The sequence below is a fragment of the Neofelis nebulosa genome, chromosome 17 (assembly GCF_028018385.1).
Source record: "Neofelis nebulosa isolate mNeoNeb1 chromosome 17, mNeoNeb1.pri, whole genome shotgun sequence".
Taxonomy (NCBI): Eukaryota; Metazoa; Chordata; class Mammalia; order Carnivora; family Felidae; genus Neofelis; species Neofelis nebulosa.
Window position 1 is genome coordinate 37,321,309 of NC_080798.1, and position 125,314 is coordinate 37,446,622.

At 36.8% G+C, this 125,314-nt stretch overlaps 1 long non-coding RNA gene and 1 pseudogene across 1 annotated transcript; both read left to right on the top strand.

The window, feature by feature from the left end:
* The first annotated feature begins 15,925 nt into the window (after window positions 1-15,925).
* On the top strand, window positions 15,926-120,198 carry LOC131499526 (uncharacterized). Its single transcript, XR_009255926.1, has 4 exons — window positions 15,926-16,042; window positions 105,875-106,012; window positions 115,422-115,678; window positions 117,745-120,198. It is a non-coding gene; the product is annotated as an uncharacterized LOC131499526 (long non-coding RNA).
* Window positions 26,932-27,359, top strand: LOC131499525 (small ribosomal subunit protein uS19-like; annotated as a pseudogene).
* Window positions 120,199-125,314: the final 5,116 nt, after the last annotated feature.

Below are 125,314 nucleotides of genomic sequence, written 5' to 3' on the forward strand. Positions count from 1 at the left end.
ACTGGACAGTGATATGCAGAAGAATGAACCTGGACCACTTTCTTATACCATACAAAAAACACACTCAAAATGGATGAAAGACCTAAATGTGAGACAGGAAGCCATCAAAATCCTAGAGGAGAACAGAGGCAGCAACCGCTTTACCTCAGCTGTAGGAACTTCTTACTAGACCAGTCTCTGGAGGCAAGGGAAACAAAAGCAGAAATGAACTATTGAGACCTCATAAAAATCAAAATCTTCTGCATAGTAAAGGAAATAATCAACAAAACTAAAAGGCTACCTACAGAATAGGAGAAAATATTTACAAATGACATATCTGATAAAGGGTTAGTATCCAAAATTTATAAAGACTTATCAAACTCAACTTTCCAAAACAAATAATCCAGTTAAGAAATGGGCAGAAGAAATGAACATTTTTCCCAAAGAAGATGTACAGATGGCTAAGGGACACATGAAAAAATGCTCAACATCAATCATCAGTGAAATGCAAATCAAAACTACAGTTATATATCACTTCACACCTGTCAGAATGGCTAAAATCAACAACACAGAAAACAACAGATGTTTGTGAAGGTGTGGACGAAGGGGAACCCTCTTACACTGTCGATGGGAATGGTGATTACTGCAACCACTCTGGAAAACAGTATGGAAGTTCCTCAAAAGTTTAAAAATAGAACTACCTTACAGTCAAGCAATTGCACTACTAGGCATTTACCCAAAGGATACAAAAATACTGATTAAAAGGGCACATGTACTCAGATGTTTATAGCAACATTATCAAGAATAGCCAAACTGTGGAAAGAGTCCAAGTGTCCATCGACTGATGACTGATGGATGGGAAAAGAAGAACACACACACACACACACACACACACACACACACACACACAAAATTATACAATGGAATATTACTCAGCCATAAAAAATAATGCAGTCTTACCATTTGTAATGATGTGGATGGAGGTGGAGTGTATTATGCTAAACATAATAAGTCAGAGAAAGACAAATACCAAATGATTTCATTCATACATGAAATTTAAGAAACAAAACGGTTGAACATGGCAGGAAAAAAGAAAGGCAAACCATAAAACAGACTTTTAACTATAGAGAAAACACTGAAGGTTGCTGGAGGGGAGGTAGGATGAGGGATGAGTAAATGAGTGATGGGTATTAGGGAGGGCCCTTGTGATGAACACTGGGTATAATTTGTAAATGATGAATCATAATTCTACTTCTGAAACTAATATTACACTATATGTTAGCTAACTAGAATTTAAGTAAAAACTTGAAACAAAAAATACTTTGTAGTTTCTTGTTTGTTTTTTGGTTTTGGTTTGGTTTGGTTTGTTGGCTGATTTTGTCTATTTTGAGCAAAGTTTTCTCTCTATCCTAGTCCTGTGTACCATTGAAACCTATCTAAGCATCTGTACATCCAAAAAGTGTTTAAAACATGCCAGTTGCTTTAACCAGTTATACCATTCAGTCCTTAAAATATTCCTCCTTTGAGAGATGGGAAAATAGAGGCACACTATGGGGAAATAAGCTCCTCAAGGTGAAACAGCAGATAAATAGTGGAGCAAAATATTGGATTCCACTTTGTTGACCTGTAAGCATCCAATTCTATTCTCATGTCTTCCAGCAGATCTCCTTTGCCCATTTCCCTTCTTTTCTGTTCCAGAGTTGGTATGATGTAGTAAAAAGAAGGTCATGAATCTTGGCATTGGGGTGGCCTAATTTAGAATTAAGATTCTGGAAAAGTAATTTTTTGTCTTATGGCCTCCCCCCACCCATTGTAATTTAAGTTGAATAGCTTAATTTTCAATAAAATTATTAGAGAATAAAATAAGACACCCAGTGACAGGCAAAAAAGTCCAGTTCTTAGGTTCCTACCCTCCTTCTCTGCAGGCACAGGCCCCCTCATGCAGTTTCCTTTCTCCTTTGATTAATAGCATTACGTTTCTACTTCATTCTTTACTATTCTCTTCTCTCCTGGCACTACCATTCTTTCTCCTGTCTCTCTTTCTTTCTACCTCTTAATAATGGAATTTAGGGGGGAAATTTTTCCTGTAATGTCTACTTTAGAACCCCCCCTCCACTCCGCCATTTAATTGAATTGAGTAGAATCGTGAAGCATTTGAAGCATTTTAACCTTGACTCTTTTTCTTCATCTATAAAATTCAATAGGTATTCTCAAAGATCTTTCCCAGAATTTCCATTTTATAATGTTGATGATATTTCTTTCAGACACTCTAGGCATTTATAAAAATTTATCTACAGATTCTATCCTAATGTTCCCACATTTCCTGACTTCGGTACCTTACGTTAATTTTCTAATCTTTTATCTACAAATGGCAAGTCATTAAACATTTGAAATGGAATTAAGCATCTTGCTCCATCACATTTCAGTTCTCCATCTGGCTTTTGCAATTGGAATTTACTGGTAAATGCAGTTTTGAGCTTTTGGGGACTGTGTGTGAGCAAGAAATACTGATGCCATCATCCCGCATGTCTGTATAACTCTGAACTTTGTGGCCGCCATCATTTTCTGAGGAACAGATGGTCAAGAAAATAATCCTGAAATGCTCCCATCATGGTGGAGGAAGGGGAGGAAAAGAAAGAGAGAGATTGATTGATTGATTGATTGATTTAGAACTATGCAATGCATTTGTGCATTTATAGGCTTGAAAAGAAAAATAAACAGAAAGATAATCTCTGTCTTTTGAAGAAAGCACAGTGAATACTTATAAAAGAGGCTTGAAGACTCAGAAATCATTGGGAAATAACTTGTTTAAAGTTAAGGGTGTGAAAGAGGAGACTAGAAATGCCAAAATGGGAGATATGAAAGAAAGCCCATTCTTTAATTATTTTGGTTACACACAAATCTGTACTCCCCAAACATTGATTCTCTTTCATAACTGAAGTCAACTATGGGAATGAACTTCTAGGACTATGAGCACATACAACAAGATGAGTGAGCACCTGAGTGGAAGTTCCAAAAATCCAAAGTACAAAATAAAAAAGGATATGATTTGCCTTGTTATTTGATGGGAAACAATCTAACAATTGTGATTAGTAACAGAATGAATTTTGGGGTGTTTTGGACCACTCTTGCTATATAATTGACTACCCCCAAAATAGGTGGTTTCAAACAACTATTTATATACTTGGTCATGAATCTGTAAGTTGCCTGGTGGTTTACAGGCAACTAGTCTGGATGTGGTTGGGTGGCTGTGCTTCAAACTATGGGGACAGCTGGACCTAGCTCCTCACTCTATGGTGGACACAGACTTGGCCTGCATATTTACATATCCCATGGAATATCAGGTTAGCCAGAGTATGGTCTTATTCTAGCAATGACAGATGCCCAAGAGGGGCTGGAGGTAAAGATGTAATTAGTAAGACCTCTTGAGGTCTGGGCTTATAAATGGCACACAGTCACTTCTACCCATATCTTATCATCCAAAGTGACTAGCTAGTTTTCTAGTTACAAATTGCTGTGAAACAAGTTAAACCCAAAATCTCTGGTGCAAAATAACTATTTTGTTGTTCTCTCAGATTCTGTTGGCTAAGTATTTGGGAAAGGCACAGTATGACTGGCTCTTTTCTATTCTATGACATCTGGTCCTCACCTAAGATTATTGAAATGGATAATGACTTGACCAGTTGGTCTGGAGAATCCCCTTCCAAGATTACTTCTTCACTCATATGTCTGGTCTGGGTTGGGATGGCTGGATAGCACAATCAGCTGAGACTGTTGAACAGATTGCCTAAACTTGGCCTTTCCAGCTTTGGGTTCATTAGACTCCTTACATGGTGACTCAGGGTTTTTTAAACAAGTGTTTCAGAAAACCAGGCAGGAGTTGTATGACTTCTAATGATGTGGCCTGAGAAGCTACCCGGTGTACCTTATAATATTTTCTGTTAGTTACAAACTAGCCACTAGGGCTGGTTCACATTCCAGAGTAAAGGAATTAGCCCCTGCCTCTTGATGAAAGGAGGGTCAAAGTTTTATTTTTTTTTTTATTTGAGTAGAGTTGACACACAATGTTACATTAGTATCTGGTGTACAATATAGTGATTAAACTTCTCTAAATATGCTGTGCTCACCACAAGAGTAGATACCATCTGTCACCATACATTGCTATTACAATATCATTGACTATATTCCCCGGGTTGTGCCTTTTATTTCTGTGACTTACTGATTTCATACTGGAAGCCTGTATCTTCCACTCCTTTCACTGATTTTCCCTCCTCCAATTCTCTTCCCACTGACAACCATCAGCTTGTTCTCTGTAGGTATAAGTCTCATTCTGCTTTTTGCTTTGTTTATTCATTTGTTTTGTTTTGTTTTGTTTTAGATTCCACATAAATGAAATTATATGGTCTTTGTCTTTCCCAGTGTTACTTATTTCACTTAGCATAATACCCTCTAGGTCCATCCATGTTGTCACAAATGGCAAGATCTCATTTTTTTAATGGCTGCATAATATTTGTGTGTGTGTGTGTGTGTGTGTGTGTGTGTGTGTATACACCACATCTTTCTTATTCATTCATCTATCAATGGACACTTAGAACATCAAAGATTTGTGTCTCTTTTAAACCATTATGCTGAGTCTAAATTAAAGTTGCAGAAAAGTACATTTTTTCCTCTAGTGAAAGGGGTTGTAAAATCATGTGGTATAAACCATGGACACAAGGAGGTGAGAATAACCAAGGCTCATAATTCAACATCCATAAGGAATAGGTGAAAACTGACTGATGGCCATGGGGATGGTATCCAGGTGACATTTTCTCACATATAGTGGGCATGGAAAAGACAATATAGTCCTCAAGGGAGGGATACCTCAAGGTCAGTTTATGGTTTTTAGATTAAAGCAATAAAAATCTGGTGTCCAAGTTCATGTAAGTGTAGTGCTAGGCAGCACACCTGAGAAAGAAGAAGTCTACTTATAAGGATTAAGCTCAGATGGTGTGATTAGTGCCATCAAGTACCAAATCTAAGAGAACAAGATTGAAATTAAGTCCTATTTCATCAATGAAGCTAAACTTACACTATTATCTCTGATCTAATACAACTGAACTCAGGAGCTGGAGTTTCTAGATCATGGAAGTTATTAGTAATTCTAGCAAAGATGATATGGAAAAACAGAAGCCAATACTCTAATAAATTATACATTTTTAGAAATATTTGAATAGTTGCAATACCAAACGGAGATTTGTTTATTGAATTTCAGGGTTGTTAATTAGAATATATGGCACTGGAATAGTTTATAAAATATCTTTCACAGTATTTCAGATACTGGAGTCTGCTCAAACCTGTTTGTGTCAAAAGTTACCTACTTTATAAAAAAAGTAAAAGATGAAAATACTCAATGATATTTTTTATCTCCTTTAAAGGAAATATAAATTATTTATTCATTTAAACATATGTGTATTCTCCCTTCAAATTAATAAATTTTCTTCACTAATGGAGTACTCCAAATCAGATTTAGTAGTAGTAATATGAAAACTGAACTATCAAGAGACCATAGAGATTCTAAACCTACACTTACAGAAGCCAAAAATGCCAAGAATTTATTGTCACACACTAAAATAAGAGGGTTTTAAGGCTCCCTTGCCAAGGCTCAAGGATATAAAAGTGGGATATGACTAATTTACTTAAGTCTTTTTTTTAATCCCTCTGACACAAGCAGGTCAGACATTAACAGAGATTAGCTGTGCAATCAATGTTTTTGGTTGGAATTTCCAAAACAAATACCATAAATAGTTAATGCATATAAAGGTACATTGTTTTAATAATTATTATTTTAGTTCTAAATTAATTATTAAATCTTTATAATATTTGTGGTGATTATGTGTATTTCCAAAAATATATCTGTATTTTTTGTATGATGTTCACACAGGGTTCCTCCTATCCATTAGGTATCTTACATTAATCACCAGCGACCTTGAGGAAAAGCTTGCCCTGACATCAATGTTTTGGTTCTCTGAAGCATAGAGAACTGAAATATATCAGTTTCTTTTTAATTTTTTTAATGTTTATTTATTTTTGACAGAGAAAGAGACAGAGCGTGAGGGGGGAGGGGCAGAGAGAGAAGGAGACACAGAAACTGAAGCAGGCTCTGAGCTGTCAGCACAGAGCCCCACGCAGAGCTTGAACTCACGGACCATGAGATCATGGCCTGAGCCGAAGTTGGACGCTCAACACACTGAGCCACCCAGGCGCCCCTGTCATTGTTTTTGTGACTGAAAATTTTAGTCTTCTTGGTATTCTGTTGATTTAAATGCTGCTAAATACTTAAGTTGCAATTCAAATACCCATAGCTCCCAGAATGGATTTTTGTTCTCCAAAAATGAAAACGATGCAGTGTGTTTGTTTTCAACAACCATGGAACTTCCCTTATGCTTGTTCATGACACTTAGCACTTTGCGGCTTCAACTGAGTTTTATTTGACAAGCTTTCCCTACCACATATAAGTAAACTCTCTGTTTTCCATAGAACTGATTCCATGAGCTTATATGTGGGACGTGATAAATAGACCATAAAAATAATTTTGAATTAACATTTTTTTCTTTAATGTTTATTTTTGCGAGAGAGAGAGAGAGACAGACAGACAGACAGACAGCATGAACAGGAGAGGGGCAGAGAGAGAGAGAGAGAGAGAGAGGGAGACACAGAATCTGAAGCAGGCTCCAGGCTCTGAGCTGTCAGCACAGAGCCTGACACTGGGCTCAAACTCACAAAACTGCAAGATCATGACCTGAGCCAAAGTCAGACGCTTAACTGACTGAGCCACCCAGGCGCCCTGTAATTTTAATTAATTCATATATCTATCACTTCTTCTGATGAACAGAATGTTATACACATTTTCCCAATGGCATCTTGAATGCATACATAGAAATATAAAACATCTGCTTAAGATGTGAACATTTTACTGTATATAAAGTAGTCTCAATTAAAATAAATAAATACTAGGTCATATATTAAACCAGTGTCTGTCTCTTAACGTATTAGCCATAGTAATGTATTTTTCATTTTTTTATTTATTTTTAATTTTTTTTAACATTTATTCATTTTTTGAGAGTGAGAAAGACAGAGCATGAGCGGGGAGGGGCAGAGAGAGAGGGAGACACTGAATCCGAAGCAGGCTCCAGGCTCTGAGCTGTCAGCACAAGGACCTACACAGGGCTTGAACCCACGGTCTGCGAGATCATGACCTGAGCTGAAGTCAGACGCTCAATTGACTAAGCGACCCAGGCGCCCCAAGCCATAGTAATTTAAAACTAGGCCTTGAAGACCTTTGGCTCTGATGCCTTCATTCTGTGCTGCTTCTTGATTTACAAAAGAAATGTAATCTAGGAAAAAAGACATATATAGAGATACAGCAATAACTTTCTGTCTCAGAGTTGCATCATTTGGTTCCTCCATATCAATTGTGTACTTGGTAGATTTATCTTCCGAGGAGATCTTTCCAAAATGCAGACACCAAATTACTGTCTCTTCATTATCTTCAGTGTAACATTTATGCTCTCTAGGATGGCATATACAACCTCCAAGTTTATAGCTACAATTTCTGTTTACTGGTCACCCCTTATTCTCCCACACCTCTGAGCTTCTTTGCATATGTTGTTCTCCTGGAAGCTCCTTTCTGATTCTTGTGTTTTATTCTCCTCACCTTCTAGATCTAGCAGCATCTTTTCTAAAGCCTTCTATGAACTCTTCTACACTTTAGTCTTTTACAAAGACCTTTCTTTCCCAGGAATCCCAGAGTACCGATGACATCATCGTGCTACCAAGTGTATTAATGTAATAGTTTAAAGCAATTTATATGGCACTGATGCCTGAAAGATAAAAAAAAAATATTGGTAACTATTTCTTTTTAATCATTACTAAGTACATACTCTGTTACTCACTTACAGAAGTATCTTCTAATTGTTCATCTGTTACCCCTGTAAATCTTAAGTTTATCAAAGATAAAGCTATCTTTAGCAAGCGTGCAAAATATGAATAAAAGAGGTGATTAGTCACAGTGTAATACTTACAATGTTGTTTTATTTGTTTGGAAAATTCTCATATGTTTTTGAATGAGATTTTATATTTGAAGAAGCTTCTATACACAAATTGTATCTTGGTTCAGGTATAACACTTTGTATAATTTAAGGAACTTCTGATTATAAATCGTGTACCTTGATAAATAATGTATATTGGTTACAATTGCAAGCATAGTCTTTTCTCCAGGGACACCAACAGCTAAATTACTTAAGACAAAATATAAGTAGAAGGGTATTGTTATTGCTCCTAGCATCCTTTTAAGAAGTTATTTGCAATCTGGTAAATGCTTACATTTCTGGACCAGGTGGTGAGAATTTTATTCCTGTGGAATCTGGGAGTCTGTTTATAGTGTATGCACATCAGTGTTCAAAGTACTGCAGTTCACATGCTTTTGGAGAGGATGGTGCATGATGATTAAGGACAAGGGCCTGGAGTAAGACAGCCTGGCTTTTAATCACAGCTCTCTGATGAGTGTTTGACCTTGGTGAGGTTACTTAATTTATGCTTCAGTATTCCTGTGTATAAAATAATAATAATGCTAGTATCTGTCTTATTGCATCTTTGTGGGACTTGAAGAAGCTTTTGTGACTGCACCACATACCATAGTGCTTCTCACACAGTAGGCATTCGATAAGTCCTGATCCTCGTTTGTATTATATAATGATAATAATGGACTCCCGGTCATTCCCCGAAGACAGAAGCCATGTATCAGCCAATCATCAGGTACCTGATAACATCCAAACCACTACCCCTCTCTAACTCAGTCCGATTTTTTATTTCTTCTACCCCCTTCCATCTTCTCACCATCCTTGCTTGTCTCAAATCATTGTGGTATATATAAAATGCACAAGTGTCTAAAAAGAGTTTAGACTTCACACTCTTTTCACGTCCCTTTTATCCCTGAGGTTTTATAATAGAGAACAGGGAACATGGTTTCCCATAAACAAAGTCAAGATTTTTGTGTTTTTTAAAAAAATTCTATTTTCTTGTTTATAGCAGGATGAACTTCCACGTAGAGATATTGAGACTTAAATAGTTACAAGCTTGTGCATGCCATTTTAGAAGAAGCCCAGATTTTTTTGTGCATTTGCCTACAAGCTGTTTGCTTTCTTCTCTTTCTTCCAGCTGTTAGTCACTCATGATCCCTTTCAGAAGGAATTGTCAGCACAAACAATGCAGATTACAAGATGAGAAAATCCAAAACAAAGCACATGCACAAACCTCTCAGGTACATATGTTTCAAAACTAAATCTTTACATTTGTAGTTTTCTGTACCCAAAGAGTGATTTTTACTTGTGGTTCTCAAGTACTTTGAATCTGTATCATGTGAAAGCAGACCATTTGTGGGAATGTAGAACTCACTGGCATGATTTCTATTCCTTTGATACTACCTCATGTATTTATCATCCAAAGCTATTCAAGGAGGAGAATGCCATACCTGAACTAAGTTCCTTGACCACTAGAGCATATGAGCTGACATAAAAAGTGAGGAAATAAATGAAAATGAGAGACTGAGTGACAGAGTCTGTCACAAAGTCTTAAGTTTCTGGGGGATGCATGTGGTTCTAAAAATAAGATGATGGTTCTAGTCTCAAGAAGCCTGTGCTAAATCTGAGAATGAAACTAAGCAACAAGAATACCCAAAGAAGAATTAGAGGAGGTTAGCTGGGCCTATAGGATGCACAGTAAAAGCTAACAGGATCCAGCAAGTATGCTTAAATCCTGTCAGTGATGACAGCTAATATGTATAGAACAGTTACTATGTGCCAGGAGCCTTTTCATTTTATCCCAACAACACCCTGAGAAGGAAGTTACAACTTGTATCCCTTCCTTGTATATAGGCAAACTCATGCACAGAGAAATTAAATATGTACCCAAGTTCACACAAATTCTACAGAATAGAACCAAGCTGTTTATCCAGCTGTGTTGTCTCTAGAACCTGCACTTTTAATGGTGATACATTGATTTTCACTGGGAAGAACAAGAAAAAGTAGAGAGGAAAGTGTAGAGGAGAAAAGTGAGCCTGAGTGTATATTCTCCATCTATCTAGCATTCAAATGTAACATAATTCTCATAAACGATAGAACTTTAATTATGGAATATATTTTTTGTTAACATGTAATTATATAAAGGCTGAGAATAGTTATGGAACATGAAGGTGGGCCACTGTCGTGCTGAACAATAGACCAGAAAAGGATGGTACAAAAGTAGTAATATATTCTTTGCTTCTCACTTTTCTGGACCAGGTATTGGGAAATAGGTCTTCAAAATTATGATCATTATGTATGACTGTGTGAATAACCGTCACTTTAATAATAACTGTTTCTTTCGACACATTCCCATAGTTAGGTCAGTTTCCTCTACCATATACATTCATATCATCTTTATAATTTTTACTTATCATAGCTATCATTCCTGTGTACAACTTCTCTCTTTAATTGCCTCCTAGATTAGACTCTTATTTTATAAAGGTGGGGACTTCTTCACTGGCTTTTAGCTTAACATTATGTCTCCTATATATTGATGCATAGTGACTATCCAAGTAAATATCCTTTCCATAGGTTAAGAGGACAGGTTTGACTTTCTGATTTCCAAGCATAGAACTTATTAGAAAGAGCAGTAGTAGACTCTGTCATATTTTTATAATGAGGAAAGATGACTGATGCGAAGGAAAAAGAAAGGCAAACCAGATCAAAACTAACATAAGAATGAAAAGAACAAAAAATAGAAATCGAACAGGAATGTTAGACTAAAGCCTTGAGCCATCTAGTTAAAGGAATGAATAGTGTTGTGTGATTCAGTAGTCCTTACTCCATTAATTTCTTGCTTGTTTATCACAGATAGTGATAAAACTGATGTCCACTTCTGCTATTTTGACATAGTGATAACATCTGTCAAGCACATTGTCTCTAAAAAGTTTAAATTTGACTCTTAATTGATATTTACCTGGGTATTTCTAAGTGTATAGATATTACGTATAGACTGTTACACACATGAATGACTCTGAAACATAGATTTTAGGAACTAGAGTTCTTATAACTTCAGTGCCATGATGTGAAAACAGTGTAGTCCGTGTGCCTACTATATTCTCTGGGCTTCTGTCAAATGGGGAGAACAGGTTAATAGAGTAGGGGTGAGAATTTAATTGTATCATGCGTCTATAGCACTAAGAATGAGTGTATGATGAGGGCTCAATCAGTGCTTTAAGATTGTTTTATTGTTTTTGATATTATCATTTTGGTTTTAGTATTTAGTAGACCAACAGCATCAGCTTTGAGATCCAGAAAATCAAAATTTAAATCTTTTAATCTGTTTCTAAGCTTGAATCTTACCTTTGTGAAATAATAACATTGACCTTACAAGATGGTTGTGAGGAATAAATGAGCTTCTGTATACAAACTAATTGTGCCTGTCACAATGGAAGCACACACACATTTATATAGTTATATTTTTTATATTCATAAAATATTATATTAACAAGAGTATATATGTTGTGGATAAAATAAGATATATTAGTTTAAACACCGTATTTTTGCTAGATTCTTGGGCTTTTCTTTTTCTGCAGTATTTTAGTTGTGCATCCTGTTTGTTTTCCTGGGTGCCTAATGGGCATAATAACTATACAGAAAAACAAGCAGACCTCAAAAACTACCCTTCATGTATATTTTATATTCGAAAATAGACAGTAAAAAGAAAACTCTTTTATTGTCTTCGGTCTGTCTGTTTCTGTCTTGATACAGTCAAATGCTGTTCTTTTACAAAACAAAACATATCATTGAATGATTGTCTAAAACAAATGGTTTTTCTTAAACATTAATTGGGAACATTGCTGGCAAGAAAATTCAACATCAGAATGGCCTACAGACAGAGACATTTCCTTATTTGTTCCCCTGTTCAACTGTAAAAATATGGCCTGTCTGATACATTTTTATAGAGTTGGTTAGGAAAACTTTTTTTACATGAGCTACTGGCTCTTCAGGCAGAGGGACGTGACAGGTAAAATATCCTATGGGCAGAACATAAATCAATTAGCATGAAATGAATACCTATTATGAATTAAGCACAATGTTAACCCTATAAACATGAAGTTTATGTGATTCATGCACATAAGGATTTTTAGTGTCATGGGAAAGACTGGTATGAACAAATAGTCAATAGAGGCAGTGAGCTCAAGAATAAATACCTTGGGGGGCGCCTGGGGGGCGCAGTCGGTTAAGCGTCCGACTTCAGCCAGGTCAAGATCTCGCGGTCCGTGAGTTCGAGCCCCACGTCAGGCTCTGGGCTGATGGCTCGGAGCCTGGAGCCTGTTTCCGATTCTGTGTCTCCCTCTCTCTCTGCCCCTCCCCCGTTTATGCTCTGTCTCTCTCTGTCCCAAAAATAAATAAAAAACGTTGAAAAAAAAAAGAATAAATACCTTGGTATTACACAGTAAGAAGAACATAATATCTCTTACAGGTAAGTAGTGTATTTCCAGAGAAGTAAGTTGACTTCTGGGCTGGACTTTGAATATATCCTTATTGATTTTTAGGTGTAAAGACTGGGAATAGGCCATTGAATGGATGAGAAACATCATGTACAAAGATTCAAAACCTATGTGGAATGGCATGGTAGGTTTAGACAACTATAAATATTGTTAACTCCCCAATTTTAGAGTATTAGGATAAGAAGAGAAATGGAAGGAATTAAGGCTAAAACAAGAATCAGAAACTTGAAATGTCTTTGTTCAAGCTCTGGTGACTGGAAATCAAGGACGATACTTAAGCAAAAGAGCATTATTTGCCTATGGGTTTTGTTGTAGTTGTTTTTTATTACAAAAAGTTAATTTTTTCTATTTTCTATTTTCTATTTCTATTTTCTTTTTTAAAAACAGTTTTATTGAATTTTTCACATAAATAGAAAAAGTTATATGTCCATTTTTTTAAAAAACAGTTTTATTGAGGTTTTCACATAAATAGAAAAAAACAACCTTAAAATTCATATGGAGACACAAAAGACCTCAGATAGCAAAGCAACCTTGATCAAGAAGAACAAAGCTAGATGCACTACACTTTCTGACTTCAAATGGTATTATAAAGTTACAGTAATCAAAACAATATGGTACTGGTATAAAAGCAGATAAATAAACCAATGGAACAGAAAAGAGAATTCAGAAGTAAACCTATACATTTACAGTCAACTGATCCTCAAGGAGGAATACACACAATGCAGAATGGATAGTGTTTTTTTTTAAATTTTTTTAACGTTTATTCATTTTTGAGACAGAGAGAGACAGAGCATGAACGGGGGAAGGGCAGAGAGAGAGGGAGACACAGAATTGGAAACAGGCTCCAGGCTCTGAGCCATCAGCCCAGAGCCCAACGCGGGGCTCGAACTCACAGACCGTGATATCGTGACCTGAGTCAAAGTCAGATGCTTAACCGACTGAGCCACCCAGGCGCCCCAAGGATAGTCTTTTCAGTAAATGGTGTTAGGTAAACTAGATATCCATATGCAAAAAGTTGAAATTGTACTGGTCTCACACACACAAAATTCATTTCAAAATGGATTAAAGGATTAAGCGTAACCTGAAACCATAAAACTCCTGAAACAACAACAACAACAACAGCAGCAGCAGCAGCAGCAACAACAACAAAACAACAACAACAATAAAAAAAAAACAGAGAAAATCTTAACACTGGTCTTGGCAATAATTTCTTGATATAATACCAAAAGCACAGGCAACAAAAGCAAAAATAGACACGTTGGATTACATCAAAGTAAAAAGCTGCTTCAGAGAAAGAAAACAGCAAATGAAAACGCAACTTATGGAATGAGAACAAATATTTGTAAACTATAAGGGGTTAATCTCCAAATATAAAGAACTCATACAATTCAATACCAAAAATACAAATGATCTCATTAAAAATGGGCAAAGTACTTAAATAAACACTTTCAAAATAAGTTCAAATGGCTACCATACATGAAAAAGTGTTCAACATTTCTTTTTTACTTATTTATTTTTTTAGTTTTCTTTATTTTTGAGAGGAGAGAGAGAGACAGAGTGCTTGTGGGGGAGGGACAGAGAGAGGGGGAGACACAGAATCAGAAGCAGGCTCCAGGCTCTGGGCTGTCAGCACAGAGCCTGATGCGGGCCGGAACTCATGAACCGTGAGATCATGACCTGAGCTGAAACCGGAGGCTCAACCGACTGAGCCATCCAGGCACCCCTCAGCATTTCTAATCATCCGGGAAATGCAAATCAAAGCCGCAATGAGATAGCACTTCACATGTGTAAGGATGACTGTTATTAAAAGGACAAAGAGAAATAGTGATGGTCAGGAAGTATGGAAGAGGGAATTCTTGTACACTGCTGGTGGGAATACAAATTAGTAGAGCTATTTCAGAAAACAGTGTGGAGATTCCTCAAAAAATGAAATATAGAGGGTCACCTGGGTGGCTCAGTTGGTTAAGCATCTGGCTCTTGATTTCGGCTCAGGTCTAGATCTTATGGTTCTTGGGATCGGCTCCTGCCTTGGGCTCTGTGCTGACAGTGCAAAACCTGCTTGGGATTCTCCATCTCTCTCTGCCCCTCCCCCGCTTATGCACGTACACTCTCTCAAAATAAATTTAAAAAGTGAAAAAATAAAAAATAGAACTACTCTATGATCTGGTAACCCCACTTCTGGGCACATATCCAAAAGGAACTGAAAACAAGATGATAAAGAGATATTTTCACTCCCATATTCATCAAAGCATTACTCATAATAGCCAAGATATAGAAATAACCTAAATTTCCCTTGCCAGAAGAGTAGATAAAGAAAATATAGTATAGTATTAGATTACATATACAGGGGAATGTTATTCTGTCCTAAGAAGAAAAGGAATATCACATCTATGTGATAACATGGATGGAGCTAGAGGGCATTAATACTAAGTCAGAGAAAGACAAACACTGTATGATTTCTCTTATATGTAGAGTCTTTATTTTTATTTTTTTTTAAGTTTATTACAAGGGAGGGGCAGAGAGAGAGGGTGAGAGAGAGAATCCTAAGAAGACTATGCACTGTCAGCACAGAGCCTGATGTGGGGCTCAATCTCATGAACCATATGATCGTGACCCGAGCCGAAATCAAGAGTTGGACGCGCAACTGACAGAGCCACCCAAATGCCCCTGTAGAATCTTTAAAAAACCAATCTCATAGAAAGGGAAAACAGATTGATGTGCCTAGAGACTGGGAGAGAGGGAAATGGGGTGACGTTGGCCAAAGGGTACAAAATTTCAGTTGGGCAAGATTACATTCTACATGTACAGGAAGTAACAATAGTTAAGAATACTGTGTTTTATACTTGATTTGTACTTGAAATCTGCCAAAAAGATCTTAAGTTAAATATTATCACACACATACACACACACGTGCGTGAACACACACACACACACACACACACACACACCATACACAGTACACAAACACATGCACAAAACTTTGAGCATGTTAATTAAGTTGATTGCAGAGATCCTTTCATAATTTATATGTAAGTCATATGGTTTTTTGGTGTTCAGATTTTTTGTTTTTGTTTTGTTCTTTTATTTTCATTGAGCTACGAAGTATAACTGCAGCTTTTTGACAAACTTACCCCTGGTTTTATAAAAAACTATCCTTGGTTTCTTTCTATAGGAAAAACACAGCCTTCCCAAGTAAAAGCAGAAATACAGCACTGGTTAAAAACAAAGAGTTTGGAATCTGGCTAATGGGGATTTTTGTCACACACAGGCTAATTCACTTACTCAATCTTAAAAAAGGGGAAGAGGTATCTTAGTCCATTTGAGCTGCTAAAAATATCTACCATACAGTGAATGGCTTATAAACAACAAGTATTATTTTTTTTTCTCACAGTTTTGGAGGTTGGGGATTCCAAGATCAAGATGCCAGCAGATACGGTGTGTGAGAGCCTACTTCCTGGTTTATAGATGGCCATCTTTTCACTGTGCTCTTTCTGCGTGATGGAAGAGGTAAGGGAGCTCTCTGAGGTATCTTGTAAGAGCATTCCTCCAGTGCCATCATGACTTAACCACTCAAAAGGCTCCCCACCCCCAAACACCATCATTTTGGGGATTAGGTTTCAACATATGTATTTGGAGGACTGGGGGACACAAACATTCAGTCTCATCACTCAGGTCTCACCTTCTCAGGAAAAACTTCCTAACCTCTGTAAATAATTACTCTCTGCCTCACAGTCAGGGCTGGCTTCATGGGCATGTGACCAATGCAGTTGTACAAGGCCTCACATTTAGAAGGATCCTGTACTTGGGATTTAGTGTTCTGCACTTGCCAACTTGAAATTCCTAGTAATTTTACTTTTGAATTTGTATTTTATAAGTGAAATCCAATGGGTCAATGGAGCACGTACCCAGGCTTGGAACTTTAGCTCACACAGAATATCATGTCACAGCAATGCTGTGGGATGGTTTCTTGACCACCTGCCTCCCTGCCCCCTGTTCCCTAGGCCTACTGAGCCTCCTTCTCTCTCCTGCCCATGACTGCTTTCATTCTCTTCCCTGTCAGGTGCATGGGCATGGACACAGCATGTCAGAGTTGGTCACACTGCCCTATGACATCTTGGAGTAGGACATGACACCTTACTCTAGGCTGGCAGCACAATGCGCTGTCTGGTAGGTGATTGACCAGAGTTTGTGTCTCATCAGGGAAAAGTCTTTTGCCTACCCCCAGTCCAATTACCATGTATGTCCTGTCTGGGAGGTTTAAAGATCTGTAGTACATGCTCATCTATTGTTGGTCTCTGCAGTGGCAAGCCTGCAGGAAAGGGATAAAGCAGATCCTACTCCTGAATACCCCACCCCTGGCCAGGGCACAGTGTGTCAGTTCACGAGCTCGTGGATGGAGACCCAGGCACCCGCAGGATTTCTTTCATGTGGCAGTGCCTATGAGCACCTCTGAGAGTCTGTACTCACCCTCAAAGATCCTTGTGTCCAGGAGCACTCTCTCAGTCAGATCTATTCCTGAGCAATTCTCTCTTTCTCCTTCCAACCTTCCTGAAGCTGACATGTATTTGTCCCATCGGATGAGCTTGAGACACCCTCCAGAGATGAGCCATGAGATAATAATTGAGTAATTTCAGGACACGGAGTCAAATGAGATACAAATAATTAGCAGGTAACATGTATCAAGCTAATATTAATTATAAATTAAGGTTCCATTGAAGTAGAGTCTACATCTGTTTTGTCAAACACCAAATATTAATTGCATTCCTGTCAGAATGGCCGGTATAGGTTGGGTATTTAATAAATATAGGTATTGAATGGATGAATGAATGAATGATGAAATGAATGAACATAGGTTTGTATAAGGATTAAATGAGAAAACCAGCATAGTGTCCGGTACATAGGGCTCAAATCGGTGGTTGTGGACATCGTAGCAATGATAGTAATAAAAATGGTAATGATGGTGGTGATGATGACGATGGTACTCTTCCACCTGATACAATATATTTTCTGTAAAATTACATTTCTTAATATACAAATTAATCATTTTTTAAGATATGACTTGTGATTTCTTTCTCTCGTGCTCTGTGGCTTTGCCCCATATATTCTTCTGACTGAAATATTATTCATCGTTCCCTCTTATCCTGTAGCTTATTCGTAACTTTTATTTCCTCAATTTATATTTTAAAAATTAGCTAAATATTATACACTCCGGGAGATCTGTCTGGACATATCTGGCTAGGTCATATGTGCCTGTCTATCTTTTAACTCTTTCACCCTTTTTTAAAAATGTTTGTTTTTGAAAGAAAGAGAGCATGCACACATGTGTGAGTGGAGGAGGGGCCAAGGGAGAGGGGGACAGAGGGTCTGAAGGGGGCTCTGTGCTGACAGCAGAGATCCTGTTGCAGGACTCAAACTCAAGAATTTTAACATCATGACCTGAGCCTAAGTTGGACACTTAACCAACTGAGCCACCCAGGCACCCCTCTCACACTTGTAGTACATATCAGTCTTGCAATTCGTGTCTGTGTGATTTTTGCATAGTGTTAATTATCTCTCACTGTTGCTATATGTTCTGTGTGTATAGGGCCTACTTTTTTTTTTATACAATAATCATTTATTTCTCATAGCTGTGGAAGCTGGGAAGTCCAAGACCAAAGTGCAGGCAGATTTGGGATATGATGAGGACCAGCTTCCTTTATGCTGTTTAGGTCTCTTTTATAAGGGCACTAATCTCTTCATGTGTGCTCCACCTTCATTATGTGATCACCTCCAAAGGGCCCCATCCCCTAATACCATCACAGTGGCAGTGAGGATTTCAATTTATTAATTTTGGAATATAGGGTCTTCATTTTTGCTTAATGTGATAGCCCAACACATAGCTCAGATCCTGGCACGTAGTTCCCATGTAACACACATTTACTGCATGAATTTTTTGTTGAAGATGTTAAAAAAAAAGTACAGGAAATGAAGATGGTGGGGGATTAATAGAAGCATTATTCTAAGTAGTAGAAACATTTCCTGTGTCTTTATTCCCAAATGATTCTCTTTACTGCTTCTCTTTCAACCCCTTTTTGAATTCTTGTGATGCCTATTCAAGTTTGTGCGTGTATTTACTTGTTTCTTCTTCATGTTGTTCCTTTCTCCCAAAGAGCGCCCCTGGTAGCTCTGACAAATCAAGGGAGGATATTCATTCTTTGAGCTTGCAGAGCTCTGCTATATAGCCTCAGGTAAAATTGTTCAAAGAGCCCAAAAGGAAAGTAAAAAGAGACAACAGAACACCTAACATGATGCCATCTTTCCCCTTGGGTTTACCTTTTCTGCATTTCTGGTTGCCTCTAAGTTGATTGAGCAAGAATTCACTCTCAAACACTTGAAAAGACTTAGCCAAATCTCTATATACGTGGAAGATATTCTAGATCAGACACATTCATGTTTGTAGGTGTTGAAGCTTTACAATATGAATGGAGCCTTCTTTAAGATTAAAAATACAAATTTATGAATTTAAATCTATATGAAATACCATATTTAGTTAGAATGAGTAAAGAAATCACAACAGAATATAATTTTAAAAATTACAAATATCACATGATGCAAAAGAATAGCATATTTTTAAAATTAATTCCTTGAAACAGTACCTTAAGACTTTCTGTCTCCTAAATTATTTGGCAGCATAATCTTATGATAGCTTTAGATTATTTTCTCTTGTAGAGTGAATAGAAAGTTAACTTCGGGCTCTTTATTTATTTATTTTTTTTAACGTTTATTTATTTTTGAGACAGAGAGAGACAGAGCATGAACAGGGGAGGGTCAGAGAGAGAGGGAGACACAGAATCTGAAACAGGCTCCAGGCTCTGAGCTGTCAGCACAGAGCCCGACTCGGGGCTCGAACTCACGGACCGCAAGATCATGACCCGAGCCGAAGTCGGCCGCTTAACCGACTGAGCCACCCAGGCGCCCCAACTTCAGGCTCTTTAAAAGGAAGTTTGATTTTTTTAATTTATTGTTCTTGAATTGCCAAATATACTCTTGATGGAATAAAAATTGTAATTTGATTAGGCTTCAATGAGAACCAAATCTTTTTCTTCTTAAGTTACATGTGTGTGGGTTGGAAAAAAATTCTATTGACAAGCTTTAAATTTTAAATATATATTTTTTCTTTCTTCTATCAGATAATTCTGGTGCCGGGGGCCAAATCACATATTTGTACATGATACTACACTCATCAGTGTGGTGCTGTGGTCCGTGGGAGATAGGTAAATCTTTGGAAGTCCCTACATTGTGACACCTAGCAATAACTATGATACACAAAGCAACTGAACCATGTGAATATATTCTGCTAAATCCACAAAGTCCCAGCAGACTCTCCAGTCAGCTAGACCCCAAAATGTCCACAGGGTACGTCACTCCTAACCCATGGGAGAAGAAAGGCAAAGAGTGATTGGAGAAGGAAAGAAATAATGGTCTTGACTAATTGAGGTTAAAATGTCTTTGGCAATTTTATAAAAACACAACCATGTGACTCCAGTGTTGGTCTCTCTATAGATAATGGGTACCTGTAGATGAGAAGCCCTGAAATATGTTTCACTCCCTGTTTGGTAAACATATCTTTGCTTCCTACACAAATTTCTCTCAACAAATGTCATTTAGTTATGCTGGCCTTTCTCCAAATCACTGAGATAATACTTTTTCAGGGACACAGTAGAGGTGCAATATGGTTGTCATGTTGCCCTTCAAAGGAGAGTTATTGAATAAAGGTGCTGACTTAAAACCTAAATAGTACTAGATTCTAGATTATGCTAGAGGGAAAATGAAAGAATAACTGTCTTCATGCCTCTCACTGCAAACGTTTGTTGACTCTATACAATGCAGCAGACACTGCATTGAGAGCTTACGTGTAGTTGTTCATTGGCTGTTTATAATGTCCCTGTGAGGATATCTGTAGTGAGTTCCACTGTATAGGCAAGAATGCTGAAATAGACAAATTCAGTAAAGTACCCCAAGGACAAGCTGATGAAACTGACATTTTCATTAAGGAAGTCTGATTCCAGCATTGGCACTCTTAGCCACCTATTCTACTGCTTCATGTTACCCCCCGCCCCGCCCCTCCCCCCATTCCTAAGTACATTGAAAAGCAATGTACTCATCTCTCCCTATGATGTAGAGAAAATAACCTAAGGTGTGGAATGAAAGCAAGTGTAATGTACATCTCCTTTAAATATTATTAGTTGAATGAGCCAGTTACTTTATTGTTGAATTTTTTGCCTCTCATCTGTAAATGAATATTTTTATGCCCCTTTTTTGGAGAAGAATTAAACTATTGTATGAGACAACTTTTAGCTCATTGGACAAGTTCTTTGCCTGAACTTCAGATTGTTTACACGGTAGCTGTTTGGCCTTAAGCAACTCCATTCCTCTTACCTGCACAATGGGATTGCATCATTCATTTCTATTGGTGAGAGGATACAACAAAAAACAAAGGTGAAAGGGATCCATCAGTCCTAATTTGCATAATGCAAAATGTGTGCTACTAAAACCATAATTATTTACATATTTTAAATTGATAGCAATTATGGATATCAAGTTTATAAGCATAAGATGTCTAAAAAATTAAGACTTGAACCTGTGTCCATCTTTGAGGAGGATGAGGAGAAAGGAGGTTTGGGTTTGTCCAGTCAATTAAAACTAAATTCCTGATGGCACAAGTTGTTTCTGATTTTGACATTCTGTTCCCATAGCTGGGGACAACAGAACTTAGGTTAGCCACTGGGTCATTTTTTTTTTTTTTTAGTTTTTTTTTTTAATTTTTTTTCAACGTTTTTTATTTATTTTTGGGACAGAGAGAGACAGAGCATGAACGGGGGAGGGGCAGAGAGAGAGGGAGACACAGAATCAGAAACAGGCTCCAGGCTCCGAGCCATCAGCCCAGAGCCTGACGCGGGGCTCGAACTCTCGGACCGCGAGATCGTGACCTGGCTGAAGTCAGATGCTTAACCGACTGCGCCACCCAGGCGCCCCTTTTTTTTAGTTTTTTAAATGATTTTTAAAATTTAGAGAGAGAAAGAGAGAGACAGAGGACAAGCTGGGGAGGGGCAGAGAGAGAGGAAGACACAGAATCTGAAGCATGCTCCCAGGCCCTGAGCTGTCAGCACAGAGCCCAATGCACGGATCAAACTCATGAACCACGAGATCATGACCTGGGCCTAAGTCAGATACTCAACCAACTGAGCCACCGAGGCACCCCTAGGTAAATTATCCCTAGGTAGTTTTTTTTTTTCTCACAAAGAAAGAATCTTCCTGGAGTTCAGAAATAAAATTTTAAAGAGCAGACAATAAAAGAAATAAAACACACTTGTTTATGTACTTAATGTAACTGCGTTTCAGATATCTTCTCTAGATTTTGTTTCTTTTTTTATAATGAGGATGACATTTTCTTTGGTGTTGCTTTAAAAATGTAGGCTGTAAACACTGAGAAAGAAAAGAGGCAATTGTTACGTAGTAAACTCAAGTACATTATATTAATCAATTTTACATATCTTACTCAACCTCATTCATTCAATCCGTGTGTCTTCCCTGGACCACAATTTACTATGAGAGTCATGTCTCTACCTCCACTTTAGTTTGGACCAAGCCCAAGTGAAACTATGAAAAAGGCATATATAAAGATAGATGTGGTTTACTGCATGGGGACAGGAAGCAAAATGACCTCTCAAATGTTCCCAACTGAGGACATGACATTTTCAGAAGAGTCAAAAAAAATTGTGAAGTCACCTTTTCCATATTCCACCCATTTAATGTTGATATATTCATGGCTGCTTACAAGAAAAAGTCAGGGTAAAGTTGCACTAGGAAACAGTAATTCACTTCGGGTGATTATCAGAAAGGACTAATGGCGAAGTTTCCAAAATGCCAGTGTACACAAGATATTGTTGTGGTAAGACTAATGAGCCGGGGTGAGGGGAGAAGTCCCCTTCACATAGTGACAGTTGCCAAGCGCTCTGACATTTTACCATGTGGCCACGGTCTCATAAATTCCTTCATACGCTGTGCTCCGCTGTAAGATCAGAAAGGCAAATGAGAACAAGAGCAGAAGTTCATTCTTCTTATGAATGCAAGTTTTTTCCAGTCTAGTTTCTGGATCTTTAATTGCTACTGCCAATAACGCTTGGCCTTCTTACTGATCTGTAGTCTGTCAAGTTCCCCAGTGAGGGTTTTCCGCTCTGTGAAAGTTTTCAAAACCATAGAGGCTCTCTCCCTATGGCTAGCCCTCTTTGTCAGGTTTAATATGGCTTCTGGGTTTCTCCCTACTGTCCTCAAGTTTTTAACTTGATTTTTTTCCCCTAAAGCTGGTATATCTATCCTTTGATCATTCACTCATTCATCATCTTTTCCTGCCCTCCAGGCCTAGCACCAGACCAGTATACTGTCTATTAGCCCTTCCTTCCTGTGGTCACCTAGACACATACACATGTGCCTTGTGAAAATGTCACTAATATTTCAGAATTACATGAAATTATCACAGTTCTTATCCCCAGACTGTGATTTCTAACTGACCTCTCAAATAACAGATGGACATTTATTTGCCTCAATTTCTTATATTTTTTCCTGTGCTTTTGTCTGTCCACGTATTTCTCTTTTCTACTTTGGTATTCTAATAACTTTTTTAAAATTTTTTTTAACATTTATTTATTTTTGAGACAGAGAGAGAGCATGAACAGGGGAGGGTCAGAGAAAGAGGGAGACACAGAATCTGAAACAGGCTCCAGGCTCTGAGCTGTCAGCACAGAGCCCGACGTGGGGCTCAAACCCACGGACCGCGAGATCATGACCTGAGCTGAAGTCGGACACTTAACCGACTGAGCCACCCAGGCGCCCCTCTAATAACTCTTAAAATGAATGTGTCTCGTGCAAGCTTGTAGCATTAGCACAGAACAAGTTGCTTCCATATTCAAGTGGCCAGTTTGCATAACTGTTGAGCACTCCAGTCTGGGTTACATTTCACTTACCACTCATCCCACCTGCGTGACTCTCATGTCCCTCCCTTTGGATCATATTTCTGCAGATCCTGTGTTCAACTTTTAGGATCTTCCAGCTGGTAGGCAAATCAGCAACTGGATTATTACAACCTGATATCCAAGTCCCTTTCTCCTCCAATTCTAGGGATGGGATCCCTGCCACTTCTCTCCCTTCCTCTTTCTGGTATCACCCTCTGCTCTTAGGGTCATTTCTTACCCTTCTGAGGTTTACACTCCCCATAGCAGTTCATCCATAGTGTAAGAAGTCGCTTGTACCCCTGGAACCATATATTATCTATGAAATCTCATTGGATGATTTGGTAACTTCTTGACCCCATTCTATACGTCTCATTCCACCCTGTGTACAGCATTTAGACTCTGTAAAAGTGGCTTCAGTTCAGATATGGGCATGTTTGTCATTACAGAAAAATCTATTTTGATGCACACGATAATTTCTGGAATAGGGAAGTGCATAACTCTCAGGACCTGTTCTCAGGATCCTCCACCCGCTATTTGTGGGTCCCTCTCTGCCCAGCCCTGCATAGATTACCACTAAGTATGTCTGCATCTGCAGGTTGTGCTTTGTTCTGTGGCTCAGTGCCAGAACTGGAACAAGAGTAATAATAATTGGCATTGTTTTTGAATACTACTCATGTCAGGCACTGGACCAATGCTTTACAAACATCATGCCTTTTTATTCATCATATATATGAAAATTGAGGCTCAGAGATTAATTTACTCAGGATGGCAAGGTGATTAAGTGACAGCGAGCTTTCAAAACCAAATCTTTCTAATTCTCAAGGTCCTTGCTCTTAATGTTAGTATCAAAGCTGTGCTAGAAATGCTTGCCCTACTGCAGTGGGATCTTTAAGTAGAGACCCACTTACTTGAACCAAAGCCTAAAGGGCATTGGGGGAAGAAAATCACTGCTGAATTCCCATCACCTAAAGCAGTGCCTGGAACGTTGCAAATTCTCCATACATGTTTATTGAGCAAATGAAATCTATGGTAGTCTACTCTTCAAATACAATTAGAATCAAATGTAGGAAATCCCAAATCTGCCAATTTTCTGTTAATCCCTTAACAATGAAGTGTGCTCTCTGGACCAGTGGTATGGCTTTTCTGAAGAAAAGTTTGTTAAAAATGCAGACTCTCAGGCCTGACCCCAGAGGCAGGGAATAAGCATCCGTGTTTTAACAAGATCCTCTGGGTGTTGTGTCTGCAAATTAAACTGGGACAGGACTGGCCTAATTTTAGTCAGAGTTCAATGAGGCAGAATGGCTTTGGATGTCCCCTTACCTACATAAGAGACTTCTGTTTTTTTCACTCTGCTGTTTGAGCATCCTCCCTAGGATAAAGATATTGCTCTCCAGGACAAGTGCCCACTTACAGCCTTTTATAAATAAAGGTACAGTTGGAAAAGATGGAGACTTGTCTTCCTGTTTTATTGAAAATTAGAGTTCTGTACTTTGTGAGGTTTAGCTTAAGAACTAATCTGCAGTCTTCTGCCCCGGTAGTATTGGAGAGATAGAACATGACTATTGTAAATGTGCATCAACAGGTGATTTCTCTGCCCCACTAGTAACACAATGACATCCAAATGAGTGATTATGGTGAGTTTGGAAAGGAAAGAATTGGTATAAAGAAACTTAGGAAGCTTTTTTTTTAAAATAATTTGGAAACTTATAAAATCTCTTAAGCTATATGAGTCCTTTTTAAAAAAAATCATGAAAAATAGGAAGCCATGTAACCAATACTGCAATGTAATATTCTATCCATTTGACCCCTTTCCTTTGAATCCCTATTTATATTACCTGAGGAACTTAGAGAACAGTGGTAAAAGGTGTGTGCTTATGGAAAGGCACACATGTGCCTTATGTGTGCTTTGTATTTATTTTCTAATTATGTAACTCATGAACTCAAAAGAAATGATTACTTAAGCTATGTTGAGTCTCCATACTTTTAAGAAAAAGTAAGTTAATTAAGAGTCATCAATGGAACACACAAAGCTGGTATGATCCAGAGCTGAAACAAACGTAGGAAAATTTTCCTATAATAGTGCTCAATTGATTGTATCTGTTTTCTGATCCTTAAAATAATATTGCTAGACCTAAAATAGTATATGTAGTTCTGGTTGTAATGCTTAAAAATATAAACAAATTAGAATGTTTTCAGTGATGAGGAGTCAAGATGGTAGAGGGAAAATTGGGAATGACGGAAGAAACTGAGAGTATTTCAGATGGAGGAGACATATTCCAAGGAGAAACGACTGCCTGGCATAACTATGGAATGAGTGATTAGAAGTCCTGAGTGGCTTCATGCCATAGAAGGGCAGTCTGCGGTTGGAAAAAATTTGTCTCTGGTGGTTAGAACTACCTGAGAAAGTCTCTTGCTACAGAAAATTTCTGTGATGCTGAGGGAAGGGCCGGTCAGGAATTGAATCTCATTTATCCTTGTATCTAGGGCTTGCTATTGAGTGGATGATCAGGAAGTGTATAAAATAAAACTCATTATATTTTGCCTCAACTTGCCCTTGTGTCTGACTCAGTATCAGTTCATCCCACAAATCTCAGAGATGACGAGAGATGGGCTTGTCCCTAAATATTGCTAAAGGACTCAGGTTTTTTAGCATTTCACCTTGCTTTTTCTCCAGATGTGCAGCGTTTTTCAAGTTCAGTAATTATATTACATTGTCATGATTTTCACCATATCCGCATAAAGTCTCTACTTATTTTCCTTTAAACTGACTCCCTTTTAGTGTAAATAAATGTATCTTTAAAGGAAACTTTGCATTACTGCACAGGAGAAATTAACAAGTGTTAATAGAGTGCTAAAGACATGTTAACATGGTATGCAAACTTCTTTATTAATGTAACTAGAAAGAATGGAAAAATAAATAACTTTCTCAGCAATTCAATGACATTTGGTTGGAGTATCTGCCATTTAAAACAATTGTGAGTATTACTCACACTTTCAGTGATATGGTCAATGTCTTGGGTCTTATGTTTTTGATACCCATTGAGCTAAAATCTTTGGATTTGAGATCTAGTGCAGAAAACATTTTGCTCTGATTTGTTTTCTGTAGGGTTTCCCTTTCTTCAAACTTCAGTGGTATTCTTCTCTGCTAGTGTTGGACATCCATTTGTTCCATGCTCTAATGTAACACAGGCATACTTCAGAGATAACATAGATTTGATTCCAGACCACTGCAGTTAAGCAAGCATGGTGATAAGGCAAGTAATGGATTTTGGGGTTTCCCAGTACATATAAAATTTATGTTTACACTATACTGTGCAATAAAGTTAAGTGTGCAATAGTTTTATATCTAGAAAAATATGTACATATCTTTGCTTAAAAAACAGTCCTTTGCAAAGAGTTGATAAGATGGCATAAGTGGAGCAGAAGAAGAAGCAAGTTCACCTCCTGCAGCTTGGACCTTGACCAGCTGCTGGGCAGATCCTATGAACAGTTGATGCAGCTGCACACTGCCTTTCAGCAACAGAGGCTGAATTGGGGTTTGCAGAGGAAGCAGCTCTCACTGCTGAAGCACCTGCACAAGGCCAATAAGGAGGCCTCCCTAATGGAGAAGCCCATTAGTGGTTAAGGCATGCCTTCAGGACATGATCATTTTGCCTGTGATGCGGGGCAACATGGCGGGTGTTTACAGTGGCAAGACCTTCAGTCAGGTGGAAATGAAGCCTGAGATAATTGGCTACTACCTGGGTGAGTTCTCCCTCACCTCTAAGCTTGTGAAGCATGGCAAGCCTAGCGTTGGGGCCACCCACTCGTCCTGCTTCATCCTTCTGAAGTAGCCTGTTTGGCTAATAAAAGCACAGACTTCTCTGGAAAAAAAAGAAATCCTTCATTGATAATTTAAAAAGTACTAGTCATCATTGGGCTTTCATCATGTCATAATCTTGTTGATGGAGACTCTTGCCTCGACGTTGATGGCTGCTGAGTGATCAGGCTGGTGGTTGCTGGAGTTTGGGGTGGCTGTGGCAACTTCTTAAAAAAGACAACAGTAGAATTTGCTGCATCGGTTGACTCTTCTTTTCATGAATGATTTCTCTGTAACATGCTAAGCTGTTTGATGGCATTTTACCCACAGTAGATCTTGTTTCGAAATTGGAGTCAGTCCTCTCAAAGCCTGCTAAGTTTTTTTTTTTTTTAATTTTTTTTTCAACGTTTTTTATTTATTTTTGGGACAGAGAGAGACAGAGCATGAACGGGGGAGGGGCAGAGAGAGAGGGAGACAGAATCGGAAACAGGCTCCAGGCTCCGAGCCATCAGCCCAGAGCCTGACGCGGGGCTCGAACTCACGGACCGCGAGATCGTGACCTGGCTGAAGTCGGACGCTTAACCGACTGCGCCACCCAGGCGCCCCTCAAAGCCTGCTAAGTTTACAGAATATTCTAAATCCTTTGTTGTCATTTTAACGATCTTCACAGCATCTTCACCAGGAGCAGATTCCATCTCAAGAAACCAGTTTTTTGCTCATCCATAAGAAGCAACTCCTCAGCCATTAAAGTTTTATCATGAGATTGCAGCAATCCGGTCCCATGTCCAGGCACCACTTCTGGTTTACTATTTCCACCACATCAGCGGTCAGAACACATACAACATTTATCAGTTAAGTTTGCCATTGTAAAGGGCCTGGGTTTTGGTGCCCTAAAACAGTTATAATAGTGACATCGAAGACCACTGACCAGAGATCAGCATAACAAATATAATAATAATGAAAAACTTTGAAATACTATGAGAATTACCAAAATGTGACAAAGAGACACAAAGTGAGCAAATCCTGTTGAAAAAGTGATGCTGATAGACTGGTTAGATGCAGGGTTGCCACAAACCTTTAATTTGTAAACAAACAAACAAACAAACAAACAAAAAACAATATCTGCAAAGTGTGATGAAGCAAAATGCAATAAAAAGGAGGTATGCTGGGGGCACCTCGGTAGCTTGGTTGGTTAAGCATCTGACTCTGGATCTCAGCTCAGGTCATGATCTCACAGTTCGTGACCTCAGGTCCCACACTGGGGTCTGCACTTACAGCATAAAGCCTGCCTGGAATTCTGTCTGTCCTCTCACTCTCCCTCTCTCTGTCCTTCCCCCCCTCCCCAACATGCATGTATGTATGTGTTCTCTCTCTCTCTCAAAATAAATAAACTTAAAAGAAAAAGAGGTATGCTTGTATGTGACTTGAACTAATGATTCTTTTTTTTTCCTAGAGCAATTCTATTATGAAACCCTCTGAACTATTAATTTTTCCATGTGGCAGCTTTTATTTCCTGGGATCTCCAACATTTCATTGCTCTTGAGCCATAATACTGATGACAAAATCCTAAGATTCTATTTTTAATCCTTATCTGCTTCCTCTTGATAAACTCTCACTAGTTACCAGTAACAAAAAAAAAAAAATTGGTTAGAATGGTATTAAAGATGAATCTGTTTTAATACATCCAGGAACAGATACATAATTGAAAATGTAAATTCCTTTTCCACATGAGCCTTGTTTTTGGAGTCATGTGCTGTGTATGAGAAAAAGGCAAAATGATCAGTGGCAGGATCTAGCATGCATGGGGGATCGATGCTTTGTGCTGAACATTCTGGTGATAAATGCTAAATCTGACATGTGTCTGTGATTTTGCCCCATTACAGTTGGCATTCTGAAACTTCCAGAAGCTGTGCAATATTCCATAAAGAACATAGGCCTTTGACTCTGACAAATCTGAGTATGAGTCTGAATTCCCTACTAGTTAAGTGTGAGGCTCTGGGCTAGTTGTTGAATCATTCCAAGCTTTATATGCTTTCTCAGAACGTTAAAATAAAAATGTCTTCATGCATGGTCATGAGAAATCTTACCACGTGCCTTTGAAGTGAACCTGGGTTAATATTTGTAGGGAGTTACAGAGTGGGTCTAATTCCTGGTATATCTCACAGTGATACACAAAAATCTAAAGGATCTTGGAAGGATGTTGTCAAATATTAAATCCCTCACTCTAAGAAGAGGAAAACAAGGAACTCAGAAATTCACCTACTTGAAATGTAAGGTTGCTTTTCATCAATTCAGAAGGTGAAAATACACTAGACTTATCATCAGGGATGATTTAGGAATACCGTTATCTAAATGACCAGTGTAACTTTATTTGTGGAAATCTTATCCTCCAAAGAGAGAACCATATTAGTTTTCTCCTTTTTAATTATGGAAGTTTTCATTCCTTGACATTATTTAACAATATCTAATTCTTAAGAAAACAATATGTAACAAAGAAGATTAAAATGGAATGTGACTTATATTCAGCCTTTTAAAATGTCTGTGCATGCATGAGCTCATAACACACACTCAGACACACACACACACACACACACACACACACACACACACAACTTGCAAAAATGCTTCTTGATATTCTATGATGGCTAAGAAAAATGAATATGTTTGGGAATTACTGTTCAGTAGTTTAGAAAATGGAATTTAAGATTGGTTTAAACAATGTGATAAAGACCTTTCAGCCTTTTTCCCTCTTGTTTTATATAGTTTCATTTTTTTAATAATCATTTTTTTGGTCCAACAGTATACCCCAGGTAGATATCTACATGTTTGACATAATGAAACAATGTCATTACTCTGTTATAAAAAATTCCCAGTGTAATAATAAACCAAATACCTTCTCACCTACTACAAACATCTGTGTCAAAGGAAGGAGAATTGCATAGACTGGAGCTATTTCCTACTCCTCAAACCTCCATATCTGGATGTCTTTTTTCATAGTGTAAGCTATAAATTGAATGGCATAATTTGATGATGGACATAGAACTGTATATTAGTTTTTATTTTGACAAAATCATTAAACATCACATAGGTTGAAAAATGAATCACGAGGCCCTAAGCCTGCCTTAGAAGATTGCACTTCATAAACTGAATTGCTCACATGGGCAACATTTTGGTGGAAGTTATAGATTTTCTAGCATATCTCTGATAGATAGGACTAATATAACTTCAATAAAAACTCTGGATATGTCAATATAAAATTTTCCCTACCATTGAAAGATGTAAGATACTCCAACTAATAAATCGGACGACAACCTATTCCTTAAGGTATACTAACATACATATTGGGTTACAACAAGCAACAAAATCATCGAGGTAATAAACCACAGCCACAGAGGGGCCATTGGAGAAGGTTTCTTTCCAGTGCAAGAGCCCAGCATGATGTCTGTAGGTATGAATTCACCCCCCTCCCCAGAATGTTAATTTTCAATAATTGACTCAGTTATATGTGCAGTGATTTAGAACTACATATAAATGATACCTGAAAGCTATATGTACACTTATATTTTTGACACTTCACATAAATTATATCCCATAAACTAGTGGTGATGTGCAAATTCATTAGGGACCTTCAACTGTGAAACATACCAGTAATGCATCTTGAGTTTAATGTAACAGTTAGCCCATGATATATGAGCTTCATACCTAAATATCTGGTTAGGTAGCAGTAATGGTTTTGGGTCATGTGTGGGGTTTTAGCAGATTATGTCTGAGATCCTAGGTAAACTAAAAAGCACAACTATCATAACGGTCTAATTTATGCATTTTTCCAAAATTTTGTGATTGCTTGAGGCTGTATATTATTTAGCTTTACAGGCCTTGATATCATTACTTGAAAATTAAAGGTGATAATGAATATCTCCTAAGAAGGCTAAGGGGGTTAAATTTTGAAGCAAGAAGTACAATTTTTGGTAACAAAGAGATGTTCGTTCCCTTGTCTCACCCATGCAGGTCACTTTTCATCTTTATGGTAGATGCTACTTTGGATACTATACTTTATTTGTGATCCATTGTTTTCTATTTCATTTTTTATGGGACATTAGTCACCCCCTTCTCTCTTTGTATTTGTCAAGGTTCTCTAGAGAAACAGAACCAAGAAGGTGTGTATATACGTGTGTGTGTGTGTGTGTGTGTGTGTGTGTGTGTGTATTTATGTTAAGGAACTGGCTCACACAATTATAGAGATTGGTAAATCAGGAATCTGCAATTCAAGTCCAAAGGTCATCTGCTGGCAGAATTCCCTCTTGCTTGTGGGGGGTCAGTTTTTATTTAATTAAAGCTTTCAACTGATTAGATGAGGCCCATCACATTATGGAGAGCAATTTGCTTTATTCAAAGTTCATCAATTTAAATGTTAGTTACATCACAGAACACCTCACAGTAACATTCAGAATGTTTTACCACAGATTCAGTACCACCTTCCAGCTGAATTGACACATAAATGTAACTATCCCACCTGTCTTTCAGAAACATATTGTCATGTGTCCTCCTCAAACAGTGTTCTTCTTTGCCCAGAATCCTACTCCTTGGCAAATGAGAGTCAGCCTTACTAGATTTTGGTAACTGATGGCAGCAGGTTTTAAAATACACATTCTGGAAAAAAAAATAAATTTGTATAAAATACATTTAATAACAAGGAGGTAGGTTTTATTTTTAATCTTTGTAGGTTCTCGTCCAGCACTTTGACCTTCAGAAGTCCAAATCTGCATCATACAAAATATATTAAAAAGCTTTAAAATGTCAGTTTTTATAATAAATTAGAAGACTTTTTATAGTTGGCTTTTATAATAAATTTGGCCATGAGTAACTTATTTAGTTTAAAATTGAATATCCTTTTTTTAGCAAACATTGGTGCCCACGTAACAGCTCTTGCTAAGTCAGAAAACTTAACATACGACATGTTTTCAATATGATGGGTATATTTTTGATGGCTAATTTAACAACTTATTTATTTAAAAATTAATGAGTTTTCTTAATGTTATCTTTTTAGGCACCAAAATATTTATTAATTCGTATTAGTGATTTTGCATTTTTCATGTTATTTAACCTCATTTGCTTAATGTCTGTATTTGAAAATTGAAGATATTAGTGAATGTCTTTTAGGGAGGTCATGGGGGATAGTCTTGGGAAAAAAAATAGCACAATACTTTGAACCAAAAAATGTTGTGTTTTCATTTCTTTAAAACAGGATATATTTCTCCTTACAGAGAACTGAGGAGATTAAAAATACCTGTCTAGGTCTTTGAAATTCTTCTGAGTGCCAGGCATGATGGTGACCATGATCGGTGGGAAAATTCAAGTATTTTTCTCTAAATTTGAAGCAATCATCTATCATGTTCTCTAACTATCTCCCCTAACCATAGTCCCTGAAAGAATACAACTCTTCACTCCTTTAGAAATTGAGACTAGGGATATTAGTTATCTTTATGACTAATTCCTTCTTTAATTCTAAAATAAGCATTAAACAGATTTATTATTGACATTGGTTTGGAATATCATCTAAAGAGAGTTTAAATCTTTCCATATGAGGTAGAATCACAGTAATCACCCTCTGATCCCAAGAATGATCTTAGAAAGCAATCAAGATTAAAGATGAGACTCAAATGACTCTAATTTTTTTTCTCAACAGCTATCATAGATATTTGCCCCTCAAATATGATGGCATCCTGTCTTAGAAAACACACCTATTTAGAAAATATTCCAACCCTCAAAACTCACATTCTAGACTTAATTTTGGTGAAGGACCACAGCTTGGAGTTATTGCCAATCTTATTCTGCCTCGTAATAAAAAAAAATCACGTAACAGGGTATCTCTTTTATTCATTGCTTCTACTGTTCTGTCTAACTCATAGGTCAATGTGATCACTCCCAACATTTTTAAATTCAGTTTAACAAACTGAACTCATGTTGGGTGATATAGAAATCAGGAGCTATCCAAGAGTTAGGGCTATCCTCATGTATCAAAAATAGAATGGAAGAGATTAATATTTCAATGGTCTCTGTGATTTTAACTTTTAAGGAATGTGATGAAATGAAACCACAACAGAAAACAATGTGCATAAATCTCTATTACATTTTACATGTAAAAGTGGTCTAAACACTTAATGGAAATATAATGACAGAAATGAGATTCGTTTCCATCTGTGGTAGGTAGAATTTGTCCCTCCAAAGACACCCATGTTATCATCCCCAGAACATGTGAATATATTACCTTGCAGAGCAAAAGAAATTTTGTTCTTTGAAGATGTGATTAAACCAAGGATCTTGACATGGAAAGATTGTCTATGATTATTCTGGCTGGCCTAATGTAATTACAGAGGGCTTTTGAAGAGGGTCAGAATCAGAGAGATAGCTGAGGATGCTACACTGCTGGCTTTGAATAGGGAGGAAAAGAACACAAGCCAAGGGATACAGGTCAACTTTAGAAGAGACAAAGGCAAGGGAATTATTTTCCCTTAGAGCTTCCAGAATGAAAGCAGTCCTACTAACACCTTGATTTTAGCTCAGTGATATTTCTGACCTACAGAACTTTTGGACAATAGATTCATGTTGTTCTAAGCCAGGAAGCTTATGTTAACTTATTGTAGCAGCAAGAGGAAATAAATATATCAACCAAGAAAAATTTCAGAGAAACTAGTGTTTCTCTGAACATAAACATGAGATTCCAAAGACAGACCAGCAAAATAAAGTGTCTATATGTCATCTTGAACTAAGGAGAAGGGCACAGGGGTCTGAGACTTCAGAGAGAAAGAAAGCAATTCACAAGAAGATGAAAAAGAGTAAATTTTTGGTAAACAAATGTTCGTTGGTCCATACAGAAACACTGGGGCATAGAGAGGAATTTTAATGAATTCTGCTAAATTCCTCCCTGTCTACCATACATAGTTCATGTTATACTGTAGTTACCAAAGGTGATAGCTGTCTTTCAGGCGCAGTTCCTATATCTAAATTCTTTTAGGTAGTTAGGAAGAAGGTCAGCTTCTTCCTGAGTCTTTTGAGCCTGATGAGTTTCAGCTTGAAATAATCTGCTTGCAAAGTGGCACATCTAGGGGCAACTCATTCTGAATCCCAATACTGGCATTTAGGGTATGTTTTCTGTAGGTAGAATGGAGGAACAGCCTGCAACAAGGGTTGGAGAGGACCATAATTACTGCTATTGAAGAAGGATATGTTTAATAAATCCCAAACAACATAGTGCGAAAGATGGAGGAGACAGAGGAGAATTTGTCGGTTAAAGTCTGTCTGGGAGTCAACATTTTTCATTTCCATTTATTCAGTAGAAAGACCATGAACACTGGGATATATACACTCACCTACCCAAACCCATGCATTCTCACACACACACACACACACACACACACACACACACACACTTTTACATAAACATGCAGATTGCTGCATAATCTATGTAATGTCTTAGTGAGTGAGTGGTCATTGATCTTCTTTGCTATCACTATGCCATTCAGCAGTTATGGTTATTTTTGAATTGTTGTTGTTATCATTTCCACTATTATTTTGCAAATGAGCCCTTTTAGGCACTAATGAGAGGTGCCTGAAAATTGTGAACCAAATTGTAGCAATTGCTTTCAATATCCTGGGGCTATATGGGAAGGAAATAGGCAAAAGTCAAAAGTCAAAATATTTCACGTGTATAACATTGCTAAGTTTTTTTTCCTGCCTTATGTTCCTCAAGAATAGACTGATGCTACCAAATACTCCCTCAGATGCTTATTTTAGACATTAAAAGATACAATGCACTCATATCACCTAGGTGGATAAGAAGAGGAAGAAGAAAGAGAGAAAGAAATAAAATACTAATATTCATTAAATGCATATCAATCCAATGACATACTGTGTTTATTTTTCAACAAAATACATTTTTGATAAGATTTAGTTTTCTATTTCCCTAGTAAACTTTCCATTCTGAAGTTCTGAAGAAATGACAGAGTTGCTCATCAGGGAAATGTTGGTGTCTCTTTACAAATAGATGTTTAATTTTATGGCTGAAATTGCATCCTAGTAAGCAAAAAAAACCAAAAAAAAAAAAAAAACCCAAAACACCAAAAACATGTAAACAAAAAGTTTCAGACTTTTTCTGTGAAATGAGTTGATTCTGGGTCACTACAACTTTCTTATCCCTACCATATGTCGATTTAGAGGGAAAAAAATCAAAATAAACTGAAATTATTTTCCATTGAAAAAATTAAAATGACACATTTTAAAGTATGAATTCATAATTCTCTTGGAAACAGCAACAAAGATAAACATTCCAAATTACTAGTGTTCTGAACAATGCAACATCATGGTTGAGTTAGCACGCTAAACTTTCCAAAAGAATGACTGACAAATTTTACCCAGGCTAGTGGAAATGTTTTGCTTTTCATTTTGTGTAGGAATTAAAAAGGAACTGAGAATTCGCTAAAATGACCTAAAATAGACACAATTAAGAAGAGACAACTTTGAATCTGCCTAAACATAAAACATGGCATGAGAGCAGGGGGAGTTCTATTTCTATTAAACACAGTGTCTTCAGTGGGAAAATTGAACTGGTCAAGGCTCGTCAGATAGTATTAAGTGAAAGAAGATGGCTAATGGCATGTCACAGAGATCGATGTGTCACCCACCTCTGTCCACCTACAGGCATGGCTTCCCCTCACAATGGACAGATGTGTAAATCACAATTGGAAAGAATAGTCAACTGACAAGAGGAAGGGTAGAGAAGCAAGTTCCTTTGAAATGTCAATGCAGGGCCATTCTGTGAGATTTTCAGTTTATAGCAAAGACTATAAAACAAAAATGTCTAACACCCTATTTGCATAAATGATTGTATTACAATGCTTCATTATGAAAATTGATTATATAGTGACCTGTAGTTTGTTTTCAGTTATGAAAGTTAATGCAATTGGCACATGGAAATACTAGATATTAACATACAGGTCCTAGTCAGTCATTAACTGTTTAAAAGATACTATTATTAAATGAGTAATTTTATCCTCCACTATTGCTTTTCATTTGTTGTATGATTTCATTTTGCTGTAATAACTTTTAAGGATGGCAACCGTGCTCCTTCAGATGTGAAGACTGAATTTCAAGGAACTTGTCACTTGCTGATGTTAATGCTACAAAAATAGTAGAGTTAAAATTCCAATTTCACTTTTATCTTACCTCAGAGCTTAGGGTTTTTAACAACTAAGTGTAAATACAGATACACACAAACAGCCTATCCTGTATATGTATGTACATATGCATGTATGTATATGCCTATCTATCTACCTGTCTATGCATACACCATTGGTTCAAATTGTTCTTATATATATTTTAGAATTGTCCCTCACCAGAGCCATTTGAGGAAGTGATAGGCACTATTCTTCAGGTGAGAATAGAGTGGCCTTGGACGAGGAGAGCGCTCAGGTAACAGGAGGAGGCAGAAAGAATGAAAAATCACTTAAGTTTATTTCTACTATGAGAAGGTAAAAAGAACCAAGGTTGCAATTTAGAGCCCCATGTATCTTTCAAAGCATTTCAAGAGGCATATTAAAGCCAAAGTGAGAAATTGATAAGGTATTTTACTGAAGTAGTCAGAATTTCCAGATTGAGGAGAATAAGCCAATAAACCAATCTTTAGTTCTTTGGATATGCCAAAATCTCATCCTTTGCCCCTGACACAACCCATTCTTTTTAAATACAAGGCAGTTTTCCTAAAAGTGGCAGTAATTTTTTTTTTCATGTAAGTACTGTATAAGTGTGGTTAGGTCCATGAATATATGTCAAGATACCTATCTCTGTAATATAGATGCATAAGTTCTCTCTAATGTAGAGGCTTTCTCTTGAATGGAGTGATGAGGCAAAAAGACATTGTAATTCTGAAAGTGATAGTTTGGGTTCAAATCCTAATTCTTTTTTGTTGTTGTTTATTTTTTTGTTTATTTATTTTGAGAGAGAAAGCATGAGCAGTAGGAGGGGCAGAAAGAGAGGGGGAGAGAGAGAGAGAAGAATCCAAGCAGGCTCCTTGCTGCCCGCGCAGAGCCCAATGCGGGGCTTGAACTCACGAACCGTGAGATTATGACTGGAGCCGAAACCAAGAGTCGGACGCTTACCTGACTGAGCCACCAGGTGCTCCTGAAATCCTAATTCTTAATGAATTTTACCATTTTCATTATGAAAATGAAAATGGTGGGGTGCCTGGGTGGCTCAGTCAGGTAAGTGTCCAACTCTTAGTTTCGGCTCCAGTCATGATCTCACGGTTTGAGTTCAAGCCCCGCATTAGGGTCTCTGCTGTCAGCTCAGAGCTGGCTTCAGATCCTTTCCCCTTCTCTCTTTGCCCCTCCCGCCTCTCAAAAATAAATGAACATTAAAAAATAGTATTACATAGCACTTAGGATTCTTGTGGAAAAATACAGCACTAAAGTATGCATAAAGTCTCACAATAATAACAGGTCTTATTAGGGCCTCAAAGTTCTTTTTTTCTTGTCATCCCTGTATCATTTAGGGGTTTCAGGTGATATGTGGAAAGATATATTTCTTGGTCCAGGGTAGGGGCATGTAGCAGAAGATGATAATTTAAAGTCATCCAAAGGCGAATGAAATAACAATACATTAAATGTGTGCTGTCAGCAGTACATACATTAAATTACCTCTGACTTCTATTGTGAGTTGAATTATTATGCAACAGCATCTATCTCTGTGCCTGAAACATCCTGGACAGGCCATATTTTGTAATTAAATCTACATCTGAACTTTTGGCCACATGCAATGTCCTGGGTATGTACCAGCTTCTATCTATGGACACAGAACAAATAAAACATGGTTCTTATTTTTGAGAACTTCAGAATATGGAGGCAGAGATGTGTGAGACTCAGTATGATGGTTAAATATTTTAAATATTAAAATAAAGTTGAATATCACATTCTTTGTGAATCAAACTTATCCTTTGATAATATAGGGGAGACCATTTTATCTCTCAAAATCCTGCATTGCTCACGAGTTGACCCAGGGTTAAATTCTGACAAGGCCATATGTAACTGTTTTTCTGTATAACTTTATGACTTCCACCTCTTACTCTTTCCTTCTGTTTACTCTAATCCAGCTTTTTTGCTTTTCCTCAAACATGTTCTCCTGCGTGAGGTTTTTTGCTTCCTTGCCTACACCACTCTTCCTTAGGTGTTCATTTGTTTTACCCCTTCAGCTCTTTAAAGTCTGTGTTTACATATCACCTTCTCAATGAGGCCATCTTATTGACCATCCTATTGAAAACTGCTACCTATCCAATCCCTTTTTCTTTCTTTCTCACTAGAATACAAGATTCTAGGACAGAAATTCTAGTACAAGGACAGAAATCTTTGTTTTATTTATAAAAGTGTTCTAAGCATGTATAATGGCAGTTGGTGCAAAGTTGACATTGAATTAATATTTGTAGAATGAATTGAGCAACTACTTTGACTGTGGAAATTATATATGTCTTCATAGGGAGGATTAAAATTGATCAGGCTCTTGTGAATGGAAGAAGATTAGCCAGTTGAAGAAAGTAATGCTCTCAGGTAGAAAAAATAATGTGAACATACAGTGTCTTTGGTTGGACATTAGTAAATACTAAGTTTTTTAGGATGAGAGGATGCAATTAAAGCAAGATCAAACTGGAAAGTTAATTCAGTGTCTTATACATCAAATTTGGTAGCTAAATGTTTAGCTTCAGACATTTCTTTAAGGTTTTAAACAGAAGAAGTTATATCAGATCCATCTTTCAGTGATAGCCTTTGTGACATTGGTAGAATCACGACCCTTTAGAAGACAATAATGATTCAAACTGGATTCATGGTGGTGAAAAACAAAAGAAATTAGCAGAGTTAAATAACATTTCCGATAAAGGCTCAACAGAATTTGGCAATTTAATGGATACAGGAACCAAAGGAAAGAAATGAATTGAGAAATTGGAAATTTTTCTTGGCTAAAGAACTGGCTATCCAGTAATATGATTGGGGAACGTAAAGTATATAACATGAGGATCAATAGATAATGGATTCAATTTTACACGTGGGGTAAGTAAAGCATGCAGCAGAAGAATTGAAAAAGTCAATTTGCATAAAGTTCTGAAGCTCAAGGGAAAGAGAATTTAGAGAGACACTTAAGATTAATTTATATATACATAGCAGATAGAGTCATGGGCATGGATACAATCAATGAAAGAAAGATAGAATTGGGAAAATGATCAGGAGACATCTCTGGAGAATAATAAACTTTCACAAATAGACCATGCATAAGTATTATGGCACATCCATATAAAAGAGTCATGGAAGAACAGAGGAAGGAATGTATAATGATAGTTTTTTTAAGAAAGTCATCACAGAGGAGGTCTCAGAGGACTCAAAAAGAAAGGGATCTTGCTCAAAGAGCCTTTCAGACAAAGACCGATAATTTTGCTTGTAAATATAGTAACGTAGGGGTACTTTGCTGTAGCTAATAGACAAGGTCATGGGTTTGGAGACAGACATTAAGACAAAAAAATTAGCCTGATTTATAAAACCCCTACACAAACCGGTTACCATCCTAAAAAAAAAAAAAAAAATCATTGTTTTCCATTTTGTGTACTGAGCTCATAACAAGCTTTAAAATAAGAGTGAAATAGTAATAATAGTAATATTTATGTTTTGAAAAGATAAGGCAGCATCTTTAATATTGATGCACTGACAGGGGAGTCAAGGAGCCAAATTAAGAGAGATAATAATAATTATCTCTGACAGTGGGAAGGAAGGAGAAGAGAACATATTTGAGAAATGTTGGAATGAATAGGCATGAGTCATAGGACTGAAAACATGAGCTATTGTGGTAGGTAAGGGGAAGGAAGAATTGGAGATAGCTACAGCTTAGTGCAGTGTTTGAATAAATATTCTATTTATCAATGTCATGAAAAATTAAAATTTTATTTTATTTTTTAAAATAAAACTGCAATAAAGTTTGGATTGAGCAGATACTTAGAGTTGTGAATTAGCAGTTTCCATTAGCTGGTATGAGTTTGGGCAAGTCATAGGAATCAGGCAATGTTAAACTTAGGTGTTCTGACTTACGGTATTAATGACATACTATGTCTTTATTAATAGGACATGTGCACTGTAACTTTTCATATTAGTGAAATTCTTATGAAATGATTTAAAATAAACTGAAATTTTTGTAGATTACTTTGGCTCTCACATCAGTTTTCATAATGTGGGAAGTTTAAGTTATCAAATGTAAAAACAATTTCAAATTATAAATTATCATTAAAATCTTTACTTCAGGCTGTGATGGGGGGTCTAGTATCATACCAAATCTCTCTCTTGGAATGACCGTAAAAAAGTTTTCGAAGGCATCATAAAGCAAACCAACATACAGGAAAAAAGGAGAGAGCATTGAGTTGAACCCAGTATTTGCCACTATTTTTTTTAATGTTTATTTATTTTTGGGAGACACAGAGACAGAGCACAGGCAGGGGAGGGGCAGAGAGGGAGAGGGAGACACAGAATCTGAAGCAAGCTCCAGGCTCTGAGCTGTCAGCACAGAGCCCAACCTGGGCCCTAACTTGTGAACTGGGAGATCATGACCTAAGCTGACGTTCAACCGACTGAACCACCCAGGTGCCCCTGGAGCTTGCAACTTTTGATCTTGGGATTGTAAGTTCAGGCCCTACTTTGGATGTAGAGATTACTTAAAAATAAAATCTTTTTTTTAATGTTGATTTATTTATTTTGAGAGAGAGCTCACATGCAAGCTGGGAAGGAGCAGAACGAGGAGAGAGAATCCCAAGCAGGCTCCATGCTGTCAGCACAGAGTCCAATGCAGTGCTAACCTCAAGAACCGTGAGATCATGATCTGAGCTGAAGTTGGATGTTTAACTGACTGAGCCACCCAGGCGCCCCTGCCACTATTTTTATATGTTCTTTTTCTCTCTTAGTGCATTTCCTGATTCTCAGAGTGAGGCACAGAAATGGGAAGTTGTACCTCAGAGCTCATAGTGGTCTTCTAGGGCTGGGAAAAGGCCCCCACAACAGAAATGGAGGATTCCAAGTCTTCTAGGTCTTGAGGAATAAAGATCCCTCAAAAAAAAATCACGAAAAGTCAACCTGTTATTTTGTTCAGTTTGATCACAAGGCATTTTCCCACTTACAGATTCAAGGAATAAGAAGTGAAAAATTTTGTAGAAGGCTGAGGTTTAGAAGTGAGAAAGCCTAGCAAAGTGTTGGCAGTCTCACAATGCTAAGTAAGGATTTGCTGAGGACCAGGAGCCCTTGTAAACACATGAGGCTTTCAGTTTAAATCCTAGAACAGCCCAATGCTAGGGGTCAGGGCCTACAAGTGGAATAGCCTAAAACTCCACCTTGAATCAATTTAACCATTAATTGGATCAAGACAATCAGACAATGTTCCAATAATCTATCAGACAAACAAAAAAATCATCTCTGAGGGAAGATAGCACGATTTACACTGTGCGCTTTTGCCTATACATTGAGACATTTGATCAAAGATTACCAGGCAGGGACTTATGGTTTCTCTTAGGATACAGAAAGTTGCAGGAGCAGTTCCTCCTGTTTTAACAATTCCAATATTCTGAATCACACAAAACTCATGTTTGTAAATCCCAACAGATAACTAAGAATGTGAAGAAATCTGATTAACTAAAATTGAGTGTTGAGCACATCCTAGGAGAGAAGAATCTCATGGCTGCTGTTACTGTTAGTGGAGCAGTGGAAAAGGGGGGAAAAATCACTATAGGTGTGAGTTAAAAAAACAAAACACATTAACTTTTAATGAATTTTTAAAGTTCAAGGGTGAACTGACATGGCAATTTAGAATCCCTGAGAGCCACAGACAGAAAAGACAAACAGCCCTCATCTGACAAATCTTTTCAGCAAGTGCTTTCAGGAAAGAACAGTAGCAGGAAAGGTACTCAGTGCCAGGCCTAGAAAATCTGGGGTGGAAGGTTTCTTGCAGGAAACTCTGCCCTCATATTTCTGCCCTAACATCTGTACATTAGCAGGTTTGTTTTTCAGTTCTCAAGCCACTTTGCTATTACAGGAACCATCTGCCTCAAAAGTGTAAAGGCTTGGATTCCTCTAGGGTTTCTTTCTCTTCTCTTGCTCTGTTGATACTCATCAGTAGGCACTGAGGTGATACCAATGGCTGTGACAAACCATTCAGACTCTCGGAACCTAAAGCCTACCAAAGGAAGGCTCATGATTCCACCCTGCATTTGAAAACTATAGTCCACTGACTCTAAATAATGTAAAATGAAGCCCAAGCACAGACCAACAGATTGACCAGTCCTCCACACAAGCAGCCTAACAAAAGAAGAGATGTGTCCTTTTCTATATGTAAATCTTATCCTTACAAACAGAACTGTTTAACCCAATGTCTAGCATCCATCTACAAGTACTAAAAAAAGAGACTTTTACTTTTAGCCAAGATGAGGCAGTGAAGGCTAGTTTTCCCAAAGATATGGAAAATAAGGTGATGCCTACAGTTGCCCAAAGTTACTGCCTATAGAAAGTTTCCAAGTTATGGTGAAAGGAGGAGGAATTTAGGAAAAGCCTGTCAGGCTAAGAGTTAAGGAGACAGGGTTGGGATTCTGGGAAGGCAAAGACAAATCGAGTTTGCAAGGCTAAGTATCAGAGAGCAGATAGCTCCCAGAGATGGACTCCAGACATCTCCAGAGTTCCCTCCAGTGTTCAGTTGAGTACTGGTAGTACACAAATATAAGGAAACTAATGATAGCTAGCATAGAACCGTTTAAAACATTCAGAGGGAGCAATGTCCAGAGATTTCATGGTACCAGAAATAAAGTCTTTTCTTCCCACCAGTTGGAGTAAAAAAACTCATAATTTATAGGACATCAAATGGAGTGCAGCAAAGGGGCCATGTTCCAGCAAGGAATGAAAACTTACTCTAGAGTAAATGCTGACTGGCCTCACTTAAAAAAAAAAAGAAAAAAAAGCTTGAAAGGAAAACTCAGAATATCAGACTGTTCTAAGTAACTTTGTCACATCTAAGAATATATGGCACGTAATAAAGAGTACAATGAATTGAAACTGGCCAAGGTCTGACACAAATGATATAATTAGTTGGCTAATGCAATAAAAACAAAATTATTAAAACTATATTCTGTATGCTTAAGAAACTAGAGGGACACTTGGATGTGTTAACTGAAGACATAAAAAATAGACCCAAATCAATATTTAGACATTGGGCTTATAATACTTGAAATGGCAAATATATTGAATATGATTATCAGCATATCATATATTGCAAAAGATGAATGAAGTGGAAGACAGAGCAAAGGAATCTATTCAAAATGAAAAACAAAAGGGAGAATCAGTAATAAAATGAGTCATAGACCCAAAATTAAGAAATAAACAAATCTGAGAAATAGAAAAGAAAGAGGAAGATAGCAGTTTTAAACTCAACTAAATTAATGATCACTTTAAATGTAAATGGTTTAGAAATCCATTTTAAAAGTAGAGATTGTCAGATTTGATTCAAAAGAAGAAAAGCAAGACCTAGTTATATGCTGCTTCCAAAAAAAAAAAAAATTAAATATAAAGACACAAACAGGTCAAAAGTGAAAGGATGGAAAAAGAGATACTATGCTAGTATTAATTAAAAGAAAGCTAAAGTAGTTATTTTAACATCAGAGAAAATAGATTTCAGAATAAAGAATATTATCAGGAATAAGTAGGGTTATTTCATTATTTCTATCTATCTATCTATCTATCTATCTATCTATCCATCCTATATCTACCTACCTAGCAATCAATTTATAAAATTTTTCCATATCAATTTAATCCATTAATTCAATTAGAAAAAGCGAGGCAATCTAATGCATAAGGCAAAAGTCTTTATCTGGCGCCTAACCCAAGAGGATATCTAACATCATTAGTCAGTAGAGAAATGAAGATTAAAACCATGTACAAGTGCATTAAACACTTATTGGAATGGCTAAAATTGAAATAAACAAAAAGGTTATACCCAACAAAAATATAATCAAATATATGTAGAATCAATACATATGAGATTGTTGATAGTAACCTGATCTAGAGACATCCCATAGCAAATAGATAATGAAGCCACTTCTATATTCTATGTGTGACAGCATTGATGAATATCACAAATATAACATTTGGGAAAATATTCAAATCTATACATATTGTATTACTCCATTGGTATAAATTTTTAAGTAGGTAAAATTAATTTATGTTAAGATGTCATAGAGTTTTCGTTAGGGGTTATGATGACTGGGATTGAGCATAAAGGAAACTTTTGGGGCATCAGTAATGTACAAATTTGATCTGCATTGTGATGAAACAAGTATTTTCACTTTTTAAAGTTTACTTATTTTGACAGAGAGCGAGTGTGAGCAGGGGAGGAGCAGAGAGAGAGAGAGAGGGAGGGAGAGAGAGAATCAGAAGCGGTCTCTACACTGTGAGTGTGCAGCCCGATGTAGGACTCCATCTCAGGAACAGTAAGATCATGACCTAAGCCAAAATCAAGAGTCTGTTGCTTAACCGACTGAACTACCTAGGTGTGCCAAATATATTCACTTTTCAATAATTAATTGACTTACTCCATTTATGAGTTGTGTACATTTTCTAAATATATGATTTATTACTCCAAAAAAAGATCTAAACAATATTCAGAATCAGATTTTCTCAGAAAAATGTCCTTGAACATTTTTGATGGAATATACATATTCACATAAAAACTGTAAAGGGTATATAAAGTTAAGATCTAGGGACACATACTTACCATTTTGTCTCTGAAAAATATGATCTTTTAGGTATAGTTTGTATGGCTTTGAAAAAAATACAATGGGTCTTTTCTTCATAAAAGCATTAGCACAGTGATATTGTAATTCAATATGAAAAAAATGATGAAGAGAATTTAGTGTCATAGGTGAAAAGCTGTATGTCTTTGCAAAGTATAAGTATCATAATACACGTCTAATCACAAAAACGGCTTCAGTCTACCCTCCCTCCATTAAACACTTTAATTTCAAACTGAATAAAACACTCCAACTGAAAGAATAATTTTTGCATTTGTATGCCTGATGTTCTTTTTTCTCTTCTTTTTATTAACTAATGCACAGTTTGGGTCAAAATGCTTTCTATCTGTTAAATTTGCACAAATTATTTTGGATATCGCCAGAGTTAAAAATGCATGCCAACATTAAAAAAAGAGAGAGAGAGAGGAATAATGTTGCTGAATGTTTCATGATCAGCATTTCCAGTTATGCCTGCATGTAAATACAAATGACACCCTGTCTCTGATTATGGACTATGAGTCTTACACACTTGAACAGCCTTGGCTTCCTCATGCTAATTTCTGCCCTGTGTGAAATCCCATAAATGTCACATCTGCCACAGTCCCTTTCCCAGCCTAACATATGCTTTCAATAGAGTTAAATATTCATCATTATCAAATGAGAAAATGTATGTGGAAGTGCCTTGAAAACTACAAACTACTGAAGAAATAGATATAACCCTCTGTTGTCACTGAGGGGACTTTGGCTTCTGACTTAGCAAATTAGGACCATGGGGAATTCCTGGAAGAAGAGGAATGTTGTTTACTGGGAGATAAAAACTTGCTTCACAGTAATTCTCAGAGACCAAGTGGGACAGAGCCGTTTCTGGAACTGAAGCGTGTCAGGGTGGGTCAATTTGTAATACTCATTTTCTCCCTGGAGACTGAGGAAGTTTTGAGTAGAGGGGAGGAGGAACCCAAGGAAAGAGATGGCTGTCTCTTCCAGTTACAGCCAGGAAGTTTTGAGTATGGATTCTTGTAAACCTTGTTCACTGAGTGTCTGTTCTCTGGGTCTTTGCTTAAAGATAAAGCCAAAATATGTATGACAATGTCATTAGAAAATGACTCAGGCTTTCCTGAACTCTGAACCCAGGAGATTATTCACCTTCATTTTTCTAAATAAGACAGTTCTCTTTAATCTGCTCTTCCGAAATGTAAACCTTCCCTTTCCTCCACCAACACCCTCCCCATTCCAACAAATAGAGATATTTAACACTCAGGAAGGAAGATGATCGGGCAATTAAGGCATTTAGATATCATTAGGTGCTCAAACTGCATCTTCCTGTTATTGCACACTTCCTATCTCAGTAGATGAAATATCTGAAAACAATCATTGCAAGGAAGAACTTTAAGTAAAATCAGATATAAGCAACTAAAATCTTGAGAAGCACTGAAGCTTCATGAATAATTCTTGAATAGCGTGGTGTGAATGCTGCCTCGCTCAGCTCCGACTCTTTCAAGATGTTAGTTTCATGTTTTATTTAAGCCCAACATAAATGTTAACGTGGTCCTCATCAGATTCCTTTTATCTAACTCCGAAGACTGATGTGTTGATGTTGTAATATGGGAAGAGGGCCTTGGGGATAGACTTTAAATGCCCATACAGGTATTCTGTGAGCAGTCACAAATAAATTTATTTCCTAGGAACTGAGTTGTAAATTTGTCTGTCTTAGAGCACCACATCAGCAGATACATCTAATGATCAGTGTTAATGAGTCTTCTATTGTCCAATTTGTAATCTAGGTATGTTTTATGGAGGTATAACTGAAGAAACATCATTATATGTAATATTTTCCTGAAAAGATTCAGCTGAGCAAGTGACCGATAAATTGTAGGTAATGCAAACATTAATCAAAGAGAATGTCATTAAAAGCTTACTATAGCAGAGTCTCCATTGAGAAAGAAAACTAATCTAACTATTGGCCTATCTTCATTATAAATTGTTACTATTAGGATTATTTTGTGATTCTACCAGTCAATAGTTCTCATGGGATATTTAACTCCCTGAGTTACTTACAAATTAAGTTTTGGACCTCAAGTCATTTGTAAATCAATTAGTTGTTTGTTTCTCAGTTCAAAATCTGCTTTAGGCTAAAGTGTTCTTTTTGGTAATTAGGGCCCCTGGCTATTATGAATGGTGTATTGCCATTACATTTGAACATTAGAAGGTGGAACAAAGATGATATTTCATGATGCCTATGGTTGAATCATTTTTACCAAAACATTATTCCATTAGTGTCATGAGTTATTTAATAGAAACATTATAAGGGCAATGCAGATTTTTACATGGCACTTTAAGAAACAAAAACAAACAAAAAAAGTGAAACTAATATCTGGAAAGACTTTACCTTTACCAATGCAGCATTCTCACTAATTGTCCTCAAATCATTTTTTCAGGATTTCCTAGAGTGGGAGTCTTCTGACTACCATACATGTCAAGAGAGTGGCTCGAGGGGCCTCTGAGCAGTTCTTCCCAGAATACAGCTTAGTAGGTTACACATATAGGACGCTTATAAAATTTAAGTGGAGAGCCCCTAAAGTTAAATTCTTTATTTTTGGTGGGTGAAGAGATGCTCCTATAGTCCAGAGACCAACTATACTAACAATATACTGTACTGCAGAAAACCTAGCCAGAACAGGTTGTTTAATGATTTTGGATAAAAGAAGTCCTTTGGTGTGATAATGATTGTCTTCCAAGGGTTATTTAGATTGAGCTAACCCATGCATTTCAACTATGGCCAAATATTTGACTCCCTGTATCGTGACTTACAATGTGGTTTTCATTTGATTGAACTTTACAAGACTGCAAAAGGATTTGGAATCCAATATGTCAAAACAGACCATCTGCCTATGTGTTTGAAGCTAATAAGATGGAATGTTTTGGTTTGTGTTCAGTTATTATATGAAAATTGACCAATCTTTTCTTATGCCTTTTTATTCTCCGGAGATAAAAACCACACTCTTATAGAACGTGGATGAATTTATCAGTCTAATAGGCTACATCCAAGTGCAAGGCAAGGAAAGTTCTCTTTATTATCATTAAGAATAATAATAAATCATACTAGCTTCCAATATATATTTAGGACTAACTTTGGACTCCATAGTTTGATAAACATTTCATGTACACACATCTAACCATCATGGCAATTTTATCAGTTTAGAACTATGATAATTCAAATTTTCCAAATGAGACAACTCAGCCACAGAGAAATCAAGTAATTTAGCCAAGGTCACATAAATAGAAGTTGTAGATATTAGATTTTAAGTTAAGGACATCTCACTCCAATGTAGTGATCAAGCATTTAAATTGTTCCTGTATTACCTCACTTTGCTGCACAGCCACATAGAATAATATTAGAATTTGGTCTGAAAATGGTTGAGATATTTGAAACTATTCATCATCAGTAGCGGGGTCAATAATGTTAAAGTATCATGGTTGAAGTTTTCTTTGAATATGTGCTTGATTTGTGGGTCATTCAGGTCACAGAATAGAACACGATGGGAGGGCAGACATTCGAAGTAGGAGATCTCGTGACTCGGTTCTGCTCTTGCTAGTTATGTGAACCTAAGCAATTCCCTTGACCTCTTCCGACTGTAGCATCCTCATGTTTAAAAACGAAGAGACCAGACTAAATTATGTCTAATTCCTTTCCAGCTCTGACCTTTTGTTTCTAGAAAACCATATCCTTTACATTCATGAAGGGACAAAGGCAAAAAAAATAGTAATAAAAATGTGTGTAAATACCCTTATAGATTTTGTTAACCTTGTACTCCATAGATAGCATCTCCATTGCATTGTCTGAAATCTCATCATGCATTTTTCCCCTCAGCCCTGGTTGACACATGCTAATTAGAAGAAAAATGCCTTCCTAAGTGAAGGGGGCCTCTTCATCTTCCACTTTACCATATGACTCCTGGGCTCAAAGAAACATTTTATGGGCATTTTTAAATATGCTACTGTTTTAACCTATTGACCTTGTCTCCGCACTTTATTTTCTGTCTTCAGCTTCAATATTCATTAGCAACATTGTGACAAAAAGGAACATGAATGGCTTTCGGAAGTTGAACCCTACTCAGGCTAAGGGAACATTGCAAGTGCTTACACATGGTGATGTAGCTTAGCTGTTTGATGTTTCCATATGAAGGCCTGATTTCAAAGGACTGTGAAAGTATGCAGCGACTTTTCATAAGAACAGCACATTTAAAGGCAAATACATTTTTAAAAATAACAATAAAGGCAGAATTTAGTTCCCCAGCCCAAGTTAAAACTTCATTATGTGTCAAATATATTATTTGGGGCTGGTGCAGAGCATGACATACTAAATGCTCTGACCGTTGTAGCATATGCATAGATAATACATGGCTCATACAACTTTCATAAGGCCTCTCTGCTGATCCTCTCCTAATATCTCTCTAAAGACATTTGTGGTATCATTCTTCATTTATTTTGCATGCTGCTTTCACCCATTGTGGATAAACATGAATAAAAAATTCTGGAGGTATGAACAGTCATCTTTGCTGATGCTTGGTGAGGTTTTAAAAAAATATACATGACTTCAGTGTCCGGGCATGTATCTGTGGATCATATAGCAGGGAAGAAATCCAGAGATAATTATGATCTTTTATGGTGATAGAGAAGTTAGCACCTCAGTAATATGCGATATAAAGTAGCATGGACAGTCTTCTCTTTGCCCTTTGAACATTTGATATGAATGCATACAGTTAGTATATATGATTCCAGTTTTGAAGAACCTGTTCAGGAATGTGGAGAGGCAAAAGATAGAAAGAAAAGGACTTGTCTAATTTACTAGAGAAAATCCTCAAGTTAGTTAATCTTTAGTGCCTAGGCATCTCCCGTCTGAAAACAAAAGATCTCAGAAAGGAAAATCCAGACTTCTTGGCTTAGAAAAAAGGGATTCATTCATTTCCTTCCACTTCACCAGTGTTCCTCAGCCCTGTATAAAAAGCAAACTCCTCATGTATTGTGAACGAAGTTTTCTATAGATTATATCCTTTTTAGATTCTTTGAATTTATAAAACTAAATTATGTACACACCTATAATTTTTGGCTTCAGAAAAACACGGGACATTTCCAATATCAGTCACTTCCAGTTTGATCTATGTGAAGACATCTGAGTCATTAAAGAAAGGCTGTACTTTATAGCACTTAACAGGCCAGAAATAACTTTGTATTCAAAAAAGAGGTCAGTGCGTCATAAAATGTGAAGAGATATACACTGTTAGGTTAACTGTGGTTGCTTTTCTCTGATCGGTGATTTCTTTTTATATTTTTATATTTGATACATTTTAATATAACTTTCCATTACAAATTTACAAAAATAATAGTTAATTAAAAACAAGCTAACAAAATTAATGGCAACTCTATGCCAGTAAGTATAGTTACTTTTGTTTCTCAACTTTAAAAACTGTCAGTGAGTCAGGGTGCCTGGGCAGCTCGGTCGATTAAGCATCCGACTTCAGCTCAGGTCATGATCTCACGGTTCCTGAGTCTGAGCCCCACATCGGGCTCTGTGCTCGCAGCTCAGAGCCTAGAGCCTGCTTCAGATTCTGTGGCTTCGTCTCTCTCTGCCCCTTCCCTGCTGGTGCACTCGCTCTCTCTCTCTCTCTCTCTCTCTCTCTCAAAAGTAAATAAACATTAATTTTTTTAAAAGACTGTCAGTGAGTAAATGCTCTGATATTCAGTTACTTATGTATAACATCACAATATTTAGGATGTACTCTATAACAGAAAATAAAAGGTGTTGTGTGTGAATTAACTCGAATCCATATGGTATTTCTGCAAGGTAGGCATCGTTTCTGTATTGTAGTGAAGAAAGAGATTCAGAAACTTTATGTAACTTAGAAACAGCAGTACCACTTGACCTATTAAAATTTGTATGAGATCATTTTCAAAAAAAATTTTTTTGGAGGACACCCAAGACCATACTCCACTGTCATATTCTTCTATGAGTGTCTCTAGGCCATAGTGTGGCTAGAAATATTAAAGTCACTTTTGTAGTTAGCTCTTACTTCAGGTGAAGCTCTTTAAAGCTTAGTTGAAATGTAATTATACCTTTTTCTATTTCTTAAACACGTTACACTGAAAGCTATTAATTCAGGTCAATCATATGATTGTGGTAGAGGGCACACATTTGAACAATTCTGGTTATCTGGTTTTTGTTTACTACCTCATGAAAGAGAAGACTTTTATTTGTTTAAATCAATGCATCACTTTTATTACATCAATTCTACCTCTTGCAACTTTGATATTTTATTCCTACCTTTACTGTCACATAAATGTCTTTGTGGGAAAAATACTTTGTTCTATTTAAGTATTTAAATGTTCTAATCATGACCCTTACCAGCTCGGATGCTCTCAGGATGTTTAACCTGGAGATCAGCAGACACAAGTTATTTTATTGATTCCTAATAAGTTGTAGTTTCCCCCTGCTCACCCTCCTCTTAGATGTCAGAGTTGAGCTTTGGTTAGGCTTTGGGGTTGAACTTCTTGGCTTGAAGTCCAAGCTCTGCCACTGTAGTTCTGTGACCGTGGGAAAGACACCTAACCTCCACGTACTTCCATTTCTTCATTGTAAGGGAGAGATGATGGGTTTATGGGACTGACCTTACAGAGTTGTTAACCCAGTTGATACAATACTAACTATAGATGTGTAGTAAGTGCTCAGTATGTTGTTTATGTGCTGATTATTGTTATTTTTTAATAGCCTCTACAAGTTTTCTTGTCAAAAGTCAACATAAAGCAAATAGCCATTGAAAATGTGACATCTCTTTTCATCTTAGAATGTTGTTTGTTCTGTAGAACCATCTTGATCAGGGAGTACCATGTATTTTGAGGGAAAAGGCAAGGATTGAATCAGGGATCTATTCCCTGTACGCTCTGTTCAGAGCCTTCTGTACATCATACCATGAGAGCACTTTACATACTATGCTGCAATTTCTTGTCTCTACTATTCCTATTTGACTTCTGAGCCTTTTCTGATTTGAGACTGTATCTTTTTCTCTACTTCCAGCATCAGGCCCATTTTAGACCCACCCAAAATACTAGATAAATATAATATCACTACAATGATCAAATCTGGGATAATCAGAAGAGGGAAGTAAAAGATGGTCACCTTCTTCTCTTATATTTTTTCAACCTAACATCCCTTTAGCTTAATTTTTAGTCAGATGACTCTGGTGGCAACTAAAACACAAGTCCTATGTCTTTCCAAAGTCAGAACCCAATGAAAGTTGTAAGAATGAAACAGTGAATTACACAATATCAGAATCGATCTTATCATCTGGAATCTTTGTTGTTGAACAAAAATAATCCAAAATCTTTTTCTGTTGTTGATATTTGTGATGACAAGCAAGTTAAATTGTAGCACTTATAACTTGAATTCTGGGGATCATTCTGTTGTTCAGAGTGGATGTTGTAGGTCATTTTCTAGAATGCTTCAAGAACAAATAGGAGATTAGAGCATGTAAGTCAGATATTTTAGATGGACTTTAAGCAACTATAAGCCCCTCTCTGAAAATTTTAGTCTGTAATAAGAATCTTGATCAATTTAAATGGCTCTAGTTTTTTTTTTCTAAACCCTTTGAAAGGGATGATTTTTTAACATTTATTTATTTTTGAGAGACAGAGAGAGACAGAGTGTGAGCAGGAGAGGGAAGAGTGAGGGAGACACAGAATCTGAAGCAGACTCCAGGCCCTGAGCTGTCAGCACAGAGCCTAACTCGGGGCTTGAACTCATGAATCATGAGATCATGACCTAGGCCAAAGTTGGATGTTTAACCAACTTGAGCCCCCAGGTGCCTCTCAAAGGGATGATTATTAATGAGGATGGAGATCTTGATGAGCTGAATCATTGCCATCATAGTAAAACACGTTTTATAATAACCTCCATTAAAAAAAAATCCCTTGACTTCATGGTCCTTTAGCTACCACCCCAATTCTCTGTGACCCTTACTAAACAAACAGTCAAAAACAAGGTTAAACCTACAATTTCTCCATTCTTCATCCCCCCCCCCATTATTTACTCAATACACTCCTATTAGTCTTTTGGCCTCCACGTGTCACTGACTAGATCACCAGATTTTCATCTACATAAGTCCAGTGGTAATTGTCACCTTCATCTCATTTGAACAAAATAGTATTAATTACCTCTTCTTTATGTAGTACTTCTGTATTTGGCTTCTAAGGATCCTCAGTCCTCTGAGTTTCTTCCTATCTCTTGGGCTAAGTTCTTTTCCTGTTTTTTTTTTTTTTTCTAGCTTACTCCTGGTATTTAAGTGGTGGAATGAACCAAGGATCAATCTTTGTTTCTCTTCTCTAAATAAATTTCCTGTTCTTACCTTTAACCTCACATAACCTGCAGACCATATCTCCAGTGAACTACTCTGTATCTCCTCTTAGATATTTAATTGGTCCCTCACACTTACAAGTTGCAAACAGAACTCCTGATTCCTAACTCCCCCAAATTGATCATCAAGCAAGCTTCCCATCTCAATAAATGTCAAGGATATTCATACAGCTGTGTAGAGTAAACCTTGTGTTGGTCTAATTTCCACTTTTCCTCACTCCTCATAGCCAATGCATTAGCATTTTATCACTTTTACTTTCAAAACATATCTCAAGTCCAACCCCTTCACAACAGATTTATAGCTATCAAGTCCTCTCTTTCTGTCTTCTAGACAGTCATGTTTTCTTGTAACTGCTCCCTTGCTGTCCCTGTTCCCTTTTGTTCTGTTTTTATTTTTTTCTACACAACAGAATGATCTCTTTTTAATCATCAATAAGATCAAGTCACTCCATAGCATTTCCATAACACTCCTCACACATAATTCCTCACCATCCCTACAAGGACCTCTGTGGCCTGGATTCCTGTCCATCTCTGGACTTATCATGCCTCTCCAGTGTTCATGCTACTCATTGGGTAGGGCAAGCTTATTGGTCCTCTTGCCTACAATAGTTTTCCTCAGGCCTTATTTACATGGCTCTCTTTCTTCATTTGTAATACACACCTGCTACTTCTGGGTGAGGCCATCCCAGGCAAACCTGCATGGAAGAATCTTCTCTTCATTCCACACCCGACTTCATTTTCCTCCCTAGCCTTTTAACAGTATATGGTCATCCTTACCTGATACTTCCTGATTATACCATACTAACTATACTCTAAACATCATAAGAAAGGCTGTTTACTTACTTATTTTTGTCATATCACCAGCTCCTAAAGATTATAGGAGTTTAACAAATATTTGCTATGTAATTTGATTCATTTTGGATGGAGCATTTGTCAATGTAAAAGCCAATAATTATATTAATTTCAGACAAAGATGCTGATAACCCTCTGCACCCATTTTGAAGTAAAAAATAATACTGTAATAGGTCTATTATTCAAGATGTCTGGTCTCTTATTTGCTTTTCAACATGTTGAAGCAATTTTAGCAGGTCAGGGACATGCTCTTTTCCCTTGCACACACTGGGAAACACCTGCTACTAAAACCTTCACTCTGTGGGGTGGTTTTACAGACCATCCTCTCATCCTGACAGAGAGCAACTTCCAGGCTGAGTTATCTGAATAATGAGAATGAGTGGTTTCGATGTCTTCTGGAATAGAATTCTCAAATATTTTAGAAACTTTCCATTAAACACATAGAAAAGACAGTTTTGTGATTGGTCCTCAGGCATATGAGATATTCAATTGAGCAGAATATGAATATTTTTACATTTCCAATTAATTGAAACATCATCATTTATATTTTTACATGCTTGTATGTTTACACACTTAGTAACATCTGTTTAAACTACTGCATTGAGAACTGGTCATCCTTGATAAATGAGAACTCTACCACTGTAAATATACCTGTGAATTTAAAAAAGAAATAAATGGGTAGATGTAGATACAGATATATCCATGAGTTAAAAAATTCTTTACAGCCCCCATTATTATATTGTATTAACTTAATAGCAAAATAGCCTCTAGATTTAAAGCTCAAATTCTAACTGCCATCCAATTATAAACATTGCTATTACTTAAGCCAGCAAAATGTTTGATGTTAGATATTAACTTGGTATAAAATAAGGTACTTTAAGTGATGAAAAAGCCCATCTTTGAAAAGGAAATGTTGTGTAGATTAATGAAATTATGTGAGAGGCACTTTTGTCTCCTCAGAAGGATATTAAAAGGAAAATACATATTATTAACTGATTTAGAAACAGCTAAAATGGAACTTCTTAAATAGTAATTGCTGTTTTAGAATGCTTGAAGGATTCCAGGCGTATAAAGTAAGAGCAGATGTATCTTAGTGTGGACATCTCTCCTTGTATACAGTTGGTGGCAAGGAGTCCCATTCACTGCTTCCAGTGACACTTGTTTTAGACCTCACTTTTGGAAGTCACATGACCCAAAGTATTCCCCATTCCATTGCTATGCAAGCTGGCATAACGCCTATTAGTGTGGAGTAGGTGGTGATATGCCTGCAGGGATGGAACTCTAGTAACCATGGGTGCTGTTTCCTAAAGCATACATTTTATTAGCAGATTTGGGAGGAAACTAATGTTTTTCATATGTAAACTAACATGGCTATATTATGGGTAGAATATAACGTTTACATGAATTTTTCAAATAAATTCAAAGACTTAAATTTCACTCTTCTAGTTGGTTGAGAGCCTCTGGGGTCTTCATTCACTCCCCTTTGCTATTAGACTAATTCAGTGGGAAAGTTTGTGAAACGGTGCATTGCCGACTCTTGGATATTCTGCATTAAATAACAATGAATTTCTGTCAAGATGGCAGCTATGCATATTCTATAGAAACTCGCTTCTTCTGCTGTCCTAAGGGCCAGCTCCAGCCCAGATTTTGGTTAGGAGAATTTGGTATTCAGGGATCTCTTTCCTTTCTTTCACTGCCTCTTCTTCCCTCCCTGACTTAATTCCTTCCTATTTCTCTGTGTTCTCCCTTCCTCCCTCTCTCCCTGGCTTTCTCCCATTTTCTCACTTTTCTTTTCTTACTTACTTACTTCAAATAATTATTGGATATCTCCTATCTCAGGCTCTGTGCGTAAGCACCATGGTTATAAAAATGGAAAAAGTGAGTGCTACAACACTGAACTTTGCCTTAAGCTCCAGGATAAAATGATCTATATTTATTTATTCATACTATACTACTAGTGTCTTATATAATGTCTAGCATATATCAGATGCTTAATAAATATTTATGAATAAACAAATCAAAGAATACATAAGTAAATATAATAAAGTAGGAGCATAAAGAAGCTCTTTTATACACGAGTTTCATTTGATCCCATCATTTGAGACTTGAACTCATTGATAAATGAGGAAAGAGGAATGGCTAGAGAGTCAAATGACATGCTACCAGAAAAAGTGTGTAGTGTTGACTCTTTGCCTTGGTCTTAGGTGAAGTCTGCCAAGAGTGAAAGAGAGGAAAAATCATCCCATACAGTGGGAAATGCACATTCTGAGATAGTAAGGCAGTAAATGGGATTGTGTGTTCAAGAAATGATTGAACTTTATTTCAGTGTGGCTGATGATTGGTAGAAATAGAGGAAAATGTGTTGTATGCCTGAAACTTGTATCACATTGTATATTAACTGTACTTCAGTTAATATATATATATATCTATATATATAGATATATAGATATATAGATATAGATATATATATCTATAGATATAGATATATAGATATATAGATATAGATATATATATCTATAGATATAGATATATAGATATATAGATATAGATATATATATCTATAGATATAGATATATAGATATATAGATATAGATATATATATCTATATCTATATAGATATATAGATATAGATATATATATCTATATCTATATAGATATATAGATATAGATATATATATCTATATCTATATAGATATATAGATATAGATATATATATCTATATATATAGATATATATATCTATAGATATCGATATATATATAGGAAAACAGAACAAATGAACTTGCAGACTATCTCAAACCCTTTTGCATTCTTTTTTTTTTAATTTTTTTTCAACGTTTTTTATTTATTTTTGGGACAGAGAGAGACAGAGCATGAACAGGGGAGGGGCAGAGAGAGAGGGAGACACAGAATCGGAAACAGGCTCCAGGCTCCGAGCCATCAGCCCAGAGCCTGACGCGGGGCTCGAACTCACGGACCGCGAGATCGTGACCTGGCTGAAGTCAGACGCTTAACCGACTGCGCCACCCAGGCGCCCCTAAATCCTTTTGCATTCTTAAAGAAAAATGGAAAGATTGAGGTATTAAATTCGAGATGAATAAAGGATGGCTTTATAAATTATTAAAGTTGAAGCATCCTTGAGGTACCTGGGTGGCTCAGTTGGTTAAGTGACCAGCTCTTGATTTTGGCTCAGGTCATGAATTCACTATTTGTGAGATGGAGCTGCCATTCGCCTCCATGCTGACAGTGTGGTGGAGCCTGCTTGGGATTCTGTCTCCCTCTCTCTTTGCCCCTGCCCCACCTGTGTGCACTTTCTCTCTCTCTCTCTCTTAAAATAAATAAGTAAAAACCCCCCAAAAATGTTGAACAATCCTTAGATGAAGAAATGTTTGCTCTCCTCAACAAGCTGATTAGAAATTTTATTACCATGTACCTGTGCAGCCACACAGTTTATTTATTCTTTTGTTCATTGAAAATTTACCAAGTACCTATTGTTTATGCCCCTTTGTATTATAGTAACTAATGAATTAAATAAACCTATGGATAGGACTTTTGGTTTGGGGTTAACAATTCATCATTCTTGCCCTCTTGTTTTCTTCACTGAGGTTTCAGATTTTCTTCTGTTGAAATACTCACTGCTCCCTGAAATGCTCTCCTCTGGCTTCATCCTGTGCTTTTACCTCTATGTAATTAGTGGTTGAGAACTTTCACATAGAGACCATGGTGAGTATTCTAAAGAGAAGGAATGAGCTGATCAGGTGAATGTTTTCCATTCACTTCTCCAAAGATTTGTCTGAGGAGACATTTTGCCACATTGTCAAATTTATCACTTAATTTCAATTCACTGTGTGCATTTTTTTTGCACATACTAACAATATCAAGTGTTGGTGCCAAGTAATATTCTGTTTAAAATTTTGTTTACAAACTTACATGGCTCTCTCTGGATTATTTTAACTAAATGACTTTTTGCATTTTTCCTCACTTTTTAAATTTTCTGCAATTTTTTCTTTGTGTTTGGGAGTTCGAGAATAAACAGACATCCACAAGCATCAAACCTTCACAGAATTATAGTCTCTCCTTCTTCCAATAAGCTCTGTAAAGAATATGCTAGAAGTCTCTATTTTTTTTCAAATTGTATGTTTAAAATTATTCTAAAATAAGTACTCTCTCCCTTTCTCTCTCTCTGTCTCTCTCTCTCTCTATATATATATATAGATAGATAGATATAGATATACGTATATCTAGATATACATACATATAGATATACATGTAGATATAGATATACATACATATGTCTTTTTTCCTTTACTGCAAGGTGCTTGCATACAGGCAGCATATATTATTTTTCTCTGTATCCCTAGCATATAATGCCATGTTTGGCATATATAGGCTCTCAGTAAATATTGCTCACATGAACTGTACAGACTCAGAGATGGAGAAGGAGGTTTGGATTAATCTGACCCTTCTTTCTAACTCAACATTATAAATAATTTAGCTTGCCATTTTTATGGAACTTTTCTAATGCCTTCATTGGGAGGGGGGAACAAGGGACAAAGAAGTATTATTCTGTTGGCAGACAAACCAGTGGTAACTGGTCTTTAAAGAAAGCCTGAACTAAAATGTGGATGTGCTTTTACCACATTTTAGGAAACCATGATAAATCAAAATATTTCACTTTGTTATATTAATAAATCATTTTTAACATAAAGTTTCAAGGAATCTCTCCTTTCACCTCTCTTTACAATCCTTCAAAATATCCCAACCATATTGTATCTATCTGTCCATGCATACCAGTGGATGTTTTGGCAAACTTACCTCTAAATTCATGAATGAACAGTTATCCCAGCAGTTCCATACATTTTCGCAAAGAGGGAAATGCCTTATATATTTGCTCTCCAGTATGGTAGCTACTAACCCCACGTGGCTGTTGAGTACTTGAAATGTGGCTAAGTGTCAGTGGGAAACTAAATTTTTAACTTTATTCATTTTAATTAATTAAAATTAAAATTTAAGTAGTCACATATGGCAAATGTCTACCATATTAATCAGTGCAATGGAAATTTCTTGAATAAATATAAATACGTAATCTTGTCAGGGCAGGTTGCAATAATAATCCATTCATTGTAATACCCTGTTATTGAAAGCAACATCATGAGGATGTCAATGAGAAATCATACTCTTCTGTTTTTGTTGTTTCAAGCCTAATGTAGTAGGAAGCATTTTGAATAAGGAATTAGAATAACTAAATTCTAGTTCTGAGTGTTCTTTACTGTTTATTTTTCATTTGTATACAAGAGATAGTACTCTACTTGGATTTCTCATGGGGCCTTTCTGATGATAACATTTACATTTTAAAAATTATTAAGCACATGCTAATTGCTAGATGTAAGGCAAATTGTTGATTTACAAAGATAAATAAAATATGGTCTCTGGCCTCAAGCTTACAGTCCAGCTTTAGATTTTCTGTGACAATTTATTTAATATTTCTAAGGTTCAATGGAAAGTAAAGTATTATTATTTTTCCTTATTAATCTACTATAATGATTCCTATATATGAAGGTCAGACTTCCAATAATATAAGATATTGAGGGATGAAGCAAAAACTATACATGACAAAAGATTCAAGAGGGGACACAGTTAAAAATCTGATGAGAGTTCATTACATTGCAGTTCACAAGGAAATCTGATTATCTGTGTGACACACATTTCAACATTTCAGTCATTAGAATTTCATGTGATGACATTATAACAAGACATGTTAAAACTTCAGTAATTTCTGGAACAATTATAGCATTTACCCACACAACATAGCCTAGGAAGGTTTATCATCACTTGTTTGATGTTTGCCTTATAACATATGAAATAAATAAGCCTAGTCAAAAAAAAAGGAGGGGGGGATTGGGAAGGCACAAAATCAGAATAAAAGACCAAATTAAGGAAAGCTGAATGTTCTAAGACCACAAATATCTCTCAGGGGGTGGTATCAGAGAGGTGACAAGAAGGCAAGAGACTTTCTCTTTGATTGGAAGTGATAATAAAAATTAATATCTGACCAGTGTTTTAGGTTTATGAGGTCTGGTCACAATATATTCGCCCACATTTAAGGTGTGAAATTTAAACTCTGGTGTCATGGAAAACAAGAAAAGGTAGAGAATGAAAAAGAAAAGAAATTTTAAGTGTAGAGGAGAGGTCAGACCAGGAACAAGGAAGAAATTAATGAAAAGCAGAAGCTAGATAAAGCAGCTGTGTTGTTTTCATAAAATAAACCAAATATGGACAAAAAAATGAAATGGCTTCACAGGGTGAGACCAATGCCCTGCATGTTTAAGTAGCCACAGTTGTATCTTTGGGACAAGTCTGAGAAACAGGATGTGCATATTAGTGAGATTGTATTTATTGCAACTATTCTCATAGATCTGAATGCATCTCTTAACAATGAGAATAGATTTATCACCGTGTTGGGTTTTTTTAAGTATTAATTCTATGCCAAAAAATGTTCTGTAACTTTTAAACATAATAACTACGTTAAAATTCACACCCCAATGAATTAATAACCATATCATCTCTGTCTCACATGGGAGGATACTGGGTCATAAGAAGTTAAGTAACCTGTCCAAGGTTAAGTGACTATAAAATGAGATTAACTCTACTTCATTTTAGATGATATGTGTACAATTAAAAAAGAAAAAAAGATCTTCCTTAAAAGCAAAATAAATGACCAAACAGCGATTTCCAAGCTTAAAGTTTAAAATTTCACTTATGGGACTAATCAGTGATTTAGTACAACTTTTTTTTTTCTTTTTTTAAATACTAAGTGCTCAGTAATTGTTTTAAGAAAAATAAATGGCTTTCCCAGGAAATGTACTTGGCTTACATACTGGGCTATCAGATAGGTATAAGATGAGATTCCAGCTTTTGATGAACTACAAATCTGTCACTTTCCACTGGTGCCCAAAATTCAATATATCCAGTTAATCCAACTGAAACTCCCTTCCTCAAATTGAGATTTCCACCTCATTACTAACATTAGAGAATGCCAAGATCCTCAAACCTTCTACCTGAAAATTCAATATTTCTTTAAGATTTCTTACCTATTTATTACTGCCTAAAACTGCTTCTACAATACTAGCCTCAGGAAGTAGACACCCTTTCCTTAATCCCATACCCCTGAGACCGATTGGTGATATAATAGGACCTTATACACTTGAAGGGGTCAGCAAACATTGTCTGTAAAGGGCTAGTTTGTTTTTGGCTTCATATTATGGTATATGTCTCAACCATGCATCTTTGCCTTTGTGGTGAATGTGGCCATTGGCAATACATTAACAAATGACCATGACTGTATTACAATAAAACTTTTTTTTTACAAAAACTGGCTGCCTGCAGATTTGACCCGTAGACTGTGATTGGCTGACCCCTAAATACAATTAACACAGAAAGAGCTCACTGTCACCTAAGGTAAAAGTAACTGAATTTGGGTTCTGTGTCTGTGATCCATTTTTTGGTTAGGCATCTGAGGTATCTGAAAGTTCACTCATGTATTTCCTGGAGGTAAATGATGTATAGACACTCATGTTTATGGGAAATCTTGAAGAGTAGACACATTTGAGTGGCGGGACATGGGATGAGAACATTCACCTCCTCACCTACTGTTCAAATGGTTCCTTCTTTAAAACTTTTAAGGACTGTGTGATTTTTATTGAAGTAATTCATGGTTTCTTTTCATACAGTTTAGTTTATTGGCCTTTAGGCTTTAGTTACAATTTCTAAGAAAAAGATAGATCTGAGAGGCTAGGAAAAAAGAAGATTCAGTTCATTATACTTGCAGGAACAAAAGAAGAAGAAAAGAATCATGGGAAGATGCTGAGACCTGGTGGCAGCTAATGATATGTTACTGTCTTCTGGATCAGTTAATTTCTCAGAATCTTCTTTGAACTATTTATATTCTCAGGCTCTAGGGAAAATAGAGGTATAGATATGCTACCTACTGGGTTAAATAGTACTTACTTTTATTTCTTATAATCTGACCTTTATCAAGATTGACAAGGGGGTGTTCACATTGCTTCAACAAATCTTAGAATGCCAAATCTGTGTTCTCTCGCTTGAGTCCTCTTGTGATATGCTAGGCTATAATCATCCACCCTCTGAGCCATCATCATTCTGGTTAAAGATCAAATCCTCTTGTGACTAATCCCAGATTTCAGGGACTCTTAAGAAATTTTCCATCTAATTTGAGAGTTGAGAGAAATTGTTCTGGAATGAAAAGACACAACCACTTAGAATACTATCAAATCCCATTCCTTTAGGGTTGTTTTGTTTTGTTTTGTTTTGTTTGCTTTGGGAACTAAAATCAGTCAATCACTTCATCATTAAAGGGAAAAACACATTTGTTGTCTGGGAAAAAGCACCAGACATGGTATCAAGCCCTAGGAAAAAGTGTTGAATAAGAGACACCACTACACTCTCTTGGAACTTGAGGGTGAGTAGGGAAGAAAAGATAATCTAACACACATACTTTGCTATGGATATATCTTAATCATGCCTACTTCCTTGTTTATTACAGTGGGTAATACAGTGTGTCAGAAAGACTTCCATGAGGAAGGAAGTTTAATCTGAGACCTGAATGATGAGTTGGGATCATCAGTCAAGGAAAAACAAAGGCATTCTAGTTAAATACAATAGCACAGGTCACATTTTTGAGATGAGAAAGAGAGGGAGAAGTATTATCAGGAATGAGAGGTATAGTCAGACTGGATGAGAAAGAGTCATATGGAAGGTCTTAAAGATGAAGGGATAAGGCTGCAGAGATAAGAAGGTGGAGTTCTTCCAGGTTCTTGTAGCCAGTTATTATGAAGGTTAAAAAACAAAAAAAACAAAAAAAAAAAACACCTACACCATTGAAGAGTTCTGAGCAGGAAATTGACCTAAACAGAATAAAATTGCCTTTTTGAATGATTGTGCTGACTGCTGTTTAGATAAAGGAGTGGAAGAATAAACACAGAAAACAAGAAAAGCAGCTTTAGTACTTCTGTGGTATTGGTGGAGAAAAAGGAGGTGAGCCTACTCTACACTAAGTTTTTAGGGAAAGTGTGTGTGTGTGTGTGTGTATTTATATATGTATATATTTATATATTTTATATATTTATAAAATATATAATACATCTATTATATATACGTACATATTTATATATCTTTATATTTATTTATGCCAGGGTTTTAGCCATGGGTTGTTGCTGGCAAAGCTGGAACTTGGTAACATTTCTACTTCCCTACCAGGGTGATTCTCACAAATGGAAGCAACCTCCTTTCCTCCTCCCTCCTGTGACTAGGGAATGAGAGGGAAATGCAAGAATTAAGGGGATGAGAGATTTTGATGGTCTCTTACCCCACCTCCCAATTAAGAATTCCTGTATATAAGAGGATCCATTAAAGATGAAATGCATTCACCAGTAAATGGTACAGAAGTAGAACAGAGTGTCTCAAACTTGATTACATAAAGGATGACTGGAGATCGGTATCCCCTCTCAGAGGTGCTGAGTTAATTGTTTGGTGGATGCAGCCTGGAGAACTGGCTTTTTCCAACCCTCCCAGGTGATTCTTATGTTCATCCACAGGTCAAGAATTCCCAGAGTGAAGATGGAGAGCCACTTCTCTGTCATCTTATTCCTGTCATCTTCCTGTATTTATGCCCAATTCCCGCAATCAACAAAGCTGTGACAAATTCCTGTTCTAAACCAACTTACAAATGATCACTTTCTGGCTATTTTCTCAATGCCTAGTACTTGAGCACTTCCAGACTTATTAGCATTTTTGTGTTCTAGGATAAACATAAAATTTACCATTTTAACTATTTTCAAACTGTACAGTTCAGTGGCATTTAGTACATGCACAGTGTTGTGCATCCATCACCAGGATTGCTTTTAAAGGGCCTTTTGAAGCAGAGCCGAAGACAGATTCTTGGAATAGCAGCCTCATTCCAACATCGATGAGCATATGTGGACCATTAATTTTAGACTGTCTCTGACCTCTTCCATTTGTTGTTGTTGTTTTTTAATTTGGCCAATTACTTTGGACTTGTCATCTCTCCCTCCCTCTCTTTTTATTTTCTTTTTTTACATTTTCTTTTCTTTTTTCTTTTTTTAAACTTTTGCTTTTTATTTTTTTTTCAACATTTATTCATTTTTGAGAGACAGAGAGAGACAGAGCATGAGCGGGAGAAGGGAAGAGACAGAGGGAGACACAGAATCCGAAGCAGGCTGCAGGCTCTGAGCTTTCAGCACAGTCTGACATGGGGCTCAAACCCATGAACCATGAGATCATAACCTGAGCCAAAGTCAGATGCTTCAGCAACTGAGCCACCCAGGTGCCCCTCTTTTTTTTTTTTTTTTCAAGTAAGCTCTGTGCCCAACATGGGACTTGAACTCATGACTGGGGATCAAGAGTCACATGCCCTACCAACCAAGCCAGCCAGGTGCTCCTGGACTCTTCCAGTTTGAACAATATGAGCTGAAATAGGCGTATCTGCTCTGCCAGTCTTTTAGGGAAGAAGACTATGATGAACATATTTGTTATAAATATGAAAAGTCTTTGCAGCAGTTATAGAAATACACTTGGAAAAACTTCATCCTGTAACCAATGACTGGCTGTATCTTCCCTTATTCCACTGTTACAGGTTTCTCTAGAAGCAGATGCTGAGACAGAGATTGGCATGCAAGATATGTACTAGGAATCAAAACCTGTAAAAGAAAGGAGAGAGTGTCTGGATTGAGCAAAGGGAGAAATCAAAATGTGATTCAGACTTGGCAAAATCTTGACCAACTCTTGTGGGGGTCTCTGAAACAAATAGTACTGCCCATCAGAATTGACCTTCACTGGGCCAAAATGACCGAGCATGTCCAAGATATTCCTCCAAGAAGCCTTGCCTTTCCTATAACTTACACCTTCTCCTTACTGAGGTGCCGTATGGTTTTGCAGGTGACTGGGAGGCATCTTCATTTTCCTCATAGTATCAATCAGAGGGAAACTGATGAGGTGATTTTTCTACTCCTCCTTAGTCCGTGTCCCTGCCAAAGATCATTAATTTGATCCTTTTGAGCAGTCTTATAGTTGAGTGCAGGTTTCCAAACATGCACCTCCAGGCCATCTCCAGCGCATGCAGATTAAGACACAATTGCCTTCCTTTGCAAATTGAAGTGCTCAAAAGTTGGTTATTGAAAGAACTAAAGCACTCTGTTTCACCCTTCAATTTCTGTCTGCCTACTCAAGCCTAACTTTTATTGTAAAATAATGTTGCTCTAAGCTTTCCAAACCTAGGTAGTGAGCTCCTTCAGGGAAAATATCATGGCTTTTCTGTCTTTATAATCCTGATGACTCTCAGTGGTGAGAACTAGTTAGGTTTTGATAATGTGTATCAAATGTAAACAGCAATGAGAGTAGTAAGGCTATATTCCCAGGTATTGTTTGCATGCATTATCTTATTTATTCGTCACAAGAATTCCATAACTCTTTACAGATTAGAGAATTGCAAAGAAAAAAATACACTTTGATAAGATTACCACATCACAAACAAAAGGACTATTGTCAGAACGCAAAGCTATTGCTTCCAAAGTTCACACACTCTTAAATAATGCCAACCAGACATGGGGTGGTTAGGAGAGAGCAAGAGAAGGAAGAAAGGAGAGACAGAGACCAATAGAATAGAAAGAATACACTCATCTGAGTATCTGTATCACAATGAAATATAGAAGAAAAAAGTAACAGTTGGATGAATAATTTGGGCAGCATTTGAAAGGTTGCAGGATACTTGTTACTGCAAAGAAAGCAAAAGGTGCTTTGTAATGCCAGAAGAGAGGGCCGACAGTTGGAGTTTTAATTGAAAATAAAAAAGAAAAAGTAGACAAACAAGGCAGAGAATTGAAATGGAATGGGTCTGGGGTTTGAGGCACTGTTGTTTGAACTTGATCCATTCAAGGAAGGCAGTGAGGGCACCTCATAAGAAAGAAGGCCCTATGGTCCATGGGATGAGAGAGGATTCAGCATTTGATAAAGCAAATTCTGAAATTGCTTCTACTCATGTTATCATTCACTGCTGAGGACTTTGGTCTTATCTCTTCTAAAACATAAAAGAAGGCTAATTCATTTTAAAAGCAGTGTTCTATTTGTCCCTCTGCAGTCCACTCAGTGAGCTAATGTATTTAGAGAGCTTTTATCGTGGAGCCAGCTTGATTTCTCCCTTCCTCATACTAAGTAAATTTCAGTGAATTAAATGACAAAAAGCCATCTGCTTTCTATAAATAAGCTCTTCTAATACCTGGCAAATCTTAAAAGTCAAGCTGACAATGAATTTCTGTATGATCAATGATCCAAATTGTATAATTCATCTTGTGAAGACTGCTGGTCTTTTTGTGGTCAACAGGAAGAGTATGTGTCCATGTTTGTGACTTGGAGGTCAACGTTTTATAGGAAATTCAATTTTACTGTTACAATCGTTGCACATGCTGTTCCAACTGTCAGGATTAAATATCCTCTTCTGCAATGTTGGGATAGCACCTCCTCATCCTTAGAGTCATCTTGAATACATCTTCCTGTGACAGCTGCTCTAATTCAGTAGTAGACCATTTATTATTCTTATTAAAAGAACCACAATAACTTATTGGTACTAACAAGCATTATTGTCATTTGCTTATTAGAAAACAATCATATGCTAGCCACTTACATGCGCCACTTACATTTCCTTTTCTTGACGATTCTTGGAGATCAATACAAATATCACCTTTATTATCTAAGTGAGGAAAGTGAGGCATAGAAGAATTTAATGTTTTCCTAAGACTACACAGCTATGTAATGTTGGAATGAAGTTTGGAATCATAGTAGCCTGCAATCCAAAGTATTTTTGTTAATCATTGTGCTGTGAACATGCACGTATAGTACTTTCCTTATTGTTTATATTTATGTATATGTTTGTCTACCACAAGAAAATAAGAATACCTGGAGAGGAGAAACCATAAGTGACTCATTTTTGTTTTAGCTCCCCTTAAGGTAATGACTGACTCATAGGAGAAATTCAGTGACACTTTTCTGAGCCTCCTTTGCATATTACTCTGAGAGACGAATAGGCACATTCCAATTTGTTAAAATGATTCTATGAATTATCCCATGCTAAGGTCTTTAGAGTTGCTCCTGACACACAGGAAATGTGTGATAAATATTAACTACATGAAGGAGGTTGGAACTAGGTCTCAGTAGAAGTATAAAGATATTTCTGATAAGATGACTTTTGGATAATTAGAAGAGAAGTTTAAATGTGCTCTCCCTCCTTAAAATATTTACCTGGAGATGGAGTGAGGAATTGACAGAATCTTCTGTTTAGAATAAATTATATGTTTGCTAGTGGTCCAAAAGAAATTTTCTAGAAAGACAAGTCCGAGGAAATATGTGTTGTATTTAATTACCTACATTATCGATATCATGAGGCAAGATAAAAGGAATCTGGAAATTTGCTGCCTATGTACTCAGAAATCATACATTCTTCTTTCCTCTATAAGCTTCCCTAAGTTTGTGATTGTGTCTATGGCTATCACCTGTCCCTTCCTTTCTCTTCAGCAAATATTTATTGTGTTTCTACTATGTGCTGGAAGTGTGGTAGGCACTATATAATACTGTAGTGGGAAACAGAAATAGCCCAGCCATCATGAAGATGACAATCAGCTGTTACCTCTCATGGATTATTTCCAGTTCTTTAATGTGTTAGTTGGCCTTGGTCCTTAGTGATGATGTAGTTTTAAAAACTAAAGATTCTAGGTGAGTTTGGTATAGTAACCATAAGTCCAAAATTTTGTGGAAAGTGCCTTTCCTAACTTCAATCACAGATCCTATTAATTGCAATTATATTCTAGAAATTCCAATGTCTCTATCTTTTTATACCTGGAACCACAGTTTCCTAGTCTTTTGATTTTGGACTTGGAAAATGTGGTCTTTTTGGGGTTGGGTGACTTGCAAGGTGTATGAGATATATGAGTCCCAGAGAAGCATAAGTGAAGCAGTTAGATGCTCTCTGACCAAGACTCGCTTCTAGTTTTCAAGACCTGGGAATATTCAGGAAGCCAAAATAATGTCTGATGAGAGATACAAGGAGAAAGTTTTTATAGATAAAACACCAGGCAGGGAGCTCAACCCTCATGTATATCCAAAGAAGACTCAATCCATCAGTACTGAGTGCAAAATGGGCCACTGACATGTTGTGTCTGGTCTTTCGTGCATAATGTGTAATTCACTTCTATGCTGCATAGTAAATTGTCATATATTAAGAATGCCAATCAAAAAGAGAGGTTAGAGTGGGAGAGAGCCAAAGCATAAGAGACTCTTAAAAACTAAGAATAAACTGAGGGTTGATAGGGGGTGGGAGGGAGGGTAGGGTAGGTGATGGGTATTGAAGAGGGCATCTTTTGGGATGAGCACTGGGTGTTGTATGGAAACCAATTGGACAATAAATTTCATATATTAAAAAAAAGAATGCCAATCAAAAAAAAAACAAAAACAAAAACAAAAAAGACCTGGATTCAGAGTAGGAGTACAGATCAATGAAACAGAAGCTGTGGATTAAACACATAGTGGGGAAAAGCCCATTAATTTAAATTCCATTTTATTGAAAAACATTCTGAATTAAAATCAACAGAATTCATTGAACTGGCTCCTTATTCTCTATCACGCTCAGTGTGTGTGTGTGTGTGTGTGAGCGAGCATGTGCGTGTGCATACCATCTGCACAATCTAGTCAAGGACTGATAAATACACTTGGAATGAATGGAAAAAAAATGAAATTACGTTCCCAAGAAAAGAAATCTTCCTGAACTCACACATTTTGTTTTCCCTTAGAATGTTTAAGAGATCTTTAGGAACCTGGGACTCTATGACATCATGGTGGGGAGTCAGAAAGGAAATTCAATTTGAGTTAAAAACATATTCTCAGTGGAACAATTTTAACAAAAGGATAAAAGAGGGCTCAGGAGATAGCATAATGAGAAATAGTAATAACCCTTCCAGCAATCATGGCTCGATGGGTGAACATAATCTGAGATTAGAAGACCCACCAGGGAGCCGCAAAGTTACAGGACTGCTTGATGAAATAATTTAATACCTACTGGCTCCAATAAACAGTATGTACAAAAAATGCTTGGTCACCTGGCAGTCCTGTCAACCCAGAGCATGAGGGACTCTGCTTGAGGCAGAGATGGAGCTCATATTTCCCAAAGGTTTTCCACAAGCCCCTCTTTATTCCTCCTACCATTTGCTTCAGCTTTACTCTATGCCCAGAGTGTTAATTGGTCTCCAGTGCCGTTGTCTGAAATCTCAGGAATAAGATGTATTTGAGAAATATCACATGATAATACACAAAAATAAAAATAAACCAGATACTTTTACAATTATTAACATCTTGAATTTGCATGGAACCACTTACATTCGACATGTTCTTACGTCTATCAATCCTCTTAAGAAGCCTAGGCGGTAGTTTTTGCAAGACAGGTGTTGAAAATAACCACAACAATAATAATGACTCCTTACCCGTTGTAATAGAAATGTTATAACCAGTGTTATTGTGTGTTTACTCATGGCCAGACTAAGTTACATGTATGTTCATGAACTGTTTTAATTGCCCAAGAGTCACACAACGGTGAGGAATCGAGGCAATTGTGGCTGGGAGAGCAACGTGCCTGATTGTTGTACAGCTGTTCCATGCTGGAGCCAGTATTGGAATCCAGGCCATCTGTCTTTGGGCCAGTGCTCTTTATATATTCACTCTCTTGCCTTGAGGACAGTGTAATGGTTAGTGTTTGCCCCAAACTCACGCACTTGTCTAATTCAGTTCCTCTTCCTCCTCTGCCAGTCTGGAATTCTAGAGTCATTTTTGTGCAAGCTGGGTAATAGAAGCAGGCAGCCATATCAACACCCTGGATTCCTCTAGCCTAGAGCAAGTCCTTTTCCATGGGACCCAAGGCCTTAAACATCGCCATTTCCCTTCCATAGGCCCCCTTCTGGGAAAAAGAGGGGGCAAGATACATCATCCCCAACTTAATAAGCCAGATCTCTAGGACCCTACAGAGTGAAGGCATGATCTGCCAGAATTAATCTTTGATTTATTTACATCAAAGCCCAAGACAAGCCTAGATAAACTTCACGTCTGTCTTTCCCATCATGGGAAAGCAACCAAGTACAGAGCAGGAATGTAATTCCATTTTCCGTTAAAATGGAAATACCTCCGTTTCCACTGCCTCCTTGAAATACCAGTACTTGGGCCAATTAGCTCCATTTGTTCGGATGGTGTTAGAGTTCTATCTGGTAACCATCAGAGTGAAACCAGTAATTCATTTCACATGGGCACTGCAGTGCCATCAGATAGTAATGCCTTTTAGTTACTGCCAACTTGGGGCATTTTTGAAATAGTGACCTCAAGATTTAAGCGGCAAAATTCCATTATCTATCCTCAAGCCAGCCAGAGCTGAATTTTTGAAATATCCTATTAAGTTTTCTGCTCTGATAAAAATTCAGAGGCCCTTTTCATATTAATCTCCCCATGGCAAATGAAATTTGCTGAGTGGTAGATTTAATTTGCTTCTATTTATGTATTACCGTATTTGGGGGAAAAAATAATAATTGCTCTCAGTATCACTTTTTCAGCATTACTCGAAAAACATCATAAAAATTTAAGTCCTTTCCTCCATTTATTTCATTGTTTAGACTCCACACAGTAAATAGCTTATTCTTCACCTTTCCATCACTTTGGCATTTTAATTAAAATATAATTACCATTCAAAGGGTATTAATGTGCAAGTTTCTGTAATTGTCTATGTCAGGCCATTAGGTATTTTTTTAAAAAGAAGTTAAAGAAACCTAAAATATTCAATAAAAATATACCTTATACATATTTACTTAAGACAAGTGAATCCTAGCATATTTTATTATTTCCCTAAGGCCACTTCCCCATTTTAATTATGTAATGAAATTGAGAAGGAGTGTAAAAGAGAGAGAGAGAGTTCCCTGTGGAATTTGTAATAATGAAATATAAATGTTTTTGCTGTGGTAGATTTGTAGAAAATCTATACGATCTTGAAATAAAAGAAAATTGATGGCTCATATTTCTATCAAAAATGAACAAGGAAAAATAAATGCCTTTTAATAATAGAAGAGAGACCAATGTTTCAAGCTCACCTCCCTGGCTCCCCTTGCCTTTCCCACGCATAACCTTTTTTCATGATTTGAAGCCTGTACCCGTGTTTTGGTGGATGGTTTTGGAACTTTTGATGATTTTTTTTTCTGTTTTGCTTTGATTTCCTGACAGAATTCAGTTTAGATGCTTACTGTGGGGAGGGGATGTCTAAGTGATACTAGAACAACGTATAGTGCCCTGATATTAGCAGCTTCTCACAACAGAAGCTTATTTATTCTTATTCTGTAGTCTCTTGTGGATTGGCTTGGATGTGCCTTTGTATCCTCCTACCTGGAAGTCAGTTTGACTAAACAGCTGTCCTTCAAATATTACAGGTCGCCTTAGTGGAGGATGACACATCAGCAATTAAAACCTTCAGCCTGGCAGTGACATAAGTCACTTCTTCCCAAAATGCATTGGACAAAACCGTTCACATGGCTCCGTCGACTCTTTAGCATGCTATCCTGCTACTTGCCCCAAAGCAGAGAGCTAGACATATTTGGTGAACGTTACGACTACCCCCAAATATATTTGTTACATATTATTATAACAATGTAGCCATTGGCAGTATTATGATTATATAGCTTTATACAAGACATGAGATGAGAATCTTTATTTATCCCATGACCAAGATTGCCTCAAATGTACCCTCAACCTGACTAAACTCTACAGAGGTTTCTTCCTGGACACCCCGACCTCCCTTTTCATAGGGTATCTACTTTATAAATTACTTTTAATTTCTATTGTACATTCTTTCTCTGCCCCATGAGATGTAAATCTCTCAGCCTCTTGCCAGTTTAACAACCCAGATACGCCTTTCCCAAGGATCTGAGAGACATTCTTCAAAATGTAATCATAAAGAAAGATAGAGACCCTATCTCCCAGGCTGTATGTGTGTGTGTGTAGGGGGCGGGGGGGAGGAAAAGAGGGAGTAGGTGCCCAACTTCCATATGTATCAGTTACAAACACAGATGGTTATATCACATTGACCAACCTCTTCCCTAATCACCATCAGTACTTTTTCATTAGCTCACCCCAGAGCTTAAAAGTTTCCCTGCTTTTTATTTCAGGAGAGTTTAGTTTAGTTTTTCCTTTTGTGCATTAGTTTTGAAAAAGTCTTCCTTGACTGTTTTAACTATGTCTGGTTAAAATTCTTCTTTACTTCAGGAAACCCTTATTGAACATATACAGTATGCAAGGCCCTATGCTAAATTTGGAAATAACAACAACAACAACAACAACAACAACAACAACATTAATAGGTAGTATTTGGAGAGTACTTAATCCCTACCTTGCATAAACAGTGGGTACATTACTGTATTTCTCAGTTAATCCTCAGAACAATCCATCTCATGGGGCATTTACAATGCTTTGTGTTACAAATGTGAAAACCAAGGGGCACCTGGGTGGCTCAGTCGGTTGAGCTTCCGACTTCGGCTCAGGTCAAGATCTCACGGTCTGTGAGTTCGAGCCCCACGTCTGGCTCTGTGCTGACAGCTCAGAGCCTGGAGCTTGTTGCAGATTCTGTGTCTCCCTCCCTCTCTGACCCTCCCCCACTCATGCTCTCTCTCTGTCTCAAAAATAAATAAACATTAAAAAAAATTAAAAAAAAAACAAATGTGAAAACCAAGGCACATGGGGGGTTAGATAAAATATTGCCTGGGGTCGTACAGTTAGGAGGTGACATGGCCAGAAGTCCTACTGAGTATAGCATAAAATAGATTATTCCTTCCCATTACAGGGTCATAATTTATTAGAACAGAAAAATAAGTAGAAATCACCTTGATAACATATAACCAGAGCTTTAAAGAAGATATGTATGTTCAAGATGCTATAGAAAGACCTAATTGAATGGATTCTCAAGTAGGGTACAGGGAGGGAAATGAAAGTCCAGGGAAATATGTCCAGAGGAGGAGACACTTCATCTGAATCTTCAACATGACGAATAATGCCCTTTTGAAGTGCCTACTGTGTACTGAACATATATAGGTTCTGGAAATACAGCAGAAAATAAGACGTTTTTCTCTTCTTGAGCTTATAATGTGAAAAACAGAAGACACATGAATTTAAAGAATAGAAATTTAGAGACTGTTAAAAACTGAGAACAAACTGAGGGTTGATGGGGGGTGGGAGGGAGGGCAGGGTGGGTGATGGGTATTGAGGAGGGCACCTTTTGGGATGAGCACTGGGTGTTGTATGGAAACCAATTTGACAGTAAATTTCATATATTAAAAAAAAATAATAATAAAATAAAAAAATAAAATAAAATAAAATAAAAAAAAAAGAAATTTAGATAACTAGTAAGTGTAATTAAAAAAATAGGGTAAGGGAATAGAATGTAACAAGTGGAAGATATTTCATTTTCTACAGTGTGGTCACTGGAAAGCCTCTGTCTAAAAGAAAGGAACATGTGAAATGAGACACAAATGGTTTGAAGGATCAAAGGAAAGACAGCAGCACGTGAGAAGTTACTCTGATGGAAATAAGCGGTTTTTTGCCTGCTGGAAAAATAGTAAGAAACACTGGGTACCTGGAAATGAGGGCAACATGGTAAAGTCAAAGTGGGCAGGGACAGATCATGTTAGAAATGTAGTTTAACATAAATAAAATGGATTTTACTTTAACTGGAATATGAAAGCACTGGAAAGTTTTGAGTAGGATGGTGACATGATAAAATTTAATGAAACAGTGATTCCTCAGATCATCAAGTACAGGAGAAACCATAGCTACTGTCAAGAGCGTCAGTTGGGAAGCTGTGTCATTGGATCAAGTAAAGGAATATGGTGGCTTGAATGGGACACAAGCCAGGAGAAAGTGGTCAGGGTTGAAACACATTTCACAGATAGAACTAACAGAATTTTCAAAGAGCTGGAGTGTGAGATTGGAAGAGACGAATTGAGGTTAAATTTATTTTGCCTGAATTATGGTCCTATTTACTGAGATGCTAATATTTCAGGGATGAGCAATATAAAGTGATGAAAAGTCTGGATTTGGATATATTAATTTGGGGAGAAATATTAGCTTTAACATAACTATTAAGTACCCATGATGAGATTTCAAATGGAAAGTTGAGTATTTCATTTAAAGCTCAAGGGAGTCACCGGGATGGTAATGTTATTTAAGACCATGAGGTTAAATGAGGCAATTTAAAAGGTTAATATAAAGAGGAAAGAAAATAGGTTTTCTTGGCCCTATTTTGTACTATATTTGAAAGTGCTTTCTAAATACTTTGAAGAAATGATTAAATGAGATAATAAATGTGTATTTATTCAATCATCACAAGACACTTGAGGATAAATAATGTTATTATCCATATTATACAGACAAGAAAATTACAACTCAATGAAATTAACTAAATTGAATAAGGTTGCACAACCATTAGACGCTGGGATGCAAAACCAGATCCGGCTTTCCAGATCTTGGCTTTATTATGCTACCCAAAGAAACTTTTATGACCTGTACCAGCATCACTATTCTGAGGGCCAGGGATTACAGAATGGCAGTTGGAGGGTCTGTTTTCACAACACACCTTTTGGGGAATCCCACAGTAAACAGATCCAAGATGATGACATGGTGTTCTGTCATCTCTCTGCATTCCTCAGATCCCAAGACCTATTTCTGTATCCTTTACTAGAGCTATCCTCTCATTTTGCAGAAATGGCCTCTTTCTGTTATTCCTTTGTATGCAGTTTTCATAAAGTCCTTATTGTAAACCAAACATCTAGCGCCATCTCTGCCTAGAATCGGTACTTGCTGAGTGAATGCGTAAGTGTTTATTATGCAACTTTTTTCTTGTTTTAATAAGTTAGAAACCCCCGCTTCCCTGTTTCTTTCTCCTATTTTGAGATCTTTATAGAAAATTAGCCTTGACTATTCTTACTAGGCCGGCTCACCATCTGCAATTTGACTTTCATTGAACACATTTGTCTCAAATGATGGAAGGAAACTATAATTCTCTCTCTAGGGCTTGGTCCCTAAAAGGAAAGATAGCCAAATCACCTTGCTGGCTTGTTAAAATCCACATTCCCAGATTCTACCTCCAAAGATTTAGAGTTAGGGAGTCTTTGAGGAGCGCTCCAGGCAATCATTAAGTACTTCCAGATTGAAAACCTATCCCCTATCCTGGAGGATTTGCTTTAAGGTGCCTGATAATCTTCCTTTTCTATTGATTGGGAAAGCTTTGCCCTTTAGCCACTTCTCTAAAGCATAAACTTGGAGTTGACAGTGTTAACCCCAAAATTCAGCTGCTATTCTTACAAGGGTTACAACCTTGTATGAATTTCATACCCTTTCTAGGCTTATTTCTATTCATTTTAAATGAATTACCTGTTATTCTCTCAACATTTACAGAGAATTCGTATTTCATCTTTATTATAAAGACCAAGGACGTGCTTAATACGCTGGGTACTCAGTAAGTAGGAGAAATCATTATAGATTTTATTTATTACAAGTAGTAATAGCTTACATGGGGTTTAAGGGCCTGGCCAGTTAGGCAAGAATGTGTTGTTTGCAGAAGTGCCCAGAACAATCTGGTGAGCAAGTCACTCCTCCGGGTGATTAGACTGCCCCCTGTAGGCATTAAGTTCTATACAGGATGATATAACATTGCTAAAGTATGAATGAAATAAAGATGCAAATAGAATGTTAAAGTGTAGAGAAAAGCCTGGCTTTTCGTGATATTTAAAGAATTTCTTGGCTTCTTGTGAAGGGGGCAGACATGTTCATGAAGCCCTGTACTGTTTCTATAACAACCATGACTACATCTAGGTAGACTATAACATAGCGGTTATTTTTTTTTTTAATTTATTTATTTTTTATTTTTTAATATATGAAATTTACTGTCAAATTGGTTTCCATACAACACCCAGTGCTCATCCCAAAAGGTGCCCTCCTCAATACCCATTACCCACCCTGCCCTCCCTCCCACCCCCCATCAACCCTCAGTTTGTTCTCAGTTTTTAACAGTCTCTTATGCTTTGGCTCTCTCCCACTCTAACCTCTTTTTTTTTTTTCCCTTCCCCTCCCCCATGGGTTTCTGTTACGTTTCTCAGGATCCACATGAGAGTGAAACCATATGGTATCTGTCTTTCTCTGTATGGCTTATTTCACTTAGCATCACACTCTCCAGTTCCATCCACACTGCTACAAAATGCCATATTTCATTTTTTCTCATTGCCACGTAGTATTCCATTGTGTATATAAACCACAATTTCTTTATCCATTCATCAGTTGATGGACATTTAGGCTCTTTCCATAATTTGGCTATTGTGGAGAGTGCTGCTATAAACATTGGGGTACAAGTGCCCCTATGCATCAGTACTCCTGTATCCCTTGGATAAATTCCTAGCAGTGCTATTGCTGGGTCATAGGGTAGGTCTATTTTTAATTTTCTGAGGAACCTCCACACTGCTTTCCAGAGCGGCTGCACCAATTTGCATTCCCACCAACAGTGCAAGAGGGTTCCCGTCTCTCCACATCCTCTCCAGCATCTATAGTCTCCTGATTTCTTCATTTTGGCCACTCTGACTGGCGTGAGGTGGTATCTGAGTGTGGTTTTGATTTGTATTTCCCTGATGAGGAGCGACGTTGAACATCTTTTCATGTGCCTGTTGGCCATCCGGATGTCTTCTTTAGAGAAGTGTCTATTCATGTTTTCTGCCCATTTCTTCACTGGGTTATTTGTTTTTCGGGTGTGGAGTTTGATGAGCTCTTTATAGATTTTGGATACTAGCCCTTTGTCCGATGTGTCATTTGCAAATATCTTTTCCCATTCCGTTGGTTGCCTTTTAGTTTTGTTAGTTGTTTCCTTTGCTGTGCAGAAGCTTTTTATCTTCATAAGGTCCCAGTAATTCACTTTTGCTTTTAATTCCCTTGCCTTTGGGGATGTGCCGAGTAAGAGATTGCTACGGCTGAGGTCAGAGAGGTCTTTTCCTGCTTTCTCCTCTAAGGTTTTGATGGTTTCCTGTCTCACATTCAGGTCCTTTATCCATTTTGAGTTTATTTTTGTGAATGGTGTCAGAAAGTGGTCTAGTTTCAACCTTCTGCATATAACATAGCGGTTATTAAGGTTTTCTCTCTAGTACAACTCAGGTAACTGGAAATAGACTCTGGGCGATATAATTACAGTTATATAATTTCGAATTTTATGTGCAGTTGGGGCATCTGTGCAAAATGGTAAAGTAGGCCCAGTGACCATAGACTTATAAAATGATGAGGAAGCATCTTTCTCTCTCCTCCCTACATGCTTCACAGAGTGGTGAATGCTGCTATTCTTACTCCTACCTGGAATATCCCCAGGGCTTACTTCACACGGGATCCTAGAAGTGCTGGGAGATAGAGCTCAAACTGCTTGTAGTTTACTTGTAAATAAAAGCCTTCTTTATTTAAAAGTAATTTTGCTTGAAGAACAAGAATCTACTGAAAGTTCTGTCTTTGGAACTTGGAATTAAGACTTTAACAAGAAAAAGCATGTTCACCTAAAGCATTCTGAGACACTTAGCCAGAAAATTTTAAAATTATTTTCACAAATGGAAGTAAAAATGGTAGTCAGAAGGTAGGCCAAATATCAGATCCAAGGAAAAGGATAAATGGTAAGATGAGAATAAGTATAAGAATGAGAATGAGAATGAGATAAGATATGTTAAGGCATTCATTATAGGTTAGTGCAGGTTGCCTGAGATTGAGGCTAGTAGAAGAAGCTTACAGAAACCTGGAATATGAGGGGCACCTGGGTGGCTCAGTCAGTTAAGCCTCCGATTTCAGCTGAGGTCATGATCTCATTGTTTGTGGGTTTGAGCCCGCATCCGGCTCTGTGATGACAGCTCAGAGCCTGGAGCCTGCTTCAGATTCTGGGTCTCCCTCTCTCTCTGCCCCTCACTGACTCATGCTCTGTCTCTCTGTCTGTGTGTGTCTCTCTCTCTCAAAAATAAACACATTAAGAAGTTAAAAAAAAAAAGTAACTTGCAATATGTGATGAGAGATAAAAATAATATCCAATAGTTTTTGAGCAGCACTTATCTACTAGGCACAGTTTAAAGTATTTTACATGTAATATCTCATTTAATATCAACCATATCTATTTGAAATATTTGAGAAACATAGGTGTAGAGAGGTGGAGTCCATTGTTTGTAATTCCAGGTATGTCTTTAGAGCAGTGCTGTTCAATAGAATTATCTGTGGTGATGGAAATGTTTATAATCCCTTCTGTCCAATATGGTAGCCATAATCCCATGTGGCTATTACGCATGTGGATGCTGCTACCGTAACTGAGTAAACAGTCACATGTGGCTAGTGGCTTCCTTATTGGACAGCATAGATCTAGAGCCTGAATACTTAACCACAGTGTCCTGTGACCAACTTTTGGCAGAGTGGCCTGTGGTACCAGGGAGTATGTGCAGTCTCCACATTTGTAATGATACCTTAGAGCTAGAAAAGGAGTTAGCCATTAAGAGATGGCAGGAGAGGGGTGCCTGGGTAGATCAGTTGGTTAAGTATGTTGCTCTGGCTTTTGATTTCAGTTTAGGTCTTGATCTCACAGTTATGAGATCTAGCCCAGTGTGAGGCTCTGCTCTGACAGCTCAGAGCCTGCTTGGGATTCTCTTTCTTCACCTCCCCAGTACTCTCATTATCTCTCTGTGTCTCTCAAAAATAACTGAATAAACATTAAAAAAAATGATGCCCGGAGACAACACATACATTATACACACACACACACACATTCTACATATATATACATATAATGTATATGTATATGTACAATATAATATATATTTAGAATTCTCCTTGAGCTTAGTGGACCCAAGAAAAGACTACATGAGATGAAGCTAGAGAGGTTAGCAGACAAGTGCGGAAGCACAAGTTTAGCTAGCTGGGGGAGGGGGAGGAATGCTTCCCCCAAACATGTGATCCAACAGAGGCAATTTTCAACCACTTATTTATTTTAGTTTATGTATGATTTAGGATAACAGTGGCCGTTGGAAAAATGTCTCAAGAACTTGTGTTTACTCAAACATGAGAGAAGTTTATTCTCATCCACCTGAAATCAGAATGAGTAGGCAGCTCTACTCCAAGGGGCAAATGAAGTCCCCCTTCTATTTCTGTGACCTTGCTGCTTTCAACAGAACCAATGCACTATGTTATATAGTGGGAGGGGACAAATAATATCCAGGAATCCAGGAAGTCAATGAAGAATATCCAGGATTCATGGAGGTTTTTGTGAGCCACTCCTATTTGTGGTGCATATCAATTCTGCATATACAGCATGGGCTGGTTACATTTACCACATAGCTGGTAAAGGTAGCCTAGCTGTAGATCCAAGAAAAAGATAAAATGGACTTGGGGAGAGCTGTACTTTCAGCCACATGATAGTTTTAAATAAAACCTATGATGAAATACATGAAAGAAATATCATTTTTGGACCAAAACACACAAGAAAAGATAATCAACATATGGCATCTACCTTATGTGATCCCTTTGTTTTTCCACAACTCCTCTAGTTTGCTCATTGTGATATTAGATTTTTGAATTTTGGGACAGGTAGGGCAAGGTACTGAAGATACAAGGGTAAGAGAAAAAGCATGCATTTGGCATTTGATAAGCTGAATGAAAGGGGGATCTGTGAGTCACATGGAGTACTATGGGAGATTAAGAAATAATGGAGTATGCAGGGGAGCCTGGGTGGCTTAGTCACTTAAACAACTGACTTCTGCTCAGGTCATGATCTTGCATTTCACAGGTTCAAGCCCCGTGTCGGGCTCTGTGCTGACAGCTCAGAGCCTAGAGCCTGATTCAGATTCTGTGTCTCTCTCTCTCTGCCCCTCCCCTGCTCACACTCTGTCTCTCTCTCTTTCTCTCTCTCAAAAATAAATAGACATTAAAAACAATTAAAAAAAAAAGAGAAAGAATGGAGTATGTTGAAGTAACTATGGAGAAGATGAGCTAGCCATAACTCTCCACACTTGTTTCCCTCACCATCATGCACTCAACAACATTCTTAGAAAAAAAATTCCAGTGCTTGGCTAGTGCTTTTCATTGGCAAAAGTTATTTCAACAAAATCTTGAAGGAGAGATCACCTTAAAACACCTATAGGACATTGGGCAAAGACAGCCATAGTCAGGAAAAAGTAACATACATAAAACAGAGTCAGATGCTCAGAGCTGGGGGAGTATGTGAATCTTCTATTTTAATACATACATACATACATACATACATACATACATGCATACATACAGTAATGAAGTTAAGAACAGAAGTTTTGCAGCCAGAATTTGTTTTGCATTTTAGTACAACTATGACTGTATAACCTTGGAAATGTTACTTAGTTCCACAGCGTCTCAGTTTTCTCATCTATTAAGGAGGGGTTTGAAATCTCCCACATTTTGTTATTTTGAGGATGAAATGAGATAATCTGTGTACAGTACTAAGAACCGTGGTTACATGTACAAGACACATGTAGTCATTATCTTTAGAATCTTCTGACTACAAGTGAGGGCCATCCAATCCCAAGAGTTTGAATGAATTACCAACTTCAAACAGCAGAAACTTGCCAGGTTTCTTTGTCATGAAACCTAGCACTCGTGGGATATAAAAGATAAAGAGTATCATCCTGGACTCTTGAGTTCCCATTCTGGCTCTTATTTGTTAACTGTGTGTTAGAAAAAAAAACACATAACATCTCTAAAACTCAATTTTGTCTATATAAAATGGGAAGTACAATAATAGCTCATTCCTAAGATTGTTTTGAGGTTGGAATAACATTTCTTAGAGCACCTTTCTTAATGCTCGGCACATAGCCAGTACTCAATAAACAGTATCGATGATGATGGTGATAATGATGGCAACAGTGATAGTTACATGATGATCATTCTGCTACATTATTCTTATCACACAAAAAATTATTTCCATTAAGCGAATGATTTAAAATCATTTGAATAAGCAATTCCGTTTCTTAATAGGAAGAAAAAATGTACTATGATGACTTTTTTACTCTATTGCTGGTGTTTTAGACTATCTCTAATTGTTATAGATGATATTTTTAACAATTCAATTATATGCCACTAAAAGGAAAAGAGAAAATTAAATCAGTATCAATACAGGCTTTAAACAATAAAACATGTAGAAAGTCATTTCAGAACATGCTGAATTTTAATAATTAATAACTCATTGATAGAAATAGTGGTTAATATATTATGATTGAGTCTTCACCCATATTTCAGACACATAACTAATATTTAAATATAATGTATTATACTCCTGACATTTGTGCAGACAACTCATGAACTAGAGCCTATGATTTATTCACATCTGTTATAACACACTCTGATAATTTATTTGGAAGAAAGCAATCTGCATTAATCATTTATTAATTATTAAATAAAATATAAGCACTGCATTAAAGAACTGCTGTTCAAAAATAACCTTTTCTTCTTGAAGCCAAGGACCAATTTATTTTCTCCTTGCATTTTGTAAAGATTAATTACCTTTTTATGTGTTGTCCTCTGATTTGACCCTGTAAGGTTTTGGGGGAACACATTTTACATTCAGATAGGAATCTGTCTGCTATGGGTTCAATTGCGAACCCTAAGGAATATGTGTGGACACCCTAGCACCCAGTAGGTTGGGATGTGAACTTATTTGTAAGTAGGATTGCTGGAGCTATTGTTATTGAAGTTAAGATGAGATGGTAGGGTAGGGGAGTCTCCTGTACGATGGGTGCCCATGCAAGAGTTCAGTCCGTGTGAGAACACAGAGACATAGGGAGAAGCCATGTGAAGACAGAGGCAGAGAGTGGAGTGATGCATCTATAAGCCACGGAATTCCCAGGATCATTGGCCACCACCAGAAGGCAGGAGGAAAGCAAGATCCTTCCTCAGAGCCTTCAGAAAACAACCATGCCAACACCTTGATTGTAGATTTCTAACCTTCAGAATATGAAGGAACACATTTCTGTGGTTTTAAACTACCCAGTTTCACTTTGTCACAGCAGCCTTAGGAAAGTAATACAGAGTGCTGTTTCTGTCTTTGCCAGTGTGCCTACAAAGGTTTCCAAAGGTGTTACCCAAAAAAGACCTTGCATGTTGTGGTTAGAGAGTTGCAAAGTAAAAATCCCCAACTCCTGACATTCACTCGTGTGTGTTACAGTGTTGTTGTTTTTTTTTTTTGCGGGGGGGTACATTTATCTAAAACTGTACATCTTCATCTGTGTAACAGGGATAATCGTATTACCCTTGTAGAAATACTGTATACCCTTGATAATTTACACAGATTGTTGTACTTAATTCTGTGTCTGCTTTTTAATAAACATATTCTGGTTGTGAGGGTAGTGGCATAATGCTAATAATACTAAGCAGTACTTAGTAGAATAGTACTAAGGTACGAATATTCTTTATGTTTCTTATGTCACTCACAAAGAGATAGCAGTGATGATGATGAGAAATGTCTTTGTAACAAAAGGTAGTGTTTACTCATCTTCTGAATTTAATCTATGTCGCTTGCTAATCAACTTGAGGACTTTAGTTCAGTGTTCCTGGTTTGTTTTTGATTTTCCCATCCAATTAAGACATTTCCAAACTTTGAGCAATTAGAATAATTGTTCAGGCTCCTTGAAGTGAATGTCAGAGACAAGCTGAAAAGGGAGAGGATGCTGTTGGCTTGTCTGGTGCAAGACAGATGCCACTTCAGGGACTTCAGGTATAAATCTGATGAATATCAGTTTACAGTGGTAAAATTGCATTCTGTCTACGTCTTATTTCATTGTATGTCTGAAAAAGAAGAGAGAAAGATGGAAGTAAGGAGAAATCCACGTAAGGAAAGAAAAGAAGAAGGAAATGAGGCAAAGAACAATTAGAATTGTAGATATGTTCACTCACCATTTTACTACTTATGCTAATATAGCAGAAAGAATTTAAGATAGAAGATTCTGGATCTGTTTTTCTCAGTATTTAAGAGTCCTCATAATATTTACACCTTATTCTGATGCAATGATTCCAGCATTCAAAAATAGAGAATATATTTTTTAATGAAATCCATCACCTAAACCCATGTTTTAAAAAAAACAGTTGTTTTGTTTCAGTGCTGGAGGAAAATAGAACTCTGGGGATTTGTTGAATGAAGTATACCCAATTATAATTATGGAGGAAATTTTAAGGAATTTTTATAGATATGTGGAATAATGGCTCTCAAAGATGTTCTTTCCCTAAGCCCTAAAACCTGTGTATATATTAACTTGGTGAAAGGACTGAATATATGATTAAGGTTATGGACCTTGAGATGGGGAGATAATCTTTGATTATCATGGTGAACTAAATGTAATCAAGTGAGTAATTTAAAGTTAAAAAACTTCTCTGGTTGTGGTCTGAGAGATATTTGAGGCAGAAGAAAGGTTAGAGGGAGATTTGGTTTGACCCACTATTGCTGGTTTTGAAGATAGAGGAAAGGATTTAGGAATCCAAGAGATGTGGTGGCTTCTAGAAGTTGAGAACATTCAGCTGACAGCCAGGAAGAAAACATGGGTCTCAGTCACACAACTGCAAGAAAATGAAGTCTGCCAGCAACTTGGAAAAGCAGGAAACACATTGTCTCCTAGAACCTCCAGAAAAAGCACAGCCCACAACCTTGATTTTAGTCAGTGAGACTCATACTGGACTCCTGACCTAACAGAGCTGTAGGATAATAAATTTGTATTGTTTTAAGTCACTAATGTGCAGTAATGTGTTACAGCTACAGTAAAAAAACTACTATAGATAATTGACTATAAATGTTGATCATATAGTAATACTAGTTCTTTACTTCTTTTTGATATAATCTACTTCTGTGTATCAATCAGTCAATTAATTCAATAAATTTTTATTGAACATATATTATGTACTAGACAATGTACCAGGCACTAAGATATAATAGCCAGAAAATTAAAATTTCACACAGAGTTTACTGAACTAGATGTGTATGATTTTTTTCTTGTTTCTATAAATAAACAAGGGAATAAATCTGGAGGTATAAGAAGATATTCTCATAGTTCAGAAAACTAAGAATCAGATTGAATCTAACCAATGATATGCTTTAATATATCAGATTTGGAGGAATAAATTAGGCAATACCACATATTGAATTTTAACTTGGATTCCTCAGATACTGTAGGGCCTTTGTATATTTAGTCATGATAAAAATCACAGGGGCTAATGGTCAGCTATCTGTTTTTTAGCCATGCTCAATGTCAGAGAAAACCTTAACATTTTAAAGTGCTCACACTAATTTACCATTCAAAGCGTATTTTTTGCTAAATTGATCTGATCCAAGTTTCCATGATCTCTTGCATGGATTACTGTAGTACCCTTATGACTGGGCTTCCTATAAAAATTGTTGTCCCTTCCAACTTGCACACTTTAATATATTGTTTATATTTATAATTAAAATTGAACAAATTTTGTCACTTCCCTGCTAAAAACCTTTGTATATAATTTTTTTAATTTTTCTAAGGATAAACCACATGTTCCTGAATATTGCTCTCTCTTCACTAAAATCCCACGTCTCTCCCCCCTTTACACTCTCTATCTGCTCTCATTCCCTTGAACATGTCACTTACTATCTTTGAAGTCTTTGCACTCATTGTTTCTTCTGCAAGGAGTGCTTTTCTTCCCTATTTATCTGCATTTTTCTCACTCCTGCTTTGGCAGTCAGGGTAAAGACATTTTCCTTGGTAGCCATATGCTCATCAAATAGATCGAGTTGAATCGCCTTTGCTAATGGTATATTATGAATCTTTACACAACATTGTACTTAATTTTCCAAATTTATAGAAAATCCTCTTTTAAATGACAATTCAGTTGCAGGGTGATCTAAAACAGCTCTTTTCCGAAAATAAGGGCCTTATCCACAGAACTTTCCTTCTTATTATTTGACCATTGTTTGGCCTTGTGCATTTTTACATGATAAAAGACTCCAGCCACCTGTCTGCATGTTGAAGCTTCGCAAATTACTTATTGGCTGAAGTTTCTCCAACTAGTTTTTAAAATGTATGAGATTCATTGAGAAGGGTCCAGAGAAAACATACTCTAAATGTCTCCACGTTTGTGACATTTTCCCTATAATCTTTATCCTTGGAGAATAGTTTGGCTGGATATAAAATCCTTGCTTTATGTTTTCAGTGCTTCAGTACCTTAAATATATTACCCTAATCTTTCCTGAAATAAAGTATATTTTTTAAATAAGCTGATATCAGTGTTACTTTCTCTCTTCTTGAGGTGATTTGAACTTTTAGCTTGAATGAACACAGTATATTCCATTTGTTCAAAGTTTAATGATTCTACTACAATATGTCTTGCAATCAACCATAATGTGTCAATTTTTCCCAGTTTGCCCTTACAGTATGAAAGTTCACATCTTGATCTGGGAAAGGTTTCTTGAACTGCATGTCATGTCATTGTGTGTGTGTGTCTGTGTGTTCCATTGCTTTAGTTTTCTTTTCCATGCCTGATTACTTTTGCTTTCCTTCTGTATGCCTGTTTGCAAATTCTTTTTATCATTTTCATCAATAATTTTCATTTTTCTTATTTCCGTTTTCTATTTTCTTTATGACATTCCCTATTCTATCTATATGTTCATGATCCTTCTAAGTGCTAGTTCCAGCGTTTTGGGTGTTTTTTTTTTCTTTTGTTTCTAATCTTTCCTGATATTGGCCAGCTCTCTTGTCATGGCCTACTATTGCCTGTCAACTTATTTAATAATCTTTCTAATTTTCATTTATTTCTATTTTTCTCATTTCTATTGCCTCATATAAGGTATTGTGTGCAGCCATTTTTTTTTCCTGTTATTTCTTCAATTTCTACAAGTCTTTATTTAGATTGTTATATTGAGATAGTTTGATTGCTTGTTTTTTTTTCCAGGTAATATCTTAGTGTTGGTTTGAACCACAATCCTTTGCTGTTTCTGTTAAAACTGTAAGTGCTTCTGTTCTGAACAAGATGGAGTAATGGGAATCCAATTTACTATCCCCCCACCCCACTTAAAAAGCAACCATCTTATATATATTTAAGACAAGTTAAATTATATAAAACAATTGCATATAAAAAGATTAGAGATGATGGTTATGCTAATTAGGTTGATCATGGTGATCATTTCACAACATACAAGTATATCAAAGCATCACGTTATACATCTTAAATGTATATAGCTATTTGTCAATTATACCTCAGTAGAGCTAAAAATTGATTTATAATGTTGTAATAATAATAATGTTAAATGTCATATGAATATATAGGAATAGCACCTGGGCTTGGAAATCAATGAGATATGTGGAAATATATAATATTTTTAATTAAATATTTTCTTTTGAAACTAGTTTAATGTCATCTTTTAATACCTGAAACAGAGGGATTCCCAGATATTGCTGAAAGTATCTAGGGGTTAGACTTTTGCTTAAAACTAAACATAAGTTAAATAAAATTTATTCCTCAAAAAATAAATAAATAAGTAGACAGGCAATGAAGGACAGTGTAGTGTTCTCTGAGAATCAGGAGACAAACAAAATGAGTCTTACAGTGACCTCAGTTTACCGAATGAGGGGAGTATCCAGGCCATGTCTCAGAGGAGGGGAACACAGGGAGAACCCAGAGAAATCCCTGATACGAAGAGATGAAGCAGGAAACCTCAAAAGGCGAAGATGACTAAAATTTGCAGGAAAGAATACTGGAGAAGAAAAAGCTGCACTAGAGAGAATAGTGAATATTTGCAGAGCATCTCCCTCAAGTCTTACTGGATACTGAGCAATGAATGCATGCGTAGAAGTTGCCCAAGGCCAAATTCTTGCCCAAGGGAAAGAATTACCTGAAAGTATTAGAGGAAAAGGTCCTTGAGACTCACACAAAGCTGGAAATATCTCTTGTTCCTACAAGGCAGAGTGGAATCCCTTGTAAGTGTGATGCACTGGGAAACATACTCAGAATGGGTTTGGCTCAGTTAATGAGGCAAAATTAATTCTAGAGCAAATGCTATTGTAATCCCAACAAAGTTTAAAAAGAAAATGCTATTTTTAGAAATACAAAAATATCCACTATATCACAAAAGTAGAATGAATAGTGTATGGAATCCGATGAAATTTATAGTCATTAAAAATATCAAGAAACTATAACCCATGATGAGGAGAAAATTTAATCGATTAAAACTGACCCTGAAATGACAGATTATATATTTCACAAAGACATGAAACCAATGAATTTAACTATATTCCACATGGTTAAGAAGATAGAGGAACCATTAAACACAGTATGCAGAGACATAAAAATGTAAAATGACCCAAATGAAACCTCTAAAGGTGAAAATTAAAATATCTGAGATGAAAATATAAGGAATGGTTTAAGGGAAGATTAGACGTTGCATGGAAAAAATACTTAAATTGAAAACATAGGATTAGAAATGATCTAAAATGATACACAAAGAAAAATAAGTATGGACAGCAATGAGCAGAGAGCATCAGCGAACTGTGATGCTTACATGTCTTAGTATAAGTGCCATTGGCATTCCTGAAGTGGAGGAAAGGGGGAAAAACACAATGCGGAACTAATGGCTGAAAAAATTTCAGATTTGATGAAAACTATAAATCCACAGATTAAAGACAATCAATTAAATAAGAAACATGAAGAAAACCACACAAATGCACATTGTGAACACATTGCTTAAAACCAGTACAAAGAGAAAACTTTATGACAGCCACCATAAAGACACGCAATGCATAGAGAGGAACAAACAAGAATAAGAGCCCTACTGCTTGCTAGAAACAGTGCAATTAAAAAAAAATGGAACAACATTTTTGTAGTACTAAAGGAAAACACATCCATACACACACGCCCGCGTGCGTGCGTGCACGTGCACACACACCCCTGCCAACCTAAAATTCTATAGCCTGAGAAAATATATTTGAGAAATTAAGATAAAATAAGACATTTCAGACCTAGAAAACAGCTTATTACAAGCAGTCCTGCACTGCAAGAAAAAGATAAAATATATCATGTCCTTTAGGTAGACAGATATGGTATCAGATGGAAATCTGGATATACACAAATAAATGAAGAGCACAAAAGAAGAAAACTACATGAGTACATAAGACTTTTTCTTACTATTTAAGGCTTTAAATTTTATTATTTAAGTTTATTTAAAAGATAATTGACTCTTTAAAGCAAAACTAGTAGTAATATACCTTGGTGTTTGGAAGATATTATGACCTAACGTATATGATGACAGTAGAATAAAATTTAAGGAGGGACTGCAGAGAAATGGCTGTATTATTGTATGGTCCTTATACTGCATATGAAGTGGCATACTTGTCCTAAAAGGTAGATTCTGATCATTTAAATATACATATTATAAACCCTAAATCAAATAAGTAAAACAAAATGGAAATATAGGTAAATAAGTCAATAATGGAAATAAAAATTAAATCATATCATCTCAGTTGATGCAGAAAAAACATTTGACAAAATCTCACATCTGTTTCTGACAATATTTCAATAAACTAGGAGTAATAAGGAATCTTTTGAACCCAATAAAGTATATTCTGAAATGTATCTATAGAAAACTTCATACTTAAATAGTGAAGGACTGAATGCTTTGCTCCTAAGATCAGCAACAAAGCAAGATCAAACATTCTCACCACTTCTGTTCAACACTCAGATTCTAGTTAGTAGAATAAGATAGAAAGAAAAATTATAAAGACTAGAAAGTCAGAAATACACTTGTTTTTTTAAATTTTTTTTTCAATATTTATTTATTTTTGAGAGACAGAGAGAGACAGAGGATGAGTAGGGAAGGGGCAGAGAGAGAAGGAGACACAGAATTCAAGGCAGGCTCCAGGGTCTGAGCTGTCAGCACAGATCCTGATGCGGGACTCCAACCCACAAACCATGAGATCATGATGTGGGCTGAAGTCAGACGCCCAGCCAACTGAGCCACCCAGGTGCCCCAGAAATATACTTGTTTTTAATAGCAGACAGCATAATCATATAAGGAGAAAGTCCCTAGGAATCTCAAAAAAGCAAATTCTAGGACTAACTAGTGAATTTACCAGCATTGTAGTATGTGAAATATACAAAAATCAACTGTATTTCCTTATATTGGTAAAGAAATACCAGTTGAAAATAACAATTGCCTTTGCAATCATATCAAATATACAAAATATTCAGCAATAAAACTGACAAATCACATGCAATTCTGGTACATTGAAAACCACAGAACATTTCTGAGACAGGAAAGAAAAAACAATGCAGATAAAACATACTCACGGAAGACTCAATATTGGTAAAATGTCAATTGTCCTTAAGTTAATTGCAGAGTCAGCACAATTTCAATCAAAACCCCAATAGTATTTTGAAGAAAATGAAAAGCTGTTTCTCAAATTCATACAGAAATGCAAAGAACCTAGAATATGGAACCCCGCTTAAATAAGAACAACAAATCTGGGGGACTTAACAGGCCTCAATTGAAGACATGGTATAGTGACAGTAGTCAACAAAAAGGTGTTATTAGTGTGCAGATAGACAGATCTATGGCACATACCAGGGTCCAGATACAGAGCTATGAAATGTGTTCAGCTAATTTTGAATAAAAGTGCAAAGGTAATTTAGTGGAGAAAAACATCTTTGTGTTCCTTCCATTATTATCCTGTGCCCTAAGTATCCGTTCCCATACATGTTCCTGCAATTTCTATTTATATAAACTAGACAACTCAAGTAGTGTTTTTGGGAGTGTAGCATACCTCCTCATATAAACATTTGGTCTGTGTATCTTTCTACCTATCTGCTTATCTGTCTATCTATCTATCTATCTATCATCTGTTTAACATGTTTAAACTTAGCAGTGTTTTCACAAATGTAGCCTTAAGTATATGCTTGTCCTTCACCTCAAAAGAATTCCATTGTTCCCTTTCTGATGTGTACTTTTTATGTCTAGATTTGAGCAGTTTGTAGTTTTAAAAAAACCATCTGTGGAAACCTATCCATTTTTCAGCCATTGTCTCCTCTTAAAAGTAATGAACAATTTCTGGGGGGCAAGTGAATAAGCTGTCTGTGGTGTATTGATATAAAACTGCTTTTTTTCCCCCAGAGTATCATTGGAAATCCTGTAGATAACAAATTATTGCAGTCAGGAACAACAACTAACTCAAGAATGCGTTAGACAAGATGACTTCAATAAATCCTACAATGCCTTTTCTCAGTGAAAGTTTGGAAACAAACTTGTTACCGAGACAATTCCTTTTGTCTCTTTCACTGAGAGGAAAGAACAGTTAAATACTTTTCGTAAAAGAATGTTGATCTATCAGGTCAAATATTTAGAAACTTATAATTTGTGCTTATGGTCAAATTCTTGTAAACGTACATAGAGAACACGGAGTTCAAGCTTGTACATCAGACTTTAAGAGGGATAGAGTTCAACAAGACAGAACTAAAACTATTATATGTGGGAACGAGCTAAAATTTCACTACTTGCTACATATCAGTCAGTGTGATGGTTTATTAATTATTTCTTGTTAACAAAATGTGAGATAGTTATTTTTTATTTCTCTTTATTTGAGTGAGAGTGTGCAATCTTGGAAGAGAGGCAGAGGGAGGGAACGAGGGAGGGAGGGAGGGAGAGAGAGAGACAGAGAGAGAGAGAGAGAGAGAATGAATCTGAAGCAGGCTCCATGCTCCACGCAGAGCCTGATGCAGGGCTAAATCCCATGGTCCTGGGATCATGATCTGAGCTGAAATCAAGAATTGGACACTCAACCAATTAAGCCACCCAGGTGCCCCTGGTTATTATTATTATTATTATTATTATACCTGTTGTACAAAAGGGGTTACAATTTCCAAAAACATTTTGTAAGCAAAGGGTTTCCAATCCACATCTACCTGATTAGAAGCTTGGGTCTCCTAGAGCTGAGCACAGATCTAGAGAAGTGCTTGAAGGAGAGGCTACTTAGACTGAAGAATGAAGTAGTAGATTAAGAAATAATTTGGAGAGCTGTGACATCAAGGAAGGATTTATCTTTCTTTATGTGGTTCCAGAGGATAGTGCTAAAAGTTATTTGAGGAAAGTATGAGAAGACACATTTTGGCTTTCAAAGCAAGGAGGATGACTGTAGGTGTCCAATGACACATTGTGTGTGTTTCCTCTGTGGTCACCTCTCTGTCCCCGAAGGAATTCATACTGAGGCTGGAATCTAAACCCACATTCTCTAATGCAGCAGCACTAGCCACGTGTGGATATTTTAATTTAATTAAAATTAAATAGAATTAAAAATTTAGCCCCTCTGTTGAACTAGCCAAATTTTAAGTGCTCAAAGGCAGGTACCGCTGCATATAAACTACTTATTAAAAAAAATTAACACTGAGATCCACACGTTATTTTCATGATTCCTTTATAATTTCTTTGTTTCTTTTAGAGCTTAGCAATATTTTTATATCAGCAAAATACTCAAGTCTTCACAGTAGTGACTGGGTGAATGGAATTCTTCGAGGGCATTGGTATTAACACTTCCCTCCTATCTCCTTTGTGTCTTTCCTATCTGAGACAGATGTCAAGGCAAAGTCATCATTGATGTGTGTGTCTCAGCCTTTTTTCTGAGTCATCAAGGACAGAGTACCTGGGAAAAGAGGTTTGGTCATTGACTTGCCTCTGTCATTACACCTACAGTTACCTAAAAACTATACTAATAAGTTGTTTTTTTCAAGGCTATGGTGGGAAATATTGCTTTCGGGCTTCAATTATAAGTCTTATAAAAGCATAAACATGCAGGAGGAAACTGATGCGGAAGCAGAACATAGCCAGCAAGTGTTTGTCAGACTCCAAACTAAAGTCTACATTTCCCAGTTAAACTACATACACAATCTCCTCTTCAAAAACCTTTCTCCAGTCTCTTTTTATTTTTAAGTTTTCATTTAAATCCCACTTAGTTAACATACAGCATGGTACTCATTTCAGGTGTACAATATAGTGATTCAGTACTTCCATACCTCACCTGGTGACATCACAACAAGTACACTCCTCAGTCACCTTCACCTATTTAACCCATGCCCCCTCCCACCTGCCCTCTGGTAACCATCAGTGTGTTTTCTGTAGTTAAGAGTCTGTTTCTTGGTTTGCCTCCCTCTCTCTTTTTATTCCCCTTTGCCCATTTGTTTTGTTTCTTAAATTCCACATGAGTGAAGTCATACCGTATTTGTCTTTCTCTGACTGATTTCACTTATCATAATACTCCCTAGCTCCTTCCATAATCATTTCATTTTTTAACATTTTTTTAAACATTTTTATTTATTTCTGAGAGACAGAGAGAGAGAGAGAGAGAGAGAGCATAAGTGGGGGAGGGGCAGAGATAGGAGACACAGAATCTGAAGCGGACTCCAGGCTCCGAGCTGTCAGCACAGAGCCTGACACGGGGCTCGAACTCACAAACCGCGAGATCATGACCTGAGCTGAAGGCGGATGCTTAACCAAATGAGGCACCCAGGTGCCCTTATAATCATTTCAAATGGCAAGATTTCATTCTTTTTTATGACTGAGTAATATTCCATTGTAACAATTATGTTTATATAATAAAGTCAGTTTTTCTTCTCCTGATCATTGTTCTGAAACAGTATGTTATAATTTCTAGGGTTTGATATGCAACAAAAACTTTACAAACTGTACTTTTAGCATAAAAAATTATCATCAAATATTTATTGAGCACAATTATGTTGAAGAGCCAGAAGTTTTCATTATAATCTTATGCTATTTTTTTTTTAATGGTTGTCTATTTTTGACAGAGCATGAGGGGGAGAGGGGCAGACAGAGATGGGAACAGAGGATCTGTAGTAGTCACAATGCAGGGACTCGAACTCACAAACCATGATATCATGGTCTAAGCTGAAGTTGGACACAACTGACTGAGCCACCCCAGCGCTCCTCATTATTATCTTAAGGACATTTATGGATTTATATAAAATGTTAGCTGTATTAGAAATCCACTTAATTAAAATCCAAGAGAATATTAAACTGTACATTTGCTTGCACTGATTATATATCTATATCTCTGTGTGTGTATCCATCCATTCACCCATCCATCAATCCATCCATCCATCCATCTCACTGCCTTAAGAAACTTACCTTCTAGAAGTAGAGTGCAATATTTCATTACCCCTTCCATTATAGATGACTTTCTGTAAGAGTTATAATAAAGATATGCACAGGGTATATTGACTGGTAAAAGTTATCTCAAATAGGAAGTCTTTACAGTACAGTTGCCAACTCTTTCTGGAACTTGAAAGCAGAGGAGGATTTCCAAAGGAAAATACATTTTGCATTCATTTTTTTTAAGATAACCCTGCATCACCATACAGAGTACTCTGGAAAAGGGGTTCCCAACTTTGGCTTCCCATTGGAATCAACTGGGGAGCTTTCAAAATAGATATGCCAGAGTCCCTGCCCTCGAGATTATGATTTGACCTCAGGAGATGCCTGGTCATAAGGATTTTTATAGGCTCTCCAGGCAATTCACAGGAGCAGCCAAGGTTGAGCACCATTGCCTTAGACAATAGTCAAAAGATGGTAGGTGAGGAAAAAATGGTTGTTTTACAAGGCTGTTATAAAAATCTCCCATGCATAAAATAATGTTACTTGTGAGACTTGACACTAATTTGATATGATCCATTTTTATGTGGCTGAAGGAGAAATAAAATAAATTTACTACTGCTTTATGTTAGAGGCAAGTAAAATACAAATAAAGATACAATAACATATGTAAAAAGATAAGTATGTAATTTTAATTATTTTCACAGCAACCCATGCTAACATGTCTATTCCCCACATAAGAATTTTATGTATGTATGTGATTGCATGTATAGATACCAAAGTAAAGGATTCTTAAATGTAAATATTGTATTAATAAACATTTTTCCAGGGAAAATATTATGATTTTTTTTAAGTGGAAAGAGCAGTGGTTATGACATAGCTATGTTCTGACATACCTTGGGTTAACACAAAGGACAGAGTTTCAAGTATCCCACAAGATTGCTGCCTATTGTACCAACATTCTTATCTCCAAACCATAGTGTTCCCATGGGCATAATGCTGGTTAGAACTCATTCACAAACACCACTTAATCCGGGAGTAACAATGGTTAAGCAGTAAGGAACAGAACATAACTCAAAGAGGGAAAACTAAGGCTCCTGGGGTAATTCTTCTAAATTTTATATGAAGGAACTATGGTGGGCATTATCAGACCGTTTCTGGCCTCTGCTCCCTCTTCAGCTTAATTTCCTGCCACTAGCCTCCTCACTCACTGCTGCAAGAATGCAATGGGCTCCTTCTCCCTCTTTGAAGACAATGCACTCTTTTTTCACCCCTGGCATTTTCACACTGTTCTCTTTGGGATGTTACTAGACTGGAGAAGTTGCACCTGACTGCTTTTGTTTAAATAGGCTGCTCCTGTTTCTTCTAATAATTTTATTTTTTTCCTGCAAATTTATTCCAGGTTATAATTATGTTTTTATATCTACCAAATATAAGCTTCATGAGAGTAGGAAGCTAATGTGTTTTGTTTGCTGCATTCTATCAAGCACCTAAAACCAATTGATTCACAATACTCACTCATAGTTGTTAAATAAGTAAGATAAGTGATCGAAGAAACACAACTCTGACCTGTGTATAATACAGAAAACCAATCTGGCAGTTGAAATGGAAACTTCCATGAGTTTTTCCATGAGTTTGGCTAACTTTTTATAGATTATTAGGAATTTGTAGAGCAAGGTAAGTTCAGTTTCTCTTTCAGCTGTGACCAAAAGATTCAGTTAAAAAATAAATTATTAAAAGAACAGAAGGTAATTAAAAGATCCCCAGCCCAAAATAGTTAATATTGAATGATTTTATCTAACAGGGAAAATTGCAGTTTCTGTTATTAGAAGAAAACAGAATTCTTGTAAATTATTCAAAAGGAACAAGACAGCAACATGTGAAGTTGGATATGAAATTGAGAAATGACTAGTTTTTTCTAATGGTGATATTGTTTGTTTTAAAATAATTATCAAAATTGAGGGGTAAATTAATCTAATTCCTGGCCACAGTGGCATTCCTGGGTCTTAAATAAAAATGTGATGGGATTGATTTATAACCTCCGTGGTACACTGTCATAAATAGTTCTTTCTATAGCCCGGTGTCATGCGTCTGTGTTTGTGATATGAATAATTTGAACTGTAAAAGTGTGATAACAGAAGGCAGTTGTGAAGGAATGGTACATCTCTTACAAGATAAGGATGTCACACATCATGAGGGCAGATCAAGAGGTGTGATCTTCATGATATGTGAAAAGATATTAAGTGTGGAAATGATGTTAATTACTTTCAAAATGTCATTTATTCAGTGTGTTCATGCTATGTTAGCAAAAGAAACATCTATTATCTCTTAATGGTTACTGGGACAAATAAATACCATATTGCTGCAATAATTAAATCCCTTTAAGAGGAATGTGTTTGGTTCTGTTAAATTTATTTTTACATGTTAAAGTTTTAAATGGGTTAAAGGTACAGTGATCTGAGTAATAGACACAATGTTAATCTGTGCTTTCTAGAGTGTGTCTCAGTTCAGTTATGTAAACAGTATAAATGATAGATGTATCAAGAAAGGAAATCCAGATGACCAGGCATTGAATGTCAATGAAGAAGTTGCATTCATAGAACAGCACTTCAGCCTGCCCTTGTTCTTTGTGGATTACCTTTCCCAGTTCTGCCTTGTGAAAGCAAATATTTCATGATACGCTACTGCACAAGCTTTCTGATATGTATATTATAGGATTTGTTTAAATCATGTATGTCTTTATTAACATCATGTACATATTTAAATCTTTTGTGAGACTTATTGTGCAGTATTTGCAATGTCAGGGGAAGACTCTTATCCCCCTGCAGTTTGGTGTCTGCTTTTCCCAATCATCAGGTACATAAGAAACTACAGGAAGAGTAGGAACAAGTAACACATTCCTTAAGAATGCTGTGTCTCCTGGATCATTTTACTATTTTGCAATGTCAATTTTACACTGACAAATCAGACATACAAGGAATTAAAATTGGGTCACCCAATGGAAGGCAATATTTACTGATCTCTTACTATAATGAAGGATCTTGGCTGGATTGTGGGGAGAGGAAAAATGCTCTGAGAATAAGGATAGGGCTGTTAATTGGATGTATGAGTACATATCTATACATGAAAAAAATAAATTTTATTACCATAAGTATAACATACTTATAAGACATAAAAATAATGTTGGTTTTTATGAAATATTACTTTAACCTTGTTTTGTAATGTATGTTTTATGTAATACTAATCCTACGAAATGCCTTGACCCATATCAAATAATTAATACATGTTTTGATTGAATTAGTGACTATTTTAAGAAAATATTCCATTATTAATGTATATCAAATCCCCTTTTTAGTAATTCAAGATGCACATTATTTTAGGACTCTCAACAACCTCTGACAGAGAAAAAAAAACTTATTTGTTCCATGATGTTTATCGCATTTCCACAACTTTTTAGGTGTTATAAATATTTCCACTTGTTTTAGGTCAAATAATAGGCAGTGAATATATATTTCATACAACTCATTTTGAGAAATACTGCTATGATTATTTAACTTCTATTACAGGTGTTACCACTTTTGCAGTAAAATGTCTGATGTACATATTATCTGTGAGCCAGAGTGAGACAGAGAGGAGCATAAAAATTGTGTCTGCTACCCCTGTTCCCTGTATGGAGCTCTGCAGGCCCCTTGAAGTGTGCCAAACTACCTCAGACCAGAGGTCCTGGACAACAAATAGGCCTCTTCCTCCGAGTGACTGGGGGTGTGCCTTAGTTCGTGGTGCCCTGGTGGTGGTAGTCTGCAGAGAACTGTTTCTCTGACTTATAGTCCTGTGGGACCCAGGAACTCAAACCCCACCTAGCCTCCACAGTCAGGCATCAAGGGGTGCATTGTGAGCTGCAGCAACAAAAAACAGGTCACCCGATGTGTGCAGAAACTCCTCTCTGGGAGATACTCATGATCAGGAGTGAGGCAGAGGGACAGTGCAAAGATGGCACCTGCTTAAAAAAAAAAAAAGTAAACAAAAAAGTAATAATAAATTTAAAAAAAATTAAAAAAATAAAAAAGAGGAAAAGAAAAGAAGATGATTCCCTCCAGCTTTAGCAAGGCTGAGAAAAAGCATGAAGATAGCCTCCAGGGGCTGGAGCAAAGAGACAGAGCCTACTGCGTGGGCGGGGGATAAGATGGCCCCTGCTGCCCTAGCAAGGCTGAGGGAGAGCGTCTCCCAGCCTCTGTCCCTGCAGAATATCCCAGCAGGCCCCTGCCTCTCAGTCTGATGCTTTAAAATTAGCGCTGAGCCTCTTTCACGTAAAGTCTGGGTCCTTTTCAAAGGTTGCTTCTGCTCTGGCCCCTGCAGCAGGTGAATCTGCAAAAGCCCTTTGAGAGTCATTTCTCAGTTTGGCACAGCCCTGTGGGTCTGGTGGATGAAAGCCCTGTTGGTTTTCAGAACTACATATTGTGGGGGCTCATCTATCATGTGAAAGCTTACAAGTTGGGGTGTCCAATCTTGGGATATGAACCCTTTGCTTCTGAGGGAGAAACTCCACGTTTTGAGTTCCCTCACAATTGTGGGTCGCCTTGCAGGGTCGGGAGTGTTTGCAGAGAATGTGTCTCGGCCTTTCCTACCTGCTTCAGTGTTTTGTTTTGTTTTCCTCATTTCCTGCATAGGAAGGAGTTGTTCTGTTCATTTTTAGGATTTTTTAAGAGGAAATTGTTCCACAGGTAGCTGTAGATTCAGGGTGTCTATGGAAGAAGGTGAGTTCAGGATCTTCCTACTTCACCATCTTAAACTGGCTCTTAAGTATTCTTATATGTACTAGTTTGGGTTCCTGAGAAGTGGACAAGAGGACAGGATTAGACATGCAACAGATTTATTGGGGGAGGCAGTTGGAGAAGGTGGGTAGAATCTTCAGAATAAAATGCAGATCAGACTCCTGTAGAGGAGAGACAGGAGAGTCATTGTGGCAGGAAAAATCTCAGACTGCAGCACAGTTTTTAAAAACTTTCAGGCAGGTCATTGGAGAGTCCTCAAGCTAAAATCCATCATTGAAAGAGTTCACCTTATCAGATAATTCCTTAGTAATCGCACCATGCTCTATTACTGGCTTAGAATAGCCCATATGTAGCTTAGCCTTGGTGTAAACTTGGTGGAGAATACAGAGGGATAACAGCCAGAGTCTTCATGTCTGTAACAGGACATAAGAGCAGCACATTTTCCCGACTGTCATATTATAAATAGATCTGTTTCCTCTAGGTTTGTTCCTATATGTCCAGATCCCTAATGTTATTTTTTGGACGACTGAACAAGGGATGTAGGCATTTTTAAGGCCCTTCATAAGTGTTTCCAAATGATGTACTCTCTAGGGGCAAAGCTGGAGGTGTTCATAAATATGTGGATGAAACGCACCTTATTATATACTTGTCATAGTTGGATGGTATCATTATTATTAATTTTAAACCTTCATGAGTTTGATATTCACAAAATGATATTCAGATTTGATTGCAAAGCTGTGTTTTCTGACTGCTTTTGACATTGCTTAGGGCCTAATGGAAATAGAAACTCAGTCCTCATGTCGGTAGCATGTGGGTCCAGGGTTTCCATCCTTTCATGATATAGTACTTGCCTTTCCCTGTTGCCCAGCTAGGCTTAATGCCAGCCCTGTTTTTCAGTTCCGCTGGTTCCTGTGCCTCCCATTCACTTGTTCATGCATTTGGTACTTGAGACAGTGGTAGGTGAGCATATGGAGGAGCTTGCCTTTGGAGGATTGCAAACAACAGCAACAGCAGGCCGGCTGGTGGGGAAGCAGCATCTTGTTTGTTAAAGTCAACCCTCTTCCCACTGAATCAGCCCCAGGCAGAGGGTCCACACAGCTGAGAATGTCAGAAAACATGGGGTGTCTCAGACCTTCACCAAGATTGGCATTTCAGGCAGAAAGGCAGCCTTTGCCTAGGGGATATCTCTGCCGAGTTTGATAGTTCTTGGTAATTAATCACCTGCTTCAGTGAAGGCATCAGGCTGTATCAGGAAGAGTGAAAAAGGACAGAACTTCACATGGGTATAGAGGAAAATAGAATTATTGTCAGCATAAGTGATACTACACTGCTGTATCCTCTCCAGAGGAAGGGGTCCCTACACATACAGAGAAAATCAAAGTGCTTCCCACAGCTTTGTCAGTAGCCTTAGAAGTAACCGTGGGCAAAGCTGTATCTTCATTTCCTTTACCGTAAAATGAAGCAGCTGAAAATGGGGTCCCTAAGAACCCCTCCACATTTAATATTCTGTGGACCCAATCACATCTTCCAGCTCCTTCACCTTGATGACTCTTTCTGACCCCCCCACACTTAGGGTCATTTGAATTATTTCTCCTAAATCTCTTCACTTAGTACATTTTTTTAATGTTTACTTTTATTTATTTTGAGAGACAGTTAGCAAGCAGGAGAAGGGTGGGGTCAGGCTGGGGGTGGGGGTGGACAGAATCCCAAGCCATCCGTGCAGAGCCCGATGCAGAGCTCGAACTCATAAGCTGTGAGATCATGACCTGAGCCAAAATCAAAAGTTAGGCACCCCACCTAGTACAGTTTTGATAAGTGTGTTAGTTGGCTTCCACGGCCATAACAAAATACCAGATATCCGGCGCTTTAAATTACAGATATTTATTTTTCATGGTACTGGAGGCTGAGAAGTCCAAAATCAAGGTGCTGGCAATGTCAGTGTCAATCTGAAGCTGTGTCCCTTAGTTTGTAGACAGCAGCTACAATGGTGGCCTCATTGTGGAGACAGAGGGAGTTCTGTTCTCTTTTCTTCTTAGAAAGCACTCATCCTACCAGATTAGGGCCCCACCCATATGCTCTTGTTTATCTTGGTTATATCTTAAAAATCCTATCTCCAAATGTGGTCACCTTTGGGGTTCAGGCCTTGGCAGGGAATTTGCAGGGCAGGGCATAATCAAATACATAGCAATAGGGTTGTGATCATTAAGGAAGCATCAGTCAGTTCTGGGAAGTGTGTCTAACCCACACCTCAAACACCATGCTTTTTCATGTTTCTTCAGTATGTTCCATTTCTCTACAATGTTTTTTTCCAAAGCTTTTCCTTTTCCTAACTTGTAAATTCCTGCTTATCTTTTAAAACTAAAAATCAAAAACAAAAACAACAAAACAAAACAAAAAGCAAAAAAACCAAAACCTCCTTTCTGAAATTCCCTCTTAAATTCTTCTCTGTTTAGGGTCTCCCACAGTCTGCCTGTATTTTCCTACATTAGTTTGTATATATTTTTATAGTAACACACATTTTCTTCTCTTGGGGATAATGCCATACCCTTGCTTTCTTTTCTCTTAAAGTATTTATGTTAATGCAAGTACTTACTACAACACTTGAGATAATGCTTCACTCGACTTTCTTCTAGAATAGAAGATTTTTTTTTTTTTTTTTTTTTTTTGGTTTGGGGATGAATAAGCCTGCATCTTATGACAAGAGACAGTGTCAAGCATTTAATGTAAACACATTAAGTTGAACACTTTTTTTGTGTATGCAAATCATTACCCCTAAAATAATTCACAATGACTAATGCCTGCATTTCTATATCTGGGTTTTCAGTTGTAGCTGAAACAGTAATCTGGACAAAATAGAGTAGTAGAGATTTTAGATTGTCTTGCTAGGATTTATGGTCTGTCAAACAATTTGGGTTTAGTGATATTTATTTGTTTATTTTTAAGAGAGTATTATTATTTTTTGTTATTTTTCTTTATTGACTATGGATCTATTCAGATTTTTAAAATATTTTTCAGGAGTGCCTGTGTGACTCAGTAGGTGAAGCATCTGACTTCTGCTTAGGTTGTGATCTCACAGTTCGTGGGTTTGAACCCCACATCAGGCTCTGTGTTGGCAGTGCAGAGCCTGCTTCAGATCCTCTGTCTCCCTCTCTCTCTGCCCCTCCCCAGCTCTCTCTCTCTCTCTCTCTCTCTCTCTCAAAATAAACATTTAAAAAAATAGAGGATCAATTTTACATTTAGTTGATTGTCTCCATTTTTTAAAAAGCTACTTCAGTTTCATATTTATCATTTCCTTCCTTTCCACATTTTTCAGATTCACTCTGTAGTTAATTTTTAACAGAATTTTCTATAGAATGTTTAATAGAACATGTGAGTCTGCATCACATGTGTGATCTTGCTTACCCTGCCTCCATCCCCACCACACCCTATATAGGACCTGGTAGAATCTGGGGTGGTGGGTGGTCATTAACCAGGAGGAAGCGGGCATTTGTTAAGGTACTGTTGTTACAGCACCCCATTAAGCCAGTAGAGAAGGAGAGCAATTTATTCAAACTTACCATTCACCATCTCAGATTTCCTTGGTGTTTATTTTGCATTTTATGGTAGAGTAATTTGCACAAGACTAACTTTACAAATTGGAAAAAATTGAGGTTGGGAAGGCTTAATTGATATTTGTAAGTTCTATCAGAAGTAAATAAAAAACAGAAAACCAATGAATCATTTGAGTAGTCATTTGAAGAATTTTATTGTGCACACACCCAAAAGATGGTTTGCAAACCAGGAACACTCAAACCACAATGTGAATGAGGGTCAGATGTATATTGTTCCAAAGTAACTAACATAGGGTGCAGGCAATGTTTATTCTTTACAGTGATTGGTTACAATGTTAGAATTGTCTTAAATGAAAGAGAATTGGTTAATGGTTACCTCATATGGATTTGGGGGAAGGATTTAATTTTCACCTTTGATTTGCTGAGGCATAAGCAAGAAGTGACCCAGGTCAAGTCAGCCTCATTTTTCTTACAAAATAAGCTAAATTAAGCTTTGCTTTATGCCTAACCTGGTTTTGTCTGTTTGGGGGAACTTTCAAGCCTGATCTCCATTTGTGTTTGGTTTTAACAGTTCACACAGTTAGAAAGTGATGGTGTATGGTTCAAACAATGTAAAAAAGCATGCACTGAAGATGAAAAAAAAATGGAAGCTAGGTATAACACAATGTTTTGGGGTAAGCTGGGAGAAGAATAAGAGACCAGCAATAAATCCAGACATAGAATAATTAGGAACAGAGTCCCAGGAAGTAGGCAGAGCTAGAAGGTCTAGGATAATTGCCTTGAACAAGGTTACAACTTTCAAAGCCCTATGAGGTAAGTACATGGGTCAGTATGAGGATAGAGTCTTGGAGTATTCCCCAGTTACTATGACACTGATTTAATAAATTGTTTACCAAAATTGACAGTTCACTGAATTGCCTTTGTAGATGACTTTGACTTCCATTTTGAAATACCCAGAGAGTAACAATGGGAAAACATAGACAAATATATATTTGTTAGATTGTACTGCTCAGATATGTTTACCTAAATGCGAGGTTAGAGATGAGTTCTTTACTTTGAGATCCTGAAATAGGCTGTCTAGAATGACATCATCCCTGCAACACAGGCAATATCTTCTTCAGAATTTTTGTGGTTCTAAACATAGGTGGCATATATACAGCAGAGAACAAATGGATTTCTAGATTCCACACATTGTACGCACACACACACACACACACGCACACACACACACGCACACACACACACACCAGTATCTTGGCCTGGTTCAGGAGTTTATTTCCCATATGCTCCATTCTCTGGCTTTCTAATGGTTCATTTTATGATATGATATTCTTTCACACATGAATGAATTGAAAAACATAAGTAGCAATCTTCCTGCTGTGAATTGACTTCTAACTCCCTGCTCCTTTCTTAATGTCCATGCAGTTGAGCCTTCATAAGCAAGTGCCAAGAAAGAGGCTTTCACTGGTTGGTATTTACACTCTGTCTGCATATCCACTCTACCCCACCCTCAAAGAAAACATTTGGACATAGTTCAGAGTTCTGAAAGAATATTTGCATTGTAGATTCACTTTTAACATTTGCAGTGAAAATAACAAGAGACAACTCATTCCCTAATGTTCCCATTACAGAGTATTTGTGTAAAATTAATTAGGAAAGAATTAATATTGTATATGCTCCACTTATAGACCCAAATATTTTCTTGGAATTGATTTGATGTCATGTAAATGTGAAAAAAGTTATGTTTTCTTTTTTCAGAATAGAGTCCACATGGTGAAAATATTCATTTCATTTTCATTTATTTGTATTAAAAAATGAGCTTTTACTTTTGTGCTTATAGATCTCTATGTACCCCTATCAAAAAATCTAGCCATGGTATTTCTTTATAAAGAAATAAAATACACATTTTATATATAGGAATCCCTAGATAGATCAGACATGGTCCCTGACCTCACTGAGGTTATAGTCTAATATGGAAGAAGGTTATTGAATACATATTTACAGGTAAGAATATTCATAATATGCCATGCAGCTTATATAAGTTACATTTTTAACTTAGTCGGTGACAGCATTGAGAACTTCTAGAAAAGATGACCTTAAAATTAAGACCTGACAGATGAGTAGTCTCTCCCTAGCTTCTCTAAAAGGAAGGATAGGTTATGCAGATCAGGCAAGTATAATTGTTAGTCCTGCAGGCAAGCACACTACCTACATGCCACCTTGACTAAAGAACGCTCATTTGTAAGACACCGTGTGCTTCAAGGTTTCCCTAACCCACTGCAATTAAGGCTGAAACAGCTGCCAAGTTGAGGTGGAAAGTCTACAGTGTGGCTTTCCTTCCTTCCCTACTTCCTTCCTTCCTTCCCTCCCTCTTTCCTTCCCTCCCTCCTTCCTTCCTTCCTTCATTCCCTCCCTCCTTCCTTCCTTCCCTCCCTCCTTCCTTCCCTCCCTCCTTCCTTCCTTCCCTCTTTCCCTCCTTCCTTCCTTCCTCCTCCCCTCCCTCCTTCCTTCCCCCCTCCTTCCTTCCCCCCTCCTTCCTTCCCTCCCTCCTTCCTTCCTTCCTTCCTTCCTGTCTTTCTTTTTCATTAGACATAATGTTAAGAGCAAATTATAATATTTCATTATTCATGAGAAGGATGAAATAAATTTATTGTAATAATGTAAGTCAGAAACCTTATTGCTTTCCTGTTACATGCACTGGTCAGTGGTTTCAGTTAAATTAAGCATTTGCCAAATTATGGAAACAGCCCAGGTGTCTATCAAGTGATGAATGGATAAAGAAAGATGTGGGATATATATACATATAGGATGGAATATTTACTCAGCCATAAAAAAGAATGAAGTCTTGCCGTTTGAAAAGGCATGGATGGAGCCACTGGAGAATATTATGCTAAATAAAATACGCCAGTCAGAGAAGGACAAATACCATATAATTTCATTCATATGTGGAATTTAAGAAATGAAACAGATGAACAGGGACACCTGGCTGGCTCAGTCAGAAGAACAAGTGACGCTTGATCTCAGGGTGGTGAGTTCAAGTCCCACATGGGGTATGGAGATTACTTTGAAAAAAAAACACCTTTAAAAAATACAAGCTAAGCAGAGAAATGAGACAGAGTACGAGAGAGAAAGAAAGAGAAAGAGAGAGAGAAAGACAGAGGCAAACCAAAAAACAGACTTAAATATAGAGAACAAACTCATGGTTACCAGAGGAGCGGGGAGGGGATGGCTAAAATAGGAGATGGGGATTAAGGAGTGCACTTGTGATAAGCATTGGGTGTTGAATCACTGTATGTTACACCTGAAACTAATACTACGCTGTATGTTAACTAACTGGAATTTAAATACAGATTGAAAAAATAAACACTTGCCAAAGATTTTATTTAAGTAAAAATGTGCAGTAAAATTGCAAATCACAGAATTTTGGGGCAGGTCGAAAGGATCATAGAAATGGGTATGGCAGGAGTGAGGGAGAAGAAGAGCCAGGAGGAGAGTATAGCAGGTATTGCCTTATAGGTGTTTGAGAAAGTTTCCTTGCCGGTCTGTTTATTATTAACTTATTTAAGTGCTCTTCACCAAATTTCAATATCGTCACTCTGCTTTGGGTGGGAAAAGGGTTTTTTTTTTTGACATCTAGATGATACTCTTACAAATCTCTAAGTAACCTTGGAGAATGAATAAGATGATAAACTTGAAGATGAAGGATGATCTCAATATTCAAAAATTAGGGAGAGGTTAATTACACAAAGAAGAAATCAGTGAGGTCACTATGAATTTGTATAATTTGTATCAATATCTATTAACAGGGCATTTAAAAGATGTCTGACAAAAGTTAGGACTCTTTGATTTCAGGTAGCTACTATCCAACTTATCCAAGTTTAAGCCATAAGAAAATGCATGGACTTCTCTACCTGAGAAGAAACTGGAAAGAAAAAAAAATAACACAGAATCCAAGCATGAGCTGAAGAAACTGGAGCCCCAGGAACTGAAGTGAGTATCTCAAAGATTTTTGTCTCCATCTATTTTTTTAAGTTTATTTATGTATTTTTGACAGAGGGAGAGCAAGAGCAGGGGAGGGGTAGAATGAGAGGGAGAGAGAGAATCCCAAGCAGGCTCTCCATTGTCAGCACAGAGCCTCATGTGGGCTCTCATGAACCGTGAGGTCATGACCTGAACTGAAGTCAAGAGTCAGAGGCTTAACTAACTGAGCCACCAGGCGACTCTGTCTCCATCTATTTCTTATCATTGTTTCTCTCTTACTGACTTCATCCTGCAGATCATCTTTCTCCTTATGCCAGAAAAGATGGCTACTGTCACCTCTAGAGTTCCACCCTCCTCCTGGTTAAATAATCCCAAAGAAAAGGGAAAACATTTTTCTTCAATCATGTAAGAGGGAAGGACTCATATTCCATACTGGGTCAGATACCTGAGGGCTGCATCATGAGTTCCAGAGAAATAGGATACATGCATTTAAAGGAATGGTTTTCAGGGGGGAAAAAAGCTACCAAAGTAGAGTGCATTAATAATAAGCAATATGAAGTACTTGGAAATCAGTGACTTTTTTCCCCCTTTAAGTAAATAAGCAGTATATCACAGTGCTGTTGAAGGGTGACTGTGCTGTTGTTCCTGTAGAGGGAGCTCAAATGATCCTCTGACTTCACCTCTGATACATTAAGACCCTAGATTAGACTTTTGACATTACAGACAATCCAAATGAATGGTTAGAAGGAAGTAATATTCAAGTAGGACAATACTCACGGGGGACACCAGAGATTAATGCAAAAAATGGAACAAAAGATATGAAAATTAAAAAGGAAATTTTAATAGACTATCTAAGAAACACTGTGAACCAAGATGAAGCCTTGAAACATTTGTGAGTTTCAAACAATGAAGTTATAATCACCATGTTATATAAAATTACAAGTGATTGTATCTACTTGTCTATAATTTATGACTTTAACATGACTAGTATGAAAATAAAACCAACAAAAACTCTTAGAACAATTTTAATTATAGAGTTGTAAAAGTACCAAATCAAACACCAGAACATTTGTTACAATTATACTGTTAAAGTATTGACCCTACATAATTAAGGGAGATGAATACAGGAATATAGCATTATCTTAATATTAATTTATTAATATATTAGAGAAAATCAATAGTTCATTGGTAAATAAACAAAGTAATTGATGGAATAATATGATGTGATCTATAAAGTCAATTTTCCTTTCTCACAAAATAGTAATTTTTCCCTTAGATTTCATTTATAAAAGGATAAATAAGGTTAATCTTAAACCAATAGCCAAAATAATACTTAGGGTAATAAAATATATCCTGGAATTTTAATGATTGGGGGAAAATAGGTTTCCTTTGCTAAATTTATTTTTTTAAAACCTCTTTTTTTTGTTAACAGGGCAAAGCATATATGCATGTTATATATTAACGTGTTTCAGGAGGTTTGCAAACTCCAGAAACTGAATGCAGTATTTGAAGGTACTCCATCACCAAAGAGACATTACTTTGGGGCACTTGGGTGGCTCAGTAGGTTAAGCATACCACTCTTGATTTTGGTTCAGGTCACCATCTCACCGTTTGTGAGATCGAGCCCCACGTCGGGCCTTGCACTGACAGTGCACAGCCTGCTTGGGATTCTTGTTCCTCGCTCTCTGCCCCTCTATTGCTGTTTCTTTCTCTCTCTGTCTCAAAATAAAGAAACTTTGAAAAAATAATAAAATAAAATAAAATAAAATGGAAAACTAAAGCAATAAGGGTTAGGATACTATCTTTAATAGCATTTTGGAAATTCTGACCATTTTAACAAAATGTAGAATTCATTCATGCACTCAGTCATTTGTCTGTTGAGTTGTGTATTTAATCATTCTGAATTCTGTTTTTGTACAGGAATTATGTTTTATGCTAGAAAATATGGGTGATAATACTCAAAAAATAATTACAGGTGACATTCTTCAAAGGATATTTAATTATTTTCAAATAGATTTTTGTTTGGTAAATTAATCAGGGATAAGTTCAATTAAAAAAAATTTCTATTTTTCTGCCTAATTAGTTTACAATGCAATGAAAACTATCCAGAATATCAATCACGTGAATTATCTAAGAATAATCCTCAACAAAAACTGAATAGCAGAATATGTGTTAAAATTGTTTCAGACTTTACAAGGGATTGAACAGAATACATGAAGAAGTGGAAAAAACTTGAATCTATCTGTAGCGGAATACCCAGCATCATTAGTATACACACACACACAACATGTATTTACATATGTATAAATATAATTATATATAGATATATATAATATATAATGTATATGTATGTATTAATTTGTAGAAACTTGAAAATCTCAGTCTTTGGAAGCCTTTGGAAATTAATAAAAGTATTACAAAAAATAGTCTTTTTAACAGAAATATTGAGGATTTTGTGAACAAAAAGACTAAAGATTGTTTTCCTATCAGCTGTAAAAACATACTATAAAGTGGAAATGATTTAGAAAATTGAGACATAATGCATGTAACCTAACTGATCAATAGAACAAAACAAATAGAACTTCAGCCTATTTGGAAGATACAGAAACATATATTAAAAAACAGACAAACAGGGTAGGATCTATCACAATCAGTGGGAATATTGATAGATAACCCAGTAAAGGATATTAAAAAAATTCTACAACTTAGGGGTGAGTTAGACATCAAGTTATATTGCTCTTTCATATTATGTATCAACAGTGTTTAATTAATAAAAAGTTTATATGTGAAAAAGATGACATCTGTGAAAACAAATACAGATAAACACACACACATTTGGGGACAATAATAGTAATTTATAATAGTTATGATGAAATTATTAGGAAACATATTTGGGTAGAAAGCTAAATGCTAAAAAAAAAACTTGTATTGACAGGAAACCACAGAAATGTAAAAATGTAAAAATTATGTCAAAGAAATAATGCCCAATTTGAAGCATCATAAAGTTTAATAAAAATTTTTCCAGTAGTGGAATAAACAAAGGATATTAATGGAAGAATTTCTAAATGGTCAATAAGCTTGTGAAATAGATAATAAACTTTATACTGATGCAAATGAAAACAACAATATGCCATTTCTTCCTTATTTAACTAACACCTGATAAATGACTGGAGATTTTATGGACAAACAGCCTCACTAACATGTTGCTGGTAGAAATGTGAATTGATTCCATCTCTCTAGAAATGAATCCCTTTGACAATGCAAATCATAAGACTTAAAATATTCTGATATTTGAACCACTATATCTCTGTCTAGTAATCTATCAGAGAACTGATCATATATATGAATAAATGTTTGATTTTAGTAACAGATATAGTATTTAAAAATTGAAATAACATGCATGTCTAGGAGGGAAATTGGCAAATAAATTATAATAGGCCTTATAGCAGAATGTTTTAAAACAATTAAAAATCTCATTTTGAAGCATTTAAAATAACAGGTCAGTGCGGGGCACCTGGTTGGCTCAGTTGGTGGAGTATGCAACACTTGATCTTGGGGTTGTGAGTGTAAGCTCCACGTTGGGCAAAGAGATTACTTAAAACACACACACACACACACACACACACACACAGGAGTTTAAATAAATTAATAAATAACAGGTCAATGTAAAACTTATATATGCATACATAATATGCAGATATATAGAATATATATGACTGTTTATTGGACACATTTATCAGAATGTCATCCATAGCTATATCTTAGTTTTTCAAATACAGATTTTTCTTCTCTACTTTTCACTTTTGTTTTTGTTTTATTTATTTATTTATTTATTTATTTATTTATTACTTTTCTTGTTGGTTTTAAACTTGAGACCTATTATTTTCTCAGTCTGTAGCATTTCCATGATGGATCTTCACTGTCTCTGGATACCTTGAACCTATGGGGCACCTGGGTGGTTCAGATGGTTAAGCCTCTGACTTTGGCCCAGGTCATAATCTCACAGTTTGTGAATTTGCACACTGCATGGGGCTTTCTGCTGTTAGCACAGAGCCCACTTTGGATCCCCAGTCTCCTTCTCTCTCTGCCCCTCCACTGCTTGCATACACTCTCTCTCTCAAAAATAAATAAACATTAAAAAAAACCCAGAAATCACATAGAAATGTTTGTTCAACATACACTCTCTCCTGACATAATAGCACACTTTCCGCTAGAAAAGGAACTTAAAAAACAAACAAACAAAAAAAACCACCTTTTTCCAGTCATCTTTCTCCTTCCTCTACCCATTTAAATGAGTTCTATCAGTGGGTATGATTTTTAGTGATATAATTTGGAATTTATAACATGGATGAATTATGTGAAAGAGAGGGAGAGATGATAACAGAGAAGCAGGAAGAAATAGGGATAGAAAAAGATCAGATCTGCATAGGTGGAAATTCAAGGAAAATTTTATATGTTGAATAACTGTCTAAGCAAGTGAGTGGCTTGAACAGTGTCGGATAGAGAGAGAATTTGAGTGTAAAAAAAATTATATGAAGGGGTGCCTGAGTGGCTCAGTCAGTTAAGTGGCCAACTTCGGCTCAGGTCATGATCTCATGTCTCAAAGGCTCGTGAGTTGTAGCCCCATGTTGGGCTCTGTGCTGACAGCTCAGAGCCTGGAGCCTGTTTCAGACTCTGTGTCTTCCTCTCTCTCTGCCCCTCCCTGCTCCCCCCTTTCTCTCTCTGTCTCAAAAATAAATAAACATGAAAAAAAATTTTTTTTAAGTATATGAAGAAGTGCTGCTTTGGGATGTAAATGGGATCTCCTTTGATATTCCCTAAGAGATGCAAGTAATATTTGCAACCTTTCTAATATTACTTTTATTTGCTGGACTCTATTTTTTTAAATTTTTTATTAAATTTTTTTAATGTTTATTTTTGAGAGAGACAGAGAATGAGCAGAGCAGGGGCAGAGAGTAAGGGAGACACAGAATCTAAAGCAGACCCCAGGCTCTGAGCTGTCAGCACAGAGCCCAACGCGGGGCTCGAACCCACAAACTGTGAGATCATGACCTGAGCTGAAGTCAGACGCTCAACCAAATGAGCCACCCAGACGCCCCAGCTGGACTCTATTTTTAACACAATACCATGTTGTGTATGTATTAGGACAAATGTGAAATTGGTTATTTATTAGGATTACAAATATTTATTTGAGGGAAATTTCTATATAGGTTAAAAATTTTTTTTTAATGTTTGTTTATTTTTGAAGGAGAGAGAGACAGAGGGTGAGTGGGGAGGGGCAGAGAGAGATGGAGACACAGAATCCAAAGCAGGTTCCTGGCTCAGAGCTGTCAGCACAGAGCCCAGCGCAGGGCTCGAACTCATGAACTGTGAGATCATGACCTGAGCTGAAGTCGGACATTTAACCAACTGAGCCACCCAGGTGACCCAAATTTCTATATAGATTAATTAAACTTTAAAAAAAACCCATGCTTTTGAGAGCAACATGCATGTATATTGTATTTGCAAATATATTTATGATTAGAGGGAAAGTACTGTGTAGAATAATTTTCAAGAAGCATTCCTTCAGTGGTGATCACCTCATCTATATTTTTTGTTATAGGGTTTTAGTAGGAATGTACGAATCTCAGCATTTTCTCTTCAACTTCATCTAAGGTCTTCTGTAATAATTGTATGAGGATCCCGGGGTGGGGGCGGGGGAGGAGGCGGGGGAAGATAACATATTCAAAAGCAATTAAGAGAATTGAATGACAGGACTTTTACAAAAGTGTCACTAAGATTTTAGGAAATGAACAAAGTACAGAAGATCTTCTGGATTTAGAAATAACAGAAGGCATTGTCATTCCTTGTCCTGTGGTCTAAGGAGAAATTATTGTAACCTGGGAATTGCCATAACTATAGCAGAGGGACCACCCAAAATGGGTCAAATACAGACTTCTAAACCTAGATCCAGCAGGGAGGGAGCCAAGACTATAAATACCATGATCTCCATCTCTTCCCACCTTCTCATCACCAGCCGGGTCCTCACATTGGATGTGTCCAGTGGGACTCCAGAGGGCAAGGAGGCCTCGTCGGTACAATCCACATATGCCAGGCCTGAAGGATGAGCAGATCAGGCAGAGAACTGATCTCGAGGAGCAATGAACATCCAGAACATTTGAAATCATTATCTGTTAGATAATTCATTATCTCTGTGTGTGAAATTGACTTCACAACATGCACACAAAGTATATAAAGTGTAAGAATAATGTGACTACAAAGATAATGATGGGGCCTTGTGTCTCTAAATAATCATCAGTTTCTCCTTTTAGAGTCTGAACTACTGGATGTATTGCCACCTACTCTGAATAAGAGTATTTGAGCTCTGGGGAATTAAAGAACAATCTTCTTCTTTTCACTTTTTTTACACTTCAATTTATTTTATGTTTATCATCTTCCCAAAGTGCTGCATTAAATCAAAAGGTGTGTTTTTGGAGTAACCTCGAAGTATATTCAGATTCCAGGTCCACCATTACTCAAGATGTAGTGATTATTTAACTTTCTTAGCTTCTACAAAAAAAAAAAAAAGTCTCATCTTTGTAAAGAAGAATTTTAATACAACTTTCAAAAGTAATTTTTGAATATTCCATAAGATAATTTGCACAGTGTACATGTCACTCTCCTGCCACACGATACTAACAAAATGTTAGTTTGAGGCTCAACCCAAAGGTCTAAAAAACTTCCGTCTTTTCCCGAAGTAGTGGACTCATTATTTCACTTTAGAGAGACTAAGAATATTCTCTGGCTGTGATAGCACTAGAGATTTAATTTAAAAAAAAAAAAAAAAAAAAGCCTTGCATGCATGAACATCTTTAGCTTAAATGGAGGAGGTTTGCATGCTGGTGTGTATACATATGTGTGTAAGTCAGTCTGTATATGGTCGATGGTCTGGTTGGTAGAGAGGAAAGGAAACAAGACATCAGGGATATAAAACTTTCACCATGCTTAATAAAGTGGAATGAATAGAACAAAGACGATTGCTAAGTGGATAAAGCTCTGAACTTTTACCACCGGAACTGTAATTCAAGTTCAGTGTGATGCCTGACTGCCATGCCTGGGACTCTGGTTGAGGCACTATCCATGCCACCCATGAAGGATGTTGGAATTGGCTGCCTAAGCATAAACAGGACACATTTATTTTCTTAGCCCAGGGCCTAGAATTTGAAATTTTGTAAAACAACACAACAAAAATTAAAAATAAATTCTCAGGGATGGAGTCTGTGAATTAGGAGCATATTTCTGACAGAGGCCATCATCACCAACCAGTGCATGGTTGACTTTACATCTGCCTTGACAATTTTTCTGTCAGTTGAATTAGAGATATTTAGGGTACATGCAAATACAGTTGCATTCACTTCACTAGAAGCACTCTCGTGTGCCTAGAGGGACCTTCCGAAATGTCTGTTTATGATATACCACTCCAAGCATACAAAGTTTTCAAATGTTGAGTTGTGATCAGCTATAAAAATCATGAATGTTAATAACTCAAAAGATATCTCTGTAAAAACAGGGTGGCATTCTTCCCCCCACACACACACACACCCTCGCCACATTGCCAGGTTATCATAACGCAACATAATATCACATGATGATAATTGTCTGATGATTCTTCTATGTATAAAAAAGGAGTCAGAGGTGAATACCTTTTAATGAAAAGCATATCTCTGCGTGCAGGGTTAGGGACATTGAATGATAGGCCCCTTATGAAACACTTGGCATATAACAGAGAAACAACAAATAATAGTTACTTCTGAAATAGGTTTCCCATTGCTGACCACCTCGACTGTGTCCTGCAGTGACATGTGAGCCTTTGCTCTCCTTCATTTTCTTTAATACAAACAAGGACAGTAGTTTCTGTTGCACATGGATACTAAGGAATTTGACTGAAAGGATGTCAAGTACCTAGTATAGTGTCTTGCCTGTAGTAGTATTCAATATATTTAAAAAAAAATCCTCAATATGCCATAAAGCTGACTTTTTAAATAAAATATGAGTCAGTTAATGAGCTATTGGTATAAATATATACAGATGTCGCTCCAAGTTACAGACACCGATCTGAGAATACTTGATTCCGAAAGTGTTGCTTGTCATCAACAATTTATTTAAGGAGCCATTAATTCCTATTAAAATTAATCTAAAACTGACAGTGAGTCTATTCCTGGAAAAATAAGTCCAGCAGCATTGTGGTGATATTGATGCTATGCATTCATATTTACATACTGTAGATAAGTGGCAATTTTGTTGCTACATTAACATTTAAAAAAATTCCCGGAGCAGCCAGGCCCTTAATAGCAACTGCAACACCAGCCAGTTTTCAGTTGTTCTGAAAGCAGCACTAATTGAAATTGTTCACATCATTCATGGGTTGTGTCAAATGCCATCTCCTACATGGCTTGCACCTGGGAGGGGCACTGATTTTGTGTACAATTTCATAATAACATATTTAATGCAAAATATTAGTCACAATGTCATACCAACACTGTTTTATACCAATAACAATGAAAGCATATCTTTTAATAGACTTTAGCAGGTTCTGACATTGTATTAAAACTTTTTAATGTCTATTTATTTTTGAGAGAGAGAGAGAGAGAGAGAGAGCAAGCGGGGGAGGGGCACAGAGAGAGGGAGACACAGAATCTGAAGTAGGCTATGAGCTCTGTCAGCATGGAGCTGGACGCAGGGCTCGAACCCACTGACCGCAAGATCATGACCTGGGCTGAAGTCACTTAACTGACTGAGCCACCCAGGTGCCCCTGACATTGTATTAAGTACTGCCCCCCAAAATAAGTTTGTATGCGTATCAAAACTGGGTATATAATGCCTTATATTTTATAAGAAAATTCTTACCTTAAAAGAGAGGATTAGAAAATAAATAAGTCAGGGGGATTAATGTACAGCTTGCTGAGTATAGTTCATAGTGTTTGAAAGTTGCTGAGAGTGTAGATCATGCAAGTTTTCATCACAAGAAAGAAAATATTTTTGTAACTGTATAAAGTGGTAGATGTTATTAACTAGACTTATTATGGCGATCATTTTACCATGGATACAAATATCGTATCATGATGTTATATACCTAAAATATAATGTTATATGTGAATTATAACTCTGTTTAAAACTAGCAGAGAGAGTGGAGAGAAGAGTGTGGCCCTGTGCCTGAAAAATCATCTGGACCAAAGTACAATCTAATATAAAACCATAGGTATGATATGATATATTATGCAATGTAATGTATTTCCTTGATATCTAAAATAGATCAATGTAGTAATTCAGTGGCTCCCAAACTGTATTTTCTTTTTAAGAAGAAAAAACCATCTTTAATTATGAGACTGTATTTGAAATGCTATTTCTCTACTTTCTCCTTCCCCACCCCACTTATTAGGGGACTTCAGACTGCAGCTAGGCCGTCGTGGACAAGCTGACTTCGAATCAAAACTAAACCACACTAAACTAAAATTACACAAAGCATGAGATTGAGATAAGGGGATGACAAGTATCCAGCTGCAATCTGCTAAATAACATGATGATAAATATGGGCTCTATCGCTCCAATAACAATGCTGCAGACTTACCAGATCAGAAGCTTTTTGGATCCATCTGAATAAGAGGAGTACCTGATAGACTTTTCACCTATGGAAGGGTAAAGAACAAAATTATGTGGGTGTTTTCTTTAACTGTAGGTAAGTCTCACGCCTTCCATCTTGAAGGCTCAGGATTCCAGCTTTAATTTAATACAATGTAGATCACGCCCAGGAGTACTGATTACAGTAGAAGGGCTCACGAAAGCCTATGTGCAAATGAAAAGGACAAAAGAAATGACTGTTTAAGTACCTAGAGAAGTGACTTTCACATTTGCCCTAACAGCAATATAATCAAGTTAGACAGAAGCCAGGTTCTCAGAACTTGGCTTGAAGAGGTTTGTGATGTGAGCTGAATGTGCAGCCGTGTCAGGGACCTTTAATGAGATGCTTCTATCCCAATGGAGTTTTAACTCTTGGCCAGGCAAACTTGTCCTTTACTCTCTCCCTCCGGGACAGCATTTGAATTGACAGTGTCCTCTTGTTCTTCTACACTGATTTTTTTTTTTTTTCCAGACTTACAGGTATCTTATTTGGTACATTTGTTGAGTGGATATTGGAGATCTGTTTGGGAGTGCTCTCTTATGTGCATCTATAGTTAGTGTTTAATCTCTGTGATGTAAGCACTTAGACCTTCTTTCTTTTTTTTTTTAATTTTTTTTTTTAACGTTTATTATTTTTTTTTGAGACAGAGAGAGACAGAGCATGAACGGGGGAGGGTCAGAGAGAGGGAGACACAGAATCTGAAACAGGCTCCAGGCTCTGAGCTGTCAGCACAGAGCCCAACGCGGGGCTCAAACTCACGGACCGCGAGATCGTGACCTGGCTGAAGTCGGACGCTTAACCGACTGAGCCACCCAGGCGCCCCAGCACTTAGACCTTCTTAAGAGAAAAAGGCGAAATGGTGAACCAATGGCAAATCAGACCAGGTCTTTTTTTTTTTTTTTAATGTTTATTTTTGAGAGAGAGAGAGAGAGTCAGAGTCCGAGCAGGGGAGGGGCAGAGAAAGAGGAAGACGGAATCTGAAGCAGGCCCCATGCTCTGAGCTGTCAGCACAGAGCCCAACATGGGGCTCTTAACTCACAAACCTTAGAGCTGTGAGATCATGACCTGAGCTGAAATCAGCCGCTTAACCAACTGAGCCACCCTGGAGCCACAGACCAGATATTTTTCTTGGAGGCAAAGCGTATCATGGAAAACCATGGATTTAGTGAAACTTACCTAGGTGTTAACCCTTAGTCCTCATGAATTAACACTATGATCTTGAGTAATATGTCAAATAGCTCTGAGTCAATTTCAAGTGTATTTACCTCATGTAATGATCATTGATACAAAGTGCCTGGAACCAAGTAGGTATTCCTTCTCCATTTATGTTTCTTTTGTTCTTTCATCTTACCCTTAGGACACTTAAAACTGGCAAGATTAACTCACATGCATATTTTGAGAATTACATGATTCTCTTGCAAAGAAGTCCATCAAGCAGCACAAACAATATCAAATGACATCTGAGTCATTTTCTCTCTCCTTAAAACTTTACTATATAACAACTAGTGGATTTCCAGGTCATCATATTTTTGGTGCCATATTTTCTTTTTCATCACAGGTCCTTCTTCCCCTATTTATAAATTTTGTTCTCTAAATTGTTTTATCTTTCTTTCCTTGAGATAAATATGCTGAAAATTCACTCTTCTCCAATGAAGTTTTATTTTTATTTTTTTTTTAAGTTTATTTATTTTGAGGTGGGGTGGAGAGAGACAGTATGAGTGCAGGAAGGGCAGAGACAGAGGGAGAGAGAGAATCCCAAGCAGGCTCCATGCTATTAGTGTAGAGCATGACTTGGGGCTTGAATGCATGAAACCGTGAGGTCCTGACTGGAGCTGAAATCAAGAGTCAGATTGAGCCACCCAGGTGACCCATCCAATGAAGTTTTAAAAGATACCCTTATCTTGTGCTTGCCAGAAAATTAAAGTAAAATATTAGCAGAGTGCCTCATTTATTCATTAAACTTAAAACCAGTGACTTCGTGGCTGAACAGGTGTTTAATTATAGTGATAACTTCCATTATTTACTATTCACTGCTGATGTGTGTTTTGTTCAGTTTGTAACTAGTGTTTCTTCTAATTCACAGCTGACAGCAAGGAGAGAAAGCAGAAACTTCCTTTGTCTTTATCATAATGCTGGTGAGGAGGAAGAGGGGAAGAATCAAGAGTGCTTCAACCTTTGCATGGAAATCACATATGTAACATGAAAGTATTTCTCTGCTAATGATTATCTATTAATTTGGGGGAGAGTTAGGAGGACTATATGTTTTGAATCCCCAATAACTGCCAGGCATAATAGCAGGCATTTTGCCTAACGAAAAAGAACTAACATTTGCTAAATGTCTCTAGATACTAGAAACCAGGCTCCTTTCTATATATACATTTCATTGAATCCACTAATCCTCAGAATGTGAAACCTTCTTTTTGGCAAGTGAAGAAATAATTTCCAAAGGTTTGCAGACAAAGCGAGTAAGTAGAAGAGGCAGGGATTAAACAGGTCTGAACAATCACCACATTTTACTCTTTCAAAAATACCAAGTTAGTACAACCAGGAAAGTAAAAATCCTATTAACAACTAGGGGATCATCGATACAGCACTTCTTAGAGTTATTATATTATTAACATTTTTTTCAAATGCAGTTTCTATATTGAAGGGAATGTAATATGCAAATATTTTAAAGGGTCTTACAGGTAATTAAAAATATCAAAGACATTAAAAAGCATCCCAGGTATTTTTGTTTTCATTCCAAAATTTTCCAACAAACCTTTTTTTTTTCTTTTTTAAGCCTAAGGTAAATTTCAGAACAACCATTATCAACATTATTTAAATCTCTTAATAGATGGAGACTAAAGTATTAAAGTTGCATCACTATGGATGAAGAGCTTCATTCTCTTAGAATGGTTGTCTTGTCAATTCTCTGAATTTATTTCATAATTGCTGATACACATCTTCTTACATAATCCTGTCACTTAAGAGAATGGCTGGAGGCCTACCCATTTCTCATCCAGGTTTTTTCAAATCTCTCCTCTCTCATCTGATCTCATAGTTTCTCTGCTGTTTTTGTCTGGTGACCATCCTCACTAAATACATTAGGTTCTAGACTTTTTTTTTTTTTTTTTAATATCAAAGCCATTTCTCCTGGTATGTTCTAAGCATATTGAGGGAAAGGACAAAATGTTATCATTTTTTTCTGTTATTTACAATACCCATTAACAGGCAGATACCAAAAGAGATACATGACAGTCAAGAACTATGGATTAGATTTAAGATCAAATGTATAGGTTTGTGATCAAATCCTTTTGTGTCACTTACTTAGCTGTGCAAACTTAGGCAAATTAATTAACTCTCATTTATAAAATGGAAACCCAAAAGCTTTACAGGTTTTTTCATGAAACTTTATAAAGTTGTCTCACAGCCCTTATTTTCAAAGAATAGCCAGCGGTTATTGGAAATATACCAATAGTGTACATTGAATAAGTTACTTAGCCTTGTTAAGGCATAGTTTTCTTGTCCACAAAATGAATATGAAAATAATTGTTATCTCACAGGACTATAATGGCTATTGAATAAGGTGATATAACTACATTTCTTAGCAGAGTGTTTCCATAAACGTTCAACTATTTCAACAGTTTGACCACGTGCCCCAAAATGACACCTGACATTCCGTCTTCTTAAATCCAGTCTACTTCCTCAGTCCCTGCGTGCTTTGCTTATCCTGGAAGAAGTCTAGAACTTCAAGTAGAAGAGAAGAGGACAGAAGTTGTCTGCTAGAACAAGAACAAATGGCTAAACTAGAATGGAGGATGAAGGGTCCGAGAGTTGAATAACTGCCCTTATATTGTTAAGTGATAAGAGATACTCATGTGAAATCATATTGTCAAACAGGAAACAAATAATAAAAGGAATGTTATGAGTCTTTTGAAATGCGGCAAAAGGAGCGATGGTTAAAATTTTAACAAGTGAGAGTCATTAGTTAAACAAATCCTGACAGCTTCACAGTCACAGACACCTAACAAAGGCTTGATTTGTGAGACACCCTTAATAGTCCCTTTGCATTTCCCTCAAACATTCCGTTTTGTTCCTCTACTGTGGACCCTAAAGTGTCATTCCCTATTTCTCTCTGCTAACCATATATGTTTAAAAAGTATAGCTAACGTTTCCCTTCATCAATGATCAGAAGAGAGATTCTCTCCTGCATCTTGCTGTATTGATCCTCTTTAAAAGGAGGGACATTGCTGACAAAAATGAATCAATTGATGCCTTTAAGCTTTCAGAATGAAGACTTCCTTTCTTAGGTTTTGCCATTTTCTCTCAAATGATAAAACAGCAGTTGGTTCTCTTTGCCCCACTCTAAATAAGACTAAAAGGTTATGGATTATGCCATACATAATTTATAGTACTTAAGACAAAGGCGACCTGATAGAAATACACTTTAATGAACACCTACCAAATGCGAGGCTATATGGTATTTAATTTACATGTAATTCTCTTGTAATTCTCATAACGGTATAATGGGGTAGGAAATATTAACCTTATTTTGCAGTCAAGGAAACCAAGGTCAGAAGTTTGAAAATAAATGACAATAAAAATCCCTCATGGAACAATACATGTAAAAGTGCTTGAGAGAGAAATGGAATGAGAAATGTATTCCATTTATTCACTTTCTAGCAGGGAAAAATATTATTATTACTAATAGTTCATGTTATATTCATACTTCAAATTTATTTTGAGTCTTATTATATTTTCATTTCATTTCAATTTTAATATGAACTGAATAATAGAACTTTTAGTTACAATTTTCTTACTGAATTACTTCAATCCCCCCCTCCCCCTGCCATAGAAGCATATCCCAAATTTTACAGAGCAGTTGGTTGGCGAAGAAAACCATATTTTTTTGATAGAGAAATGTACTTTATACAGAACTGGCCAAGAGTAAATCCCCTTTTACATTAGCTAAGTATAAACATGTGCATTGACTCAAAAATAAATGTCTGTTATTTTAGATATATTTGTTAATGGACAGTCGTCTTAGGCAGTAGCAGAAACAATAAACCTAATACTTTTGAAATCTCTATGGAAAATTGCCATAATAGAGAGCTGGTGTGGAGAAAGAAAAAGCGTGTGCAAAACTGATTTCATTGAATTTTCAGTATTCTCCCCTATAAAGAAATATAATATATTTATTCATTTATATATTTATTTATCTCCGATGAGCTCACTGTGAAGCACAAATATTTCTCTAACCAGAGGTTTTATAGGAGAGTATTTTTTGTTTGTTTGTTTTGCCACCTGTCAACCATTTTTCTCCTTCCAGTGGATCAAACTTTTGAAATCTCAGCAACTTTTGAAAGGAAATCAGAGTCTCTGGATGGAGCCATCATATTGTTCTCTGGCCACTGGTGCGTGGTTAGTGATGTAGGGAGAAGAATGAAGATGTGGAACCCAGAGATATTTTCTCTCTGTTCAAGGCCCCAGAGTCCACCTTCCTTGAAAGGGAACCCAGGGTCCATTCTTCCTGAGTACTATCTGAACATGCTGCATAGGTGACTGAAGGCTAAAAAAAGTTTGATGGGAGAGTGAGTGTGTGTGTCAGAGGGAATTAATTCCTAGTACTGTTTAAATTGAGGTAATTTTACTGAACTTTTGTGAGAGCCATAACCACAGAAGAGTGAATTTCCATGCACATTTTTTATGGCAAATCTATCCACAAATCAACCATATCCTTTAAAAATAAGGAATTGACAACATTATTTTCACGTGTTTAAAAAAAAAAGGTTTGAATAGACATTTTATAAGAGTATACTGACTGAAAACACCTATGGAAATATTCTACCTCTAAGCAATCAAATAAATACAAATCTGGCTTCAGTGTTAGAGAAAATGAGCAAATACAAAAATTAGAATATTTAATATGAGAATGGTTATAGTATGTGGACAGTTTTACCCTGATGGTGAGGCAAAAATTGAGGTAACCTTTTCAGAAAATGTCACAAAATACATTACACTCTTAGGTATGTCTTGATCTTATTTCTGGAAAGAAATCCTGAGAAGTCAACAAACAAACCAAAAAATCAAAACCAGCTAAAAGTTAAAATATGCACATTAATATCCATATTGTATAGCCTTCTTGAAAATTTTGAACACTCAAAAATGGCACTTACGATTGAAAGAAGAATGGACAAATAAAATATGGCACACTTTACATGAAGAAATAGTATGCAAGGATTAACTTTGCCTTTGCAAAGTATTGAAATATCATGGACACATATTTGCTTTATATTACATGAAAACATGTACTTTGTATATACAATATTTAATATGATCTCCAAATTATGTAAAGATTAAAATATAAAGCATGAGAGAAGTACTGATTTCCCCACTATCTAAAAGTAGAGTTTTTCTATGAAACCTTTTGCAAGCTAAAATGGCATAAAGCAAAAAAGCAATTACTATTTTGTAAAATGAAAGTTTTCTTCAGATTTTGTTTGATTAGTGAAAATAGCTAGTACTAATGTAGGTTTTTCGTAAAAGCAAGTTGGAGCAAAGCAAAGAAGGGATAATTGTGGGGGGATATATCTGGGGAATCTGTATACCAAAAATGTTATAGAATTATCAGTGATTACATCCGATATTATGGGTACTCTTTTTTTTCCTATTTTTCTATTTTCTGTATCCCAAATATTTTTTTATGAGCACATATCAATTTTTAAAATGAACAAAAATACATCCATCAAAATTATTTTTAAAATGAACCTTAGCATTTGGAAGGCTTTTTGAGTAGGATCTACCATTTTATTAAAACCTAAAATAATCTTAACACTGACACTGGAACAACCCCCCACAACTATGTTGAAAGATGTCATCTGAATAGCATGGATTACACCTCCACAAAACTAGATTACATCCCTAATTCATTATTATTTTAGAAAACTCACCTTTCAACCACCTGCAATATGGGCCATCATTCATATCGAACTTAATTAGAAAACAGTTTGGATGTTGGAGGAATTCCTAATTTAAATCAATTAAAGGGAAACTTGTCAAGTTAGCTTTGGGTTTGCTTTTCTCTACTCTCACAGCAGGACCGAAGAGATCTGTCTTCCCCAATCTCCTTGTCTTCATCCAGGATTATGTCATAGTGTTCATTGTGTAAATCTAGGGACTTATGGTGACAATTAGCATCTGAGACTCCTGCCACAGCTAGGAGAAGGAGGCTGGGTGACAAACGAAGCCATCCCAGGATTTCACACTGGAAATTCTTTGATGGGTGCCTTCATTCACAAATGACATATCTCCACTTGGTGGGGCAAGACAACCCCATTCTTTAGCCCTATTTCTGTTCTATGTTGAGAGCTCTTCTTCGTTCCCTCCCCATGCCCTAAATCCTATTGTGTCACAGTTAATCTAGTTATCAAATGGAAAAAGCATGTCAGATAGCGACTATTTAAGGAGCACATTCTTTTCACTGAGTAGATCATTACAGGTCCTTTACTTCTGCATTGCTAAAATAAGATTCTTTGCCTTATCTGTCACCTACCCATATCCCTGCTGGCTTAAAATATGTGCTCCCTCTCTACCCAACTTATATAGAACTACTTTCTGTGTAGTAATTTCACTCATTTCCATGCATTCTAAAATCATTGTCTGCCAAGCAATGTGGAGGTACCTGAATGGACCAAGTGTTCCATCTGGGGAAAGAGGAAGGAGAAGAGGAGTCAAGCCCCACAGAATCCACAGATAAGCAGTCAGAATCTGAGAGTGAATCAGACAGTGATATACTGTGATATGTTGCATACATATATGTATGTATATTCTAAAATCAGGACATATGATTATATATATATATATATATATATATATGCCATACACACACATATATATGTATATGCATATATATATGTATGTGTGTGTATATAGATATAGATAGATATGCTATATCTCTCAAGCTTTGGATCATAAGAATAGGGACTAAGTTTTAACAATCTTTAGTATCCAAGGATATAGATTACTCTGGGTTTACTAATTTGATTGAATGAATGGAAAAATAACAGCTGTCATGTATTACTTTTGACTACAAAAGCAGAAGATTTGAAAGTGATTGAATTTCTGATTCTAATTTGAGAAAATAATCCAGGATATTTGAAAGGAGACATACTTTTAAATTCTAGATTATAGTCTGTTATAGATAGAGTAAACCAAAATAAATTTCCAGACAAGAATCTAAAAAGTCTAGACTACATTATGATTATGTATTTGGGATATTTGATGGAAAACCCTGGACTGGAGGTTAGAAGACTATTCACGGTTTCAACCTCTATAGTTGAAGTAGATTTAAACGTCAAGACAGTTACCCAAGTAATTAAGGTGACTATATTTGCTTTTTTCCTCACATAACTTTTATGTGTAACATTGTCTCCTATCAGATTGTAAACTCCTTACGGTTAGAAATCCCACTCTTCTTTGAGTTTGGAGAATTGCCTCTCAAGAACCGTGTCTTAGTAGATGCTCATTTGTTTGAGTATTGTTGACTAGCTCCTGTAGAATGAGCAGCATCCTGAGATATCGTTATTTACCTTTTTGGTAATTTTCTCAGGTGCCTCAGTGACAGTTTATCAGAATCCCCTCTGAAGGGCTGGTCCAATATGGAAAAGCCCAGGATGGAGAGGGTGCAAGGGTGAAACTAGAGGTGTCTGAGGCATGCCATTAACTTTTTTAAAAAAACCTTTATGCTGCTTTAAAATCATCTTGGACACTTTTTAAAGGAAGACTTCTAGGCTCACCCCCAGATATTCTGACTTGATGTTCCTGGACTATAGCTCAGCAATACACATTTTATTTTATGTATTTATTTTTTATTGAGATGTAACTGACATACAACATTATATTAGTTTCAGGTATACAGCATAATTATTTGACATTTGTATATACTGCAAAATGATCACAATAAGTCTAGGTATTATCCATCATGTATATATGTTATAAAATATATTAGGTAGAATACTGAGATCTTGCTACATAAATAGCTACAGAGATCTGGGAGGACTGAAGGGAGCAGCTGCTATGTCTCTCTGCACAGGTCACTGGAAACTCATGGGGAGGGGAATTGTTGGGGGAGCCTGGTCATGACCAGATGGAGAGAGGATCCCTGTGGATGCTATCTTGGATAAGAAGTCTGATGTGAGGGAAAGAAAAAGAGAGAGAGGCTAACAGCCCAGATGTCATGATGGAGTAACAGGTAGGGGCCAAAGAGGTCACAACGCTTGGGAATTACTGGATAAGACAATGTACCATGTCCCTCACCAGCACAGTGCCAGTCACCATCTTTTCACTGTTGACTATCAGTGAGGCAGCTCCAGCAGGCAGGGTGTCCAGGATCAGCAGGGCCAGTGTCCCACTGGTCAGCATCCTCCCTTCAAACCTGTACTTGTCATATGTCTGACAAGAGACACAATCAAGGTTGGCAGTGGCAGTCACTTTCTGTAAAACACTGTGGTCACTCTGACAGGTGTCTGGCAGCTTGATCTTCCCTGTAATCTCATTCATGTCCATCAGCTTTGCTTATACCTTCTTGAACTCATTCTCAATCTTGAACACACTCAGGGGTCATCTGCTATGCAATGGGTGGCTGAATGGAGATGTGGAACTGTTGGGTTTGG